The sequence below is a fragment of the Rhipicephalus microplus genome, chromosome 6 (assembly GCF_043290135.1).
Source record: "Rhipicephalus microplus isolate Deutch F79 chromosome 6, USDA_Rmic, whole genome shotgun sequence".
Taxonomy (NCBI): Eukaryota; Metazoa; Arthropoda; class Arachnida; order Ixodida; family Ixodidae; genus Rhipicephalus; species Rhipicephalus microplus.
The window spans coordinates 132800063-132942983 of record NC_134705.1 but is presented as its reverse complement, the minus strand read 5'-3'; the positions used below and the strand labels follow the sequence as shown (position 1 = coordinate 132942983).

General features: G+C 44.2%; 8 protein-coding genes across 16 annotated transcripts in view; 4 read left to right on the top strand and 4 right to left on the bottom strand.

The window, feature by feature from the left end:
* The window catches only part of LOC142765516 (striatin-3-like), a 107113-nt gene extending 96989 nt beyond the window's left edge, over window positions 1-10124 (bottom strand). For 2 of the 3 annotated variants that reach the window (XM_075866625.1, XM_075866626.1), the window contains exon 1: window positions 9861-10124. In XM_075866625.1, coding sequence (XP_075722740.1) covers window positions 9861-10064 — 204 coding nt within the window. In that variant the 5' untranslated portion in view covers window positions 10065-10124. The remainder of the gene's footprint in view (window positions 1-9860) is intronic. The other variant, XM_075866627.1, reaches the window with a different exon arrangement.
* Window positions 9512-17186, top strand: LOC119167350 (AP-4 complex subunit sigma-1). Of its 2 annotated transcripts, XM_037418815.2 has the most exons (6): window positions 9512-9723; window positions 11023-11182; window positions 12621-12707; window positions 15473-15541; window positions 15609-15620; window positions 16920-17186. In XM_037418815.2, exons 1-6 carry the CDS (start codon window positions 9650-9652, stop codon window positions 17037-17039), a joined length of 522 nt encoding a protein of 173 aa, XP_037274712.2. In that variant the 5' UTR covers window positions 9512-9649; the 3' UTR covers window positions 17040-17186. The 2 variants fall into 2 exon arrangements, with proteins under 2 accessions (XP_037274712.2, XP_037274714.2); XM_037418817.2 differs by lacking the exons at window positions 9512-9723; window positions 16920-17186 and adding an exon at window positions 10262-10344 and having other exon boundaries at window positions 15609-15826.
* A 9527-nt stretch (window positions 17187-26713) lies between these two features.
* Window positions 26714-49467, bottom strand: LOC142765518 (protein cornichon homolog 4-like). Its single transcript, XM_075866629.1, has 6 exons — window positions 49243-49467; window positions 48837-48905; window positions 39877-39992; window positions 36685-36825; window positions 35877-35982; window positions 26714-26911 (listed from the first exon to the last, which is right to left on the bottom strand). Exons 1-5 carry the CDS (start codon window positions 49315-49317, stop codon window positions 35928-35930), a joined length of 456 nt encoding a protein of 151 aa, XP_075722744.1. The 5' UTR covers window positions 49318-49467; the 3' UTR covers window positions 26714-26911; window positions 35877-35927.
* Window positions 49468-57929: 8462 nt separating this feature from the next.
* On the bottom strand, window positions 57930-60890 carry LOC142765515 (uncharacterized). Its single transcript, XM_075866624.1, has 4 exons — window positions 59451-60890; window positions 59197-59356; window positions 58339-58467; window positions 57930-58054 (listed from the first exon to the last, which is right to left on the bottom strand). The coding sequence occupies exons 1-4, from the start codon at window positions 60216-60218 to the stop codon at window positions 58005-58007; spliced, it is 1107 nt and encodes a 368-aa protein (XP_075722739.1). The 5' UTR covers window positions 60219-60890; the 3' UTR covers window positions 57930-58004.
* Window positions 60891-67405: 6515 nt separating this feature from the next.
* LOC142765513 (uncharacterized) lies at window positions 67406-73605 on the top strand. The gene is made up of 8 exons (XM_075866617.1): window positions 67406-67499; window positions 68411-68540; window positions 68670-68845; window positions 69303-69362; window positions 69434-69493; window positions 69559-69663; window positions 69719-69832; window positions 70129-73605. Exons 1-8 carry the CDS (start codon window positions 67421-67423, stop codon window positions 72288-72290), a joined length of 2886 nt encoding a protein of 961 aa, XP_075722732.1. The 5' UTR covers window positions 67406-67420; the 3' UTR covers window positions 72291-73605.
* Window positions 73606-73825: 220 nt separating this feature from the next.
* On the top strand, window positions 73826-88636 carry LOC119167353 (deubiquitinase DESI2). Of its 6 annotated transcripts, XM_075866620.1 has the most exons (10): window positions 73826-74151; window positions 74760-74817; window positions 74891-75013; window positions 79315-79376; window positions 80474-80546; window positions 80955-81048; window positions 81706-81847; window positions 82435-82551; window positions 84583-84845; window positions 86296-88636. In XM_075866620.1, the coding sequence occupies exons 2-9, from the start codon at window positions 74814-74816 to the stop codon at window positions 84700-84702; spliced, it is 735 nt and encodes a 244-aa protein (XP_075722735.1). In that variant the 5' UTR covers window positions 73826-74151; window positions 74760-74813; the 3' UTR covers window positions 84703-84845; window positions 86296-88636. The 6 variants fall into 6 exon arrangements, with proteins under 6 accessions (XP_075722735.1, XP_075722738.1, XP_037274718.1 ...); XM_075866623.1 differs by lacking the exon at window positions 74891-75013; XM_037418821.2 differs by lacking the exons at window positions 74760-74817; window positions 74891-75013.
* Window positions 88637-93980: 5344 nt separating this feature from the next.
* LOC142765514 (tubulin-specific chaperone E-like) lies at window positions 93981-128291 on the bottom strand. Its single transcript, XM_075866619.1, has 14 exons — window positions 127961-128291; window positions 126635-126757; window positions 122013-122097; window positions 120823-121029; window positions 117958-118146; window positions 117344-117446; window positions 110221-110396; window positions 109210-109339; window positions 103655-103804; window positions 102445-102592; window positions 100733-100795; window positions 99657-99716; window positions 98699-98790; window positions 93981-96859 (listed from the first exon to the last, which is right to left on the bottom strand). The coding sequence occupies exons 2-14, from the start codon at window positions 126735-126737 to the stop codon at window positions 96770-96772; spliced, it is 1596 nt and encodes a 531-aa protein (XP_075722734.1). The 5' UTR covers window positions 126738-126757; window positions 127961-128291; the 3' UTR covers window positions 93981-96769.
* Window positions 128292-128417: 126 nt separating this feature from the next.
* Window positions 128418-137999, top strand: LOC119167354 (mitochondrial ribosomal protein S10). Its single transcript, XM_037418823.2, has 6 exons — window positions 128418-128574; window positions 128896-129057; window positions 130175-130356; window positions 133362-133470; window positions 136297-136386; window positions 137798-137999. The coding sequence occupies exons 1-6, from the start codon at window positions 128545-128547 to the stop codon at window positions 137888-137890; spliced, it is 666 nt and encodes a 221-aa protein (XP_037274720.2). The 5' UTR covers window positions 128418-128544; the 3' UTR covers window positions 137891-137999.
* The last annotated feature ends 4922 nt before the right edge of the window (window positions 138000-142921 follow it).

Sequence of the window (142921 nt, the reverse complement as noted above, 5' to 3'; positions counted from 1 at the left end):
TACACAAACACCAAAGGAGCACTGCAGCATACGAGAAATAGAACGCATGTAGGTTCTACTAACGTGCCATATTATGTATGTATCGTGACCCTCACATACATGCATATATCTCTAAAGAGATGTTAATTTTATTTTGGATAGCCGGAGGACGCAAGAGTATTCAAAAACAGTTAACTAGTACATCTTTCTATTTACATAAGTAGAGAAAAAAAAGAGCTAAAGGACTTTTTTTTTCTTGTTACAGTGCACAGACTCCTGAAAACAGGTGGACGTCACCGCATAACGTCGTACCACCCGTGTTTTTTTTTCTTCTTTTTTATTCCCCGAGTATGGAAACGAAATCATTTTTGTCGCCAAAGTAGACTGGAAAAAGAGCCAGGGGATCGCAGATAGCTTGAACCAGAAACAATGAACGCTGATGCCGTTACGATAACGTCGAACCCTGCGCAACGTGCTTCTTCGGAGCCGTGCAACACTTGGCTTGAACAGGAGTTGCGTGAACGAGGGAAAAAAGATCCAGTGTACGATGCACCACACACACACACACATATATATATATATATATATATATATATATATATATATATATATATATATATATATATATATATATATATATATATATCTGTGTATGTGTGTGTGTGTGTGCGCGCATACATGCTGTGGACACCTCTGAAAATTTTTGCTGTGTACGAGGTTTGAAGCTCCACACGGCCACAGATTAACAAATTGTGCTGCGTAATTTCCCGTGACGCTTCTTTCTACCAATACGTATAAGCTAGCTGTGTTGCGCTGACCAAATGGTACGTCTTTCACGTCACAACGACCTCGTTGACGGGGAAGCGCGGAAATCATTTAGCTATATTCTGTCTTTCTACGCGTTTCTTTTATTGGAGTGTTGTTTACAGCAAGAAAGAAAAAAAAACACGTGATCTCGTTTGGTTCAAATTTCAAATCGCGCATCGTTAGATACAACCTCTACGCCGCCGGCCGTAATGAACGAAGTACGTCAGCGTTCACAAATAAATCTTGGTTTCATTTCGTCATGTTGCCATTTTTGTGACCTTTAAAAAAAACACACGTATACCGTGTGCAGACACTTGAGGGAAAACGTAAGGTTGGTTCAAGAAAATATGAAACCAAGGTCGGCAGCCGAACACCGAAACAAATTATGGTTGCGACGGCTGGCAGCAGAACGAAGGAATCGATCAATCGGCTGCTCAAACGATTGCATGAGGACACACACAGAGGGAGGGAGAGACTATTAGTGTGGACGGTGGCACGAGATATAGCTGCTACTTTTTCGGCCCCACGCAGAAGCCGGGGGCGCCCAATCAATGAGCGACGTCGATAAGCCACGGTCCGGTGTTGCGCAATCGCCTAATTTTTCACTATTGTTGAAAGATTCAAAGCTTCTTCTTTGAACCTTTAAACACTTTCCGGCGTTGGCCACGCATACAAGACTTTCCTTAGAGAGAAGGAAAGGAAGTTTCATAGCGAGGGTCTCATTCTGGAAGACTTGACGCCTCGAGGTGGTACGCGAGGAAATATTGGTCAGCTGCCATCTCGTAATGACATTACGTACTACGTGACGCCAAAGAAGGCAAAAAAGTAGTGTTGCACACTCGCCGTAAAGGCAACAGGTGCCGCTTAATGACGCGCCCATGTTTATAAACACATATATACCCTATAAACTGGAAAGGGGGAAATGACCGCCGCAGCTCAGTGGTAACAGCACCGGACGCGTTATTCGAAGGTCGCAAATTCGGATCCTGCCAGTGCCAACTTATCTTTCCGTCTACTTTTCTTCATATTTACATTACAATTACTCCTAGTAGCGTCCCCCATACTTTCCCTGGCATTATGGTCTGTTCTCGTTAATATTAGAGAGACAGGTAAACTTCCTTCTGGGTTCCACGACTTTTCGAAGAGAGTATACGGCGATGTCAAGTTGCATTGACGTCACTTGTTGTCGCAATATTCAGGCACTAGCTAGCTAAGATGCTGCGTGAACACTTGCTCGACCGCGCGGTGCACGAAACGGTGACGTCAGATTAGTGCCGGTGTCACTTCCCATTCATTTCTGTTCCTCCTTGGCGCGGCTGGCGAAAGGGAGGAAGCGGGCAAAACACCAAAGAACGATAGAGGTGAATGACTCACTGTCGTCTCTTGCACTGGCACTCAAAACACTGTGAAGGCCGCCATCTTCTCAAGTACCCAGCGCAGAGAAGCTGCCTGTTGATTGATTTGATTTGTGAGGTTTGACGTCCCAAAACCACTATTTCATTATAAGAGACGCCGTAGTGGAGGGCTCCGGGAATTTCGACCACCTGGGGTTCTTTAACGCGCACCCAAATCTGAGTACACGGGCCTACAACATTTCCGCCTCCATCGGAAATGCAGCCGCCGTAGCCGGGATTTGATCCCGCGACCTGCGGGTCAGCAGCCGAGTACCTTAGCCACTAGACCACCATGGCGGGGCAGAGAAGAGAAGCTGCTTGTGACGTCACACGCAAGTTGCGTATAAACAGAGCGATGACGAGTAAAGTCAGTACTGGCAAAAAAAAAAAAAACATGTTAGGGTGCAACCACAACGAGCTCCGCTTTTTCCTCTCCAAGCATGCCACAACAAGAAAAAAAAAAAACAATGGAAACCATTCAGACTCACGAAGCCGCCGAAAGCGTTACGCAAGCGGTGACGTGAAATACACTAAATAGTCGCAATGATATTCTTTTGCTAATACGACCAGAGCAGCCCCGGCAGGTGGTATCACTCAAATCCACCAGCCGGTCCCGTTCTAGACTATTCACTACTTCGCGGACGGGTTTGAGTGTCGCCATGTAGGGCTGCGAACCTTTTCCGATTTATATCTTTGATAACTAAACTAACAGCGTTACGGTAGACGCATGCGTATGTAAATAGCCTATACGCGGTAACCAGGCAGTACGCTAACGTTGGCAAGTTTACCGACGAACTAACGCTCCGTCGGAAGTGTTTGTACGGACTACACGGAGAGATAGAGCTGAGATAAAAAGAAAATTTCGCACTCACAAAGAAGCGGCGGCGACGGCATAGAATCTCGAGAAACTAAAACTACCCTCTCGTATGTTCCATAAAATAAAACATATTACGCGAAACACAAGGTGCAAAGCCCCTTTGCGCGTTACGCGGGAACTTTTCCCGTGCGGCCACCGCAGCAGCAGTTGTAAGTAGGTGTACTGAAGCCCACAAACAGGCACACAAAAAAGGAGAAGAAAAAAGGACACCCAACGGAGAGTGGTGGATGATGGTCCCGTCGCGGACGTGTGTGCTTCCGACATGGCGGAAATAAATGATCCGCCGACGGTGGTGCTGGTTAAAAGGAGGAAGTAGATGCGAAAAGGTGCGAGGAAGTGGACCAAAGGACCATCAGTTCGGCGCCGACGCCGCAGTTCATAAATACACACGTCTGCACAGCAGCGAGCGCACTAGCCAAGCGTTTTATGCGAAACGCGCTGAAGAAAGGCACTGTACGGCGCATATACACGCTCCGAATGCTCGCCGTTTTTGTTACCCTCTCGAGAGTTTTGGACAGTGGGAGTATTTCCAAACGCGCAAGTACACGAGGGAGATTTCCGAGGGGAAAAAAAATAAACGCTCAAATCCGTCCCCGCTTCCACGCACACGAAGAAAGCCGTTTGTCGCCCCGTGCTAGGGTCCTTTCGTAAGTATATTGCGAAAGGGCGAACTACAACTGACGCATGCATTCGCGAAGAAACCGAAAAACATATACACACTTCAGTAGTGCGCGCACTGGGTCACAAAATTCAGCCAGGCCAGTTGTAACAAATGATAAGCTCATCCAGAAACACGAAAAGCGGGGCCTCTCTCTCGCTTTTACATTTTTAATGTGTGTTCGGCAATGCTCGCTTTTTTTTTTTTTTGCACGTTACCGAGCAATGTTTCACAGGGTGCCTTCCGATGCAATTCACAATTTTTTTTTTCTGAGAAAGTTCTGAACCCCACTTTAAAAAAAAGGGGGGGGAACGGGTGGGTGGTTTCCTAACCAGTACATAATAAGTGCATTTTTTTTAAAAGGCCAACCACTTCCATCACTGTAGTAAATAAAAAAAACGCTGAGCAAGGGCTATTAACGATGCCATATCGTATTACAGTGTTGCATTTTTCACAATCACTATTGTAGCGTTGAATATTTAAACAACATAGAACCTAAAACACCATACGGCATAATGTGTTCACAAAAAAAAATTGTAACGCGGTAGTTGCAAGCGAAATAAAAAAGTAAAAGAAATGAGAAATAGTTGCAAGCGAAATAAAAAAATAAAAGAAATGAGAAAGGCGGCCAGCAAGCATCTCTCAGCCCATTCTGCGCTTGGAACATGCTAAACCATTGGTTTTGGCCGCGATTTTGCGCAAGCAGCTGATCCTCGTTCTCTTTCCATGCCTTCCTTCTTACCCTTCCGTTGTTAGTAATTTGCATGACGTTTATATTTTCTACGCAGTTTTCACACATAATTTATAACGTTCGCCGCAGCGCTTTTGCATACATTTTTCCTTCTCCTCAGCAGTTGTAAACATTCGAAAAATTACATAAAAAAAAGACCGCACGCAAGTAGAAAATACACAAAACGCCCACCATTAAAATACTAATAGATAGTAATGAGTGCAATAATAAAAAAGAAATCAAAATGATTGTCTCGCTGGTCACAGCGGAACACGAGAAATCACACCAATAAAGGGAACACGAACAGTAAGAGGTACCCTCAAAGCGATGGACTTGCTTGGTTTCTTACAATTTCGCGCCACAACAGGCTTAGAATTTAGGACGTCTAGCGAGATTATTAACCCGGCGGCGGAGATCACATTGATCGCAGTGCCGGGAGCGCGGAACTTTTTTTTTTGCGGCGAAAAAAAAAAGGAAAGGGGGGTCCTCCCCGTGTCTGCTGTGTTTTCTGATAAACAGCTAACACACACACACACACACACACACACACACACACACACACACACACACACACACACACACACACACACACACACGAGCGCGCGCACACACACAGGTGCGCGCGCTAGAGAGATTCATAATCGGTGATGAGCAGATCGGTTATAACTATGAATAACGCCAACTCGGGATCAAAAAACGCATGAAAGATAGGAGATAGGCCCACCTTACACACACTAAGCCACAAGTGAGCGAACTGAAGCGGAATGCGCTTATCGACTTATCGCAGACATCGCGAAGTCAGCTAACGAGAATAGCGGGCCCAGAGACCGCACGTAGGGTCAAGCTAACGAACGAGTCGACGACCGACCAGAAATTTCAATACAAAAGTGATGTAAAGTTTACGTTATAGTTAGAACAAAAAATGGGTGAGGGGTGACACCAGGAAGGCAATATTCGACTGAAATTAAATCTGCGCGGTTAATTATTCCCGAGATCGCACACTAACGGCTCGTGGCCAGAAGCGAACGAATATAATAGCATTACACGCGCATCCATTTAACACTACCGACCAAGGCGGCTGAAACACAGACTGCAGCTCTAGTGGTCGGCACACAGTAGTCGCGTCTGCTTGCGACGACATTGAATCGCCAAATAAGTTTCCCTTTTTGTGCATCTGAACGCTTCAGACGACTTCGACTGAGAAATCGTGTAATTTAGCGACAAAGTTACAGACAGGCTAAAGCGTGACCATTACATCATATAGCGACAACGTTACACCAGAGTGCTAGTGCAGGGGAGGCCCCCTAACCGTTAAGGTCCCCGAGATTTTGTGCTCTGTCGCGCTCTCCCTACCTTTTGCCGTTCGCCAAGAGCCACCAAAAAGAGCGCCAAGGAACGTACAAGCTCGGGTCATCGAGCCACTTGCGAGTTCCTAGAACTGAAACTGTTCAGATTCAGAACTGTACAGTTCACTGTCACTGATTCAGCATTACAGTGACCAACGTTACAGTATTCGTCAAGTGGTTACCGGAAGGTTACCCTGCCTTGCCATCGCAGCGAGGTAACATTTAAAAGAACATTGCGCCTCCACATCGAGTAGCGATTAAAAACACTGAACATATCATTCAATTTACATTGGTAAACAGCCCCTAAACACTACTATATCCCTTCCTTCTGAACGAAAAGAAATGTTCAGTGAATCGCTGCTTGTTTCCATATTTCGCGCCGAAGGCATAACGTAGTCACGTCAGATATTTCAGGGCCAGGCATCACCCGCTGCAGAGTACACAGCCCACTCCCCCCCTTTTGGTGTTAGAATGTTCCGGGGGACCAACAAAGAGAAAAATAAACAAAAAGCGCGTGATCCGGTCAAACGTAACGTCCCATAATAAGTGTGGCAGCTTGGGCTAGTTGGTATGGCATGACGATAGTTATAGCGCGAGAAGGAAACGACGACACAGAGCGCTCGTGTCCTTCGTGTCTCTGTGTCGTCGTTTTGTTCTCGCGCTATAACTATCGTCCCATAATAACGCTTGCAATAGCAGTCCGCACGAGAGGAAAATCTACCCTCGCTCGAAACTGTTGAACAGAACGCCAACAATGTACGGAAACCCGAACTGAATAAAGCTCTGAATCGCTGCGCTGGCGGTTAAACTGAAAAGTACTTCTCCTTCCGACTTTCAGAGCAGCCACGTCGGGGCCCTCTGTTAATGATTGAACAACGGGCTAGGCATTGAGTAGGTAAGCAGCGCAGCGGATGAGCTGCGATGCCCACTAGTCGTCACACATGCCCCGTCAAGTACGATAATAGCAAGTTTTCGCATCCGACATATGCTTGTACAGAGGTCTAAAACACCGTCAACGTACTCCGCTGAGCTGCCAAGCTTTTCCAAAGAACGGAGAATGGATCCCCCGTTAAGCAGTCAGTAGTAGTGATGCCTTTCCGCGAATCCAAAAATGACACACACGCAGGAACGCAAACATCCAAGAAGAAGAAATTAAGATCCAAGAAGTAGAAATGATTGAGGACCGACAGATGATCTGCTTGAACCCAAGCAAAACTGAAAAAAAAAAAACGGTAGTGAGCTGCCGCTTCAGCAAGACCTGAGACGGCAATGTAACGGAAATTGTACGCCTCGCCCGTAAACAAAAAGACTTCCAGGGGAAGAGGGGAGGGGTGTAGTGAACACCCGCTCGCTTCAAAGTCGCGCGCCGTGTGGAAAACCGAAACCCAGATGTGTGCGTCCGTCCGAGCGCTCGTTTTGTGTTCTGTTATCTTGCATTTTTTTCTTCGTTGTTTATACAGCGCGACCTCCGCAGATGCCCTCCGCAAGCGCGCGAAAAAGAAAGACCCACAAAAAAGAGGCCCGGCTTCGCGAAGATGAGCTCCCTCGCAACTTCGGGGTAAAACGCGGGGCGATGAACAGCGACTTCTGCGAGGACGAGAGGGAGAAATAAGAGGAGGTGAGGTGTAGATGCAACGCTCCGCGCATTTTTTTTTTTTTTCGCAACGCGCCGTGAAATAAAATAACGGGAAGGATAAGAGACCATAAACTAAGAAAGATAAAACGGTGGATGAGCTTCTGGCGCAACATCGCAAGAAAGCAACGCTAGCACGGGACTCCGGCGCAGCGAGCGTTTTGGAAAGCGTTTCGCGTAATGACCCACAAAGGGAGTTGTATTTATCGAGGGCCGTTAAAGAATAAAGAAAAACACGCGGCAGATAAGAAAAACTGTTCGGACCAACGCTCTTAGCGCTCACGTTGGAGAAGATGACGTCTACGCGACGATACGAATATAGGGTGGTGTATGGCGAACGACGGCCAACTTTTATAAAAGCCATACCAAAAAAAGTGACAGACGCTAGAAATCGTGGCAAACACGACTGGTTTTATCTGAAAAGTGTGTGACAAAATGTGCGCTTGTTACCGCCGCCGTTTCACAGCAACATGGCGAGCAGCCTGGAAATAGATTACAATTTCGAACACCGTGTGCTTTCTCCGTGCGCATTAAAGTAGGGTTATTTTTCAAAGCGCGATGCAGAACACGCAAGCCATGCGTTCTCAAAGGTTAGGCCGGTGTTAGGTATGCGCGGCTCGAACCAATCATAACACGGCATGCGATAAGTTCAAAGGAGATCGCATTAGCAACCCCACCCAAACCCCCTCCTCAACATGGAGGCGTTTGTGTGCTGAATACGGCTTAAATATGCCTTACAAATTTCGGTACTACTAATGTTTACGCACAGCGAAACATTCGGGAGATTACCAAAATAAGGTCACAGTAACAACGGGTACAAACTACGAAACAAGCGCTAGTCAACTGAGTAACGGTACACTAACAAAAAGCAACTAGCAGACGACACAGCTGAGGGGTCATCTGGTAACAAAGATAGGGCGAGAACACATGCCGCGACGCTCTCAGCGGGATAGTGCAAAGGCAGCAGCAAAACAAAAACCCAATAGAGCGTGCACAGCACCTCGCGACATCGTTTGCACAAGCGGGGACGAGCAATCACGTCGTAAACAAAACAAAAAAAAAAAGAAACCGAGCGATCAAGAAACGCGGCTGCCACAGACGGGTGGGCGTCTTTCCTCAAGCATGCTACCTGCCGTCGCGCCCAGATCGCTGGGACACGGAAGCGCGCACGAAAACGACGGCGCTGAGACAGCAACGCAACAGGAAGGAAGAAGCCATTTCAAGCGGTAGCCGCATCATTGAGCGCTCGCTTCCGACAAAGCGGCCCTGTGCTTCATACAGGGCGCGCAATAATGGGCCGGTCGGTGACGAGCGTCGTATCCCCCGTAAAGTATTCAACGAGAGGATCGCGCAACTTGTGACGCGCACAGAAACGCCAAAAAGCACGAACGTAAAGGGGAAATAAAAAAGACAGTGACCCAGCCCGCTTCCTGACAAGGCACGGAACAAAACACCGGCAAAAGAGCGGCGCCCTACGCAGTTCGTCCCACAGTCTTCCCTTCAAACAAGATCACATCGCTGGGATTCCTTCGGCGTCGATAATCGGCCGAATGTGCAGGCGGCGAGCAATGTCTAGGCCAACGATCGAATCAACGCGAAGGCAGGGGCCGCGTAGGAAACGCAGGCCGAGTAGACTGCCTTCGTAAACCGCGCAAAAAGTTTGAAAGAACGGTTAAAAGAAAAGCTCTGCGAATAAGATACTAAAGAAACAAGAATGTAGCAGAACTGGAGCAAGTGCGGACGCAACAGCGCTAACCTTGAGCAAACTAGCGACCGACGGGAGGGATTCTTCCGTGCGTCCAAGATAAAACTGTGCACCCGGCTCGTCACGTTCCCGAAATGTCGCGGCAGCCGCGTGTCACACTACAGCCGCGGTCAACTTGACACTCGATTAGAGACCGCGAGAAGACTGTCCCGAGTTCTTAAACGACAGCATCCCGGTACGCACGCAGAGGCAGCGGAGGAAAACCCCTTCGACAAAGGAGCGTCGGAGATGGCGACGCGAGCACGGCAGACGGGAGCGCACAGCTTCGTATCGCTTCCTAGGACTCGTTACGGTTAACGTCGCTTCGGGCACGCTTTCCTGCCGCGCTCCGAAGCACTGTCCGCTCCAATTCGGCCGTTCTCGACGTATTTTAGGCCTAAGGGAAAGGAATAAACCTGAGCGCCATATTGCTTTTTTTAAGCCAGCGCTAGCCATTGCCAGAGGCAGTAGCACGGTTTGTATGAGAAAAGCGGCGTTCCGGGATTTCCGACCCTGCCAAAGGCCACGGACGCTGTCAACCGTCGGCAAATGCGGGTGAGTTTCTATCGGTGTCGCAGGAACGCGCAGCGCGACGCTGACAGGGCGTAAACGACGACCAGGCACAGCTCGCGAGGCGGTGTTCCGAGGGATGCGAAACAGGGGCGCAAAGCGTCACCGCAGCACACACTCACTTGGAACTCGGCTCTCTCGACGTCCCACTGGGCTCTCTCCATTTCGAAGCGGGCCCACTCGTGCTGTATAAAGTGTAAAATCCCGGGTATGGAGTACTGGGGCCTCTGCGCTGGTTCTTCTTGGTTCATTTTGGCGTTCATGCCCATGGGGCCCCCCGGCGGCCCCAACTGACTGTGATTTTGCGCTGACGATACGTCCTCCATATCACTGCATGGTCGCCATTTACATGGATCCAGCCGTGGCCGACGACGTCACGCGGAATGCCGGGATACATTTTCCGCCGCGCAGATGACGTCATTACACGGCTGCTTACTTTCGCAGCAGGCAGAGAGCGCGACAAGCGCCGCAAAAGTTCGACTCCAGGCGTCGTGAGGGCGCCACATGACGTGCCAAAAGCGGCTGAAAGCGCAGCTGGGGGAAGTTTATCCGCGCGCTTTCTTCAGGGTTTTTATTTGTCTAGATGTATGCAAAGTTCGCATTTTCGTACGTATCGTGCGCTTTTATGGTCCTACCCGAATATTGTTGTTTTAATGTGACCGGATGGTAACCGGTGCTCTAATTGATTGTTAACTAATTGCACGCGGCGAGCATCTTTTAATGCTTGTAAGTACACGGCGTGAGGTTCGTGCCAATAATATATTTCAAAGGCGTTCAGTGAACTTCAACACAGTTTCATTTGTGATAAATCTACGCCGGTGTTTTTACCAGTGTCAGCGTTCCTCTTTGTCAATTCGCGGGCTATTCAAAACAAGTTACAACAGTGGTAAACAAATCATTTTAGTGCTAGTCCAGTGTATTGTTCTTCCGTGTTAAACTAAGAAGCAGCACACCTGAAAGCATGTTTTACCACACTCTTCATCAGACCGCGGTGAAGACAGCTTGTAAAAGGGAGGAGAGGGTGAATTTGGTAATTGCCACTTTGTATGAACAGTCTTGGACCTCGCAGAACTCCTTCAACACCCTATAGTATGCTTTGCGCGCGAGGAATTAAATTATGCCAGTGAGAAGCGAAATAATTTAGTTTCTGAACCATATATCGCAAGTACTTTAAATTATTTCAGTGTGATCGATCACTGTTGTTGGTTTATCTTTGAAGTCGGTCATATCTGAAGCCGAAGTTCGATTCCCCAATTGAATGGCCCTTTTCTATGCAATCTCCAGCTTTTGGACGCTATCTGAAGACATGTACAAGTTCTTGTTGATTGCCAACTGCGAACAGCGGTTGCGTTACGCCTACTACTTCTATCCGGTCGACAAAGCGAAAAGGCCGTCGTTGGAAGCCGCGCTGATCAAGAAATGTCTTTCCAGGAATCAAAACAGCGTAAGTATATGCCGGCTTATTCGGAGCGACTTTTTTTTTATCTGCTAAAAATCCCGGACGGAAGTTTAGACCAAGCCCATCATATCTAGCTAGCTTAATTAGCGGCGCCCCAATTTGCACCTGCGTGTTAATTATAATTAATGTGCAGCTTCATGTCTGTGAATAATTCAAGATGACCGTGATAGCGAAGTGTGCCGCCTCATTGGGCCTGCGCTGGTGATAGTGACGATCGGGTGATAAAAGTTGAACAGCGTTGTGAAGCCGTCTATGACGTCACAGGTATATTACCGAGAAACCGGTCACCAGTCACGCCCGAAGCCAGAAAAGAGTGCTAGCCCCCCCCTATCGAAATGAAGTTGGTAAGGAAAGTGGCGGGATTTAGCAGTGATACTGCCGCCTCGCTCAATTATTATTTAAAAGTAGGTGCTATATCCTCAAATAATCAATGGCTTCAGCAGATACCTCCCATCCCCTGAAAAGCATTCCTGGCCACTACCTTTTCACCGGTATAATAGTAATGTTAACAATAACAACCATGATACGATTCTGAGATACATCCTATAGTGGAGGGCTACGGAAATTTTGACCATAAAAGGTTCTTTAGTGTGCACCGACATAACATATAGTGTACGGGCCTCTAGCACATTGCCTGCACTGAAATATGACTGTCGCTACCGGAGTCATACCCTCCACCTGTTCATTAGGAAAAGTCAAGATGAAGTCAAAGATTGATAAAATGTGAAAACTTACCTGAGATATCTGCCAGGCATCTTGACGATAGTGTTCATTTATTTGTGAATGTTTAGTGATAATTTTTTTCGTATTACTTACAGTTTCGATTATTTTACACGGTCAGACACTTTGGCAAAGCACATGCTTCATATAATTCCCCTCGCCAGCTCAGATCATCAGAACACTAACATGGATGTTTCCATCATATATTAAAAATGTTAAGAAGGACTGAGTGCTGGGCAAGCACAAGTAATTACTAATACTATTACAAAACATGTGCACAGACTCGAGTGTGACTGCTTTTACTGTACTTACCACGCCAGAACATTCTGTGCAAAACACATACATGGCATAGAACTCATCTTATGTGAAGGATGCACAGCAGATTCACTTCAAGACCAATGTGCATGTAGCGTACGTGCTACATATCATTATGAACAGGTACTAGTTAAGGAACTACGGTAACGGTGATAACCACCTAACATATCATCTACTGAGGCTTAACATTTTTGAATCTTAGTAAGACATTGTGTTACATGCACCAGATTGTTGGTGACAGTTTCACTGGGATGCCGACTTTAGCAGGCGGCCACTAGAACAGGGCACATATGAGAAGCGTTGGCAACAGACGAAGTGTGGAATGAGTAAGTGTGATTTTGCAAAACTCGTCAGTCATAGCGCAGCTCTTCTTTGTTTGATTCTCCAGTGCTCATTTTTTCTGCACGACGGCTTCAACATCGTGTACCGCCGGACGGGACAGCTTATACTGATCATTGGTACAGATGGCGATGAGGTAACCAGCCAATTTGTCTTTGATTGATTTTGGTGATGGGCCACCCTGTTTGCGCATGCTATAAAAGGCAGCTGAGCAGCACATTGTGAACTGTGCTACAGTTTCACTGCTGATTTCACCATGATTGGCACTTCCACTTTTCAGCTATTTGTAACATAAACTGTTTGCACCACATCATGTTTATTTTATTTATTTACTTGAGGAATACTGCAGACAGTTTTTCACCATCCTAGCAGTAGAGGGTTACATAAGGAACCATTTCAATGGTTTACGTTCTTAACATGCTCTTGTAACGGAGGTCAATATTACTGCAAAGGAGCACTACATCTAGTTTGTTCGTTGTATCAGGCGTTGGGTGAATGTTGCCGTGAATTGGCAATTCAGCCGTTCTTGTCATGCAGAGAGCATCGCGGTTTCATAAATAGACAACCCAGTGACGTAAGTGCTGCTCCAAACTGCTCCAAAACAGGCATGCTGCTCCAAATCGTAGTTCTTGCTAAAATTTACTTCGAACATGCTCCTAACTGGCGCTGAGAAATTGAAGACAAGCAATTTTGAGTGTGTGACCAACTTGTAAACTCTAATGAAACTGAAAAAAATTTGTATGCTGTGATTTTAGCATGTTAATATGTAACACTGTTGGCTCTTATTTATGCAGCAAGAACTGGCATATCAAGCTTTCAGAATATTTAGATATTTTCAATTTTACATGCAGGCTACTTTAGTGATATGTAAAAATAACAGAGATTGTAGTATTTAAATATATAGCTCATATCTCGAGCATTTGGTAAGCAACCTAATCGTTTGTGTCTTGCAATTTACGTTGATTTTAGACTTTGGAACATCTTTCATAATAGATATTTGTACTTATGCAACACTCTGAATATAGTAGGAGTTGTATGGAATATTCTGCCATCTGCTTCTAAAACACCAATAGCTGCTCCAAAGTGGTATTTTTCCTGCTCTAAATAAGTCTCGAAAGAGTAAAAAGCTGCTTTTGTCACCGATAACCTTATAGTGTTTAAATACACTTAGGCCCTCAAACATGCCTAATTTCTTCCTTGTTATTCGAATTTGGAAGAAAAATGTACGTATTTAAATTATCCTAAAGAAGCATTTCGTGGCAGAATGCAATGTGCAAGTGTTAAAAACATGCTTAGTCTCGTCAAAAAAAATTTTCACGTAATGTTACAGTTCTTCCTGTTTTTTTATTTTTGACATATTCAATATTTGTCAAACACCAGTCCCTCACACATAGTCTAGATTTTATTTTGTTGTCCCGAATGAAAAATTGGTACAAGAACTTGTTGCACGATTTTCCGTTTGAATAAAAAGTGACACTTTGTCGCACAAAAGCAATGACGAGATCTTTACCAGCATTTCTTCACTTGAACAAACCGGGCATGTGCAACATATTTTGTATATTACACTGAAAGACGAAAACTGGGCTTGCTCTGCAATGATGAATTTGACTGCTTGAATCGTCATAGTTTTTGGAGTCACCTATCATTTCTTATCTTATCTTCACCCAACAGCTGTTTTTTTTATTTGCTATCAGCTAGAGTAGGCTTATTTTCCAACCTTATCTCTGCTGGCGTCAGCAGTGCCTCTGTAAGTCTGCCTGCCGCGTCACTTGTGGTAAGAGCAGGCCTCTGCCCTTACTCCACAACAATGGAGCCTGCATCAGGCCCCTGATTGCTGCTGATAATGGAGATAAGTTTATCAACAGCAGTGCATGTAAGCAAGAGCTGCAGTGTTGGTGTAGGGCGTGGGAAAGATAAGAACCTGTTTTCAAAAGTTGCTCACAGAGTTCATCGAACTGTTCCTCAAAGGGGGTGGTTGCCTCTAACGGTTCCGTTGCCAACCATGACAACTCAGCAGCTGTAACGAATGCGCAACATTACTTGTGTATTGAGATTTAGGTGTGCAACAAAGAACGCTATGTAGGCAAAATTAATCTGTAGCCACCAGTAGGCCATGCTTCATCACGATATTGTGGTTTTGGCATGCAAAACCTCAGAATTTATTACTTCTTCAAATCTGGTTTACCATTATTAAACAGCTATATTTTGAAGTTCTCATTCCTCCATCTGTGTCATTGATTTTCTTGTTCTAAAATTTTTGCTTACCACAAAAATCAAAGTCTTAAATACATAGTAGAGCCAAGTATTTAAGTTAGCTTTAGCAATGTTGAGTTTGTAACCTTCGTACCTGTCTTTAATCTTGGAGATCTATCCTAAATATAAATCGGGCAAAAAAAAATGCGTGTGTGCATGTGTATGTGCACACAGTAGGATGCAATCCCGGATATGTGGATGCAGTGATAAACCTTGGCAGCATAAGAGCTCATCATTACTTTAAAGAAAAGCAAAATAGAAATGCGTTGATGGGCTGTAAGAAACATGGACAACACGGAATAACAGACAAACACAGTAACTGTACTGCAACCATCGTGTTCAAGAAGCAAGCCTGAATCCGTGCTTCAATCCATGCGTATATTACTTGAAAGAGCAAAAAGTTGGAAAAGAGCTACAAGGGGCAAATATTTATATAAAAACAGATACTACCCATCAACCTGCAGAAACAAAAAGACTGAAGATAAGAGCTGAGAGAAACTAGCCATCGTGTGGCATCGGTGTTCGTTATCTTCTCATGCTAAATACATAAGTGTGGATGCATTTAACAAGATGTTCGACTTCATTTATCTCAGTGGTCTTTAATATACAGATGGCATAACAAAAATATGTTGACCTTGTTCTTTGCAGAATAACCTTGCCGTGTACGAGTTCGTACGTGCCTTCATACAAGTCCTAGATGCCTACTTCTCGGGAGTGGTAAGCAGCGCAGAACGCATTGGTTATTCTTAAGCCCTTCTAATTACTTCTTTTTGTTCCATTTCAGACTGAAAAGAAGGTATCCTTACATAAAAAAAAAATTCTCGAGACTCATCAGCATTCAGCAGCTTGTTTACAATGCGCACTAGTATAACAATTGTGACAGGTGTCATTTACTTTTATTTGATGCTTGCTTTTGTGCGCTTTTGTACGGTTATTGAGGTTGGGTGTGTTGCAGTTAAGTCGAGTATGCAGCAAACACAAAGCTGTGAGAATTTCTCGAAACTGTGCCGCAATGACAGAGCTACACGCATTTTATTATCTAAAGAAGGTCCTCGCCGGGTTTCGCTTTTGCCTTCGCTATGCTTTGCTCCTAGGCTTGTCTATTTTTCTGGCCTGTGTTCCTCCTCAGGGGTTGAGAAGGCGAGAGTGACGATTATGCATACAAGTGAGCAGACAAATGGGTTCGTTTTGTGGATGACATGATTCGACGTGAATGCAGGTGACATCGGAGGAAACGTTGAGTATTACCGAAAGGCCTCGTGGAGAGGAGGGATTCTTTTTGTGATAGCGAATTACACAACGTGCAAACGTAAGAAAAGCATGGGACAGAGTGGATAAGAGCGCTTCTCTGTCCCATGCTTTTCCTATGTCCGCACGCTGCAAAATTCGTCATCGTAAACTAAAACCAACAAGCCCACGCTTGTACACTCATATTAAGGGACTGTTTCTTGGAACTCGTGGGGCACCGGTGGCTTATAGGACTGCCATGTTTGGCATTGTTGACTCTGACGGCATTTTGAACTCAGTGCATTTATTTGACATGTTCAAAAATATCGGAGGCGGTTCAGGGCATTTTAAGTGTCAACATGGCTTAAGAAATTATTTGTAGAATCCCTAAAAATAAGGAGCTTGCAAACCTCAAGATATTACATCGCTTTCCTAAATGTCCTGCATAATCTCTGACTATAACGAACACATTCACACTTAACGCCAAGTAGGCTTGTTTAATTCAGACTACACTAGGTTAGCTCCAATAGATGCATTATATGGGACGAATAAATGGAGTCCCTTGAGCATTTCCCACTGACTTTCAAGTGTTACTTTCCTGGAAAAGTAGTACGGATACTCCACATACATAACTGATCATTGTTACCATTTTTAATGCTGTTCATAAGGTTTTCTAAAAGCAAAAACGAAAAGAAGATGCGCAGCATGACCAGCACTGTGTTGTATCTTCCTTTTGTCTTTTGTGTATTTTATGAACATTCAAGATTAACAGGCTCTCCTAAGCGGAGGTATTGTAGCACTTCGACTTGTTTCAATGACGAAATCGCCCACGCTTTCCATAGGGTGCCTTGACTGTAGACGGCACCAGATCGTTGCCGAGTTTTTCAAGCTGCACCTCGTCCTTCAGCACATGGTCAGTAATGGGAACGTGTCGGAGACCAACGTACAAAACGTCCTGGAACGGTTGAAAGCTTTCGACAACGCCTGAGTGTGGACTTGACTACGATGCCGCTGCGGACCGTGGGCAGCGCAAGGTCGTCTTCAGAAGTGTGAGCAGGCACAGTCTCAAAGACTTGCCTGCTCACAATGACGTTGGTCGAGTCCTTGCTCACGAACTAGAGGTCGACCTTTGACAAAGTGAGACAAGTCACTAGTGTAGTGGTTGCTTGTCGGTGCACATTTTAAATACGCGCAAAGAGCTTTTCTTAAGTATGGACCCTTCTGTACAAATACGCACAAAATGAAAATCACTGGTAATACTTTTGCCAGATTTTTATTTCAGTCTCATTTCTCTTACTGCAGTGCATCAGCCGGTAGAATGTTGCAGCTGTTTTTACAGCCCATATATCTGAAACAAATTCATTCCTTTTTTTTTGTATGAGTATCTATAAATGAATGTACAAGAGATGTCTACTACCGCTTTGCAAACTTTGGAAAAGGATATATCCAGACTCTGAGTTGCCAAGATTTGGTAAAGAATACACCATGCAAAAATATATAACCATCTCTTTGCATCTGACAATTTCAAGGCTGTACATCCAATTCCATTCCAAACCATCAACTGTCACGAGTGGTTTGCAAAGGGTGACTTGTTTCCAAGAAATGCAAGTGTTCTGTCACAAACGAATAATTGAAGAGAAGCTCCGCCCACAATTACAAAAGCTATGCACGTTCTTCATTCCCGGGAACTTAAAACAATTTCCTTGGGTTCCACGTGGATTCAATTGCCTGTACCCAAGCGGTACTTACTGGCAAACATGAATATAGTGAAATTGAACAAAACTTGCCTGATGTACCACATCTACTTGTACCATGAGCACGTCTTGTTCCCAAAATTCAGGGTGAAAATTATGAGTGTTTCCATTGCATAAAAAAAAGGCACCTTTTTCGTCTAAATTATTTTGTAGGTTTTTTTTTTCTTTCATACATGTAACTCGAGAGCTGTTTTTTTTTTTTTTTTAACTGCCCAACAAAACTGGCTTACCTCTGCTAGACACTCATTCACGGCGTTCTTTCGTGCTAGAACTGGAAAATCCCATCACCTGTGCACATCACAGTGCGTGGGTGCAACGCACCCTTGCTCTTTCGCGGGAGTATATGCTGTGCTAGAGTGCATCAATGTCCTGATAGCTTGTTTAATGTTTGTGTATGGTTTACCTTTCCTTCATTATTGCGTGCATCATGTCCAGATTACTAAACTCGCCCTTTTTTTTTCTTTTTCTTCTCTATGTGGCCCACTTTGATGTCCAATGGCAGCATTGGGCCCTCTACATCAGAACACGGTCAACAATATCGCATGTACTGCCTGTTAATACACCATGTAGATGTATGGCTTTTGCTTTCCGTTAAAGTCCGGCTCGCTCGAAAGTGAAGGGGCACTTTTTTTTTGCAATTTTAGCGCCCATTCATTTCATAATTTGCAAACATAATCTTCAGCAAGAGATCCACTCAGTGGGTCAGAACGAAAGGAAAAAAAAAATTTTAGACCTGAACGAAAATTAACTTAAATGTTTTCTCCTTTTCATTCCAGAGTGAAACCAAAATAATTATCGTTCTTTGATTAACGGAAATCAACACAGTTTGGAACAACCAAACTTGCACAATGCGAGCAGTCATGCTCGCGCTGCCCTCAGGGTACAGTACTAGCGCGTATCTCGGGCACAAAACCTTAAGTGAAGATGTGTTGAAACTTCGTGAAAAATTCAAAGAATGGCAACCAGTGCTGTTTATAATAATGCATGTAGACTTTCGTGTGCCCGTCACGCAGGCCAGCACGGAGAGGGCATTCTTAGGACTGAAGGTCATCAGAACAGCGGTATTGCATATCTGAGAGCACACTCTATGACTGTATTCTTCGAAGATCATACCCTTGACACAAAGCACAGAGACTGTTCAGAAACTTTATAGTTCACTTACGAGAAAATTGAATGCTATAACATAGGACACTGGTTTGCACTAGTTGGTACGAATCCATGGTACATTTATTTGCGTTCCTCTATATCAATCAATCAAGTTACTATACCTCGAATCTCATACTCAAAATTACATTTGCATACAAACAAAACCGTTACGAATCATTACAGAACAGTGTGTGTGTGTGTGTTTTTTTTTTGTTGTTGTTGTTCTGGAACAGAAATGGAACGGCAATTTTTGCAGTGGAATGGAACTGAAATGGAATGAAACACATTTCATTCCAACACCTTGAACCCATGGGCTGTGATATTTAGTTTGAATTGCCTTAACAGGGTGAACACTATTTAAAAGGTTTGCGCAGTGCCACAGCAAAGTGCACAAAATTTCAGTGCGTCTAAAAAAAAAACTGGCCCGTATTTGCATGTTAATCTGCAAAAGTCATCGAAAGACAATAGTCTTGGGTGTAGAGAGAGTGATCAAGACATTTATTTGATGTTCTGCACAAGAAAATCGGTGTATGGTATTCTGGAGGCGTTGCGTTAGAGTACTTAGAGCGTGCCGCGAAGGCGAACGAACGCATCGTCACGTCACACGTGAAACATGAGCGCCATCTGGCAGTTTTCTTAGAAAACAAAGCGCGAGGCTCTGAGACTGGTGTGCACGCCCATTTCAGAGATGATAACGCAAGGCGACGGGTAGGTGCCACCACCGTCTCGTTTTAGCAAAGCGTTGGAAACACTCGCCTTTCCGTGCAAGCGTTGCATGGTCAGCGCTACGGTCCTTAAAATTACTTATGTATGCTTTTTCTAGTAAAAGACGCACATGCGGAACATATACATGTTGCTATGGGGCCCCAGACATGCGCAGTAATTGCTTTTTAATCGACAATTGCACAAGCATGAACGCTCAATCTTGAGCAACATTGGTGGGCGCTGCGGATGGGGTCGGCTGTTTAAAGTACCCGATGCATTTAAGAGTGGACAAACAGACCAAAATTTTTGCGTCTAAGGTCCCCAAGAAAGACTATCATCTTTAAAAAATACCGCAGACAATAAAAAAAAAGGAAACAAGTTTTATTTTCAGTGAAACACATTCACTGTGAAGAGCAGCCCTACAAAACCATCATCGCATAAACAATGCAGGGAAACATATGTGAAGGACAAGAGGTCACAACATACAGATGTACAAACAAGAGACAATGGAAGGCTACAACCTGAAGACATGCATAGTTTTTTACACTAAACAGTACAGAGAACATTTAAAACATGCACGAAATCACAGCGACAACTAACTGCTTCTGCAATACTTGAGCCATAGCAGCCATCAATCAGGTCAACTGCTTCTTTCAAATAACATGGCCATGGGTTAAGCATGCTTTCTGCCGAAGTTGCGATTAGTACAGGCAGCTGTCAAGGTACATTTGGTATCGACAGTGCCCGCCACGTCCATTTCTTCACAAAGTCTCGTGTTTAGGTTTCCACTCGCCATTCATTCATCGCCAGCAAGAACCTGCGCCCAGCTCCGCATTGACCAAGCTCAGAACTGGCTGTTACCGAACCCGGAGATGCCACTGAAGCGTAGAAGGAATCTTACTTATATGAACACTTTGACATCAATGGCTTTAGCTGCTAAAAAGTTGTTAGCCACTGACATAGGTGCCTCTTCAATCTGAAAAAAGCAATGCTGTTCAACTATGAAATGAGTGTTTTGGGTGTGATAGCAAGCGCAAGGTGGAAGATGTATTTTCGACAATATGTTTCCATTGATGCAAAGTAGCTCTGTCATATGTCATAAAGAAGGATGACAAGAATTTCAGTTTAAGTTTTATCATAGCTTAGGCTTGAGGTGTGACCATATGCATCATAGATATGGGGAGAGAGAGACTTTGACAAATCTGCTTAACTACCTTTGTGTAATACACACACATTCGTGAACAACTATGCCTGTCTTAGGCCACACTACATCGTCGTAGTTCTTGCATTTTTTCAACTCTGTGCTCAGCTACACATGTTCTTGGACAGGCTTCCATTATCAACTGAATGTTTCTGCACATCAGCGCACAAATAGCACAACTATGCCATTTGCAAGATGCCACCAAAGCTCGAGCCACAAATGCGAAGCTGGCAGGTTGGTACTGGTACAGCAAAAGGTGCTCATGCCAACAGATGTCCGGTACCGGCAGAGTTATTCAGTCGTACGAGTTGCAAAACTCTTTATAGGCCCCGTGAATCGAAATCGTGGGAGTCTGCTGAAACTAATAAATGCTTGCACCGACGCCTGCGCTGCGTACTGCGTTGAAAAACTTGAGAGAAGCACACGCAGGGGCGGTGCCGCAATAACCTATTATTTCGTATTGCTGCTACCAGATGGCGTGCCAATTTGCAGGCCCCCATAAAGAATCGGCCATTGGCACGTCATGGTTTCAAACGCAATTTCACAACCAGTACGATTGAAAGAACTGTGTGGTACCAGCACATACCAGCCCTAAGCGGCCAATGCACTGCACTTAAACAAACACCTACATAGCTTTCAAGGTGAGATGCAACTAATATGGCCACTCGTATGCGGCTACTTGGCAACACAGCCGTACCTACGTAGCCACAGACACACAAGTCCCACGCAGGTTGGGAGGTCAGTATATCATATAATGAGTCTAAACAATAACACTGGTGTAACAAAGAATAAATACTTCTTTCAGAGGCAGCAGAAACAAAAAACTGCCGCAGACACTTGCATGCCACTTCCTCCGCATCACTGATGGTAACATAAGAACAGAACAAAAGGTAATGAAGTGCTAAGAAACAACAAGCCAGTTGACCTGAGAAATAATACACGTAATGCCATGCCCTAGTTAAAAAAACCATCTACTTTGTCACATGTAAGCTTCAGGACAGTGCAAAGGAGCGTGCTTTTGTGTGTCACCCTTGAAAAAGAAAGCATCAAGCACCAGCCAAACACCACTACATCTTTACAGATAAAGCTAGCTTCACAGTTACATAGTCTCAAAAAAATAATTGGTAAGTAGTAAAAAGACAGCAGTAATTAGGAGAAAAAGAAGAAAAGGCAGCTGGTAGCAGCTGCATAGCAAGCTCTCATGCACAAACATGGCCACAGGAAAGACAAATGGGAACAGCTACAGACACCCGTCTAAACTGACTAATGAACCATTGCAGTTCAGAACGATGACAACCTTAAAACTTGACATCATCAAGTTTTAATAGTGACCCGGAAATTTGAAAGCTCCAATGTCAATTGAAAGACTAAGCCAACTCAAATCAACGCAAGCTCGTAAATATTAATAACTACATGGTCTTGAACAGAGCCACACTCTCACTGCACGCAACCATCATCGTGGGCAATACGACTGCTGGAGTAGAAGCACAACCAGAAGTTCAGGAAATATCGACTGCAAGCTTAATTCAAACGACAAAGAAATACGGCAGAACTTTGATGCCAAGACTAGCATGGAAGTGTTACGCGAGTGGACAGTACAACCACCACTACGTTAAACATGCAAGCTACCTACTTACAGGACGTACAAAACTTGCAGTTCAATAGAGCACACATTTAACAAGGAAAAGTTTAGAAGGGTAGTTGTGTCTGACCACTTCTGCACAAATATATTTGCTCACTACATTGTACTTTACGTTACTTCAAAGTCATATCCAAGTATTAAAGTGTGGATTTCAATGGCTCTTGCTAAAGTACTGGCTGCCTTTGCATTCGAGTTTTCATTGGACATAACATTAAGCAGTTTACATAGTTTGAAATCGTGTTTAAAATCGGCTTTACACAGCGCCTGTGGCGTCGTCCAGTGAAAAACAGGTACAGTTGGCCATCAAATGACACGGACCATGTCAGTGCACACCGAAATTGCATCTGCACGGTCTAGTGGCGAGCCGTCTGCTGCCCAGAGCATTGCTCGGGCGAATGTGCACCCACAGCTGTGCTTTCGACAGAAGACGTCTAGCCACTTGGGCAGCATAGATGGCAATTTCGGCTCACACTCACATGGTGCATATCGTTTTGAGATCAACTGTACTTCAATGGGAAAGAATGAATAGAGCCGCTGCTCACGAAATAAAATCTGCAATTTGAGCCTGGATTCTGCGCAAAAATCCAATAGGAATTTATTCTGTATGTAACGGCCAATTACCACGGCACCTAAACATGGTGTCGCAAAATGAAATGGAAAATGTTCTTGCCTCTCCTCAAAACAGTTTGAAACATACTTCTACAGCGACACAATATTCGGAAAAACGTACAGCACATAGTTGTAAAGGTGCTCTTGGGTGCAAGAAGTGCTGCGTATATAACCGTGCTTAAAAAGTATTAGCACTAGCAAGTACCAAAAACTACAGCCAGTTTAACTCTCCAAGACGGCAATGCAGACTCCCGCTGAGCAGGATTGGTATGCGCTATTAGTTACCGCTACAACTTTTCTTTTATTTGAACGTACTGCTACAAAATAGCTCTCACCAAAACACTAAAAGACACACATTCGTTATGGACACTTCCAGGTAAAAAAAAAAAGAACACCAGTCATAGCACAAGCCCTGACAAAATTTCTGGGCAACTTCCACGTTCAGTGACAGTTCATTCATTTTTGCAAGACCTTTCAAACAGCACATGCTCACATGCGACACCCACAGACAGCTACTCTAGGAAGGAATTGTTGACGTTCATAGCTGCTTTCAGTCATAACTCAATCACCTACCCAAAGAACGTGTAAACGCTTCACATTCTCATGTTTACATCGTTTCAGGTGTAAAACCCAAGCTTATGCAACGTTGAATTTCCACACGCTTGGGACAGAGCTACGGTGCAGTTATAATCAATACAGAATGCCTGCCAAGTAAAGCGAAAACCTTGCGTTTCACACCTTTACTAACTTAGCATGAACGTGCAACGAGCTCATTGAAACTAGTTTATCGTGATATTGCAAATGCTTCAAAGAATTATTAAAGGAGCACTGACATCAAATTTCAAAATCTAGATGTGCTCTTAATTCGATTGCTCGGCATGCCTAGGTCCTCTTGGCCAAATTTGAATTGCGTTCGTCACGTGGAAGTTATTCTATTTTGACAGCAAACAGCGTACAAGAGCTTAATGAAAAATGAGATGCCCCTGTGACATCGACACTAGTACTATGTGTTCAGCGTGATACATTCCCCGCATACCATCCTGAGCGACAATGCAGTAGTAGCCATAGTGTCTACGATCCAAGTGTTTTATCCTGGTGCCAAAGCCTGGAAACGCACTTACACGTCATGTGTGATCTTCGTTGTACCGCTTTGAATGATTTCGTGAAATTACCAAGATGCAAACCGTCCATAAAAGATCGGCCAAAGAAAAGAGCATTATTAAATGTGTGCTCATCAGGCAGGGTGGCGGAGAACCGTTGTGAGTTGCAGTCGTCTAGTTCGAAGAGCGAAAAAACCACAGTGAGGGTGTCTTTTCACTACGCGCATGTTACACGGCAACACTACCAAAAACTATCAAAGTGGAGCAGCATACAGATAGATATCATCGCTAACAATTAACACACAGATATCGTTAATAGTTAATTTTACTTCATCCGTAGACTTCCTTGCGTCTGCGTAATAACAAGTTACTGCCGCCGCCGTGAGAGGCCAGATAGGTAGGGCCATATGGAGGCGCAAGCAAGAACCTGGCAGCTTCTTGCTTCTTATTTCTCCTCTGGTGCGCTTCCCCTATACCGTTATTTCATTGACCCCCTTGCGTATAGCTGAATGCTGTGCACGCCACACACACTAATATAGCTAATTTAGACGCACGAGCGAACGCAGCCGAAGCATGCATCATCGGGCACGTCATCATTGCTGCTCGAAATGGCGTCCATTTCGGAATCGCTCTTCTACAAAAGGTCGAGCGAAGCAAAAATGATTGGTAATGTCGCAAATCACTGAGGTTCCAAGCTCCTGACTCTCGTATTCAACACTAATCGGCACTTTTTACGGCGACGACGGCAATGCATGTGATAAGCCATGACTGAATGTGTGTGCCTAGCAGACGCAACGTTTGCGAAGCAGCATGGCCTGACGTCCCTCTTTTCTGTGAAGTGGTCAGCTGTTGCGTGGTGTGGAGGTGACCGTGAGGTGGCGCCAGTGGTAGCACAGCCAGCTCTAAAAATAGTGGAGTTGCCGGCGGTTTTGAATCGTGCTAGATACCAGTCATATGAATCAATAAAAGTAATAGTTATGTGTCCCGCAGTTGCGGACACGAATCGCTACTAGAGTGTCGATAGCTATTCATTGACGCAAAAATCTTTACATTAGTAAATTTAATGTTAGTGCTCCTTTAACTGTAAGCAATTAGAATGAAGAGAATAGCCGTGTTAAGAACTAGTCAAAGCCATTGAAATGATTTAACCCTCGGAGACGCACCGTACAAGCAACAATGTAGAACATAGGGGAAAAACGAAAAGACGAAACCTTTTATGGGATAGTCATAAGAAACTGAGTCAGTACAAGCGAAATAGTGCTTAATAGAAGGCAAACCACGTCGCTGACAATGCAATCAACAAAAATATCACTGAAAGCACAAGCTGGTGCTCCACAAGGCAAAACGAAGCCTTGCCAGAAGATAAACAACCAGGCTACTGAGACCTCATACAGCACAATATCATCCAATCTACATTCGGCTTTAATAGCTGATACACCTTTGGCAATAAAGTGGTGTGAGAAGATGCGTGAGATGTGTGAGAAGAGCCTGAGAAGATGTACACCAAAATTTCTAAGAAGTGCTAGCCACAAACTAACTTGATTACAAAGTACATGTTATAAATTTTCCGTGTACAGCTGAGAAACAGAGTTTCAAACTTGAGTCAAAATCTATCGCCAAAAGCACTTTTACTTTTTGCAAACAGTGCCCCGATCATAACGAAACACGTTTCGTAACTACAGTGGCCCTTTTATACCGAACTTTGTCGCAGGACCATTGAAATGACAGCTAAGATAAACGAAGGTGTAGCACAATCACATCGACGACGCGCCTTCTCTCAACTATTTTGTAGTCTTCCCTGTGCAATAGTGTTACGTCACCTTAGTTTAGGGTCGCATTATTCATAAATAAAATAAAACTGGCATACTACCAAAAATAGTGAAACTCTCGACACATGCATGAAAACAAAATGCAGCAGGCTCCACTACGTGAAAGCCATCGAAACAGCACAGCCGACGGCCCCTTCGTCGCGCCACTGCCTTTACATTTTTCTTTTTTTACAAGTCTTTATATGTTTAAGCTTTGCCAATCTTTTTCTACATATCACTGTGTTGTATCATTTCTTTTGATATCACACTTTGTGTGTTAAGTAACAGGTCGACGACATGTTGGTTCACGGCCACGCTGGCAAACTACGGTTGCATTCTATTGCAGCCATGGTCCACTTCACAAGCACACTCGCCAAAACTTGTACATACTCCTATCACAACTGCGCTAGAGTGCAAGCAATGTTGCCGTGCATGACTTGCCCTCGTTACGCCAAAAAACGGCGAACGCTCAACTAAGAAAAGCTTTGCTATTAAAGAATGCATTTAATCCAGGAATCTGAAAAAAGGTGAACCCATCAGACTAAACTTTCAAGCTCCATGACCGATGCTTAAAAACTTCTACAGTGAACCCACAAGTGCCACCATGTTTTCGATGGCACAAGGAAGGCCATGGTCCAAAATGAGGAAAGGAACAAACTTAGCGAAATGACGAGAGCGAAAAAATGCAATGCTGAAATTTGGAACGAAAAGGAAACTAGCGAGTATTGTCGACACTTAAAATGACCAGTTCTCTCGAGTTTCTCGAAGGTAGCGTGGTGTTTGCAGACACCTCGTGCGTGTGCGCACGAGCCGCAAGCGGGTTTGCGGCAAGATTTCGTCGGCTCGGACTCTTCAATTGGGAGCGTCTCTGGTGTGGTACGCAAGACAGGCGTTCCTGAAGAAAAAAAAAAAAAAAGAAAAACGTATACACACAACAGCTTGTTAAAAAGGTCGGTCTTTCATGCAGCCTCATATACAGTCGAACACCAGTATATCGAACTCATAAGTTATCCCCTTGAAATTCCTTTGTAAAAGTATAGAAATTCACACGTGTATATCGAACGCTACTTTTACCCGCCTTCAAATATAATGAATGCAGCGCGAGCAGGACGGTGCCTTTTGGCACTCACCCCGCGATCTCCACGGCTCCGCGCGCTAGTTGGAAGGCGCGCTTTGGCGCTGGCAGCGCCCGGTGACCTCCGCGTGGCACCACGCCTCTCCCCCAAATCCAAAACGCTCGAAAAAAAGGTAAGGGCGAGACGGCTTGGACTCCACAATGTCTAACTGGTGGAATGGCTTTTTTTTCGTTTCTTTTTCTCTCTCTCAATGTCTCTCCGCGTACCCGTCGTCTCGGAAAGCAGGAAGAAACAAGCTGGCGTCCTCCGCCTTTCACCCCTACTTTAACTTCTTGTTGCTATTTCGCGAGTTTTGATAAGCCAACCACAGCTCACACCTTTTGCTGTTGCCCTCGCAGGTGGCCATCGCCATGCGACTTGCAAGCGCTTTGTTCCTTCCGTTATGTACCACCACATGTGCAGCATTTCTCTATTGCGTGCGTGGTGTGCCAGCGCCTGTGCAATGTCGCTGTGGACTCCTTGAATTGTAAACTTCTCGTGTAGCTATGGCCAGCATTAAAGGGACACTAAAGTCAACTATTATGTCGACCTTGATTGTTGAAATGGCAGTCCAGAAACCTTGTGTCACTTTAGTGCCAAGCAAGGGCCTATTTTGAAATAAAATCATGTTTTAGTGGTCCGCATCGGGTTAGCGCACTTCAAATTACCCTCCTCAAGAAGCGGACCGACTCACGCCACTGTTGCCGTGCACAACGTTACCCGGCTTTACTGCGCTAGTAGCAGCAGACTGAAGCACTGGGAGCCACAGCAGCAACAACGGCCATTGATCAATTTCTCGCCATTGGCTTCGAAATTGGCGACGTTCTTTGTTTCAACTGCACTCCACTAGATGGCACCACCTGTCTCATGTAACAACGCGAAAATTAAATTTTTTGAACAACTCGCGCAATTCCCCATAGTAACGTCCGGCGGTTCTTTTTTCCATAAATCAAACAGAAATTAACAAGCAGCATTTTATTTTGTCTCCTGATGCATGGAAGGTTCTTTATTTAGTGCAGCTAGATCAATTACTAGTGATTACTTGTGGTCGGACTGAGGTCATCGGGATCACTTTGAGAATGTCCTACTGCGGCGCTTGTGTTCTTGTACATTTACTTTAATTTCTCAATAAGCAGGGCACTATTGTTGATAATATTGTTTTAGGTGTTGTCATACATTGAGCTTTCACTCTGACGTTAATCGTTATTTGACTTTAGTGCCCCTTCAAGAAGCGCAAGACCCTCGACTTTGCGGCACAGTTGAAAGCTATTCGGCATGTTTAGGCGGGCGAGAAAATAGTAGCGACCTCTACAGCTTCTCCCAGCAGGAGAAAAAGCAAGCGGTTTTGTCGCCAACTAAAATGTGCGTCTGCGGAAAAAATGTGCTTCACTGCAACACAGCAGTGACACGCGGGCAGCATGTCACCTGCATCGTATGCCTATTCTTTCTGCTAAAATAATTTAGTACCGTATTTACTCGCATAATGATCGATCGCACCCCTAAATTTTGTCGTCCAAATTCGACTTTTTTTCCTCTGCGTAATGATCGCACCCTGAACGTGCCGCATCGACATGTCATGTGCCAAGTCTAGCTGAACGCGCCTATCATTGTTTCTGTGATCTGAAAGCGGGCATCACTACACTAATGCCGTAAGTTTACTGATTTGAATGAAAGCATTCCTTATTTAGATAGACGAAACTGTTATGACGCGCGTGACGTACTCACAACCTCCATAACTGATGCAAAGAAGAAAAAAAATGCGTTGGCTTCGCTCCACGGAGTGCTTTGCTCCGTCAGCCGCCTGTTGGTTGACCTGTGTTCATCCTGCAGCAATGATTTTTTTTCCTGAGACCACGTTTTTTGCGTGTGTGTGCTTTGTGATCGTCTGTTGAAGCGCCGTTTCGCTATGGGGCGGTACGCAAGCTTTGCTGCCGCGTTCAAGCTGAAGGCGCTTGACTACGCCCTAGAACACGGTAACCACGCTGCCGGCAGACATCCGGCGACGAAATCCGGATCCGATATCGGAAAAAACAGCGCGACATGCTCATGGCTACTAACAGCACGCGATGGGCTTTCTGTGGACCCAAATCTAGCAAGTTCCCTGACATTGAAAAGGCAGTCCTCGAATACGTGAAAGACATGCGCAAGGGCGGTTATGCCGTGTCATTAGACATGATACGGATGCAGGCGTGCAGTTTCCCAGAGGCTGGGAATAGCCACAAAGGACTTCCGCGCCAGTTTCGGCTGGACGACACGCTTCATGCGGCGGAATGGACTGTCGCTGCCATTTCCAACGCGCTCGATGGAACGGAAGATGACCCTTTGTGGGACAATGAAGACACTGCCGGTTCCGACAGGGAATCGTGCAGTGACACCACTGATGCTTCGGAGTCTGAATGAACGTTAGGGGGTCAGAGAGGTAAAAAATAAAAGGACAGTGTGCCATGCATGTATCTTCTGCATAATGCGTGCATTTTATTACAAAGGTAAGCCTTAATTTACTTCTATTTTTGGTTATGTTCATGATAGCTACCGTAAGAATTCTGATTAGTGACTTTTTTGCATTTCCGGTGCTCAGAATATTTTTTCACAAAATATTTACCTCGCGTAATGATCGCATCCCAAAGTTGGAGCCACTTTTTTGAAAAAAAAAAAAGTGCGATCATTATGCGAGTATATACGGTAATACGTAGCCTTCATAGATTACGAGAAGGCGTTTGATTCAGTAGAAATATCAGCCGTCATGCAGACACTGCGAAATCAGGGCTGCGATGATGTATATATAAACATCCTGGAAGAAATCTACAGGGGATCAACTGCTACCATAGTGCTTCATAAAGAAAGCAATAGAATATTAATCAAGAAGGGTGTAAGGCAGGAAGACACAATCTCCCCAATGCTATTTACCGCATGCTTACAGGAGGTTTTCAGAAGCCTAGAATGGGAACAGTTAGGGATAAGAGTTAATGGAGAGTACCTTAGTAACCTGCGCTTCACCGATGACATTGCATTGCTGAGTAACTCAGGGGACGAATCGCAACTCATGATTACGGAGTTAGACAAGGAGAGCAGAAAGTTGGGTCTTAAAATGAATCTGCAGAAAACGAAAGTAATGTACAACAACCTCGGAAAAGAGCAGCGCTTCAAGATAGGTAATAGTGCACTTCAAGTTGTAAAATACTATGTCTACTTAGGGCAGGTAATAACCGCAGAGCCGAACCACGAGATTGAAACTAGAAGAATAAGAATGGGGTGAAGCACATTCGGCAAGCACCCTCAAATTATGACAGGTAGATTGCCACTATCGCTCAAGAAGAAGGCATATAACAGCTGTATCTTAACGGTACTTAGCTACGGAGCAGAAAGCTGGAGACTTACAAAGAGGGTTCAGCTTAAATTGAGGACGATGCAGCGAGCAATGGAAAAAAAAATGGTAGGTGTAACCTTAATAGACAAGAAGAGAGCAGAGTGGATTAGGGAACAAACGGGTGTTAAGGATATCATAGCTGAAATCAAGAAGAAGAAATGGACATGAGCCAGGCATGTAGCGCATAGACAGGATAACCACTGGTCGTTAAGGATAACTAACTGGATTCCCAGAGAAAGCAAGCGGGTTAGGGGGATACAAAAGGTTAGGTGGGCAGATGAGATTAAGAAGTTTGCGGGTATAAATTGGCAGCAGCAAGCACAGGACTGGGTTAACCGGCGGAACATGGGAGAGGCCTTTGTCCTGCAGTGGACGTAGTCAGGCTGATGATGATGATACGGTAATGACCCGTGTGACAACATTCATGATATGTTTTGATGGAAAACATCATCACTGAAGTTTCCGAATTGAGTTTTTGAAGTAGGTGTCGCAGGCAGCAACTCGGCCAGCTGTGCAGGTGGGCAAATTGCTGGAGCAACCACCAAACGGAGAATAAAAGTTTATCCAATCCAATCCACCAAACGGAGGTTTGCGTACATCACGAATGGCGTCAAACTGACCTATGTTAATTTCTTTAGATTCCTAGAAAGAAGGCGTAAGTCATGACACACTGATGTTGCGAGAAGCATGTCTTTTCTGCAGGTGCACATTTCAGCTGACCACAAGACCACTGTCAAGTAAATGCAAATGCATTTCATAGTCGGGCTATATCAGTGTGCCAGCACACACAGTGGCAGCATTCACGGTGATCTATGAACTTTTTTTTACCAGATTTATTAATATTATTTCTCCTTTTTTTATAGTGTGTCGATTAACTACACATCTACAAGTGTAATGCAGCAATGTAGCTAGCAAGTCTTGAACAGCGGGTGTTTCAGTAGAACTCTATCCGCTTCGTACTGTGGTAGTTTGATCACAAAAATAGAGTGAGTTTCTTTGACCATGAATATATCATAAGATAGCTAATTATAGGTGACACTTGCCAAAAAAAAGAGTCAATCGATATTTGAATAAATGCAGCAGGTCCTGTGACAGCGGTCCCTTCCGATTCTTATGGTAGATTTGAGTAGTCCTTTTTGAGTACTTCGAATGCTTTGAAAAATGGATGTAAAATAACAACTAACCATTACATAAGAAAAAAAAACAAGACTTGTCTACCAGCATGTTCTAATTGTAGAGAGCTTTAAAAACTGTTGAACTCACCACTTTCAACCATGGTCAGTGCGCTCCAAAATGACTGCCCAAAATGCACTATTATGCTTCACCGCACAGTAACCTGACGTTACAGCAAAGCTAACTTTCAAAAACTGCTACAACCGGAAAATGATTGTAGCACTGAGAGCTGGTTTGAGGCTGCGAGATAACTGAAATGGCAGCGAATCTGGCTTGAATCAAGAAAAGATGCTGTCCCAAAAAAATGTTTTTTAATCTGTAGCCTAGGACAATAAAATTTTTACTGTATATGTAGGCTTTCATGCTGATTTCCAATTTGTAATCAGTTTTATAGTAAGTTGCACAGCTCTCATTTTGTAAGTTGACAATGAAAAAAATATAGTTCTTTCCAGTCACGCTTTTTTTTACCACCAAGATTGTATGGTTCTAAACCATTAATGCCTCACATTCTTCATCATCATTATCAGCCTGTCTACGCCCACTGCAGGGCAAAGGCCTCTCCCATGATCCGCCAGTCGACCCGGTCTTGTGCGTTTCGTTGCCACATTATAACCGCAAACTTTTTAATCTCATCGGTCCACCTAACTCTCTGTCTCCCCTTCAAGCGTTTGCCTTCTCTGGGAATCCAGTCACTTACCCTTAACGACCACCGGTTATCTTGCCTACGATCTACGTGTCCGACCCATGTCCATTTTTTTTTTCTTGATTTCAACTATGACATCCTTAACCCCGGTTTGTTCCCTGACCGACTCTGCTCTCTTCTTGTCTCTTAAGGTTACACCTATCATTTTCTTTTCCATCGCTTGCTGTGTCGTCCTCAATTTAAGCTGAACCTTCTTTGTAAGCCTCCCATTTCTGCTCCGAAGGTAAGTACTGGCAAGATGCAGCTGTTATATACCTCCCCCTTGAGGGATAGTGGCAAACTACCAGTCATGATCTGAGAGTGCTTGCCAAATGTGCTCTACCCCATTCTTATTCTTCTAGTTACTTCAATCTCGTGGTTCGGCTCCGCGGTTATTACCTGCCCTAAGTAGACATATTCCTTAACAACTTCCAACGCCTCTCCACGTATCAAAAAGTGGTGTTTTCTGCCAAGATTGTTGCACGTTACTTTAGTTTTGTGCATATTAATTTTCAGATGTACTTTGCTGCTTTCCGTGTTCAGTTCAGTAATCATGAACTGTAATTCGTCCCCTGAGTTACTCATCAAGGCAATATCATCAGCCAATTGCAGGTTACTAAGGTATTCTCCATTAACTCTTATCCCTAACTCTTCCCAATCAAGGTTCCTGAATACCTCCTGTGAACACGCGGTGAGATCTTGTCTCCCTGCCTTACACCTTTCGTTATTAAGATTCTTTCGCTTTCTTTATGGAGAACTATGGTGGCTGTGGATCGTCTGTATATTTCTTCCAGTATGTTTATGTAGGGTTCTTCGATGTCCTGATTCCGTAGTGCCTGCATTAATGCTGACGTCTCGACTGAGTCAAACGCCTTTTCTAATCTATAAAAGCTACGTATAGGGATTGGTTGTATTCAGCCCATTTTTCTATTGCTTGATTGATAGTATAAATATGGTCTATTGTGGAGTAGCCGGTACGAAATCCTGCTTTGTCTTTTGGCTGATTGAACTCTAATATAGTCTTAATTCTATTAGCTATTCTTTTTGTAAATAGTTTGTAGACAACAGAGAGTAAGCTGATCGGCCTGTTTTGCTTAAGTCCTTGACGTCTCCTTTCTTATGGAATAAGAGTATGTTGGCGTTCTTCCAAGATTATGGTACGCTTTTCCTGTCAAGAGACACTTTTTATATAAGGCGGATAATTTTTCTAACACAATTTCTCAGCCATCTTTCAGGAAGTCCGTTGCTACTTTATCCTCATCAGCGGCTTTGCCTCTTTGCATTCCTTCTAGATTGATTGATATGTGGGGTTTAACGTCCCAAAACCACTATATGATTATGAGAGATGCCGTAGTGGAGGGCTCCGGAAATTTCGACCACCTGGGGTTCTTTAACGTGCACCCAAATCTGAGCTGCATTCCTTCTAGAACTTTCCTTACTTCGCCTGTCGTTACTGGTAGGATGTCGAATTCTCTTGGACTATTATAGTTTCTCCAAATATCATCCTGGTTCTTTTGACTTCTGTACAGCTCTCTGTAGAACTCCTTCGCCATCTCTAGTATCCTATCCATATTGGTTATGACAATGCTTTCCTTGTTTTTCAATGCATACATCCGATTTTTGCCTACACACAAGTCTGCCTTTGCAACTTATAGGTTTCCGCCCCTTTTTACAGCCTGCTCAATTCTTTCCATGTCATACCTCCTGATGTCGGCAACTTTACGCCTATTGATTAACTTCGAAAGCTCCACTAGCTCAAATTTGTCAGTTGCATTAGAGGCTTTCATCGCTTGTCTCTTAATAAGATTTTTACTAAGATGCCCTCTTAATAAGATGCCTCACATTGCTCCACATTAACTGTAGAATGCAAATAACTAACAAGAAAGTGCATATAAGACGTTTTAATGGACAAGAAAAATTGTAACGTGAGAATTCTTAGAACAGTGAGCCCATACAAATTGCTTACTTTAAATTTCTAATAAACATACAGGCAATACCAGGTTTTAAAAATGTACTTGCACCCTTCACATGTTAAGGATTATGTTAAGGGCAAAATTTCATCCCCGTCAGGCTATCGGAAGTACCAAAAACATGATGTACAAGCTCAAGAAGTTGTCCAAAAATGAATCATAAGAAAAACGCATTTTAAAGGAATAAGTGAAAGCTCACCTAAGTGGAAAAGATAATTTTTTTTAATATGGTTTGCTCTATCATGAGAGCTCACAATCATTGTTATTTTGAGCATGTGGCTTTGGTGAACTTCTCATGCAAAATGCAATGACAAGCAGCCAGGTGACGATTTCCGGGGGACTCCCGATAATGAGCTCTTTTTAGTTTTTGGTAGCCACCTTGTGCTCTTTAAAAGAGGCTTCAGCCTAGTGCATGTTTCATTACAATCTTTAGTTGTTGTTTTTTTGTCGTGAAAGAGAAACTGAATTTCTTAAAGTATAAACAAAAATATATGGTTTTTGAAAAAAAAAAAAAACTCGAGTTTTTTGAGTCGCATCTCCCTCTAATGCCATTTCCATACCTGTCAGCCTGGAAAACCTTGGATTTCAGTAGATTTGTGGATGTGGGAGAGGAGGCGTAGGGGACGCACCAAAACCAGGACTAAACTCGCTCAATTTTTAATTCATTGTTTCTCACGGCCACACCGCCATCGACAGCTCTGTATGGTTGCCAGAAAGGTGTTCAGATGACAACAATCATACTCATTACTACGCAGCGTGTGCATGTGTATGTGGTTAAAGGGGCCCTGCAACACTTTTTGAGCATGGTCAGAAAATGCTGCCTATCGGCAGTAAACGCTCCCGAGAACACATGAGCCAAATGTTATAGCGCAGCACGAGGCTTGGAATTGACAATAAATTATCAAAGTCAGCTAAAAATTGCTTTTTGTTTTCTCGACAAATGACGGAAGACGCTCAAAAATCACTCGTAGAATGCCCATCTATCAGCCATTGGCTTATTTGAACATGGCGCACTCGATTGTTACAAAGATGGCCGCGGCAGGCCGCGACTTGTCCAGGCATGCGTGCACAATCACATTGAAAAAACCGCGTATTCGAAGAAAAAAAAAAAAAGAAAAGTTCCCAAAGTCACAAGGCGCGCGTGGCGTAGTTTGTCTGCCCCTCCCATCCCTCCCGACTTAGCTTCCAGCGCTTTCGTTGGGACTAGAGAATGCGATTGCAGCATGTGACAAATCTTTGTAACTCTGCTCGTACTGGACGGATTCTTAAAATTTTTGCGGCATTGGATTCGTCAGGCAATAAGCTCTTCTACAAAGAGTTAATTTCCTGGTTACTCAAAAAGTGTTTTAGGGCCTCTTTAGGAAACAAAATGCACCGTGTGCTGTGACAGATAGTGGTCCCTTCCAGATTTTAGCATGCTTTATCCCATGACACTGATTTGTTGCTGTACTTGACAAAAAACCATTGGGTAACCTCTATTTTGCATTAAAGTGTTTTTAAGGGTGGCAGCCCCAAGCATTTGGTGAACTCTCGATGCAATCACACAGTCTTACCATTTGCACGTGGGAGACGCTGAAACGAAGAGGAGTGCCTGTTCACACCTCCTAGTAGGTCTCCCGCCTTGTGTCAGGATTGGACGTCAGCAGGGCAATGATCATGCTGCACGACAGGAACACCTGGTTAGTCATAACAACCTCTAATGCCTTATGCGGCAAAATCAAGACATAATTATGAGGCATGCTCTAACGAATGACTCAGAATTCATTTCGTCCAGAGGAGTTCTAAGGGTTCATCTAAATGTAAGACTGCGAGTGCTTGCATTTCATCCCCATCGAAATGCGGCCACCATGCCTGGGAATCAAACCAAAGTTCATGAAGTCAGCAGTGTGATGTTTAACCTACTAACTACCATAGTGATTAATGGTACAGTGGTTAGCTAAGCGAATATTCGGGCTGTTACAGTGTGTTGACAACCGAGTTGACATAGCCCTACGTATTCTTTCACTTCAAAAAGCACTCAACCGCTGGCCACTTGAAGAATGAGATGTAAAGAAACTTTTTAGGCAGTACAATACAGAGCACAGTACACGAACAATTTCAGCGAGGATGGACTGAATTCACTGAGTGGATTTAGTTCAAACACCCACGAACAAGAAAACAACACAGAGGTCCCACTCTGGTTCTGTTATGAACTACGTGATTAATAGCCATATCTTTATAAACAGCTCAAAGCTTTGACTACTTGTTGATGCAAGATGAAATATTCCACACGAACTGCTGTTCAGGTGGAACCACTGCCTCTTTAGGGCTTGCAAAAGAAGGGGGCACTACAGAAGCAGAAATTTCTGCACTTGCACTCACCAGTATAGATAAATGAAGAAGAAAATGAGGTAAAATGCCAGCCGGATCATGGAGTCCCGAAGGTGCCGCTTGAGGTTGCCCCGGTTATGGATCTCCGTCGGGTCGTACACCCCGAAGTTGCAGTCAGGTACCGAGAGGTACCTGCGGGGCACAAACACCGAACAGCATGACTCGATGGCAATGACAATAGGTTGGGCTAGTCACTTTCTCTTTAGATCCATGTTTACCAGTGAAAAAGAGAGACAAGATAAAGATGAAGGACAGACATTATACTTTCAAAATAAAGAATATAAGAGAAAGAATCATTTCATAAGAGATGTCAAGAAAGAGCGACAAAACAGAGGGAAGAATGCAAAAATACCATACGTGGCTTATATCTGGAGCTTCATGTCCCAAAACCAGGATATGGCTACGAGATGCTGTAGAGGAAGGCTCCGCAAATTTTGACCATCAGGTGTTATTTAAAGGAGCACTGACATCAAATTTCAAGATTGAGATGCACCCATCATTCGATCGCTTGGTATGCATAGGTCTTCTTGGCAAAATTTGAACGGCATTCGTTACATGGAAGTTATTTTAATTCGATGTCAAACAGCATAGAAAAGCTAAGGAGAAAAAACGGAAAACAGACTGCCCTGCAACATCGACACTAGTGCTACGTGTTCGGTGTGATACATTCCACAAATACCATCCTGAACGACGATGCCCTAGTAGCGATGACGTGTACAATTCGAGTGTTCTTATTGTGGCGCTGAAGCGCAGAAACGCACTTGCTTGTCGCGTCTGATCTTCGTGGCCCTGGTTTGAATGCTTTTGTGAAATTATCAAGATAAAAACCTTTAAAAGAGCGATGAAAGGAAGGAGCATGAGTAAACATGTGCTTGTCGGTCAGCATGTCTGGGAATCGTTGTGAGTTGTAGATGAGTTGCAGTCGTCTAGTTCGAAGCACGGAAAAAGCGCAGTGAGGGTGTCTTTTCATACCATGCATGTGTTACACATTAACACAACCACAAGCTATCAAAAGTGGAATGGCGTATAGCCAGATATCATGGTTAACAAGTAACACACAGGTATCGTTGCATTTTAGTTCATCTGTAGACTTTGCGTCCACGTAAAAGTGGTATGTCCAAAAGAAGATGTCCCCACCTATCTCCAGCCTCTCGCGGTTAACCCCGCGAGAGGCTGGATAGGTGGGGACATCTGGAGGCGCAAAAAAGAACCTGGCAAGCAGGACACATATTCTATTTTTCCGCTGATGCTCATTCGCAATAGCTATATTGCATTGACCCCTGTGCATATACCTGAATGCTTTGCACGCCAAAACACACCAATATAGCTAACTGAGGCACACGAGCGAACATGGCTGAAGCGTGCATCCTCGGGCACCTCTGCAGAGCTGCTTGGAACGGCGTTCATTTCAGAATCACTGTTTTGTAAAAGGTCTATCAAAGTGAAAATAATTCGCGAATCGCGGCGATTTCAAGCTCCAGACTATCGTATTGAACCCGAGTCGACACTTTGTATGGCGACGACAGCAATGCAGGTGACGAGGCATGACTGAATGTGTCCGTCTAGCAGACGAAATGTTTGCAAAGCAGCTGAGCCTGACATCACTCTTTTCTGTGAAGAAGTGGTCAGCTGTGGCGTGATCTGGAGGTGACCGCGAGGTAGCGCCACTGCTGGTGCTCCCATCACTAAAAATGGTGGGATTGCCGGCCGTTTTGAATGGTGCTAAATACCAGTGATATAAATCAATAAAAGTGATAGTTATTCATCCCTCAGTTGTGTTTCAGGTCACGAATCCCTGCTACGCGGTCCATAGCTACTTGCAGACGCAAAAATCTTGGCATGAGTAAATTTGATGTCAGTGCTTTTTTAATGTGCACTGACATCGCACAGTACAAGGGCCTCTAGCATATCGCCTCTACCGAAATGCAACATTTGTGACTAACATTGAAGCCACAACCTTTAGGCCAGCAGACAAACCATAGAAGGCTTGTCGGAAATACCATACTTCCTCTGCTGCCAATGATACAGAGGATGTACTCATCCATTTTGTTCATTTCTTGGAAGATACCTGCCATTTTTTACTTGGATCTAATCCAAACTGCTTTTATTGAAGAGAATCCAAAAATTTCCTAGAATTTACAACTTAGCCCAAAACCAAAGTTAAGGTTACAGCATTGCCAACAACCAACTGTTAGACCAGCAGATACAGTGTCATTACTGTCATAACGTGATGATGAAGCACTTTCTGCTTTTAGCTTGTACAGGCTCATTTCACGGTCAACTCCTGTTCCGTATCTATTACCAGTGAAGTGATGATGGTGACGGACCACTTGCATCATGAGAGCCCACATAAAAAAAAAGTTATTTTGCATGCTATGTGAAGTTGCACTGCGTCTTTCTCTTTCATGTGGGGAAACTGTGCCCCGAAGTGGAGCAAGCAGAGGAAGAACTTCAGCGGCACGTCAACCAGGAAAAGTTTCCACAGGATAGAAACAGAAAAATGTGTAAAGCTCGTAGGCAACATAGTGCCTACATAGGTCGTAGGCAACAAATAATTCCACGCAGACCGAGCTTGCTTTTGAAATGACGCTGTTTGAATGGGCACACGATCGAGGCATATTCAGCAGTTACACTAAAGCCAGAAAAAGCTGATCACAGAACGAAAGAAACTAGTTTTCCATTCTGTGAAAGCAGGATGTACTTGTGTATATATAAATTTTTTTCCTTATAATGTTTGATAATAGTGCATTTCAGAGTATTTTTATTTTCACGTCTTGAAAACCGAGGGTCTTGGCTTTGATTGATATTGATTGATGTGTGGGGTTTAACGTCCCAAAACCGCCATATGATTTTGAGAGACGCTTGATTGTCTGTTAGTTTTCATTAGGACCTCTAAAGAGCTTTTTGTCTTAATTTGAGATACGAATGCTTCTACATACGAATGCTTCACCACTGTGTAACACTTAGAATCGCTCACATAATAAAGTGAAATGGAAGGATACAAGCTTTGCAAAACACACGAAAAAAACAAACACTTCAGTGCTGCCACAAAATCCTTCAACGTCAATATTTCAAACAACAAAACTAACTCGGACGGAAAAGCAGCAGTTAATGATATATACAGTCTACTTCATTGGACACCCAGCTAACATAAAAGAAAAAAAAAGATGTCAGGTGACTCACTTGTAAACCTGCCACACGACCATGGGGACATTGAGACCGAACAATATCCAGTGGAAGTTGACGAAGAACAGCAGAACGGTCAGAACAGCCTGTGCGATCACCTCTGGAAGGACCCACTGCGTTGAGTGAGAAGACTGTCTTAACATTGGTGCAGGTTAGAGGACGCTGCACATTCAAAACAGAATTTCGAATGCCACCCTTCGGGGTTCAGCCGAGTATGGCAAAACTGCCCCACTTTAAAACAAAAAGGATTGCTTCTGCGCTCTTAAGTGCCGATGCCACGATCTGCTATAGTGAGGGGCTCCAGGTTAATTACAACCACCTCGAGTTCTTCAGTGTGCACTTAAAACTAAGTAAGTGTTTTAATGCTTCCTAGGTGAGTTTTAATCCAATTGAGTTAATGAAGCACCATAACGGAAATTTCAGAGTCAACGTTGTTGGTTGCGAGACAAATATCGGCTTTGTCAGTGAGCGAAAAACAGCGAGGAACGCAAATAATAAATATTGTGGGTCCAAACTGGAATCGAATCCAGGCCTTCTGAAAAGGAAGCAAGTGTTCTAGCACAGAGCTACACCAGCGCTTGAACCAGTTTTGCGAAAAAAAAAAACTATACAGGCATCACCATTTAATAATGCTTTAACAAGCATTATTAAATTTTAACAAATTCTTTACCACTGTGCAACATTCAGAATCACTGGCACAATAATGTAAAATGAAAGAATACAAGCAATGCAAAACACTCACACAAAAAAATAACACTTCAGTGTTGTCACGAAATACTCATTCCATTATTTCAAAACAATGAAACTATCTGAGACAAAAAAGCAGCAGTTTCTATATATACATATCTTGTAATCAGCAAGAAAAGAGACAACACCCATTGTCTGGGCCAGCTGTTCTTATTCTAGCTTTGTTCTCTTCTACCTTGCTCCAGCTACCCGCATCAGCCTGGGTTTGTAAGTTAGGCATACCGCTGCCAATATTTAGCGCGTGGGTTCGTTTCCCGGCCACGGCACTAGCCAAACAACACCCGTGTGCGTAGGTTTATCTGCTCGTTAAAGTACCATAGCTGGTCTGATATTACGTGTGATTGCACTTTAACAGACCACGAAAAAAGAGATCGGCCAGTTTTGAGAACGCTTTGGAGCATGTTTCCAATGGCAGCGGAACTTAGACCATAAATATATATATTGTGAGACGACGTCAGGTACGAAGGAGCGACCGTTTTATTGTCAACCCAGACGCGCGAGCCAGCAACCGAACAAGCAGCGAGCCGCTACGATGATGATGATCACGGTGCTTTGTATGCGCAGGTGAAAGTGAAAATGATGAGCAACACAATCAGCGCTCACACTATTTCCCCCCTACACGAAAGCGGTCTGCAAGACGTTCATTTAGTAAGTGTATGAGCGCTGGATATAAGGTTTCAGGCGAGACACATGGACGATCTCGGTCCCGCGACGACGGCGATCAGAAGCCGAAGTAACCGGCGCGACGCGATAATTTACGGCCGATGTTCGTTCAAGCACGGTGTAAGGACCCAGGTATCTGTGAATGAATTTTTCACAGAGGCCGGGTGTGCGAACAGGTGTCCAGAGGAGCACTTCGTCGCCTGGGTAGAATGACACAACTCGACGTGTCGCATCACAACGAACTTTTCGCTGGGCCTGAATGGTAGAGGTGTTGGCGCGGGCGATTGTGCGGCAGTGGTTGACACGGGCAGCGAATTCTTCCGGAAGGGACGCAGATGGGACAGAAGGCGTGGACAAAAAGCTGGTGTCTAGAACAAAAGATGGTGCACGGCCATACACAAGAAAAAACGGGCTGTAACGTGTAGTGCGTTGTATGGCAGTGTTATAGGCAAACGTGACGAAAGGTAGTATTGTGTCCCAGTTCTTGTGATCGGGTTGGACATACATAGAGATCATGTCTGACAAAGTTCTATGAAAACGCTCAGTAAGACCATTGGTTTGCGGATGATATGCCGAGGTGGTCTTATGGATTGTGTCAGAGGCCTGTAAAACTTCAGCGAGCACACGAGAAAGAAATGTCTTGCCACGGTCACTCAGGAGAACACGAGGGGCGCCGTGGCGCAGGATAATGGCACGTAGAACAAAGTCGGCTACTTCGCTGGCAGCTCCAGTAGGAAGAGCTGCCGTCTCAGCGTAGCGAGTAAGATGGTCTACGGCAGTAACAATCCAGCGGTGACCGGCGGCGGTAAGCGGAAGGGGTCCGTATAAGTCTATGCCGACGAACTCGAAGGGAGCGGATGGGCACGGGAGAGGCTGTAGAGGGCCGGCGGGAAGAGATGTCGAACGTTTTCGGTGTTGACATGATGAACAGGAAGTGACGTACCTGGAAACACTAGTGGAGAGGCCAGGCCAGAAGCAGCGAGTCTTAATGCGATCGTAGGTTTTATGAAAACCCAAGTGGCCAGCCGTCGGGTCGTCATGAAAGGCTTCTAAGACTTGGAGTCGAAGTGAGCGAGGTATGACCGGGACCCATCGGCTACCGAGAGGATGGTAAGTTTGTCGAAGTAGCGTTCCGTCATGAAGTTTGAAACGCGTGAGTTGTCGTCGCAAGCGGCTGTTGGGAGCACGAGATGAGCCGGTGAGCCGATCGATGATTGTACGGTAGTATGTGTCTGCACGTTGGAGCGAGGTGAGGTCTGCGGATTGAAGGAAGTCATCCGGTGCAGTGGGCTCGATGGGACTAAGACTGGTCATCTGCGTGGTCTCTTGGCTGGGAGGTGCTGCGCAGCAGGTAGATGCGTCATGATTTTGCAACAGCGGACAGCGTGACAAAGCGTCGGCATCTTGGTGTTTGCGGCCCGACCGGTATGTGACACTGTAGTCATACTCCTGCAGTCGGAGCACCCAACGACCGAGGCGTCCTGACAAGTTTTTTAATGATGACAACCAACAGAGCGCATGATGATCCGTGACGATCGTGAAGCGGCGGCCATACAAATAGGGGCGAAATTTTTGCACGGACCATACGATAGCGAGACATTCCTGTTCAGTGATGCTGTAATTGCGTTCCGCTGGGGAGAGAGTACGGCTCGCGTAAGCCACGACTTGCTCTTGTGAAGCCTGGTCACGCTGCAGCAGAACAGCGCCGATTCCGTGCCCACTTGCGTCAGTGTGTAATATAGTAGGGGCTGTGGGATCAAAATGGCGAAGAACTGGCCCTGACGTGAGGCATCGCTTCAGGGTCTGGAAAGCAGCTTCACAGTCATCTGTCCAAAGAAATGATGCACTTGTGGTCAGGAGTTTGTGAAGAGGAGCCGCGATAGTGGCAAAATCACGGACAAAACGGCGGAAGTAAGAGGCTAAGCCGAGGAAGCTGCGAAGGTCTTTGAGCGTGGTGGGCTTAGGAAAGTGCAGCACAGCGGCCACTTTGTCGGGATCAGGTTCGATGCCAAGCTTGCTGACAACGTGGCCTAACACTTTGATGCTGCGGCTCGCAAACCGACACTTCTTGGTATTTAGCTGGAGACCGGCTTTGGCTAGACATGTGAGCACCTCGTCTAGACGTTCTAGGTGTTGCGAGAAGCTGGATGAAAAGATGACGATGTCATCCAGGTAACAAAGACAGGTCTTCCATTTTAGGCCACGCAGCACCGTATCGATCATCCGCTCAAATGTGGCTGGGGCATTGCAGAGCCCAAAAGGCATCACATTGAATTCGAAGAGACCATCAGGAGTAGCAAACGCTGTCTTCTCTTTATCAGACTCATGCATCGGGATCTGCCAATACCCAGATCGTAGGTCGAGACTTGAGAAATATTCTGCACCCTGTAAGGTGTCAAGTGCATCGTCAATTCGAGGCATAGGATATACATCCTTGCGCGTAATTTTGTTTAGTGCCCTGTAATCAACGCAAAATCGCACTGATCCGTCCCTTTTCTTAACTAGGACAACAGGAGAAGACCAAGGGCTTGTGGAAGGTCTGATAACGTTGCGTGCGAGCATGTCATTGACTTGTTCCTCGATGACCTTGCGTTCTGAAGACGACACGCGGTAAGGGCGACGGCGGATAATACGAGAACCGTCTGTGGCGATGTGATGAGAGGTCACCGTAGTTTGACCTAAGCCATCCGAACAAACGTCAAAACAAGTCTTGTGTTTTGTTAAAAGGGCCATTAAGTCATTAGTTTGCGTTGGAGTGAGATATGGACTCAAAGTGGCTTTAAGCGCATTAGATGAGCCTCCTGGTGGCGTACACTTAGCGACTGACGGCGGAGACGATACAGTGACGACACATACCGGTGCTATGTCGATAAGGCTGGCAACAGTGGACCCCTCTGGCAGTAGTTGTGGCTCTGTTGTCGTGTTGTAGGCGGTGAGACTGGCATGACCACGCGAAAACCGCACTAGACAACATGCGATGGCGATTCCTCGGAAAATGCAGCGCTGATCGGGGACAACCACTGCGTCACCGTCAATGGTATCGCTGGATCTAATGGTGAGGATACGTTCTTGGGCCGGGGGCAGTACAAAGTCTGCAGCTGCAACAAGGTGAGGCGACGAAAAATCGTAAGCACTAGAATTTTCAGTGTCCGTAATGCGAATAACGGGCGGACCACACGAAATGACAGCGGAAGCGGCTGACAGGAAGTCCCAGCCCAATATAATCGGATGAGCACATGAAGAAAGCACAGCCAATTGTATATGGTGACGAATTCCGTCGATCAGAACACGAACAGTGCATTGTCCAATAGGGTAAATTCTATTTTCATTAGCACCACATAACACCGGACCAACATATGGAGTTTGCACTTTTCGTAGACGATGACATAGTTCGCGATCAATGACCGAAATGGCTGCTCCAGTGTCCACGAGTGCGTCAACCGAAATGCCTTCTACACAAACAGTTAGTAAATTTGCAGGGCGCGCAGGAGGAATTGGGACACTTCGACGACAGGCAGTTTCTCCTCCAAAAACTGCAGCTGCTAGTTTTCCGAGTGGCTGTCGAGGGGCATCAGGGCAGAACGTAAAGGCGAAGTAGTACGGCGGAAGGGCGATGGTGAACGACGGCGGGGTGAGCGGGAAGAACGAGGTTCACCGTGGGACAAAGGAGGCGAAGGCGAACGTCGTGACGAGGGAATGTAGGTTCCTGGAACGTAGGGGTCAGACCTCGCAGCCCGGTCACTCTCGTACGAAGAATAACCTCGTCGTTCATCTTGCTGGCGCCGACGGCAAAAGCGGGAGATATGTCCTCTTATGCCACAGTAGTAACAGACGGGGCGCGTAGGGCGCCAGGCAGGGAAGTGTGGTTGTGGTGGTGCCTTGGCTGCCATCGCGGCCAAATGGTCGTATACGGCTTCCGTAGTTACAGGTGGAGTAGGTGGAGGAGGCCGGGACACGACTTCGGCATACGTAGGCACATGTAAGGGCACAGGAGGCGGGGCACGTGCGACGCTCGTCATCGACGCCAATTCGTCCTTTATAATTTCCCGCAGGTTAGGAGGGGGTGAGCGGGCAGGTGAAGTCGGTGCGCTGGCAGGAACAAGGCTGTGAAGTTCCTCTCTCACTATGGTGCGAATTAGAGCTCGCAGCTCATGCTCGCCAGTAAGACGAGTGTCATAGGAGGCGTGTGGAAGGCGCATTGAGTAAAGTGCGTCCAGGCGCTGGCAGGTGGTAATAATGTCCTGAACTGTTGTCGGGCTCTGCATGACAAGAGCATTAAAGGCGACGGAGTTGATGCCTTTCATTACTTGCCGAATACGATCGGCCTCCGGCATGTCCTTTTGGGCGCGGCGGCAGAGGGCCAGAACGTCTTCAATGTACGATGTGTACGATTCGTCAGGCCCCTGGATGCGGGTAGCGAGCTTCTGTTTAGCTACCTCAGAGCGTCCTGTAGAAGTGCCGAATATTTGACGCAGCTGCACCGTGAATGCTGACCAATCAGGAAAGTCGCGTTCGTGGTTATGATACCACGTCTTAGCAACCTCCTTCAGATAAAAGGGTACATAGCGCAGCTTATGTGCCTCATCCCAGTAATTGCAAGCACTGGTACGGTCGTAACTGTCCAGCCATTCTTCTACGTCCTCACCGCGAAGGCCAGAAAACACTGGAGGGTCTCGTTGCGAGGTACTCACGGTGTGGTGAGGCCCAGCAGGCTGAGCGGGTGGTGCGAAGAAGGCGGTAGGGGGTGGGTCGTTTTGCGCCATCACTGTTGGCAAGCACAGCCGTCGACCTGATCGGAGCTCCAGGGGTGACCGGTAGTGCACGAGGACTTGGGAATCACAGCACGCTCCACCACTTGTGAGACGACGTCAGGTACGAAGGAGCGACCGTTTTATTGTCAACCCAGACGCGCGAGCCAGCAACCGAACAAGCAGCGAGCCGCTACGATGATGATGATCACGGTGCTTTGTATGCGCAGGTGAAAGTGAAAATGATGAGCAACACAATCAGCGCTCACAATATATATATATATATATATATATATATATATATATATATAAAGGAAAAGAAGTGGATACTTAAGGGCTCGTTTTCCCGTGTTTTGACACAGTATTAATGAAGTCTAACAGACAATATAGCCAAGGAAAGTATAGGGGAGGTTATTAGACCAAGTTGTAAGGTAAATGTGAAGAAAAAAAAGTGGGTGAAAAAATAACTTATTGTGGGCAGGAACTGAACCTGCGACCTTCGAATAACGCATTCGATGCTCTACCACTGAGCTACCACGATGGCTATCCTTCCAGCCTCTTTATTGGGTATATAGGTGAATTTAAACGTGGGAGTGTCAGTCAGCTCCATCTCTAGCTTGTCTTTCGTCACATTTACCTTACAATTTGGTCTAATAACCTCCCCTATACTTTCCTTGGCCTTATTGTCTGTTAGATCTTATTAATACTGTGTCAAAACGCAGAAAACGAGACACACACACCAGGTATTGCATCATGGAAATAGTGTAGCCAGTGCACTCTCAGAAGCTGCCAACCTACTACGAAGTGATTAGCCATTACTAATCTTCAGCAGCACCAGCATCAACAAGCTGTGCAGCAACGTAGACGCACATACTGTCTCATGGCCGCATAATGAGTACTTCGCAAAATGATGATGACATAGCATGGCTTTGCAACTGCACTGGCATGCATTCTCAGAGTTCGAAACAGTATGCACATAGACGGTCCTTTCCGTGCTCACTGCACGATTGAGGTTAGCTAGTGATTGAGACGGCAACATGAATGGAACCTGATTAAACTATCGCATTCCACTCTTACAGGCAAAGATCAGGTGACCTCCAACATTTTTGTGTTTTGTTGCAATCATAATGTGGCTGCCGTGGCCGAAATCAAACCTGTGACTGAGTTCAGCAGCACCACGCCATAGCCACTTAACTAGAATTGCAGGTGAAGCTGTTTCTGGTAGAAATAGGCACTGGACAAGACCACTTAAGAAACCCTGTCAATTGCCGGAGTTTTTGGTAGGGTTTGAAGTATACTTAACGAGCAAATATGAAAAGTCAAAAGGTGCTATATGATCTATTGTCTTACATTTACCGCAAAGTGACTGCAGCGTCCAGTAACTGAAACTGCACCAACGTTTCAGCACGAGAAGTTGTGGATGAAAGTGAGCACTGCACTGACAGCCGTACACGCAGTACAATTTTTTATACATTACCATCATGTGCGAAATTTCCCCCATGTGATTTAGTGCTCACACCCAGTCTTGCTTGCCGCTGCCCTTCGTGTGTAACACCTTTGAACCAGAGAAGCATTCTTTGAATGGCAAAGGTGTAAAAGAAGGGACCTTTAACTATCCACAAAGGGGGCTTGCTTTTCCAGAACAAAGTGATTAATTGATCGCAGTGCCTCTCAAATGGAAAGTGGGCAGTCTGGGATTAACTTGCAATCGCAACAAAGGACTCTTGATAATAGCTCGTCCCCAACACTTTCTGCCACCCACAGCTGCCAAGACAGCCTTCCAATGTCAGCTGCTTTAAGAGCCCTCGGTCTCAGAGCAGCCATAAAAATGAAGTTCAATCAAATATTGATAGCAGGAAAGTTTCCTGACACTATAGACCTTTTCACTCAAGCTCTCTGGGCGCCGCCATAGTCCTTTCTGGGCTGCTGTTAGTGCACACGACACCCCCAAGAAATGCACTGCCGAGGCTGTGACATCGGCTTCTGTACTCTCGTGCAACCGCCCAGAAAGAAAGAAATCTTCCTCTCCGTAAGAAAGTTCCATTGGAGGCCCAGAGTTCCAAGACACGTGGCATCTTACACATCTGCCTAAGATTACTAGAAGACAAAAGGCATTCTTTTCTTCTTCTCAATCAATTGTATGTAATCCCTTTCTCACCCACCCTCTCAGAAACATTTTGCACCCAACGAGCAATGCCTCGAAGGTTCGCCAACCTCTGACCAAGCAATGATGTCATGTAGTAGCCACTAATGTTGGCAACCTATCAGGTCATGATGCTGCAACATTAAATTTTTTTGCATCACTAGTGCTGACAGTCACATTTTGTGTCAGAGCAGGCATCTAAGGAGTGCACCTCAATAAATGTTGAGACTGTTGTGCCTGAAGTTTTTTTGCTCAGAAAAACACGTGACCTCTACAGTTTTTGGAGCTCGCCATTGAGAACACAGACTGGTCATTACTTATTTCGAAAAGCAGCATTAGCGATTGAAAGTGGGTGATCACACCCATCTAGTCATGTGCGTACATTTACCAAGTTAGAGCGACTTGATACTGTAATGACATAGGCTGCTAAAGCAGTGCAATGATAAAGTATGCAGGCCAGCTCCAGTAAAAGTAAAAAAAAAGCCTATTATGCTCAAAGAATGTGGGAAGTTCTCCGTAGCTCTTTGTTTTCCTTTGAAATGTTGCACCCACCGGTCCGTAGCATATCCGCCAAACTCTTTAACACCCTTTTTTTTTTCTACTTTCTGGTCCAAACACAGCTTGTTATCGCTGCCTCCATGACAGCATTCACTTACCCCGTTCAGCTTGGAACAACATTGCTGAGCGTTGAGATAGTCGCATTCTAAATCGGACAGCGTAATCACCTGTACGCTGCAGATAAGGAAAATGTCAGTGTCGCGGTGGATGCTCATAAACAAGCTCTGTCACGTTGCCACGTGAATCGTGGCCGCACTAAAGGCACCATAAAACTCAGACACAGATGCATAACACCAGGCTCCAAAAAACACATAGGTTATCTGTATCAGTTCTCTCGCAGTGGTCGCGAAGAAACATTCTATTGTCCCTAGACCGTAGATCAGAGTCGTAGGGACATCTGCAGTACATTGCACGAAAGTTGCCGACCTACAGGCACAAAACAAGCCGGTGCCGTTGTCAGATAAGCCGGCAAGTGACATGCCGGTAAACTCGAGAAAAGGATACGACGTAAACGGTAAGGAAGAGCAGGGCTCCCGTGTCGAATAAGGAAAACACAAACAGAACCACGTCGTTCACCATCGTCTCGGCGTCGAGCAAGGTATCTCCGCGCGGGACGGAGATAAGTAGCAACTAAAGAAACTTCTTCTCCCCGCAACAAAAACTCTCAGGAGATCGCCATGGGCCGAGGAGAAAACGGCACGACGCGCCCACCACCCCTGCGTCTGCGAGTAACGCCTAGCGGCCAAATTCGAAAGCTTGCATAATCTCAAACATGACCTACTACACTCCTGACCTGTTCAGATAGCGGGGTTCCTATGGGAGCGCGTGTCCCCGCTCTCGTTCAATCGCTCGCCGTAGGTGGCGCTACCTATAACCTGTTCGTCTGCTACTGTGCGGCCGGCAGGAGGGCGACGGACTGATACCATGCGTCTGCTTCTGTGACAAACTGCCTATACGTGTGATTGTTTTTTGCTGAAAAGGCTAACGTGTGCTATGTGTTACATTTTAGTAGTTAGGCTATACTGGTTGATTGACTTCTAAAGCTGTATATTTGCGTAGAAATGTCTTGCTGCATGGTTGTTTTTGCCATTCCAGCCTAAAAAAACTTCAATTTAGTATTCATAAAGCTTTTGACTAATAATGTACTCATTGGTAATAGAATATCAAACTGATTTTAGGTTGTTTAGGACGCGTCAGGTGAAACGCAGTGCCCCTGTTGAGCACTTACCTTGGACACTCGCCCTGGACAGGTGTTACACTTGTAGTCAATTGATAGAAGAGAATAATGCACATACGCCCACGGACGCATATCAAGGAGAGACACAGGAATTGAAGCTTTAACTCTTACTGTGACCTACACAACAAAAATTGTGCGTCAAATTTCGCTACGGGAGTTTGTCTGCTGGAACGGGGAGCGCTGGCCGATGCGCGTTTCTATGATTTTATATGTCCGTGCGATGAGACGATATGGTAAAGGCAGTGATGTGCCTATCGAGGGCAACACATTGCGACCCCAATAAAGTTTTTATCGTCATCATTATCATCATCTTGTCGAGCATAGTTAATAATAATAATAATAATAATAATAATAATAATAATAATAATAATAATAATAATAATAATAATAATAATAATAATAATAATAATAATAATAATAATAATGTTTTATTTTTCATCAATAGTTTGATGAAGGACAGCGGCAGGTAAAAGCTGCTCTTCGAAAGAGGCAGCTTGACATAGGCCCACAGACGCCTTTAGCACGACAGCACTGGCAAACAGTTAGCAATGTTATCTAAGCAACAATTACAAAAATATCAAGTTCAAATTCTAAAAATAAAAATAGCAACCATGATAACAATGTAGCAACTGCAAAGAAATCTTGAAAACTATACATGTGTATATCGTGCAATTGAGTTCGGGTACAGAGTAAGAAATCTATGCCAGCTTTCACATATTTATCAATTAACGTAGAAACTGTGTAGAACAACCTATCTGTGGAGTAGTTTGTTCTCGAAGTTTTTATTTTCCATGTTTCTTTATGTCATGTTTCGAACAAATTATTTGGCTGCAGTTTCGAGAGGTCGTACAAATAATGTCGACTTTCTTGAAATTGACGCCTGACCACCAATGCTAACTTAAAATCGTAGAGACGATGTAGGGGTGGTATTCCAGCCTGTTGAAACAATTCACTTCTGCGAGCATCATACGACCAGTAAAAAATTATTCTAATATACGTCTTTTGCATCAGGTACAGTTTTTGTAAGCGCGTGTTAGTCGTAGTCCTTCATACCAAGAAACAATAAGCAAGATGCCAACAGAACAGTCATTTATAAAGTAAGAATTTTACCTTGTATAGTAGAACAGTTTTGCCACTGTACACCGTGCCCTCTACGCGAGATAACTGACCCAGCACACTGTAAATGCGATCGTTTCAAAGCATATTGCTCGAAAATGTAACTCCAAGAATTTTTATACAATTTACTAACTCAATAATAGTATCGCCATACTTGAAATGTATGTTTTCATTAACAGACTTATTTTTAGGGCGGAATAGTACCGCCTTTGTTGTACTAGTGGTTATGTTTGATTGATAGCGCCCAAGGGCGACACCCGCAGTTGGGGCGCGTACACATGCTGAAAATGTGCCATTATACTCGTTTGTCAATGAAAAGCAGATCCCTCAAAGTGATATCAAGGTTTCTGCTAAAAGAATTTGGCGAGTGTATGCGTGTGATTCGAGCAATGTTACAGCACTTCAAAATGAAACAAAACACATTTGTCGCTTTACTTATGCGTGCCACAATATGCCAGTTAAAGCTGATGTTTCAAACAAAGTTTCTGCACTTTCGAAGAATATCCTACTTGCTGGCACACAGTGACGGCTTGTGTCTGCAATAAAGAAAAACATATGTACGCGTACAGAGCTGCGTGCATTTGGGTCATAGTTCAATAAAATGTGCTAGCAAGGTTCTGGGCGCGTACATGATACAATGGAGGCATGCAACTAAACTTTTAAAATCTTGCGAGATTTTGGCTTTTCGGCTATTCTCTTTCTCTTTCCTTCTTTGGCTGTTTTGTCCCGCACGTAGTTTGAGAAGAAAGGACGGCTAAATTTTTGCAACACTAGCCGCGCCATGGCTTCTCGGTGCTCGCTAGTAGCGCCTTTATGGCTGAAAAGAGGGTTCAAGGCCACTGCAGGTAGCACAGTTTGCACAAAAAGTGCCATCGGCCTCTTTTTGGAAATGGCCAATGGCGCAAATGCTTCCGCGGCCCTTTCTAGAGTGCTCACAAAGGAAAGAAATGAGATCGTTGGGTATGAAAGCCCTCCCCTGTCTAAATTAAATATCACAGCAGTAGCTGGTCCAGATGAGCTGGGAGCCTTGATTTTGCCGATGCAGTCGTCGCAAGTAATGCAATCCTCAGCTGCTTTCACCAGGAAGCCCGCTATAAGGCCAAGCGTGCTGGCCCTTATGCCTGGCTGTGGGGCACCTGTGGGAAGGTAGAAATGAAAAGTGTGCAAGAATTTTATCAGTATATAGATAAGCATGCATGATTAAACCGACACGTGTCCGTATACAAAATATGAGAAATATATATATATATATATATATATATATATATATATATGTGTATATATATATATATATATATATATGTATATATATATATATATATATATATATATATATATATATATATATATATATATATATATATATATATATATATATATATATATATATATGGATGTTAATGCGCTTTCAGATAACAACTGTTGCCCCACCGCGGTGGTCTAGTGGCTAAGGTACTCGGCTGCTGACCCGCAGGTCGCGGGACCGAATCCCGGCTTCGGCGGCTGCACTTTCGATGGAGGTGAAAATGCCGTAGGCCCGCGTTCTCAGATTTGGGCGCACGTTAAAGAACCCCAGGTGGTCGAAATTTCTGGAGCCCTTCACTACGGTGTCTCTCATAATAATATGGTGGTTTTGGAACGTTAAACCCCACATATCATCAAGATAACTGTTCATTCAGCCGACGTTTGCGTCGGGAGAGCCCCGTCTTTTTCAAGGTATAATAATATTTACACATTTTCCGCGTCGATTTATAGCTTGTCACGACAGGAGGGAAGAAGTCCGGAGAATAGTATAAACAACAACATAAAAAAAACTGAGGGAGAAACGTTTAAAAATAAAAAAAAATCTAGGAGAAGAAGCAAGAGAAAGACGACGGGATTAGGAAGGGACAGCATCTCAAGAGAGTAAGGCGAACGCAAACGAGCCATGCCATCATCTGTGTGCCAGTTATGACAGCGATTCAAAACCGCCGAAAATTTCTTCCCCGATTGCGGGAAAGGGACGTCGGTTAGTCGAGTTGTGTGGGCGCCTGGTGAAAGCATGTTATATTTTTAAATGTAAGCCATAGTACCTGCTTGTACCATGGACTTATCGTTACATACATACACAGTATAACTGATTGAGAAGCATGTTTTCATCTACATCGTGCACTGACGCAAACGCTGCCTCACGCGGCTTGCATGTAACACAGTAAGCAGCGCAGAGTTTATAATATATGCATAATATCGTATAGTGGGGAATTGTTGGACGGTGTGTAATAATTTTTAAATAATGTAAATCATTCCATTACACGGAATCAACGAGATATGAAAAGCGCACCACGGCAAGTCTGCAGGGCTTCTAGATGTGGCCGCATCGTCTGGGTTATAGTAGCAGATGTCGATGCCGCGCACTCGCCTGACGACCCTTGATTCTGGTTTACTAGCGAGTGCATTTCCAGAGGTTGTCCGGCTTGCTTTACTGCTGTGGAGCACGACGCCTGCCTTGCACTGGGCGATCCAAGAGGAGACGTTGTTTGCTCTGTACTGCCGCTTGGTGATGAGTGCATCATTCCCATCACGAGGACTTTCTGCAGTGATGAAAGCGCAGCACGGGCGTCTGTCTGATCGTTGCTTCCTTGAAGCTGTCTGATGGTGGAAAAAAGTGCTTCGACAGGGTCACTGGAGAATTTGGCAGTCAACACGTATAGGAAACCTGAACGGATGAGAAATTGTGTGCACTGTACTGTGGACATTGTGGTCAGTTGGAGAGCTTCGTATGTTTCAAGAGATATGAATGCCCTCTTATGTGGTGCCGCGGCTTTCCATGCTGCGAAAAAGGGCAGAAATTCCTGCTCCAGCCATATCAACCTGAAAATAAAGCAGTTTATTGTAGAAAATATGAAACCTAGCGGGATAAATGGAATGTACCTGTCATCATCTGGGGAACTGAACGGCATCCTGTTTTGGTCCCGGCTTACTACGTGGAAGGTTGTATTTCTTATGTTGTGTATGGTGAACCATTTAAATATCATTTCCATCAGCTCGATGGTTGGCAGGCAGTCTTCAAACCCGAAAATGCCAAATCTGCGGCCGTATTGTAAGAGGTATCGTAAGGCCGATGTCACCTAGAAACCAAGGAGACGCGACATATTAAAAATGATCGGAATTATTTAGAGAGAGGTTTCTAAGCTTGGACGTTCGTATACAGCAAGTGAGACGAGTTACAAGTGGCACTGCAGTCATCAATAACGTGCACTTTTAAGTGAGTTTGTGTTAGTGAACATATATTTATAGAAGCTCTAATGATACGTAATTATTGTGTGGTAAGCAATACGCGCAGGTACATTCGTTAAGAAAGGGAAATTGTATGTTCAGATAACCATGCGCTGTTAGCAGCAGCAGTAGCAGCAGCTCATGTGCATGTTTTTATGTGACCATACTGATAAATATGTTAGCAGTTATATACGTATTGAATTACATTTTCACCATTTGCTTCCGTTTGGGTTCTACAAACAAATAAACCAGAAACTAACATGAATATTCACGTATCGTTTGCGGTGAATTACTATTAAAAGGCAGTTTTTGTACTGCTTCATTTGAACGAAAAGCTGCAAAATTTTTTCTGCTTCTGCATGAACATTCACTTGACGTAATATGATGTAAAATGAGTTGTGGCGTAATATTAGCGCATAAAAGTTTGCCCGAGCGCGCCAAAGAATTTGAGAAGTATAAACGTCACTACTGATAGAAAACTGCGAGCATGATTCTAGCTCAATTAGATGTATTTTTTTGTGTAATACAGGTTGCAGGAAGCATACATAATTTACAGCTAACGAAAAGGCATTTCCTGCATGACCTGTGTGCGTCACGCATTGTGATGTCTACAAGGAATACAGAGAATCTGGGAGTGTGTGACACTAACGCTAAATGGGTTTACACCTTTTCTTATACATGCCTGTGGAGAGAACACTTCAACGGCCCTCTTCACGCTTAATTTCTCGAAGTTCGTCGGGTAAACGTGCTTCTGCGTAAGGTTCCGAACAAGCTTGAACGACGACTGTTTTTCTGTTATGTCCAGCAACTTTCTCAAATACGTGGGGCTGTAGTAATGCCCATTGTTGAACAGAACGCGTTTGGTGGACAACATCTGGTTGCGGAGATTTTTCAGGATGTGGCAGTGGTCAAAAGAAAGGAAGAGCCTCCGATTCATATCCATTGGATGTCTGCAACAACAACAAAAAAAAATGAATAAATAAATTGGAGAAAGGCGGCGTTTGCGGTGTGAATAATTAGTTGCATATACGGTTTTCTGTTTTTTACCAAAGTAATGTAAATGTTAGCCATTCGAAGGACGTGTGCGTTGTTAATTATTACCTTATTATAAAATTTCTCCACTCATGCCATGATCCTGCAGGTCTGTGTGTGTGTTTTATTGAGATTACCTACACCTTAAATCTTCCGAAACTTTAAGTATACTCACCCATTCATACAGTCGCATGCAGGTGCGCATACATTACGCAAACGCGTAACGTCAATTGATTTGTAAAGACGGGCTATTTACAGCGATTGTACTGTTGATAGCAATCTTGTTATGGACACGGCTTTCTTATATGGCAGCGCTGATTAAAAAAAAAGAAGGGGGGGGGGGGGCTCTGATGCTGATACAGGCTTTTTTTTTTGTGCGACCAAGTCTTTTGTTTTTTTTTTCACTCAAACACGGCATGCATGCGCGTGCATACATTGATTGATAGATATGTGGGGTTTAACGTCCCAAAACCACCATATGATTTTGAGAGACGCCGTAGTGGAGGGCTCCGGAAATTTCGACCACCTGGGGTTCTTTAACGTGCACCCAAATCTGAGAACGCGGGCCTACAACATTTCCGCCTCCATCGGAAAAGCAGCAGCCGCAGCTGGGATTCGATCCATGCATACATTGAGGGCACACTGCGAATACATATAAAAAAATATTTACACTAGGCATTGCGCACAGCTTAATGCGAGCTGAGAGCAAAAATATATACTTAGCAACTTACGGCACAACTGGCATCATACGACCATTCCCTAACATGGTGAACATCTTTTTGTTCGAAGCGTGGTTGTCAGCTACAAGTCGGACCACTTGGAATCCTGCTTCTTCGATGGACTTAATTACTTCAAGTGTTAGTTGATGCAGGTGGTCTCCTTTTACTGACTGCGTGAAATAATATCCCACGGGTAGCCTGAAAAAGATAAAAATTAGCAGTATTCTGTAGCGTCGGTGTCAGCTGGGCTTAAAATCTCACTCCGTTGGAGAGAGGAGGAGAGCCAATTGCTCATCTCGAGTGCTTGTCAAATAAGTGCACAATGCTAAAGTTGACTTGCCGGGGGAAAGGGGGGGGGGGAGCCCTCCTTAAAAAATAGAAGACGACTCCCCCTGCCCCTCCCCAGACTTTCAGCCCTGGTCGCGGAATAGCACATCATTGGTTAATTAAAGACAACGTTTTCTTTTTATATCTATAGGTGGGGTTAGTCTTTCAGTCACAGCGAAAAGTATAGTGATAGACAAAGTGATGATTCACTTACGTGTAGTGCGTTGATAAGCCTACAAATACAAAGGCGAGAAGGTGTGTGGCCAGCTCGTTCTGAATGCCCACTTCTTTTTCTAGGCCTCCCATTTCGACTAGGCCATGGACTTTGTCTCCTTTTTTTTCGTACGTCAGTGCTTGCTTTAAAGACATTTCATCCACAATCAAAGAGCCCATTTTTTCCTAACAAAAAAAATGGGGGGGGGGGAATTCACTGTTAACAGACATGCGTTATATATCGGCGGAGACAGTTAATTATATAAATAACCTTCTTTGTTGTTCCGTACATGACCCATAATTTAACAGAAATGATTAGGGTTTAGAGCAAACATAGCGCACTGCCGTATACTCTTAAACAATACATCTTACGTTCGAGTAATCCTTGCCACAGGTCTGGTCCCTGTTTATTCACTTTAAATCACTTTTCATTCGGCTATACTAGCATGTATTTTGATCAGTCAAACACTGCCGCGTGCGCTGCTTCCTTCGTTATTCGCGTGCATATTGTAAATAATTCTGATCGAAGTAACGTACCCGTTCGGACAAGTGTGTGCTTTCCGTGTGCAGCCTTTGCTTCATTAGCGACGAAACAACTGCTCCAGTACAGTAGCCAATGTAACGCTTCAGTGTCATGCGACTTGGAAGGGTGAGGCACCCAGACCTCCGCAACATTTCGTACCCGCAGGGTGATTTAGCTTGCCACATTATGGCCTGCCTGATGGTCACCTCTTTCCAACGGTGATTTTTCTCACGCAGGCATTGCAATTGCTCCTTCAAAAATTCAGCCTTCTTGTCGTTCTCGTCCAGCATTTCCTGATGATGAAAGGGCAGTTGAAATGCGTAAATCACGCGCAAGATAACATACTGGAAGAAAGCGGAAGTGCAGGGGAGAATGGAAGCTTGACCCGCTGAAACATCGTAGAGCAGCCCAGACAACGCTCCGACAACCTGAGGTTGTCCTGAGGATGACCTACACCGTACGAAAGTATGACCTGAGGAAGCCCTCAAATGAACCTCAAGTGGTCCTAAACCAGTCCGTTTGTCCGGCCTCAGATCGTCCTCAGGGCATCCAGAAAAGAGCACATTATGATGAGTCTAGTACTTTTTGAGGACGAAGCATACAAGACCTAGGCACTCATCAGACCTTACGAAAAGTTGCTCTAATTCTTCTTTTGGAGCGCTGAAATGACAACTGATCAATCAAAAGTGCCTGAACATGCACACTCTTTAAAGCACTGCCTGTGAGGTTTCAGTAACAATTTCTTCAAGTATAGCAATAAAAACAGCAATGCACAGAAAACATGTTTATTTTCAGGAATGAAACTTGGCAGTTTTCACTAGATGAGACTTCTTGCCCTGTGCCTTCAGAGGTCTTCATCCGATGGGCTTGACAACGCGACACTTTGAAGACATTCTGTAGTAATAGAAAGCAGCATATCTTGAAGCACAAGTGAATTTAGAGTATCAATAAGAATATTAAGACAATAACAGCATGCCAGATTTGAAAGCATAAAATGAAAATTATATTACCATAATGTGCAGGTACGAACTAGCCATTATATAATGGTGAAAATGATTTATATAGTTCATGCTTGCATACACATCAAAATTCGAGTAAGGAAAGAAAATTATTTAAACTATAACAGCAAAAGTATCATATGTTATGATAGCTTCAACAGCACAGATAATAAAACTCACCCTCATGGTGAGTGCGAGAAGTTCTTAAGCGCTGCTTCTGGAGCTTTTCCCCAGCATGCCGAAGCCACACTTTAATCACACACTCGATGTCATTTTTTTTTGTTTCCGGAAAATTTCGCCTCACGGCCTCTGAAAAAGTACAAAGTTCATAAAACAGGAATTACACAAACATAATACATTAATATAATGCTACATAGGTTGTTTGAAGAAGTACCTCTAGTCAGCATGATCGACATTTTGATAGGTGGGCACATCATCATTAAAGGTCCTTGCCATCCTTCCCCATGTTAATTTCAAGAGTACTGACATTGACACTATGTGTTGCATTACAAGAAGAACACCACGAAGAAGACATCATTGTAACTTTTTTGAAACCTAGCATGCAAAGAATGATGAGGCGCCTTTGACGAAAATACGTCCATGTATGAAAATGTTGACCAGCTTGTCTTAGGTACTTATTCCTGTTTAGAGATCCTCAGTGATCACTATGAGCTTCCATCTGTTAGTTTTCATCTGTACATAAGATTTCCACTACAGTTAAGAATGCCTAGTAGTGCTACCTGATAATAACTTCTGCAAGTAGTGAATGCTTGCGTATGTGTGCCATGCAAGTATACTAGTGTGCTTGAAGAAGCTGCAGGGTTTCTTACTGACAACAGATATTTCATGCTAAAAATTTTCCACGTTTAAGCACATAATTTTAATTAGCAAGCATCCTAAAAAATTTAATGCTTTCATGAAAAGATTGTTCTTTTGCTATTGACTTCAAATGAAAGATAATGTGGATAACAGACTTAGAAATGTCTGTACTCAAACACGGCTCTTGCAGCACATGGTGTTGTGAAACAAATTACTCACTGCAAATGACATCTGTGACACCTAGATCCACAAACTTCCTTTTGCCTTTTTGGCCTGCCCAGCTGAACTGCACAGCAACCTCAAGGCTTAGCAGAAGCTCCAGCATCCTCCTGGCTGCTGCCCCAAAAGTTGAGCCACCAAGGCCAGCAAGCTGCTGTATCTGTACAGTTTTGAGGTCATTATTTTTTTTAGAAGAGTAGCTTAATGCAGTGACTAGAAAAAAAAATTATAGAAAAATATAATGAATGACGTACAAGCTTTAGCTTAATGTTGCCATCAGCAGCAAGTCTCCCCTCAAGACTTAGAAATTGGTCAATATCCTTGACCGGTGTCAAAACCACATCATCATTTGTCTCATCTTGAAGCCTCACTGTTGTGTTGAAAAGGTGCTGCTGCATGGCATCAGCAAATACGACATGGCTTTCAGTTTTCTTATGCCTCAGAGGACGGTGTGCCTGCTCAGCAAGCCTGTTGCAAAGTTGCTCCAAGGGAAGGTCTGGCTTTCTCAGCATTCTCTTTAACGAGGACATATGGTTTTCAAATGGGAAGGCACTCCATGAGTCCAAGGGGCCAAGGTGTGTAACATCATCTGCCAAATGACACAGGCCATGCACATTGTGTGAAACATGCTCTTTGCCATAAATGCTTATGAATGTCCGGATAAAAAACTTGAGCATGTTTCCGGCATACTCTATCTCACTTGCAGGTGCAGCTGGTGTGGAAAGAACAGAGATCCCCACATGTAAAGCTAAGAAGTTCTTGTACATGTGTGCAGGAATCAGTGATGACAAAACAACGGGTCCTCCATATAAAAGAAAAAAGCGAAACTCAGTCGCTTTCCACCGATCAAGTTCAGCAATGCTCCTCGGCTTTCGGCTAAAATCACATGGAACACACCGTGCAATTTGAGAATTTTTTTCCGACATCTCAAGACGCACTTTGCTTCCAAGTCTGGTCACTTTTGGGCCACGTACCCACAGTGTCAAGAGCTTGTTCATGACACCCAAGCACACAAGGTGCATGTAATCTAATGGTATATCTTTCACTAGGTCAAAAGGAAGTTCCTCAAGAATACTTTCGCCTGTGTGATGCTCCTCCTGGACTTTTAAGCGAAAGCTGTCATCTGTTCGCTTGCGAGCATTGACGTTTGGGAAGCACACCCTGCCCTCACAGTAGACACCTTTTACGTCACATTTGGTGCAGCTGTAATAGCCTGTGTGGCTTCTGACATATAATACAAATGCCTTTGCTGGTGCATCACATATGAGGGCATACAAGCTAACAGGAATTGCAGTTTCTCCAATGGTAATCCCTGTTGTGATAGCAGCATTTATGTCACAAACAAATGGTCGCAAAAAATCATTCGCGTTGTTGGGCTTGCTGCTTCCGAAAAAAACACCCACTATAAATGGTGCTTTGTCCTCCAAATTACTTATGCGTCCCAGTATGCACCAAAATTGGCCCCGTGAACTTTTTGAAACCGGCAGACCGTCAATGTTGAAGCTAAGCTTCAAAATTCTTGGTAGTTCTGCACAATCTTGCAGCACTCGCTGTAGGCCTGCACTGAGGCCGAAATGATGGTATTTCCCGCCGGCCAGCTGCAACACTTCCAGGCACTTCTTGGGCGTCTGTAACAATGCCCTTGCAGTTGAAGGGAGCGCGCTGAAGCATTCGTGGGACTGTAGTACTCTCAAGAGCGATGTAACTGAAGTGTGCGATGCGCGAGATTGTAAGGCCCACGCTTGCAGTCTCTCACGAAAGGCCAGCAAGCTGTCCACACTGCCGCGTTCACAAACTTGCTCTTCGTTACTCCCAGTCGGTGCCAATTCGAAAGAATCCCTCTGCCTCACCTGCGAGGTCGCCGAAGTCGAAGCCGCAGCGCTGCTGTCATGGAAGGCACGCCGTTCGAAGTCTGTGTGATCGTGAGGCACAGAAACACTGCAGCCGCTGGGGTAGCACGCGTCGCCAGAAATCAAAACGTGTCCTTGGGGCACATCCGTTTCTGGAACGATCGAGGAGTGTGCCGAAGGCCGTTCTCTGTCATGAACACAAAGGCGACGATGGCCGTCTTCGAGGTCGACCGCACAAGCCTCGGAGGGCAAGTCGCTCTCTCTTTCGGCGTTGCGGGAATCTCGGTCAACGTACCGCGTGTCATTTATGACATCGGCCTCACTGTCAATAAGCTGAAAACTAGCATTGACGCGCCGATTAATTTCACGCCGAAATTTGCGATCCGCGCTCTCAGCCATCTTGAACAGCACAGAGCACAGTAGAATGGTGGCTAGACCAAAGAACACCCACCACCAGAACACGTTGTTAGGCTAGTCAGTTGGTTTGTACATACATACATGAATAAGCAGTAAAGATATACAGCGCGAGGCTGAAAATCAACTGTCCTCTCTTTTTTTATTTATTTACCTTTGCGGCTTACAACTTCAATATGAAAATTTAACAGAAGACACTCACCTGGCATGCTTACGATTCTTTGAGGGCTTCTGCGAGAAGCTTCCTCTATGGCGAGAAGTGTTGTATTGGAATGTTGACTCGACCAATGACTCGACTTGACTTACTGCAGGCCCATAATGATGATGATGATAGTTGCGTCACTTTAAAATGGGTAAACAGTGTCGTAGACATCCAGATTTAAAAGCACCTTGACTGCGCATGGTGACCGCATTAAGGTACTGCTTTTTTTTTGTTAGCACCACCACAACTTCAGTCGCCCATTCGTTTTCCCACAGCGTTCTAGTTCCAATGCTGCTCTATTCACGATAACCTAGGCCAGCCCAGTCGTCAGCATGGTCAGTTGTCGTCTGCTCGATGGGACCGTGCGGCATTGCAACACTGGACACTCGAGAATAACGTGCTCGCTATTCACAGTTTTCACGCCTGCATTCATTTTGGAGCCGACACCGTTTATACTCGCACCAAACTTGGTCTGCCGCACGTGCGTTCATTGGGGAAACGGGTCAGACCACAGTCAGTGCGATATAATTCCGTATGCACGTCGGCGGTAGATCACGACCAACGAAAACGTGCAGGCAGAAAGTTTGGCCTACGATCACTTACAAAGTAAATAAATAAATAATAAATAAAAGAACACGTCTTTCTCGTGTTGGCTTGAAGTGCTTCCTCGTGTAACTATCTCATTTTAATGATCGAGAAGTACTTTACTATTATGACTCGAAAGTAGGCATACGAAATCCCGTGGACTTATTCGTTAACAGCCAGAAAATTAACCAAACACGAATTGCGAAAGCTGCATGCACCTACGAAACATGCATATCCTCAAAACGTCCTCGAGCAGACGATATCAGGACAATTCTTCGTCCTTAAAAAGGTCTCAAAGGGGCATTTTGGGGATAATCCTGCAAGTGTCGACTAGAGGACCAAATGAGGACGTCCTGAAACTGCCGAGGACGTTTGTACCATATGAGGACGACCTCAGGTCGTCGAGTGTTGTCTGGGAGGGAATGCCGGCGCATCCAACAATTCGACATTTACGTACTGGACTTGCCCTTGTCAAGACAAGTTTAGATGTTGTGGGAGAGTGAGCAAACGTTCACACACACGCTACTAAAGGAGGCTGTTGCTGTCCTGACAAAGAATAGTGCACCTGATTGTCGAAACCTTGCATTTGGCATCATTCCTTATTCAACAATTCATAATCGCGAGAAAAGATATGCGTTTACTCTTAAGACAATAATAGATGTTTCATGTCACCACGTGGACATTCAATTGCAGCTATGCTACATTAATGAATTGCGCAACTTCAGACTTGCGTCATGTTCAGTAACCGGCCACCGACTCACACATACGGACTAGCGGAAACTGTTCACTTACACTTTCCAAACCATTCCTTCCTTTTTGAATGCAATGCTGCTCACTCAAGTTTATAAGGCAGACATCACATGTGCGTCAAGCGTGGCTTCCTGTACGAGCATAAACCGATCGGCCCATAGCACCAACACAACACAGCTTGCAAATTACTGTCTTTCCAGTTGTCAGTCCAATGTCCCTAATTGTTTGCGACGACAGAAATTTGAACTCGTTGTTCGCAGGATAAAGGAATAAACTCGGGGTGCGCCAATCACGCAAGGGGGTACACACCGACCTTCGTATCTTAAACACTTGCTCATGTGCGCGCTTACCCACCAACCTTCTTTTATTCCGTGTCCTTATGTCAGGCCTACACCTTCGTATGACCAGAAAGATTGCCAGCATCGGCGTACACTAAAATGTCACGTAAATTTATATGAAGAAGAAAATCTATAAACAGAGTTTCTCTCGAGCAGACATCATGACAGCGGACTTGTCATCCTTAAGGCTATAATTGTATTTCAGTCTTTCAGAAAACAAGCCTGCTTGTCGAAACGCCGCCTCGAAACAACTTTGCTAAAACTACTGATTAAGCGAGTTGGTTCATGATTATTTTCAGTGTTTGTGTGTGTGTAAACAGCGATTAAAGAATGGGAATTAACAACCCCTGTTCACAGGTTTTTTACTGCAAGCTTCCATCCTCCCCTTTCTGACGTTTCTTACAAAAAAGTATAGGGACACTAAGTTAATAGACTGATAAATGAGTACCTGATAATTCTCTATCGTTCCTGTTCCGATCATACGACTATTAGAACAGAAAAAATTAAGACTAGGTTTAATGTTCTGAGTTTGGCGAACAATCTTCGACACGTGCACGTCGCTTTATGTTGCGTCGCTCCTTGTGTACTTGGCCGCATTGGCTGAGAACATTTCTTTGAAACTTGCTACTTCAGACCTTGCATCTACTAACACAGCAGTCTTAGACATTACCTGAGGCCGTCAAAGTATGACGTCACTGCTAGCCGATGCGCGAGAACTTAAGGGTAGCATCGCCACCTTTACAATCTCTTATAGTTTCGAGAATTCCTTCGCTCACCGGACGTCCTCTCGTAGTACGGGTGATGTTGATAGAATTGACTTACTCCTAAATTGTTATTATGTTCAGAGTCATTTAAAATTAAGTGCGAATATAAAAGGATTAATATAACATTCGTCCACTGACGTAACTGCGTACCTGCAGCGTTAGAGCGCCATTCGCCTCGGCGAGGGCTTTCATCTCGAAAAAATCTTTCTTTAGCTTCTCTAGCTGTGAATGCAAATTACTGTTCATTTCTTTCAGCCTGCTGCACTTCCGCCGCAACGTCTTAGTTGCCGCGACCAGGGAGCGCATCTTCTTCAAACCGATCGACGTTTGCGACGTCATGGAGCGCCGCACTGGCCTCTTCTGGTGTTCCCCTTGTATAACTGAACTACAGTCCTCCATGTTGTCCTGACTTGATGGAAAATTCAACCACTCGGCCTCTTGTGCAGTTTCAATTGGGTTTTCAGAACTATATACTTCCCCAGGCTCCGCTGATGCTCGCTCTTCTTGAGAAGAATCTGCGTTGGACGTTCCCCTGTTAAGCCGAAAAAATAGCGAAGCATGACAGATATATTGTCCCGCTAAACGCATAAGGGAATACTGCTAACATTATTCTTATCCGTTGTTGTGTTAGACTTCAAGTTTTACTTACAGTATTTTTACTTGTATGGGTGCCAGCGTTGTTTCCCCCTGCGTTCGTTTTAGCCGCTTTTTCCGCGGCATTGGATCTTGCCCACGTGGATCAGGAGAAGCGGGAAATAAGGAAGGCACGGCTGTGGGCTTCAACATCTTCCTTTTCGTCACTGTTCTGTAATCTTCAGCGGTAAAATGCAGGCTGCATACCTTCGACCGGTCGCTGGGCTCCCAGCGATGCTTTCCTGAACCTTCATCAAAGGTAAAGGCGTATACGCATGGCTAGCAAGATTGCAAAATAACAGTCCATAACACCTTTTTTGTAATTAATTTTTCCAAAATGTAACAAGCCAAATGGGGAGGTTAAGAAAAAGCATAGCCACGATTTTATTCTGGGGAAGTACCTGTATACCCATTTAGTGCATTTTCATATTTTCTCGCAGCCTTTGTAAATGTCTTTTTAGATGACTACATTCGTCGATTGATGTTTAGTGATGGTACGTGGTCGAGTCCAGTGGCATACTTGAAGCCCTTTATTCGAAGAGCTCATTGGCTATACAAGGTTTCATAACAAAGCTGAATTTCCTAATGGCTGCTCAGTAACGAAGCGCGACCCAATACGACAGAGCCGAAACCGAGGCGCACTTGAGCGCCTTGGTCTTGGTTTAGAGCGCAAACCTCTAACCTGTACAATGACTCCGCCGTTGACGACGATGACTTCAGTGGTTTTTGTTCTTTTGCATTCTCCAAAACGAATCTTTGTCATGCATGATGTAATCTCAGATGCAGCACGCACATAAATAGAGTATCTGTCGCTGATTATTCCAGGTTCCTCATTTCGGTTTCACCGGCTGGGTCTCTTAACCCTCACAGAGCCGATGGGCTCATTGCACGAAGGACTTCAATTATGTCATTATACCCGACCGCCTGCCAGCCCTATATAGAGTGAACAGTTAATCGCCACATTTCGTTACCGGCGTAACGTTTCTAATTACCTTAAGTAAGCTTATACAGAAACGAACAAAGCTGTATGGGAAGATAGAGGTTTGAGATGAGAAATACATTTGACCAAATTCGGTCGCTAACTTCAGTGACACCCAGTGTTCAAGAGTTGTCCATCGCTAAACACACACACACACACACACACACACACACACACACACACACACACACACACACACACACACACACACACACACACACACACACACACACACAGAGAGAGACAAACTGTGGAGGCAGCACGTAAATATTTCATATCATTAATTTTTTTATGGATTTCGGCGGCATTTGTTGAGGCAGCCTTCGGGAAGGGTGCTCGAACCCCTCGCAACCCACCGCTACGCATTTTTACATAATTTACAGATTTCGTATATTTACTTTTTTCTTGTGTGCTATATTTAAATTTCTTGGCACTATTTGTGGAGCCTGCCATATTAGCCGCGGTACTTTAAAAAAGCTTTCATGTTTTTTAGCTCAGTGAATTAGCATAACACACGGAAATAAAGTTTACTAAAGCACCCTGGTGCTTCTTGCTAGCTTGCAACTCGTTCTGAATTGAAACGACTCTCAAAAACACAAGACTCACCTTTTCTTCCAATTGCCTCGATCCATTCTTCCCGTATGTCTGTGGCAGGAAACTCGTGAAAACTTACTTTACTTTGTTTGCCTTGTTCCGATTTGCAATATGGCACGCAGCAATACACCATACTTACATTTGAGGTGTCAGCTCATCTAAAAAAAAAAAAAACTGCACGCGGCCACTATTAGAGCTGACTACTGCAGCTATCTGCCGTCTGCAAGTCATGCACACGACCTACTGTGTTTCTGCGTATCTTCTGCAATTTGTGTATGCGTATCGTCTGGAACCATCGTGATTCAGTGTGAACAATGAATGCCTAACAATAGTTTTTTTATCTCGTTGGACTACGTTTTCATTCAAGAAATATTTTCATAATAAATTTTCCTTCATTTGTAGAAAAGTTCCCGTCTGCTTGCCACTGTGACCCTTTGTGTGCTTTTTTTACGGTTCTATTTCTGCTTCAAACGTCCACACGAATGCAGCCAACTCTGACGAGGAATCATATCGCTTTATTTGCCATATTTTACACATTCATACACAATTCATGCACAATAAGAACGATTTGCACTGCCACAGCGATGGCTGAAGCAGACGACAGCGAACAGGTGCTGCCTAGCGCCACGCCGCTCGTAGGTGACGGCCCTAGCGGCAGAAGGTATGAACTAGAACGTGGGCGCTGGAAGAGGTGCTCTCTGGGCAGGTCAGGAGTGTAGTAGGTCATGATCTCAAACGCAGCAATCTTTTGTTGTCCAGTTTCGGAGTAAAAAATTAGCCTCGATCGCAGCGATGTGCTATTGTTTAGCAATGGCCGCTGGCGCTGTGCCATAGAGAAAGAAGAAGACAAGAGCGGACACTCCGCGAAACCTGGCCTCAGGAAGTGCGTCACGACTACGTAACGAACTAGTGCTCCCACCACACGTCAGAGGGCGCAAGCGCAAAAAAAAAACACAGTTATAATCAATGCAACAGAATTGTTTTCACAAATTAATAATTACACGCCCAAATTTGGTATGTTCTTTATACATAAAAACGATTTATTCAACACACCTTACGCGATTATTTTTCTTCAGCCGTACTGTCATAAACACCATCCACCCAGCGACAAGCCCATGCATGACTGGCAGCGAGAAGCTTTCGTCGCTTTCGTCAACGTCGGCTGCGTCGGCGTTTTCAAGCGTGAGATAACAGGTGAGGCACGTTTTCAAGCGAAGCTTGTTGAATGACATGTTGTTGGTCTTGTTGGGTCATTTTTTCAGAAAACGGTTACGCCTGCGCGAAAAAGACACCATGCAACAAACATAGAAAGATGCACACACACACGTTGCGCTTCGTGTGTGCGAGTTTGTTTCTTACGTGGCGTGTCATTCACGCAGTTGTAACCTTTTTCTGAAGCTTGTAAGGACTGGGAGGTTCGCTAAAAAGAAAGTTTGTGGCTCTATGCGGCGGTTAGACGGGAACATTGTGCAACGTATGCAGTATAGAAAAGGCGGCACGGCGTCAAGCCGAGGCGACGCGTGCTGCGTCTGCCACGGACGCGAGCGTCTGTGCGCTGAGCATAGCTGGGCAGCTAGGTCGTAGGCTCGGTGCAAAATATTGAGAAGCGTTTGTTGGGCCTCGCATGCTTCACGACGCATTTCCCGAAGGCTCGGAACACGAATAATTCTTGGTGTGCCGGAGGCAAATCTGGACTAGCCAAGTGGCCATCATCTTCGTTTCTTCGCTAGCCTTGTGCCACTAGTGCAAGCTGCCCACAAATTTTTTTGACGTTTCCAATATAATTTTACCGCACAAATTTCAACTACGATTTTTCTTCCCAATGTACTGCTGATACTGCGTACGCACGAAGGTGTTCTAATGTTCCCAGGCCGCGATACCATTGCATTACAAGGGATAGCGGCCTGGAAACTTCTGATGATCTTTGTTCGTGGTCTTGACGTATATCTTTGTAAGTCAGAGTTTTATGGGTCAGAGATGTATCACTGGTTTTGTATTGTGCATTGATTAGCTAATCATTCAAAGGGGTTTGCTGGTACACTTATGACGTGCACATATCTTTTTTGTAATTTGACAGCGAAGCATCCACTTACTAACATTTTCAGACCGCGCTGACGCCATGCCGTCCGGCGGTCCAAGCTACGGCAGCTACTGCTGTGTATCGTGGTGCTTCAACAATGGCAGAACCCACAAGAAGCCTGGGACGAGTTTCTTCCGCGTACCACGGGACGGCAGGTGTGTTAAAGCTTTTGTATGGTTTGCATGTCTGTAGGCTTACTGTTCGTACTTGCTAAGTGAGGGTAACAATAAAAAATCACTATTCAAGCACTTCCCCTTTCAGCTGATAGTTCATTGCCAATGCAGGATGAAAGCATGGATGCAGTATGCTGGACGCGATGATCTCCTGAGTAAGCCGGCCAGCCTATTGTACGCAACGTACAGGGTTTGTAGCGACCATTTTACTGCTCAAAGTTTCATGGACCCTGGGCACACAAGGCTTACAAGAATGGCTGTTCCCAGTGTGCAACCAGCTGCACCATGTAAGTGATTGACTGAAACTCAAATATGTGCAATAGCAGCCACTTGTATTGAATCAGTGGCGACAGTTAACCGTGAAGATCTCTGTAGCCGATAGAGAAACCTCACTACAGAAGTAACACTTGGAAAGTCTTAAGTTCTGTGAATTGTGGGCTATTACCTTCCTAACAGCAGCTTTACATTTCTGTCATTTTTTGATGCTCTGGACCTGCGCAACTTGTTTTGAAAGACTTTAAAGGGCTATTTCACGTTATCTTCAAGCCTGAGTGCACATGTACGTATACCTTTCATCAGTGAAAGCTGCCACTGTTGATAATTCCAAAAATCACAAATTACTTGTTTCCTAGTTGGTGCCGTCTCTTTTCTTCCACGTTCGACCAATTTATGCGTTTGAAAGAGCTGTTTAAGCTTCCCCATGCTACAAGCTTTGTAACTTGTACCAACTGCACATATATGCAGGTTCTCTGAGCGTCGCTTCAAGTAGTGACTGTGACATGGCTGCAGAAGCTGCACTGCAAGGTGCGGATGAGCTTCAGTTTGTGTTATTATAAGCCTCTTACTGACACATTGTCGTAATTTCATCTCTTCAGGACCTGCGGTAGAGGCTTCAGAAAGCGGCTCCCACACATTGAGGTGCCCCGATGAACAGGGTGCGTTCAGTGTCGCGATTTCTTTTTTTTTTTACCCAAATTGACTGTTGACCAAACCTCTGCAGGTGGCAGCTCCCTTGTAGCTGGTGAAAGAATTTCTGATGATTTCGTCTTGCCGGAGAAAACCTTAACCAGTCGTTCAGCTGTCACAAAAGGAACTTGTGTGGCCGGTAAGTTGTATGTTCACTTCAACACCAGAGTGGATTGATATAGAGACTTCCGCAGGCCGCTCGCAAGATTGTTCCGACAGCATTGTCCGAGGCACTGAACAAGCTTCACAAGACCCTCCAGAAGACGTCTCCGCCAACAGCTCCACGCCTGAGTGCCTTAGAGAAAATGGTGACTATGCTTTTATTGCAGCAGTTTTTAATGTGCTATTTTATGTTTAGGACATTCTGAGGAAACTATCCTCAAAAGGACACTACGTGTGCACTTACAAAATGTAAGGGTGGGCTCTCAGTGATTTTCATTTTTTTTGTGCATTGTCAACATTGTGAATGGTTTGTTTTTAGGTAGTGGAATCGAAAACTTTGTACCACAGAAAGTTGTGCACCTTGGGTCTGAAAGAGCGAGGAAAGTGCTCGTATGGGATTAGTTGTTCTTCGCTTTTACATCAATTTTTTTGTTTATTGCAGTGCGTTCCTGTGTGCCAGCGACAATGTCTCCATCAATGAAGTACAAGCAAACCATTAAACATCTGCAAGCCAAAGTAGCAGCACAGCGGAAAACTATCAAAAGACTGCAGAGACAGCCTCACCAAGCACCGTCATCGACTACGAAGGCCCTTGAAGTTATCCGACCGCACGTCACCGAGGAGGTTTTTAAACTTCTTTCTGCACATGTTCGCTTGAGGCCCAAATGCAAGGGCAAGCGGTTTCCCGTGTGGTTCAAGAAATTCGCTCATCACTTAAACTTCCGAGGTCCGCGAGCATACCGATTTCTGGCTCCGTATTTTTCTTTGCCCTCCCGGCGTTCATTAAGGAGGTGGCTAGCTAATGTAAAGATGACTCCAGGCATAATTCCAGGAATCCTTTCTTCCATTGCAACAAATACTCAAGCTTGGAATGAACGGGACCGAGTGTGCGCTTTAGTTTTCGACGAAATAGCACTCAAAAAGAATTTGTACTATGATGCTTCAAGAGACGTTGTCCAGGGTTTTACAGATGATGGCACTCATCGCACTTCAACCATCGCTGATCGAGCACTGGTTTTTCTTCTTGTTGGTGTTTCGAGAAAGTGGGTTCAACCGGTTGCTTTTACTATAGGGCACACATCAACACCATCATCTGTTATGCATAACTTGCTGGTGTCACTCATTTTGGAGCTTAGGAGCATTAATATTGCAGTGAAAGCAGTCATTTGTGACCAGGGCAGTTCAAATGTAAGTCTCGCTAACCAACTAAAAGTGACTGTAGCAAAGCCTTTTTTTGAAGTTAATGGTGAGCGGGTATATTACATTTTTGATGTTCCGCATTTAATTAAAACAACGCGCAATAATGTCCAAGCACACAAGTTATACATTGGGGATGACATCGTTAACTGGTCGCACATTGTAAGCCTTTACCAATCCTCACATGAGTTGCGGTTGCGATTGGCTCCAAAGTTGACTGAACGGCACGTTCATCAGAAACCTTTTTCTAATATGAAGGTCAGCAGAGCAACTCAGGTCTTCAGTGCATCAGTTTCGATTGCTATCACGGCAATGGTGTATGCGAAGGTGCTGCCTGCCTCGGCCATCACTACAGCTCAATTTGGTGATCGTATGGACAGGATTTCTGATGCCTTGAACAGCTCGAGTAAAAAAAGAACTTCGCAAAAGCTGCGGCATGCAATAATGAAAAATGATTCAGAGCTGATTGACTTCCTCCGAGGCCAGCTTCCCTGGATTGCATCATGGCAGTTTGTTGGCAGACGTCAACCACAAACCATCGTAGGTTGGCAAATAACAATTCAGGCAATTTGTCAACTATGGGACGACCTCTCCAAAAATTACAATTTTGAATACCTGTTAACACGCAGGCTTCAACAGGATCCTCTGGAGAACATATTTGGCCACATTAGGCAAAAACAGGGTTGCAACACCAACCCCAATGTAGCACAATTTATTTGTGGCCTGAAGCACATCTGCATAAGAAAACTCTTCAAGCTGTCAGAATACGGAAATGTCGAGGATGATGAATGTGACCTCCTCCAGGAACAGCTGTCGCCATTCTCCCTCACCAGTGCGTCTCTTGTGGATAATGAGGAGTGTGCACAGCCACAGCCTGACGACTTTCCCGCTCTAGACGATCTCTCTGAACTTGCGACAAACATTCACTCCCATATTATCGATGACTCCGCTGCATATTATGTAGCTGGTTTTCTCATCAAACACTTCCTTCGGAATGCATGTGACGGTTGCAGTTGCCCACAGTTACTGAAAGACGACAGTGAGACGCTTAAGGGTACCCACCAGTATTTCACAATGCTCAAAGCATACCACGTCCCCAGCAAACTTTTTGGGAATCTCACTGTGCCATCAGAAGCAGCTTTTGCATACGTACAACAACTTGAATCTCGCTTTCTTGCCATAATTGAGGCCACTGCACATCACCTGAAAGTGTGCGATGTTTTGTATCACCATCTGTCAAGTGTTGGCGATTTTCATTTCTGCTCTGCTGGGTGTCGCGCTAAGTTTCTGAAAATGTTTTGCCGGGTTCGTTTATGTTGGCATGTGCGTTTTGTGAACCGAAACTTAGACAGGGTTAGGTTCCAGTCTTCAATCTCGGGCATGCAGCTTGACAAGTTCAAAGGTTAGCAATTAGCGGCGGGTTTACACTAAAGTATTGGAGTTGAGCCGAATCCTGCAATAGCTTTGTTATGTTATTACTTCGTTACAGCAGACTTCATTATGGTCTTATATGCTTATATTCAGTTCAACTGGACTAACCACTCCTTCGTTGCATTCATTGTTTTGGTTACCCGCTATGAGGAGTACAAACACTGTGTATTCGCTCGAAGTGATTTGCATAACCTTAAAAAGAATGTTGGGCATCCTGTCTGTATTTTTTGTAGCAAATACGGGCGAACTGTACACTTTACTGTGGGTCGCTTGGTCACTGTGTATGCTTTATCTCTCCAGCTCAAGTAATATATCGATAACAAAACCGCTTGTTGAAATGTCTTCGAGCGGGTAAGGAACACAGTATGAAGTGGGCATGGTTCATGTTATCACGCTTTTCGTATTTTAGCTTCTCATCAACCTCCTCATCTTGCCCATCAAAATTTTCAAAAGAATACCCAAACTTGTAGTGTTTGATGGGGCTGCGGACGCTGCCATTTTATTTTTATATAGCTTGTGAGTGATAACGTACGATGTAGAGCCTTTGTGAAAAATAATGAGCCAAAGTGGTTTCCTTCTGCTATTTATTAGCCCTGTAATACCGCTCTCGTAGCACCAATTAAAGTCCACAATTCTGGATAAAGTGATGACTACAATCTATTTTAGCTCGCAAGCGTCACAGCAACACCCAAACGCAAATCACTTGGGATCTTAAGTTTTTGATGAAGGCGACGCATAACAAAAGCCACAAGACCTGCCAGTGTTGTAGCATAAAGTTTGTCTTTCACGTAGTGAGCAAGCTGCAAAGCCCTACCTTTCTGAGGACAAGCAGGCATCAAGTCTGCTTTTTTTCATTTTGGACTAGCTGTTCTTAAGCACAGCCAGCACACTGCACCTTTGCCTTTCTGTTATATTGTGTCGTGTGGTTTCTGTGCGCTCTTTTTTTCTATGCATTATTTCAGTTAAGCCCAGGCGTGATTCGCGACTTCATTGCTGTGTATATGTCACTTCTTCCTTCTTCATCAGCATTGTGCGCTATGTTTTTGCCATAGATCCTTAGTTACCCACTGGCCCGGTGTGTCATACTTCACCAGTTTCTCGGCTTCTGCCAACTCTAGCGATGTGTGCGTTGTCTGTGTTCTCTATGTATTTGTTACAATATTTGTTACAATTTATTTGTAAGGCGAGATGCATTTGTTGTCTACCTTTGTCATATTGTGCTTTTTATATTCTCATACTCTACCTTGCCTTTGAATAAAACATTGCGGATGCTCTGTTTCTTTGACTGATATATACATTGATCACTTGTTCCAAAAGAAAAACACAAGCGCGATGAATAAAACGATAGTGAATTATCATTACCTGCATCTCTTTTTTTTATAACTTAATCAAAATAAAAATTACGTCACGACCGATTCGCACGAACCACTGAACAAAACAAAACAGGGAATCGCTAAATCAAAACGACCTACAAAAACTATCCATTTGGGCGATGAATAGTGGTCTGAAATTATGAACTTACGACATAGCCAAACGTCGGTTATGCAAAGTAATTCAAAAGTTGCGCCAGTGAAACCGAAACCGGAAGCGCAAGCCACTTGCTCTCATCAACCACTAGGTGTGCTAGAGTCGATTGGGCCGCTGGGGTCTACGGGAGTGTCCACTCTTCACCTTTTTTATTTCTCTATGGCTGTGCGAGTGGAGTTCGCGAATCGAAATTGATCCCGAGTCGCCACAATGCAGTGGATTGCATGAAGGCGCACGATTAAGCAAGGGACTAATCGACGGCAGTAACTCGCCGGCGAAGTAAGACGCCGCCGCATTGTAATCCTGCCAGGTGGGTAACTTCGATAAGTGTTTTTCTCGCCGACTCATGTCAAATGTTTGGACTCCCGGGGTTGATGTATCGTATGCGAGTACCCCGCTCTTTTGTTTCATTGTTTCTCGGTGATCACGTTCGCGATAAAAACGCGGGGCACTCTGCTTCCGTTTTGTAGCATCACACTCGTAGCCCGAGTTTAACGGGATGCTTGTTCCTATGGAAGCTGTCACTAGAGTTGCAGTTGGCAGTTGGGTTCATTCATTCGACATTTATCGAACAAGAATGTCGCAACGCTCGATTGATTACCGTTGCAACGTTTATAGAATCCATCCTTTTTCACGCCTGAAGTTTGAGCCGTCGGAAGGGTGTTGCAGCCTAGACAGCCGAAACTTCCTCCTCGACCGCAATTGCAGCTACATTGCGGCACTGTCGGAATTGCGGGACCATCGATTTCATCGTGTTTTTTCGTTTCGCATCTGCGTTGGGTGCATTCGGTGTGTGGGATGCCCCACTCAACTGCACGCGTAATCTTTGATACATGGGGCCCGCGAAGTGATGTGCGCTTACGTAAAAACGGCGAATTCAGCCTCTTCCCTTTAAAACACGATCTTTCCCTCTTTTAGCCACGGTGCGCTACAGTCGATCTGCTTGATTGCATCCCAGAAGAGAAGGAGACTATGCGTAAGCATTTTGAAAGGCGCGCTTGTTACACTCAATTTCGTGCCATCACATATCTTGACACTTTCTTCCTCAGCGCGTCAACAGCTGTTTTGTGCCGCGGCGCCTTCCCAAGGATGCTGTCGTCGGTTGTCACGCATGCAACGCACCAATGAGGAAGCTCGAATCAGCTGGTGTCGGGCGACTGCCGAGCCTAGGAGTACGCATTGTTTTAAGGAGCGTCGTTCTTGTTTTATATGCAAATCATCGCGTGAGTGTGTTTCACTGGTGATGTTGGCAGTTGTGTGCGCTTCTCCCGCCGGCACCAGTGTACTGAGATGCGGCTTTACCACCATCGCCCGGTCTGACTTGAAGCGAGGCCCCGTTGCTGGGACACGTTCTGTACTTTAGATTGCACAGGTGGAGTTACCTCTAGTTCTTTAACAGCATATCGGCTTTTTTTTTATTCGACCGTTTGTTATCCTAAAATTGAGCTGAATAGCATTATATACTTTAGCAGCATTACCCTAAAGTACTTTTACGGATAACTTGCGTCAGAGTTTTATTGTAGTGCAGTTCACCACTCTGCTCTGTACTGATAAGATACAAAAGCAATGGTCAGTGAATGTTGATTACAAGAACAATAAGTATGCATTATATGGCCTGGTCTTGTGAGATAAGCAATTTCCATATAATGCTCTACACAAAACGATACATTGGGTGTAATTACTCGTCAATTCAGTATGTTGAAACAAAAATCGGGACCTCTGTAGGAGTCCAGTATCATTTGCATGTTGTGTGTATCAATCCGATGCAGGCTTGGGGAAGGACAGTAAGCATTTGAAATGAAAATGAAGCCAAGCCCTGCTAGAAGCACACACAAGTTTAGCTATGATTGACAACATGCGCGAAAGCACCAGCTTGTTTCATGCATGCCAAATGGCTTCTATCCGCGCAGATGCTCCGTCTACCTTGAAAATTGTACATGAATGTCTTCATTTTCTTGTTTTTAGTTTTATAGCTGAGCTTTCGTTTGTTTATTTAACGCAGAAGCTACATAAGCATGTAGAAATATTTATGAAGTGAGCCCTCTCAAATGTTAACTGCTTAATGCTTCATCTGCGATTTCACGTGAAAAAGGAAGCTGTGTTGTTACCTATATTCATACGTAAATATTGTGCAGGATATTGATGAGATTTTGGTCTTGCATATGTCATAAAGCCGGTCATAATGTTTGAAAAAGATGTTTCACATACCAGGATGTGACTGGCCAAGAGCTAATGGAGGCTTATTATATACGAAAAAAACACTGTTACTGTGTTAGCAATATATACATTAGAGTGCTTCTATGGAAGTTTTTTTGTCGATAAGTGGTTGTCCCACTAGGCTGATAAGTGGATGTATCAGGGATGTTTGTGTAACAAGTGAAAGGGCCCTGCAACACAAATTTAGCACGTTTTTTTTCTCATAGCTTCTTTTGGAACTGTGAAATCCACCAATATAATTGCGCAAGTGGCAACTCGAAAAACAAAGCCGTTATAATTTTATTTTGATGAAGAAACCACATTAGTTGTGGATTAAGAGCGACACACCGTGGCTGTTTGTTTCTGAACGGAAGTTATGTCAAATCAATAGTAATTAAACTGTTGAATCAAAGCATTGTTTCTATTGTTTTAAACCTTTCCATTGTAGTCAGCACCAGTATCTGTCGTGGCTTCTGGTGGCGCTGACAGATGCTCCTATAATAAATTCACATAAATGCCCCTTAGTGGAAGGGGGAATGACCGTCACTGTAGCTCAGTTGATAGAGTATCGGACGCACTATGCAAAGGTCGCAGGTGCGGATCCTACCAGTGGCAAGTTATCTTTTCATCTGCTTTTTTTTCTTCACATTTACATTGCAATTACTTCTAATAGCATCCCCCCATATTTCTCTTGGCAATATTGCCTGTTTATTCTCATTAATGTTGTGTCTAGCGAAGAAAAATGAGCCCTTAAAATTCCCTTGGATTGCAAGCATGCGCCGTAATCATTACCGTGAATCATTGCATTCAGTGGAACGCTACAGATATAAACGGTTAGGCAACTTTGTTATCATACTGCCAGGTCCAGTTCCTCATTGCTATTCATCACAGCTAAAAATCTGATATGTCCTATTATCGCATTGCGAAGTGGCCGGCATTCATACAAGCAGCGGGAGGTCATCAGCAAAATACGTCGAATAAACAACGTGACTACTTGGTAGCAGCGATAAGTCGGGCGCAGTTAGAACTTGTACAGGCAGATGACATCTGTGACGGTCGGCCCCTATTTTATAGCGTATTGTCGTAAATGCAGCAGTGGATCGAGAGAGTAATCTTATCAGACAGCCGGACGTACCAGGCAGTGTTTCAGCACCAGTGACAAAGGCTGACAAAACGAAAGTGTAACAATAGCAGTGACGTGCCCGAATTGAAATAACCTAAACACATGATAATGTGGTACCGCTTGCAATTAGAGGTGACAGTTTCTGTTGTTTTGTTTCACTGAAATTCGTGCACTGTCTTGCCTTTTGAGCGCAACCATGTCAGGATGAATGTGCGTTTGAAATCTTCTTTTAAATAGTAAAAATTTCACAATAGTGTTTGAGTAACAAGGATTGTCTGCCATTTGTAGTCGCTCCTTGCATGTGAGGCGCTTTGTGATTGTTGTCACTGGCCCTTTGGTGAAAGGAGGCCTGTCAAGCCTTGCAAGATGTTGTCAGGTAGTGTGCATGCTTTGTTTTATTTTTTTGCAACTTTAGAGGAGGAGGGGGTGATTCTACTTCTACCGCTTGCTTTCTTTGTGTTCCTACATATGAGAGGGTAGTTGTTTGAGCCCTCAGCTGTGTTCCAATAGACAAACATGATTTGCACTGGAAGATTATGAGATGAAAACAGCGTAGATGTTATAGATGTAGGGTTGGGAAAATTTAGCAGGACCGCTCATAATTCTGATCTTTCTTTCACTGTTCATTGTTCAAGAAGGTAGATCAGATCATTAACTCTAGAATGGTTTTTGAGGCATTTCTCGTGTTCTTTTATAGTCGCTTGTGTGTTTCTGTGATAGTCGCATTTTGGTAGCTTACTGGCCATAGTTATGCACTTCCAAGTGTGATGACGTGGCTTCAATGCCTCACCATGGTGGCCACATTTCAGTTAGGGCAAAGTGTAAAAATGCATATTTTGTGCACCATAAAGAACTCCATGTGGTCAAAATTAGAGTTTCCTCTATGATGCACCTTATAATTGTTATTAAGGCACTTAAAACTATAATTTAATTTTTTTACAATTAGAAATATGAAATGCCAACTGAAGTGTCTCAACATTTGCAGCAGTGAATCTTAATCTTTTCCAGGGAACCTCTTCTTTGAGACAAACATTTCGATCCCCCGAAGACCCGAACCTTTCAGTTTATGCATGTGTCTGATATGACAAGTCACTTTTGTAGCAACGATGGAGAAAATGTCAAAAGCAGCTGTGCTTTTGACACGAGCGGAAATGCAGCTGGCAACATAAGGGCAGCATATCAAAAGGACACCTGAATGTGATGTTAAAACTTTTCTTTTAACACATGGTTGGGGCTGTTGAACGGTTAAAGGGAGCAGTACGGTGGCGCTGTGCTGTCAGTCACATGACACGCGTGACTTGCAATTCAGCGTTAGTCATTTCTATACCTCATGGTAAGTATTCTGTATATTTTTTTGCACAACTTGGAGTGTTGTGATTGCTCTCGACATGATTTCAGTGCGTTGTTTTGTTAAGCCCGACTTCAGAAATTCCAAGAAGGTTCTTAATTACTCTTGAAAGTCTGAAGTTTTGCTGTACTAAACATTTTGCCAGATGCATGAAGTGGCTTTCTATTAAAGTGTCGGGCTGAAAATCTTTTATTCAAAAAAAAAGTTTGTATGTGCCTTGTAATATGTCATGGAATTATTGGCATGCGGATGTTAGGTTCACATGGAGTGATAAATATGTTGCTGCATCGACCCATCATGGTGTGGTTGTGATGCTCGACTGCTTACCTAAAGGCCACAGAATTGAGTCCCAGCTATTCCCAATGGAGGCGAAGGCTAGAGACCTACCTGTGTTCTTAGATTTAGGTACACTTCAAAGAACCGCAGGTCGTCGAAATTCTCGGAGTCCTTCAATATGGCGTCCTTGATAGTTATGTTGGGACGTAGAACCTCAACAGTTATTATTATGTTGTGGCATTCTTCATCACACCGAGGTCTGGCTTCAGCATGGCTGACTCTAGGCACATCAGGATGTACTGCGCACTCGTGAGTACAGCTCAAGAAAGCTTTATTTGTGCAAGTAAATTGTCGGTAGCAGCCTCAAAATAGCACACCCTTGCTGACTAATTTGTCCTGACAGACGAAGGTTTTACAAAAGCAAGATATAGGGCGGGCAGCTCAACACTCGGGTTTTATGTTTTTAGGGACATTTCAACTGTTCACTTTCATTTACGGCTGTTCTGCATGCTTTCTTCACGTGTCTGCAGGTCTGGTGTTCCAGTGGAGAGGCATGGCTCGGGAGCCCGTCATTCTCAATGTCTATGACATGGTAATGAATTCAGTGGTATCTTCGTTATTGTTAATAACATAACAAAGAAGTGCAGTGAACTGATTTGTGCATATTCATTTGCTTGGGGTATTCCGTGACGGAGAAGACCGAACGCAGCCCAACGTAGTCTTTATCCATTAGTGCACAGCTGCCTTTTTTGCTGGTGTGATTCTCTTGTAATATCGTGATTAGGAATGTCAAGCTCAAAGACTGCAGCCCTTAATGCAGCACAGTGAGATTTGCCGAGGAACTACTGGTGGCGTTCTCGTCGCTTGCAATGAAATATGCAAGTCCTTGAACATTTATCGCTGATTGTCTATAAAGTTGGCTCTTTAATAATCAATGCAGCGCCATGAAAGTGGAAGAATACAGTAAACAGAGATCTTTTAAATGGATATGCTGCTTGAACAGAGCAACTCTCACTAATATAATTTTATTGATTTTGTACTTGGATTCTTCAACTCTCTTCCTCTCTCAGTTAACAGAACTCCTGTTACATGGAACACGTTTTCCTGGCCTCGTCTGGTTCAATTTAACAGGAGTATACTGTATTAAAGCTTTTTAAAAAGCACCCTGCGATATACCTGCATAAAAACAATAAGTGAGTAAGCGTGTAGTATAAATGTTTGCCATTGTCTTCCCAGCATCTTGTTTTATGTCAAACACATGGGTCACTTGAGAAATTCGTAGCCAGCTCAACTGCTGCATCGAAATGTGCAAACATGTTTTGTTTTTCACTTGGTTTTGTAGCATGAAGCTCGAGAGAAACTTGTAAAAGTCAGTTTCATATGGGTTTTCTTTCTAGCTTTATGCTTGAAAGATTTTCTTCCAAGGACATTCCTTGCACAGAAGTTTATCAAACTTGATATTTGAAACAAAACTGGTTTCGTATTTAGTTTTTCTGTGTGTGTGCGCGCTTTTTTTTTTTCTGTTTGGAGTAATAGTTGGGCATGTTTACTGTTACCATCGAAGTATGGAGTGAAATTGACAGAGCCTGCACTATGTATTTCTTTTATACATCATGAAGCTTAAGTTGAAGCTATTTAACATTCTTCAGTTATTCTTTTCCTGCATCAATTTTGGTTTTCCTTATGCAGTACTGGATCAATGAATACACGGCACCTATTGGCCTCGGGGTATTCCACACGGGTGTAGAAATTTACGGAACAGGTAAGTGTCCCTTAAATATGAGTATTGTTGCAAATTCAAGTGTCTTTAATTAAAAAAATTGAACAATGACAGCTGCAAGATGTGTCCCCATGCTGAAGGGCACCCTAAACTAAATATTGCACTAAAAATATGATTACTAGCTTCTGAAAAAAGCCTGTAATTGTGTGCATATGCATGTTCATATGAATGAACGTTTGAAGGTGATAGTAAAGTATTTAAGCATTTTTCATACCAGTGACGATTTGATCTACTTTTGGTGCCGACTTAATCTGTTGTCTTTTTAATTGACCTGCGGCTTTGTGCTGGCAAAGCACAGGTAAAGTTGTTTATGAAGAGGGCTTTCTGGTCATTTTTTTCTAGTATAATAATTTACTAATCAGGTGCAATTCACATCATATTGCTTTTCAGAATACGCGTACGGAGGTCACCCTTTCCCGTTCTCGGGAATCTTCGAAATCCCGCCAAAATTTGCCACCGACCTCGGAGACCAGTTCAAGTACAAGTGAGTGGAAGGCTCTTATGTGGTGTACTTGTTATGCACTTCGATCGGTATAAACACTGAATGAAAGAGAATAATGTGGACAGCTGGCACTTATGGTGCTAACAGTGGAGCTTATGGCCGAAACATATTAGCAATGTCTGAATCAGGCTGTACATAATTAACAGTGACCTAATTAGTAGTCTTCATTAGCATTGTCTTGACCATCATGTCCTAATTAGCAAGGTCCTCTCTCTGTTCCAGTTTCTTTTTCTTCTTGCCTTCCATTTATCTGTTCTGTGCTGATGTATTGTTTTTCTTTAAAAAGCAAACACATTGAAAAAACATCTACATAGCATATCCATTGTATCAACTTCAGTGGATATGCTGGCTACAGACCTTTTACGAAGTTCCAGATTACTAGACGATACAGAAAAATGCGCTGTAACTATCCTCATTTCTCAAGCGTATGTCGAAGAGAGCACAAAGTGTCCTGAAATCTAAGATGAAGAAGAGGGCAGAGAAAGCGTGTGGTGCCCAAGTTATTGCATCGCACATGCTTGGCATAGTTTAGTTTTCTGGTCACACGAAGCAGCGGGATGAAAAGTTTAAACATAAGCACTACTGTTAAAACAATGGTTGCATGATTATGTGCAATTAGTGCCTTGTTGACGCATGCAGGCAGAGCATTCTGGTGGGCCACACGGACTTCAACCAGGTAGACGTGCGAAAGATTGTCGAGGAGCTGGGAAACGAGTACCGTGGGGACCGATACCACCTGATGAACAAGAACTGCAACCACTTCTCGGGCGCCCTTACCAAGGTGACATGATTTTCTTTTCCTCTTGGTGCACATCAGGATATGTAGTCATCTACAAATTGAATGGTAGCGAGACATTACAAAGTAGAACAGGTTTCGGTACTGACAACTCGAGAGTGCTATGTCAGTACTGCTAATGATGACATTGCCGAGGATGACTTACGTCTTGTGTTGAACGTGCAAGCTCATGTCTTGCTGACATTATGTGTACCTGCCGAAGTAAGGACGAGGCAATGCACATTAGTGAGCTAAAAGTTGTTTGTATTTCAAAAATTCATGGTTGTACATGCATGCATGTGAGTGTGTGCGATAAGGATGGAAGTAGCGGTAAGCGTCTGGCAACATTTCGGTAAATGCTGCCTGCTTCGTACAGCCACATAGCTTTCCTCTTAGGCAGGTTATGTTTTGAGATTGCAGTGACAAACAATGAAATCAGTCAGAAGTATCATGATGTTAGCTGGCTGGGCACATGCATTTACACCAGTGTAGAGTTGTGTACCAGGTGAACAATATCATTCTATGGCTTTTACAGATTCTGGTGTGGGTTTCTGAGAACATATGTAGTTTGCCCCCTCCCCTCTTACCTGCAGATCTTGTGCGGTGAAGAGATCCCGGCCTGGGTGAACCGACTGGCCTACTTCAGTTCCTGTGTGCCTTTCCTCCAGCGCTGCCTGCCCCGAGAGTGGCTGACACCCATCGCACTACAGGCTAGCTCCCCTTGCCTATGAGTCGCACATTAAATGCGCCCCGTTGTGCACCGGGGGCGCTGCTTTCCATGCATGCCTCTTTCTGCTTCGCTCTGTGCGTGTGTGTTTGTGTGTGTGGAGCAATTCTCGATGCTTCGTTTTAGGATGTGTGTGAAGAGTCAATTTCACATAAAGACATGCGTTGAGGTGTGCACATGCAGCAAAGGTTTAATGTGCACTGCACAGCATTTAAAGAAAAACCAGCTTCTTTAATTCTACTTTCCTGCAGTACAGTCATGTCGTACAGCAAAATGTACCAAGATTCAAAGGGTAGCACTGCTACGGACTGTCGTATGTGTTCCTTAGTGACGCACATGCCATTTTTAATCCCGATACTGGCACGGTGGCTTACGGGCACGTTACGGGCAACCTGGCAGAGCAGTTTCCAGTGTGGCACATTGAACCTTGTTTTTTTTTTTTATGTGAGACCGGGCTAGTAAGTATACATTACTTACCTACAGCTGTGCCATATCATGTCACAGTATGAGCACTGAGATGTCTGAAACTGTGCTGGACAGTGTATTTGTCGAGATTTAGGAGAGAAGAAGAAGTGACGCGCACAGCATAGCGACAACAACTTATGAGAGGTGTTGGGTAGCTCTGTGTCATACTGTGTCATGTTTGTAGCTTCTACATGCTCTGGGTAGGCAGATCTATGTCATTTCGTTTACCAAGCTTGCATTGGTCCAGCATCTCACAGCTGTTCACAATATAGTTAAGCCTAATTAAAATAGCACCAAATGCTAAGAAATATAGACCAGTATAGTGCATCGATTTTTTGCTTGATTTATTGAGGTTTTTATGACATGACAAAATTATACTTACGAAGTGTACTTTATCGAAGTAGTTCAGATTAATTTTGACCGCCAGTTTTCTTTATATTTCGCCCTCCGAAACGCAGCGCAACCCCATTGTGGCAGTTGGCACTGCTCTTGGCTCTGACAGAGCATGATGACCCTTGCCATGCATGCAGACCCGTGTATTTCTTATTTTTTGAATATGCCTAGGTCTTGCGGAATAAGTTGCTGTTGCACTTGGTACTGCTCGTTGTAAGCTGTGCCTCAACTTAGTGGAGCATCCTTTTTTTTTTTTTACAATGCACTCGATTTGCATGTTACACGAAAATAAGTTCATTGTATCTGGACGTTGTTATGAAGGTGTATTCCTAACACCATATCTATTGCAAGACTATTTTTTATTTACTTTATTATTATAACTGATATTTCATTATAGCCGGGTTTGTTATATCAAAGTTTCAGTGTATTTCTGCAATTCACTACCGCTACATAGAGAGGGGTGCTACAACACCTGTGTCGCATGTGTTCACGATGATGCCTCAACAATGGTGGTTCGCCTTTTGTGCGCTTCGCTCTCTGCTTCCTTTCACATACTGCAGCCTACACTGCGCGCTTTTCTAATTGCTCGCATTTACGACAAAGAACGAGTATGTCACTTGAAAGGAATATGCAGGCATGTACATCATTTAAGTCGGGAATGTAATTTGAAATGTGGTACATTAATTATGTAAAATACGAAGCAGTTTGGTTATCGTAGAAATCATTGCAAGCATGAAACCATTTACTAGTGAACACGCTGATTTGAGTGATTTGATTGGGATTTTCGTTGCATGCAGTCATATGAAAGCAAGTGAAGCATAGGGCACCTTCTTTGTAGCTTGTAAGTTTCAGGTATACCTACTGCACCTGAACTCCGCTTCGTCGAGCGGAATTCAGCGGATAGTGGAGGGGGCTGGAGGTGGGGAGGGTTTTGAAATTGTTTGGGCGACCACCGATCGTCGACCCCTGTTAAAAGATAGAATTTCAGTTTAACGAAATTTCATTATGATGAAGTAAACTGCTTACTCTACGGACTTCATAATATTGAAGTTTGAATGCATAGACTCCACAGCGTCACTTGCCAAGTGTGAAATGAAGTGTACGTAGACAACAGTCACAGTGACACTTCTACAACCTACCTTGTTCGCTTGCACAGGCCAGCATCCAAGAGGGCAGCACCTCTAGGGTCCACAGTCCCTCATCCACTCACCCACCGTCACCACCGTCTCCACCAAATCCCCCACGGTCTTCGCAGAGGCGCGTGCCTCGGATCTGACACGTGGCCCCCGACTCTATGAAAATGTCACAGACACTACCTTCCCTCCGTCATCCGGCTCCTCTGTTGCAAAGCGTGGCACTGTTGAAGTTGTTTGTCTGCTGGTGAGAGGTGGCCTAGGTGTGGCTGTGGCATTTGCTGTGGTAAGTGAGGCTTTTTCGATGCATTCGCACTTAAAGCTCAGTGCCGTAGCAACTTGTGTCGCCCGTAAACTGTGACAAGTACTAATCAAGACTTGCCTTAACAATAAAACCATGGCTTCAACACAAGACAAGATTTATTTAAGACACAAAAAGTTCTGGAATACCGTACGCAAAGCTTGCAGGCGCTGCGTTAGCGTTCGTCACTGAACAGGAGCCTGCAATGGGTTAACGTGCGACATTAACCCTGGGCTGATGGTCATCTAACTCGAAATCATCCGCAGTTACCTTATGACGAAATAAAGTTTTATCATTCATCTGAGTCTTAGGCACACGGAACGCGTCTTGGTGGCTTTCAGCTGCCCATGCTGCCGTCGCCAGTTGCGAACACAAAACTCGTGGACTCTGAAGTGCCTACCAGCGGCTCACTTTCATCTTGAAAGTTGCCGTGTACCTTCCGTATCACCCTACAGCGTAACCGCAGAACGTACATAACATACACTAACACACCGCAACCTGCACTTGCCACTTTGACTTGGCTTGAATTGGATTGGGGCGTGTGTGTTGATAGTGCGCATAATGCTTAAAAGGTGGCGCCAGGCTGTCGTGCACTATCATCATCAGCGGTTGGAAGGAGCGGATGACATTATGGTTGCAATCTTTTGGGAGTGCGATAATTACTCGCGAAAAAAAAAGTCGTATCTTTGTTGGCCAATGAAGGGGGGGAGTGTGAGAATTAAGCGAGTGCCAAGATTACATTAGTAAATACAGTATGTTAGCCGACAAAAAGTACATGTGGTTTGAGCAGAAGAATAGCACGACTGTCATTCACAAGTAAGGGCAGGTGCGCTATGGTCCTATGGGTGAGGTTGCCATTTTTTCTTGAGTTGTAACCGAGTACAGTAGCGTGTTTTTTGCGTGGCCACCATTGAGTTTGTGGCTTTTTGCTAGTCATCATGCGATATGTGATATGGTCATTGCATAATCTTGCATCATATAACTAGGTTTTTTTAATTCACTTTGTCCTGAGGAAATTTTTTATGATTGCACCAGTGTATACGGCTCAGTTCAATTTATTGCCTCTAAGGGTTGGGGGGGGGGGGGGGGCTCATCACATAAGATGTAGGGTTTTGTTTAAGTTAACAAACACTGACGATTGTTTTAGTATTTAAGATAATCGATAACACGGCCTTGAAAGGCAGATGATAAAGCGATAGTGTCGGTGTCTTGGGGGAACCCATTCAGGTCCATCAGAACGAGGGGCGCATAACCATGGTTGCTTTAGGCTCGCGTTCCTTTACAAGGTTGAGAGAAGCTGCCACTTCTCGTCGCGCCGTGCAATTGCCACATCGTACTTGCACCATTGTTCAGTTCATCGCAGTAGAATTGCTCTGTGCCATTACTGCTGCAGTGCACACATTTCATGTTTTTTCCCTCTTTCTTTTCATTACAGAAATCAAATGTGAAAGAAAAGAAAAACAAGCAAACCTGGTTGTTGAAGCCCAAGACATGGTCATTCGTCGTGACTGACAACACGTAGCGCCGGCCACCTGGCGTCCTTTGGTGCTGCACGCCTGTTGTGCCATTCATCTATTGTGAAAACGAATCCCTGTGTGACACTCCCGAAAGCCCCGCGTTGATTGTGCGTGCACATGTGTTGATGAACCTGCCATGTTTACACTCGGCAGCGTACTGCGGAACTAAAGTTGTCGCCGACTCCCTTGAGGAAAGCTGCACATTCAACGGAAACCCAAGGCCACGTTGCAGCGAGCCGGCCACCTTTGACAAGCCGCGACGAACTTGTCTTGTCAGCGAGTGCTTTGATTGCCGACCGGTGTTATCCGATGCATGGCAGGCTCGACGGTGATTCCTCTACCCAGCTCAAGTGTGATACGGCAGATCGCACGTTTTTGAAACTTAAGAATTTCAGGATTAAGTTGCCTTGAAACTGCTCGTGTAAGTTTTGGGCATTCTTGCAGCTGTCATTGTGGCAGCAAAATTTTTTCTATATAGCCGTACAGCAGCATGTATTCTCATGCTTTCTATTTCTTTCCCACGATTGTACTAATAATGTAGCGCTTCGTTTTATGCCAAATCTCGCGTATGCATTGACATTTTTAGTCTGGCTTATTCTTTCGGCCATTCTTTTTAGTGCTGTGGGCACGTTTCTGCATTTAATATTTTTTGTATGTCTCAAGTCTCGCGCACTGAGTCGTCTCGCGCTACCACAGTGGGCAGTCAGTAGCTCTGTCTGCCAAGTTCTGCGGTGCGTTCATTTGACCTAAGTGCACCACGTAGCTTGGTGGTTGCTACAAGTCACGACTGTGGTCTCGCGTTACGCAAAGCGCGAGCCATTGACTTTTTGCCGCGGTTATGCTATTTTTGCGAGACCAAAGTATTGAGTGACGGACAACAGGTATTTCTTGTTGCTTTATATGCTATGTAATGCCCTTTTTTGTTTGCAAGTCGTGTCAACCAATCCGCAATACCTTGCCGGTCTTATATAAACTAACGAGACCGGTCTCTTCAGTGTTGTTAATGTTGCATGTCGCATTGTGTGTATTTTTGTAACAAACTTTATACGAATTGTGTCATAGTTTCTAAAGGCTTCGTGGTTTTTCCATTGTGCTCGTTAGGTACTTCATTTCATTGAGTCAGTTTTAACATCAATTAGTGCCTTGGTGACGACAAACTTCAACTTGAATACTCTAAATATGCTCTTCAACTTGCAACTGTTCAGTAGCATCAGGGTCACGTCCCGAAAGTATTTGGAGACTACGTAATGAATGCAAAGAAACCTAGCTACAGTGGTAGACTACGATCCCGAACATTTTTGATCTTCAGTAACTATGGGCCACAAGGTCACACGTCACTTCAAATAGCAGTTGGAGACAAGGTGCATACTGTGAAACCAAAAAGAATGGGCTGAGTGTATCATCAGCCCTCTCGCACTGCTGAAAGGACTCTGCGCTGCCCTGGGGATTCCAGAGGCCATGCTTTTCCGAATGCAAGCAACCTGGCTTCACGAATTGGGCGCAAAGGGTGCCTTATCGACATCTTGTATTGAAAAAGGCTGTATGAAAGAAAGCTCGAGTTGTAAAGGCTGCTAAAATTCATCCGACTTTCCACTTCCTCTTCATTTTTCATTGCCAGGTAATTGAACTTCCTATCAGCAACAGTAGCTAAACATTACAAATATATGTTGGGAATGAAAATCTCGTTGAGAGTTCGTTGTGTGTGTTCACATTTGCTGCGCAGGTTGTGTCATGTTTATACAGTGGGAAATGTGAGGTTTTTGAACCTGATGGATGTGACCAAGAACTATGGCGTTGTTCCGAACTTGAAATCAAGGTTTCGATTCCAAAATTTTGTTAGAGCGCTCCTACCCTCATTATTTCTCAAAGTTGTCGTGTCATTGCAAGGTTGAACACTGTAATTTATTATTGCATTTTTAAGCACTCCAATTGGCTACCTTATCTAGTGAATGTTGGCATCCAGTATATATCATTCATGAAACGAAAGTGACTCCATTTTGCCCTTTCTTAATGTCCTGTCTATGTTTCCCTCATTCTTTCCCCTTCTTGCCCAACTTTGCTGAATCTCGTCAGCGACTGACATCTTGATCGTGGGTGCTACTAATTAATTCACTGCCAGGTGCACTTTGTTAAAGGGGCTGTTTTTTAGAATTTCGCTACGTTACTGTATTAGTAGTAGTAGTAGTAGTCAGTAAGTGCAGTGAGGTAGACGTTCATTGGAACGAATAAATGTGCACACTGTGTTTTGATCCTTTTTTATCGCTGCTGCTTGTGTCGTGGTGTTATATTTGGGTCTTGCTGAATGCCACTCTCTCGCATTAAGGCTACATTCGCAAGGAGTTCGTACCCATAGTCAATGAGTGACTCGATGTCACTGTCAGTGGTTGAAGCAAGCATTTCAAGAAACTGCCAGTGAAGACTGTCGTTCTTTCTTTGTTGTGAGACATTGCTGGTAGATTGCCAAAGCCTGTATCCCTTTCAGGTTCCCAAAGAAATACATTAGGAAACCAACCACTATGCAAAACACTTGTGCCAGGCAAAGGGCATGGATATCTGGCAATATAACTTGGAACTTGTTCAGCTTGTCCGAGACTGCTGTCTAAACGTACATTAAATCTACGATGAGCTGATGCAATGTGGTGCAAAAAGGGCTATTGTAAACAAACAACTAATTCTAAAAGCCTTCTCAGTAGTATTATAGGAATAGTGTGATGCGATAGTGGTCTTTTTGTGCTGTGAAGTTCCCCACAGTGGACAAGTGGGTATGCAGACAACAAAGCAGCATTGTACTAAAGCATATCGGTTGCCAACGAACGTTGGATGCGTTATGGCATCACTATAGGGTGGTCTGAAACATAAGGCTGAGACATGGTGTCGCAGAACTCTCGGTTATTATGCAGCCCATGCCGACTGAACAGCACGCCCCTCAATTTGTAGTGTTACTTTCGTCATGACCGAGAAGCTTCTTGCCCTCTTGTGGTGTACGCACGGTTAATTTACAACAACACATTGCCAAGTAAAAGCAATTTACTTCAACTTGGTTGATGTTCCAAGAAGGTTGGTAAAAGCTGTGCACTGTTTGTTGGCACATTGTTGTACAGAGACGACATGGACTGATGAAACTTCTTATTGCTACTACGACTGACTGCATTAGCAATTGGAAATGCCACACGCTGTTGTAGGCAGTATTTACTTCACTGAAGACAGCGCATTCGCAGAGCCTGTGTAATTAAAAAAATGCCACGCCTTTTAATACATTTTTGCCTCGCGGACAGTTGGCAGCAGCTGCGTATGTCTATAGAAGCAAAACTGTCTACTGGTTCTCGCGATGCGCACAATTGTTAAAAGAGACGCCCTAAACTCTTTTAGAAAGACTCAGCATTGTGGCCTTTTTGTTTCTGTATGTTTTATTAATTTGCACATGGAATATGATAAAGCATCCCATACGGTGAACATTTGGCCCGCTTCTGATTGGCGGATCACCGCCTGGTAGACAGGTATGAAGAGTGCAGCAATGTTGATGCATTCGCTAAGCCAAACAGTATTAAAATGGACAATTTTTTTTATAATGGCAGCAAATTTTCGCTGATATTTGCTGTACCATAAGTACCATCTTATGAAGCAATAGTAAATGCTTTCCGGAGTAAACTTGGTATACCTTGACGGCGACAACAGGAGAGGAACTTGTGATTTGGAAAATGTACCACTGAAAAGCACTACTGACTTAAACAAAAGGTATTTCTATGCACAGCCTGATTTTAAGGTCAATGGAAGGCCAATAAACAATTGAATAATATGAAGCAATAATAGCCTACAGTCACTTAAATACAGCTGTTAGTTTCTACCCGACATAAGAATACCCGTTTTTGAGCATACTAGTCAATTTTTCAGTTTTCATGTAACCTTGCATATCCATGCAACAATGCAAGGTACTAAAGGTCACAGAATGGTGTACGCAAAGTCACTTGTTACAACCCTTTATTTGCCGACCTTCTCTTCGATTTAGAGCTTATGAGCATCTTTGGAGAGTGGCAGAAATATAAACACGGAAGGAGGCGTGAACTATATTTGTTGGTTTGTCAAGTAGATAGGGCTAACACGAAAGCAATTCCAAAAGTCTTTGTAGGCACGTATTTCTTAATAAATAGTTACTGCATTGGGGCAAAAGTGCACATGGGGCAAAAGTGAAGCATTTCTTTTGGACTTTCCAACTTGGTTGTCATATATGTGAACTTACTGTTTCAATGTTCTGGCAAGCGAGTTTACAATTGGTGTTCTCTCTGTGGGACAGTTGCTCATCAGCTACATTCAGGTTTGCCTCATCTCTATGCAGCAATGCACTTTCTGCACGCATTTTTCGTATTGTCAGTGTGGCTGTAAACACTTGTAGTGTATTCTCTATCTCCACAGTTAGCTGAAGAATATCGCATAGAGGATAATCTATACGCTGTCTTACACTGCAAGTCTTTGTACACCTAATTGGTTTTAATGTAGCTAAAGATTGACTTGGAGATGCTTGCACAGTAACAGATCTAAGTGGCGCCATCAACCTAGCATAGTACTTCTGCAAGACCTAGCCACAACGTCCCCATCAGGGGCAGCTCATGACATTTGAATATGTTCTGGAAGTGCTTTTTTGGACAACAAAACAATTTCACCTACCTAGCAGTTGCATGTCATTGGCACGCTTGGTTAAGCTTCATGTTGAATGCAAATATTCAATGCAAATAGTGAGAGCAAATGGCTTCACTCTATGGCACTGACATTTGCCGAGCAGAAGCAAAGGCATAGAATCACTGGCAGTGTTCAGAGTGCAACTCTTTTTGCTACCTTGGAAGATTTGCATTGCTCTGTGAATTGATGCATATGTGGAAAGCATAGCCAAATTTGTTTCGTGTGTCATCAGATGCTCTTACAGTTCAGCTAACTTGAAGTGAACACCGAACTTCGGCTCTAGCAACTGTCGTCATTCGGTATGTCAGGCAGCTCAGCGAAGGGAGGATGCATTTGCTGCATTCACGTGCCAACTGCCCCCGTGTTGACTGAATTCAAATGCGAAAGCAAGGTGACTAATTATATTAGTCACGAGACTACTTTTACTCCGCTTCACAAGAGGACAGTGTGATGTGCTCTCTGTGCAGCAACAGCTCTGCTTCCGGTTTGGCAGCGCTCCAACTTTTCCCTCGCCCACCCGAATGCTCTGGCCCTCAACAAAGCAGTTTGGGATGTCTTTTGAACGCCCCTGTTCATCAACAAATGTGCACCGTTAAGGCGCGGTCTTAGTCTTTACGATGCTGTAGCCATGTGTGCTAATTAACAAAGGTCTGAAGCAAGTTGAAAGTGTGGCGGCACTAACCCTTAATTTCCTCAATAAAAAAATATCATTTCACAAATTTATAATTCTTTTTCCGTGTTCTCTGGAACACGTTTTTTTTTTTTTTTTATCAAAAACATAAATAAGTCAGCATAGGGCAAAGTTTGTTCCCCTGCGTAGTAGCTAGCAGTTTTTGTTGTAGTATTGGCCAAAAAAAAATCTAGATGCAGATGCTTGCAACCTAAGCTAGTCTGTGATCTAGTGTAAGTAGACTCTCAGTAAATGTAAATCTTTTAAACAGAACTACTGCTTAAATGTAACTATTACCTCTGAAATGCTTGGTTCTGGCCTTGTAGTATTGTGCAACCATGCTCTCCCCTCAGTAAACGGGACTTCCGGTTAATGGAACATATTTTCCCGGTCCCTTCAAGTTCAGTTTACCGAGAGTCTACTGTATATTCAAAATGTGAGGGTTTGCCAAGCGTGTCTGTGAGACGTAATGGATTAACCGAGGTGTTGCACGGTGCTTTTCATAAATTACTAAAGCAAGTTCATGGGAGATGACAAGCTGCCACCACATTTATGCCTCCGCGAGGGAGTTTCTTGTTCAAGGCATGTCGTGAGGGGAGATTTGATGCGACACACCCAAGTGGTGCAACAGGGTTTTCACGAGAGTATTTCCAGCAGTGTGTTCAATTTGCGTCTACTGTCTGCACTCTAACAAGCCTCATGTAGTAAGGAGACTTTCTCTTCCCCACCGAGCCATTGTTACCATGGGCATTTCGAGTACTTGGGATATGTGGAACACTCCAAAAGTGTGTAGTCGTAGTTAATATGTACCTCCGTGTCTGTGTAGTAGAAACCGGACGAACGATGTTTCATTGCGGTACCTGAGCCCGTCGTGTGCCGAGGTTTGAGAAGGGTGCGCCGTGCAATAGGCAGGAACCCAGTTGCCTTTGATGTTGTTTGACGTTTCGGGCTGAATGGTAGCTCTGTTATTTGCGAAATGCCGGCACATCGCACCTTTTCACATCTCGTAGAGCTCATTATGAAATGCGGAGCTGCAAGAAATGCATTGCCGTTGATCCAATCAAGATGTCCAGTTCGAATTAACTGAAAGAAGTCCTGGTTACTGTTTTCTGTTGACTACAACTGCAATACGAAAGTATTGACATGATCTCACAGCTTAAGCAGCAAAAATGCAGCACAAGCCTCGGTGAACTTGAAGCTGAAAGTTGTAGTTCAGTCTACAAAGGAAGCTTGCCTACTTTCATTGCAGAAAGATTTTTTTCGCTTAACTTTTTGCCTTTTGCAGCTGTATGCTCATACACTTAAACTACACTCAAACCTCATAACAAAGTTTCACCTTATACAAGATGAACTCTTTATATCCAAGAATTTGTTGTAAAGGTATATTCCTAACACATTTTTGCAAGAGTATTAATTTACTTCGTTATAACTGACATTTCGTTATAACTGCACTTTGTTATATCGAGCTTTGAGTTGCTTCTAAACTTTGTGGCATGGCTGTAGGGCTTCATTTCATAAATAGAATTTATTTCGTGGTTATTGGTTTGTAGAAATTCTACACACAGAGAAGACAAGTGCTGTCAGGCTGAACTTCGTCCTTTACCATTTGCGAGGACATATTTATAATACACGTCACTGAAGGTGCTTCATATGTATGTGAATAGGTTCCATTGTTTAAATGCAAGATGTCCGGTTGAGTCGGCACTTTGGTTAGCATGTCAAATTATTATAATACCATTTTGCAAGATACATGTACATGCACTTACCAGTGTCCTCACACCTCCATTCGAAGCTCATATCTTATATGTAATCTTGCACAAACTACACAGCTCTTGTTCTAACGCCTTTACATTCAGTAATACGAATCTTTTAAGCCCTCATTGTGCACTAACATGTTCCTTGTTGTACTTGTGCCCGCATGTCTTATTTCATGCATATGATTTCTTGCAGTGTGTGCGATTTTTTTCGTTGCTGTTGTAGCTGCAAAGTTGTCAAAATGCTTGCTCGTGCTTCTTCTCAATGTGTCCGTCTCTAGTTTTACTTTTGAAGCACTGAAATGTGAGAGTCATTAAAAAAACATCAGGAACATAATGTGTGGGATTTTACCGTCACTAAAAATTAAAACAATTGTGTTATCCCTTGGCCGAGCCAAGGATTGCTCCTGCATGGAGGAACACATAGTTTTGGCAGAACATTGACAGAAAAGGACGACGTACACAAAATTATCAAGAATATAAGCAGATTCAAGATCACTGCGTGTTATGAGCCCGGAATTGTTCAATATGAACGTGTTTATTTCAGTTATTTACAGCAGTCACGAAGGAATTCTATGCAAGTTGACTTACACTTGGGACAAAATTGTCTTTAGCTAGATTTGGTGCTTTTTAAAATCTGTAAGACAAGCGTTCGAAGAGCAGACACATACGTATTTCTCTCTGCTGATGGGCAACTGACGAGTATTCTAATGCATTGGATAGTTGATCTAGAGCACGTGTAGCACACTATATAACCCTTCCACTGAAGAGCATCAAAAATATTTGCTAAATGTGGCACACGCCATGATATATCAATGTTTGTTACAACTCCCAAGCAACGACTGTGTGTTTTTGTTAAAGTAAATTAACCGTTTCCACCACACTGCCTGCCAGAATGAAACCTGGCCATTCGCATGGCTATGATGTGTGGGTTCTAAACTGTCGCACATTGCGTGACACCCAGGAAGGGTTTAATTGCACCACAACAGCTTCGGGTTACGTGACCCATATATAAATGTCACGAGTGACTCCACTAGTAGAGTAGCATGTTGCTGCTGACCTATGCCCTGGCAGTAGCGATGCTGGAAAAAAAAGGTCAAAGCCTCATAGTGACAAGGTTTAGGTTACTGGGGTTCCAGCGACACGGGTGTACCTCCAATACTGGTGAAATAGCGGTACTTATAGGTATGCTCGATTTGCCTACAGCAATCAGGACCAATTCACCGCAGTGATCGAGAAGTTTGGAAATTGTGCGGAGCGAGTTCGATGGTGCAGGCACAGTGCAACACCAGAAACGAATGAGGAGGTGCCGACAAAGTGGCCTGCTTTATATACGTCGTTCGCATAACATTGACAAGTGGCAAACAGCATATGCAGACAGCTTAAAGGGCGCAAACATCTTGAAAAAAAGACACCACGAATAAATGTGGTTAAGGCGTTTACGCCTGGATTTTGAGTCATCTGCTCAGCTGCTAGTGCACACACATGACTGCACCAGGCTGGCACCATCAGCATAGGGGGTGCATAAAAATCGACCAGCACTGCAGGTTTTTGATAAACCGCATGGTTCAGAGTTCACTGAACTCTGAAATGTATGGCAAGGTGCAGCACTTTGTGAACTGGTTCAGATGGTGCAGGCGAATCGTAGAGTACTGATGTAATGGCAAGCAGAACCTTGCATTTTACTCAAATTGTACAGTGGTGGTATGACACCAGGCGTGACATTCCTGCTTAGTTCATGTGAAATTGAGCTATTGGGGTGCAAGCACTCCCTATGCCCATGCCGAGGTTGACAGCTGGACTTAACAAATTAAAAGGCTTGAATTTCATCACAGGTATCTCACTTGTGGCAACAGCTGCACAGGCCAAGTATGCCAAGTGCGCATCGACTCAGCCTACTCAATGCAGCATACAAGTTTGGGAGCTACACATTCTACGCTTAGAAACTAACGTTGCCACCACAACTGCTACAAGCGGCTCAGGCAACATTGTTGTACTTGAAAATGGCATAGTGCAAGGGCGTGCTTTGCTTGGCAGTCAAAGAAACTTGATTGCACGCACTCACCGCTACTTACATGTCCTCACTTGACCTTAGGGTACACTGTAAAAGTAAACCGTACTTCAAACAACTGAAAAACGAAGCCTGAAAAAGGAGCAGGCACGCGAAGAGGCACAAAGCATATTGATTAAATTCGGCTAAAGAGTCAATCATAAAACAACTTCAGGAGAATAACAAAGTTGCCTCAAGATTCACTAAGTTTCTGCAGAACGCGGGGAAGCTATATAAATGCCTGCACAAATAGCAACGCAATAACTGAACAAGGCCCATCTGAAACTTCGGCACAGTGTGAACAGTTATACAAAAAATAAAATGCATTACACCACAGTTACAAATGCTGTGACATCAGGCAGGCAGCAGTTTTCCACATAGTACAGTGAACACGTCACCCTTCCCTGTACCAGATTTCTGGGTATATGGGTACATCGTCTAACACTAGGCTAATAATAGTCAAGCTGATGGCCACAATGACAAATGTTAAGCATCTTTTTGGTGGCTGTCATCACAGAGTGCATGAATTCTAAAAGCATGCAGCTGAACAATTGACTCCCACATTATAGTAGTGTATATCTGAAGAATGTGCTCACGTGGGCCAGTTCATATTTGAAAAAAAAAAAAAATCATAAATTAGAGGTGAGTATTTAAGCAGTAGTGTTGAAAATAGAACTGTTCTTGCCGGGGAAACTTTAAAAATTGAATGATTGTGTAGTTTTCTGTCAAGGTGACATGGTGCACTCACAGCGGTGATTACCATCACCCTCAAAACATGTGCAAGGGATGGTGGCCCAAGCACCTTACTGCTTTTGGTATGCTTCTTTACCGGAAGCAGTTATGCAGTACTGATACACGAATAAAATGTGGCGCAGCAGACCTTCACAGAAGGTCTCAGCTTAAAATAAATGTCACACAAACAAATAGGTTGATAATTAAACGAAAAACAAAAAGTATAATAAGATTTGTTCTATTCAAATATCTCTCGTGATGCTACACACATGCACATATAGCAAATATTTCGCTGCAGCAAGATAAAATGGCAGATGATGTCTTGACAACCACTGGACTTCACGGCTTACACGGCGGCGGTAGATCGCTCTGCCAAGTCGAATGCGGTGCAGCGTTGAGACGGATGCACACCAGTGTAAATGACCTGACACGAGCACAGCAGGGAAGTTTACTCCTTCAGGCCATCACAACACCTTACTCAAAAACGTTTCACACTTGGTGCGCTGCGTACCCTACCAGCGCACGTAAATGCGACTGCCATCGGTGATGTCGTAGAAGCTGAGGTCAAGGCGCTCCTTGTCCAGCACCGACTCCTTTCCTTCCTGAAGGAGGGTGAAAGGAAGTGCAAGAAGCACTTGAGCAAAGATCTCGACTAAGACGCAAGACAGTAACTGTGACAGAGCTGCAATTACTCTGTGGCACTTGCACTCGTCCTCGTTTTCGTATTTCCATGTACACGGTTTGTTACACGAAGAAAAGTTTGTTACACGAAGAAATTTTGAGGGCTTGCTTTTCATTGTTAGACACAATATCAAATGAAAACTATTAGACAACACAGCAAAGTAAAGTATAGGGAATGTTATAAATAACTGTAAATGTGAAGAAAGTGGCCGGAAAGATAACTAGACGTTGGCAGAGACCGAACCTGTGATCTTCGAATATCGCTTCCGATGCTCTACCAACTGAGCTACCACTACATCTGAGTGCGGCCTCGCCGTCAAGACTGGGAAGTGAGAGCTCGAGAAGCCGAAGCGGCACGGGCTCGCCGCTAACGACAAGCCACCAATTCGGGGGCGGCGAAGGCTCGTGACGCGCACAGACAAGCGAACCCGGAGGTGAGAGCCCGCGAAGCGGTGGGGGCACAGAAGCGCCGGCAAGTGGATCCCGAGGCGGTGCGGGCGAAGGATGCTGCAGCCAACCTCTTCAAGCGATCGCTACCTGAGGTTGGTGGCGCCGATGTGCGTTTTAAGCGCGACTTTTTAGATCGAGAAGATATATTTAGATCGAGAAATGCCACAGCGACAAGGTTTGCGACTGCTTGTGGTTCGACAACAATTTGATCACCACTTCCAGCATCACAAACGAGAAATCCCAAATCAACGCCATCGCCGATCTACAATGAGATTTTGCCGCCACCAATGAAGATCACAGTGAGTACACCGTGTGCTCTACTTGCAAAGACTCCCGCGATGAGCGTAACAAGCCCACTCATTATTTACCTCCAATGCTTCGCTCACTCATCATCACTCACTTCGTGGAAATGTGGGATTTTTTTTTTTTTTCTGTCTTTTAGCGTCAAATAGCACGTGATCTTATTACGGGTCTAATACTCCCTCGCATACTACCTCAAAGCATCGAGTCTGCCACATAGTAAAACCACTGCCTTTCACGCATCGCGCACCAATGTCTGAGAATTTTTAAGATTATGTTAAAATCTCTTGAAAGCCTCGAGCACGTAAACATTTAGCTGAGTTTGTTATTGAACTAAGGCGACCACCAGCGATATGCCGTATCTATAAATGCCAACACGCCTAAACCACAGATCAAATTATCAACAGCCAATGCGCTGTTCACTGCTATCAGTGTACAGCATATATATATTGCTGTAGTTCAAGTTTTCGTCTCATGGGCACAGCTTCGCCCAAATAGAGAGTCATGTTGAACACATCAACTGCTGTCTTCGTCGTCACGACAATGTGACATCTGGTGGAGGTGCTCTTTTGAGGAGGTGCTCTCCACGAAGGAGCACCACCTCCACCAGGTGTCTATACTACGAATGCTGTACATTTTTGTTTGCTTGCTTTATATGTTCTGCCATTTCATTTCTTTGGAATAAAAAAAATGAGCTGAGGGTCAGTGCTTTTGTCCACGTGTTCATTTAGCATGTGTGCAGTGAATTCCACAAATGAAGGAGTTATTTAGGTTCGGTCCCTAAAATAAAAGAAGCAACTGGTAAGCATAACCATACATCATGAATCAGTTAAACAAGAAATTGAACTACCTGGAACTCTTGCAGGGTCAAAAGGTTTCTCAAACACTGGGTGAAAAAGAGGAAAGTTATTTTCTGCCAGTCCTACTGCTTCTATATGCTTCTAACTTCTAGAAATCCTCTTTGAAACACACTGTGAGTCCCGTCATGAGGAGCGGCTCAAGACACCTACCTCATGACTTGCGAGCGAAAGACAGAAGCGGCTCCCTTTCCGGGGAAACAGCTGCGTCACCAGGGCTTTCAACTTTTCCACCGACATGGACACTGCACCACAAACAAGGCAGCAAAAAACGGAAAGAGGTTCACGCTCAGGCTGAAAAGAATCGCACATGACCTGTATACTCTACATGCTTTTCTTTTCAGAAACATTGCACACGCTATGAAGCAGTTTCTCGCGTGTTATGAATATACATTTGAACGGACATGATGCAACCACCCGATATGATGCAAAAAAGAGAGGTTTCTGGAAAGTCGTAAAGTAATATTGGCATTTCTGAATATTGCATCGGTCTAGGTCAGTCTTACCTACCTAATGTGTTTTAAATGAAATCATGACACATATCAATAGGCCCTGGTAGCGAAGCTAGCAGATAGCATTGCAATGCCATGATGAGCATTTGGAATAAAGATGCACTTCAATGATGTCTATTATGATCATTATGATGCTAACGCCTATAATGACAAGTCAAGTGAGCCCTCATGAAAATGCCCTCATAAACAGAAAAGTTTACTATTGATATTGCGGTCCTAACAGAAACGGAATGCATGCACGGATTTGATAAGGAATGTTGCTTTCAGTAGTGCGTGTACTCGGCACTACAATAATATTTTACATTACTTATACGGATCTTTATTGTCACTGCCTAAAGTAGCCATGCGTCTTTAAACTTTTTTGGGCATCAATGGCAGAAGGTATCCCACATGTTACTCCACACACAAATTTTTAAACACCGCATTTCAGCTTCTGTGGCAATGATGTTGCAGTCAGATTGGTGCTGTAGTTAGTTTTCTATGAAAGCAATAGCACTAGGCAATACAACAAACCTTGAATATGTGATAATTAAATTAAAACTGGAACATAACCTTAGCCACATTTACCAATGAGTTCGCATGAAATTTTCAGTACTTACATGGTAGGCGCTTCCTAATCGGTCCCCGGTCTGGTTCTTGTGGAGCATGAATTTCAATGGCTGGACGGTTTTCGTAAAGGATCGTTTCGAGAGGCGATGTGTTTGTGACAAGCACCAGAACAAGGAGATTACTGGAGGTACATTAGCGGAGAGCCTCTAAGCAAGCACATTCTCTGTTCATTGTGTAAAGCACTAAACAGACTGACTGAATCACACCACTTCCACACGACATCTGTACCCTTATAAGAATTGCCATTCAGAAAGGCTGTGCCCCTGCGTTATTAAATACATGCCAAAGGTGAATGCCTACAGCCACAAATTATATATATGCAGCGAGAATTTTTTTTTGTTACGCAATCTTTTTCCAAATCTTTAACATGGACACCTTCATAAAAGATTTCTGTGAAAATTTTCAGTTCGTGAGACAGTTTCGTTAGGTTTAGAGAATGTGGACACCATGCAAAGATAAAAATATCATGCGAGAGAACAGCAACTCTTCTATTTACAGCATAACTGGAAAACAAAGTGTACCTGATGTATTACAAAAAGAAAACATTAAAACCAGTGAACATAATGTGTCAGCACACTGATGGCCTCTTAAATTATTTTCACTAAAATACTTAACAAATATTATGCAAAACAGCAGTGCAGGCAAACTAGCAAGTTTTGCAACATCTCTGTAACATATAATAATTTTTTTTTTCACCGGTATTTCTGCTTTATCTTGGCGTGAATGGTGCACACGGTGGCTGAAGGAGTATATGTGTTGCTGGTGCAGCACCAGGTCTTAATGCCAGGAACACTGCAACTCGTAAGTTCTGATGTCCCTAGCGCTATACTCACGAACAACTTTCTTTAGCACGGCTATGACATTGTCAAGATTTCTCAAGAGGCGTATGCCATTCAACAAATTGACTTTTGCCAGACTGAAGCTTTGTCCCAGATGGCCTCCCCAATATAACAAAAGAAGAACAGCAACGTCCAACATTGTGCACATCGCATTCTACGAGAGAATTCCACACAGCAGTCATTGCGATGTGATAAGCAATGAAAATAAATTAAAACATAAAGGATACTTATTACCTTCTTGTTTAACGAAGGCATCTTGCCATCCGGCACAGTTTCTGGTGCACCATAGGCTGAAGAGAAGTGAAAACACAGAGATATAAATAAGACAGGCAAGGTCAGGCAATTTTTTGTTTATTCAGTGCCACCAGCGCAAGACAGTCACACTAACAGACCTGTTGTTATAAATATCAAAACAAGAAAGCAAAAAGTTTGACAACATGAGTGTTGCTTCCAAGCAGTGTAACCTTTTTTGGGCAGTGATTCATGAAAAAATTATATGCTTCATTATATTGACAATCTCATTATACTGAGGTTTGTCACATTGAGATATAACTGTATATCATACGTAGAAGTTCGCAGGAGTTGCCACAGTATACGCATAACCCAGTGCTGTAATCTCGCATGTCACTTTCAACTGTTCAATATAAGATTAACATTGAGTATATGCAGTGTAACAACACAGGCAAAACTTGCACTGCACGTGGAAAGGATGAAAGCACAAAGCTGGATTTGCATATTTATGGCCTCACAACAACCGGTCATGCCCACGACTTCAAGATCAAGAAAAAAGTCACGGCTTTGCCGCAAAGGCAAAGCAATGAACGCAATAGCAACAATTTGGAAGGGCATGCGCAGAATGTCGAGCAGATCGAAATGTGCCCCGAGTTTCTCACGCAGAAATGACGCATGACACGTACTCACAGGTACAGATGAACGCGAATAAGCATCTCAGTTGTTACTTCGCTGTGTCTGAAAAGCGCACCCTTTTCACAAACGAAGGCTGTGCAACGACTGCAGTGACCTTTGTGCGCCCCGTAACTACAAAAGAATCATTCCAGTGCAAGAGCAATGCCAGCCAGGAGGTATGATCCCCCCAAGCAGAAGATAAGGGCGCACCAGAGATCGTCCACTCCATCCCCCTTATTCTCTCACGCAGGCCAATGTACGCGTGAGAGATGAGAGCCGTCACGCGCTCATTGCACCATCTTGCTGATAATGCCGAAAACCCCATAGCTTCCCCCTAAACTGGCCGCCAACAGCGGTAAGTGGTAAATAAAACAGCTTGCGTTTGAACGGTAAAGGACGTGCTCCTCAGTGGATCAGTGGCTAACGCCTTGCAATCACGACGCGAAAGTCCCACGTTCGATTCCACGCGCTGGAGTCTTTTTTTTTAATTTTTTTTTCTTTCTTGCATTTTCATATACATATAGATACGTATACATATACGGTGCATGACATCGACGCCGGCGGCGAAATCCAGCCGAGAGTGTCCCATTGCAATAAAATAAAGTACTAGATGGAACTGCAACACTCAACAAAAGCTCAATGAACTTTCCGAGCCGCTGGAACTAGGAAATGTTAAACTAGCATTTTTTTTCATGAAGTTGTCTTAATAACACCATTTTTCAATTGATCTCTGAATTACTGCAGAAATCGGTTGTTTTCTTCTCTGCAAGCAAAGAACAAACATTCATTTTTAAACCTAATCAACATCTGTTACTAATACCAAGATTTTGTGCAAACCTCATTACCATTCATCACATAAATTCCAAAATTATTCTACAGTGACTGATTTACTTCAACTTCGCTTTAAAATAAAGATGCTGAAATTCATACCATCTAGCGAATTCACTTGTTTCAGTAGTGCCACAACTTTATTGGTTTTGTTCTTAGGAGCAGAGCCTCTGGTTCAACACAAGAGCACAGATAAAGGACTCACTTTTGAGAAGACTGAGGAACCTAGGATGTTCACGGACGAACTCTGGAGAAGGTGTTCCCCCTTCTGCTGTTCCACCACACTGGACCCACAGCGGAAAGAAGCGGTTTACATAAAAGATGCCAGCTTCGCGCCTTTCATCTCTCGTGACCTGCAGAGCATCAGACGAATTGGTTCAATGGCACATTTACCACCCCTGTTTGATTGGTTACATGTCAGCAATCATGCGGCCACATGTTAAGGTGCCTGTAACATCATTTCTGACCCTACGCCATCTCACATAATATTGTTAAAAACATATTGCTAGTAGGAATGATGCGATAACATGTACAGCACTTGCGAATTCACGCGCAACATCAAATTTCTCGGTGTAACGACTAGCATGCGCTATGTCTCCAGATAACCACGTCATATATATACAGAAATAAATCCGGTCTCTGAAGACAGTTTTGTCTCTGACCTACGCATTCGAGTTGAGGTTATGCCGATATGTCCTGAACTAAAGATGGTTGAAACGAAAGCATGTGCGTCACTTGGCCCTAAATTGTTCCATTTTAACCTTTCACCACTGCACCCACCATCTAGAAGTAACCATCCAGCATATCTTATAAATAAATGTCTCAGAGTCGTTCCAAAGTCATGCCGCCTAGTTCACCCATTGTGCACATTTAACTTATGTTAAATTATTTATTAACCGCATTTAGCGAATGTTAAAGGAAATAACATTGCTCAAAAAGCAACTCGATCTTAACTTTTTTTTTTCTCTCACCAATCCATGAACACCCGCTCACTAGAACATTTATGAGCTTGGTGTGATGGCCCTTAGCCCCTCTTGCTCCCAAGTCCCACCAGCTTCCAAAGCCTCAGCCACACACTGTCCATAATGCACAATGGGACAAGAATGTCACTGTCAGGGTTCCGACATCGTGCAACAAGGGCCACATGTCAATCGTTGCGGCAAGCAATTGACAGTTCTTCAGAACTCCCACATCTTGATATTGCATGAGAACCTATGCTGCAAAAAAACGTACATTGCATGCGAACAATGACAAAATGAAGTTTTTTTTGCTCCATATTTGTATTTAAAACAGCAGCATTTGACTACACATAACCTCATAAATACACGTGCGCTGCAGCTGTTAAACGAAAACAAAGGCAAGCGCACGTCTCAGCGACCCTTAGGGGAAGGCCTATATTGGCCTCGAATACTGACCGCCATCCGGTCAAGAAGCTGCAGCTTTCCCAGGTGAGACACTATGAGGCAGCGAGTGATGTGCCTCTTCTCGCGGACCGTTACAGGGTTCCCCTTCACAATCAGATCCTCCAGAGAGGCCAGCTTGTTCAGCTCCGCTATGCTGACCCACTGCAACAATGAGGTCGTTGAGAGCAAGAACAGGACAATGAGGACATTGATAGTAAGAAAGAAAAGCAAAAGCCACAACAACTGACAATGCTAAGAAAGCAAAGCTTGCAACAGCATGAGTGTTCGTCTCATAGGTCTCGCACTTCTACTTAGCCACCAGGTGGTGACGGCACTTAGCCGCTAGGTGGCGACAGAAGTTTTACATATCGTATTTACTGGCCTAATGAACTCACCTTTTTTTCAGAAATGTTCACGCCAATTTGGGGGGAGGGTTCATTACGCGGGAAAAAAGTCACGGGAGTTACAACAGCGAAAATTTTACATGACGGCTTTGCTTGTTTGGGCCCGTGAAATTCCCGGCAAATTTTTTTTTACCCTGAAGCTCTTTTTGTTTCTCTCGTAACGAAAGTGCACAGATAAACGCCGAAGTGTCATCCAGCCGCTAGGTTCAAATGCTCCAGCGCTTGCCGTTTGTAACCAGCCGTGTAGCTAGTGTACCGGCCCAACGTGCGCTGCGCAGCAGGTGTCCGAACTAAGTTCACAACGACAAACTCGACAACAAAAAAGTGGCAGTTTTGCCGCAAGGGCGAAGCAATGAATACGATAGCAACAACTTGGAATGTACCGTATTTACTCGCGTAATCCTCACACTCGCATAATTCTCGCACCCCCTACATCTCCCAACAAAAATACGATTTTTCCCCCCCCCCTCAAGTAATTATCGCATTTTCGAAAATTCCCGCCATAATGTCGTCTGCTCGTTCCAGCCGTTGATGACGATAGCGTGCGCCATATGGCGCGATCACTTAAACATCAAGCGTACTATTATTGCAGGAAGATTCAATCCAAGCCAAGCCAAAGCAGCAAGTGCGCGTTGCGACTTGTTTTGTATGTTGTGTCGGTAATCTTGTCTCGTTATGGGGTGATACTGAAGCTACACGGCTGCTTTCAAGTTGAAAGTGATTGATCATGCACTAAACAATGGCAACAGGGCCGCCGGTAGGCCCTTTGGAGTCAACGAGTTTTGTGTTCGCTACTGGTGACGGCAGCTGAAAGCCACCAAGATGCGATGGACCTGCCGTGCGCATAAGACTGGGATTGATGGTAAACTTCATTTCTTTCGAAGGAAACTGCGGACGATTCTGTCAAATAGCCATCAGCCCAATACTGACATCCTACGCTTACCTTTTGAGGGCTCCTGTTGAGTGACGAACGCTACCGCTACGCCCGCAAAGCCCACAATCTTTGCGTATGGTATTCTAATTCTCAACTATTTGCTTGCACTTTTTGTGTCTCAAATAAATCTTGCCATGTGTTGAACCTCAGCTTTTATTGCTGAGGTAAATTTTAATTAGTACTTCTCAAAGCTTGCTGTTAGTTGCTGGTGTGAGAATCCCGATTTGCGGCCACTTCGTTTTCTTTTTTTGCTCTGTACGTTTTCGTGGAATGTTTTCCCCGCGTAATTCTCGCACCCCCCAACTTTTCATCGGTTTTCTGCCAAAAAAGTGCGAGGGTTATGTGAGTAAATACGGTAATGCTGAGAATGGCAAGAAGATCTAAACACGCAGCATGCTGTTCACACACACATGCACGAAACAACGCACACAGGATAAGAACGAACTAACAACGTTTACCCCTTTAACATAGAGCGCTGTTTAAACAAAAACGATGCACTAAACGTAATAACAGGTACAAATATGAGTGTGAAATAACAAGTAACAAGTGCCCCAGTTGTTACTTCCCTGTGTTTGAAAAGCGCACTCTTTTCGCAAACGGCACCTGTCCAGTGAGCGAAGGCATCTTTGTGTGCCTGGTAACTAAATTCAATCGTTCCGGTCAAAGCGAAAGGCCCGCAATTGTCCCCACCAAAATATAAGCACTTAATTATCTAGAACATAAGTGGCATTTGATTGACCACCTGATAAATATCGGTAAGCATAAAATAGTTCAACGATATCCAACGATAGGAGGGCAATATGATTCAATGACAGTAACTAGCCCAGTCTTCACCCACATACGCGTCTCTCGTAAGGGGGCATTCTGTCACAGACGAAATAATACCTGCTTGCAATGATCTATACAAAAAAAAATTCAGTAGTTGCCATGCTTTTATTCACCAATTGGACCAATATAAAAGCAGCAACAGAAAAAAAAAACTTGCTTTCAGTGTAGTCAGAAGATTTGTCGGTGATTTTGCTCACAAGCGAGAAAAAAAAAATTAATGCGCACGCTGAAATCCTGCACGCTCTGCTTTTGCCATGGTCTCCGCCACTTGTGGAACCCACATTAAATGCGCCCCCTCGCGGTAGCCGGGTGCTTGAGGCGATACTCGCTGGTTTTGCTGGGGAGCGCGGCAATTCGGACGGCCGGAGAGAACCCCGCCGTGCGCACGCAATCTCGGAGGCTCTGTTGAAGGCCATGCGCTTTGTTTTTGTGCCGCTGTGCTTGCATGGCGCTATCAGCAAAGAGTTTTTTCTTGCATTCTACAGATGATGCTTTGCCGTAAAAGGCACGACTTTCAAATTTCGAATGACGTCTTCCACACTCGCACTGCTCGCAAATGTTTAGCATGGTTGAAAAACTACCATATAAACCGGAATATAAGTTGAGATATTTTCTATCAAACAACGAGATAAAGGCGCCCCTCGTCTTATATAGCGGTGTCTAGCTGGCAGTGCACCGCTATCTGGCAACATGTGGCTTGCATGTGCATGAGAAGCTGGACACGGCCATATTTGCATTCAAATCCAATAGCAGGCTGTTTATTTTTTTCTCTTTTGTCTGTTTTTTCTGTGTTCGTGATTTGCCTCCGATCTGTTCAAAGTTCTCCCTCCGCTTGACATTGCGTTTCATTTTTAGTCGTTTTTTTTCGTTCACTGAATATGAGTAGCCGTACGAGAAGGCAATACTCAGCTGCGTTTAAACTAGAGGTTGTTGAGTTTGCAGATGCGAATGGGAATATGGCTGCTGAGCGCCGCTTTGGTGTATCAGAAAAAAGCATGCACTATTGGAGGGTGCAGAAAGGGAAGCTGCAGATGTGCAATGATCGGAAAATGTCATTTCGTGCGCGAAGTGCGGTTCATCCCCAGCTGGAGAATATGCTAGGGAACTTTGTGTGGGAAGTTCATGCATGCTCGCTGCCAGTGACCGTGGATACCATTCGCAAGAAAGCTGTGGAACTCGCTCGAGAAGCTGGGCTCACGAGAGAAGAGTTTCGTGCACCAAACTCTTGGGTGCGTCGATTCATGAGACACAAAGGATTTTCTTTCCGGTGGCGCACATCCATCTGTCATAAGTTTCCAGATGAGTTCGAGAACAAGCTTATAAATTTTCAGGGCTTTGTGAACCGGCTTCGGGAGCAGAACAACTACATGATGGGGCACATTGACAATGCCGATGAGACTCCCGTGTGGTTTGACATGCCTTCATCGACCATGATCGTGCAGCATGGCGCCAAGGATATGAAGCTGTTGTCCACTGGCAACGAGCACTCGCGCTTCACCATCATGCTGGCATGCATGGCAGATGGTAGAAAGCTTCCACCCTTCATTTCCAAACATAAGACAATGCCAGAAGTGTTCCCGCCCAGCGTTGTCGTTCGCGTCAACAAAAAGGAATACACGGACGAGGCCATGATGCTCGAATGAATACAAGTAGTCTGGAACCGTCAGCCAGGTGCACTGCTGCGTCTTTGTGGCATGCTGGTGTTAGATGCGTTTTGTGGTCACTTAAGCGACACTGTGAAGCGTGCACTGGGTGATGGAAAAACGGACCTCGCCGTGATACCAGGTGGTATGACGTCCACCCTCCAACCGATCGACGTTGTGCTAAACAAGTAAACAAGCCGTTCAAGGACTGAGTGCGGCTGGAGAACCAAAAGTGGATGTCTGGCGATAACCCAAAGACACCGACGGGCCGCCTACAGAGGCATCCGCTTGCAACTGTTTGTGGCTGGGTGCTTTCCACCTGGCGTTCCTTGCCAGATTCCATGGTGGAAAATGCTTTTAAGAAATGTTCCATCAGCAACTCGCTGTATGACATGGAAGACAACGCACTGTGGGAGGCGACCAGCGACAAACTCTCGTCTTCAAAAGACAGTGGTGCTTCGTCTGATGAATAGGAACAGTTACGATGGTGGTTGAGGGGAGCTCCGAAGATCGCGGTGCGGTGCGCCCAATTCGCAAATAAATTTCGTTCGGCAATTTTGGGTTGTTTTCCTTTTTTTTTCGTTAACCTGAACTTGCGGGGTCGACCTATATTGCCACTCGACCTATAGTCCGGTTTATACGGTATGTTTTCACTTTTAATGTGTTGTTATTTTGTGATATAATTGCTTGATTTAATGCTGTTTCAACCATTAATGGCCCTGGCTATCATACCGAAATAAAATTAACAGATACATTACAAAAAAGTTTTTTTTTTTTCTCTTTTTTCAAAGCGAAGGTGGGTGGTAGGTTCATTATGCGAATGGGTTCATTACACGAGTAAATGCAGTATCAGAGCTAAGATGCAACTGTTCCACGCGTGAAGAATGTTCAGAGGCGGTTGGCTAGGAGACGCCTCCATAGATTTGCAACAGACTGCCAGCACAGCTCAGCAAGTATGCAGACAGGCCAGACGTCTTAAAAACATCACAAGCAGCAAATGCAAACTTCAATGACGGTGAGCATAAGACATGTCATGCACGACTGCTAACTACTTTTGCTTGCCACACGCATTTCACTCTGTCACTAATTTTGGCCATGATCTCCGAGATTAGGTTGCGCATACTGTCTCACGACAACGCATTATTGCATTTAGGTGCAGAATCGTGCTTTTTTAAGCAGGATGAAGCAGAAAATCTCATTTGGTTCCATTCGGTGCAACAGGGGCAGCACAGTGATTATTACAAGGTACAAAAACATACAATATAGCTGCCTTAACATTGCTTTCTTAATCGTTTGATCTTAATATAAGGTAACCATATGTTAATGAATCTATGAAGTGAGCTAGCGAAGTTGAACTAGCACTCTATCATATGTGCACATGAATACACACTCATTTCCAATTTGCAAACCCTCTTCAATAACATATCAGTCTAGTGAATTATCTTCTGAAATGCTTACGACCTAGTTAAATGAAAAATGGTTGACAGGGTTGGCGACCTCGTCATCTTGCACTCTGCCCAAGTCAAAGTCGCTGGAGAAATTTTCATGAATTCCAATAATGTAATATTCACTCAAACATACAGAGCACTTGAATATTTCCATGTGCCTAGAAAAAACCACCGATCCATGTGCTCATTACATTCGACCAGTGCTGTAACAATGGTACATCACAGGATTTCCTTAGTAACTTTAAGAACCACCGATCTATGAGCTCACTATGTTTGACAGCTGCTGTAACAATGCCAACAGCCTGCCCACCTCTTCGAGACGGTTGTTGTGAAGGTTCAGCGTCACCAGGTGAACAAACAACGGGGTTTTCTGGCCCGGCGGTGTCTCTGGGAACGAGACGCTTGTCAAATCACAGTCAGCCAGCGACAGACTTTTTAACCTGGGCAGAGGAGGGGGTGCGCACACAGCACTCAATTAATAAGCTCCATGGCTTCCAACACAGGAAGAAAAGCTGAAGTAGCTGACACAAAGACCTTGCAGCTAAATATATCTGCTAGCCTGTACGTAATATTAAGTCGGGATTCACCTAAATACGTGTCGGTAACTCGATAATAAACACGACAAAAGCTTTTTAGTTTTGTCTAACATCCAACCAAAATCTGCGATAGTGGTCTCACTAGTGGTTAATGGTCTGGTGAAAATGAACAAATGTCTGTGAAGATAAGCACCAAGTTTGCAAAGCTTTTCACTGAAAAAGGCTGTTGATTCTTGCTTAGCTGTGATCTTGCTTCAAACCATAAATGTCAGGGGCATAACAACTAATCGGCAAAAATTCTTCATTTTGCACAAGGGCAGCATATACCCAGCATAGCTCTTGCTTTGACAAGCATGCTTGGTAGGCCACAAAATGTGCAAAAAGAAAATACAGCCAGGAACACCATTTCGAAGTTCTCGTACAAATGCGACAAAATGTCTTAAATTTCGAGGCCGTCGTAGTCTTTTAAATGAAAAGTAATAACACTAAGTTTCAAATGAAGCAGAGACATAACATGACAAGTTTTGAGTAAGTCTGTTGACATAACAAGGTCAATACACGAAAAAGCAGCTTCAAAGTCTATGATTACCTAAAATGCTGGGGTTTCAGTGAAAAAAAAAAAATTTGGGAATGAGGTTATGACGTTCTCTTTCTTTCATAATAATGAAGCTACAATTGACAGAGTGACAATAGAGTTTTCAGTCAATAGATTAGCACTCCAAACAGACCGGCTGAGCCACTATGGCATACCATTGATGTTTCTGTGATCCAAAACGGCAGCTCACCTCGGCAAGTGTCCCAAGTGGCAGACGGTCTCCCATGAGGAAATGGGGTTGTCCTGTAGGGACAGGCACTCCAGCTGTTGAAATAGCGTGTCGGGCGGCTGCCGCAGGACGCTGATGCCGTTTAGCGACAGAACCAGGTCCTCGACCCAGGGCCACATCTCTGCACACTGTAGGGCCTGCAAAAACAGCACGGGGAGCCCTGTTGAGCTCTAGAAGTTGGGAGAGTTGGTCGCGATCCGTTACTGAAAGGCTGAAGTGCTAATACACTCACACCTCATTATAACAAAGGTGCATCTTGCACAAAAATAAGTTCCTTATATCAGAAAATTTGTTATGAAGGTATATTATTAACGCTATGTCTATTGCTAGACTATTCATCTACTTTATTATAACCGATGTTTCATTATATCCTGATTCATTATATTGAGGTTCGAGTGCACTAAACTTGAGGTCCAGAGCAAATTGAATTGGACCGAATAATTCAGAACTGCACTGTTCGAGTATGTTGTGCAGAAAAAATAATTAGCATTTCTGTCACAACCCAACTAACTGACACAATATTTTTAAGAACTAGAAAATACAGGCATGTGCAAATGTCTTTTTTTGGCTGCTAGTGAATCGGAAGCAACCTTGAACAGTAGCTACATTTGAATAAAGTAGGGTGCAAGTTACAAGTAGTGAAGTACATGATGTCCTAAGGGGGTAGACTGGTCTTTGGGGCCAAAAAGGGACAAAAAAAATCATTTTTAAAATTGGCCTACGTATTTGGTTTCTGCAAGTATTTTTCTATCTCTCTGCAAATTTTCACACGCCAGGTAGTGGTAATTTTTTTGTAATGTCATTCTGACTGTCCAGATTCTTGGGGCTGTTAACATGCAGAACCTGCAAAAAAATGGCGAACAGGCTTCGAGGCTTCTTTATAATTTGCCACCTGTGTTAGAAGCTCTGCTACGAATTTATGAGCACCTTTAAGAGGATTGCAAAACATGCGCACCATGATTGTTGCTTTTTGAAAAAGCTGCGTGTTTTCTTTTGGTTTTTCCATTTTTCTAAAAAAACTAAATCTACGACTATTGAGTTTTGAGGCGTCAATATCTCTGCAGCTAGGGCAGGTTCAACAATAATTCTTTTTGCAATGGAAACCTGTATGTGTGTAGAGTGCAAGTATCGGAGCAGAGTTTAGAGCACAAGCCTTCTAAATTAATTACTCATCGAAATTGTAGCATAATTCCAACTGCTTTTGAAAATTGACAATTCATTTTGCTGTAAAATAACCTAGTAAGGCCTAAAAACAAAAAAAAAACTTGCATTTTTTCAATCTCTAGTCATAAGTCATTGTTGACATATTTTAAATATCACTTTTCATTAAGCATTTTTTTTCTATGGCGGCCTCAAAAACAGAGGGTGAACTTAAGTTATCTCACAAACAAGATGAGTTACAAAAAAACTAATTAAATATTTGAAATAAGTAGAAAAAACCGCATAATTCTGTGCAGTTTGATCAAGATCACTGAAGAAATAAACAAAAAAATGTCTAAGACCAGTCTGCCCCCTTAAAATTTCCTACACTTAGCGCATATAAGCTTCTATAACATGCTTTTAAAATTTCAAAAAAAGTATTAGGCAAGGTGCAGCTTAGCACTGACAAATGACAAGTGTGGTTTCACGACACGGCAGCCCCGCACTACAGTGAAACCATCTTTTTAGAGGGTTACACGTAGTTGACATGTGTATTCCAAATAGTTTGAAACTTCAAATGATTTAAGCTCGCGTGAAGGCAAATTCAAAACGCTGTAATATTTGTTCAAATGTTCAAAGCACTCACACATTTGCCCATGCTGACTAAATAGCAAACACACATGACAATAAATCACGAGATGAACGCTGTCATAGTTTGTTTAGCACTGCAGCCTTTCAATAGCGATTTATCAAGAAGTTAAAAGGGTCCTGCAATACAGATCAAGCGTGCCGTTTTCATCACTTTTTCTTGAACTGTGAAATACACCGATATTGCTCCACGGTTGGCCATAAACAAAGCTGTTATAATTATATTTCTACAAAGAAACTGTAATGAAACTCCAACAGTGCGGAATGCAGACGTAAAAGCGTCGTAGGGCCTCTTTACAGGGGCCATAAGACACTCACCCAACAATTTGTAGTTTTCAGCAAAAAATATTCATGAAGGGTTCCTTATGCCTCGCTAAGACCGGACCCACGCTAGTGACCGTACTGCTTCGGGATACGTGTACACTACACTGATGCCCAACGCGGTATCAAAAGCTCTAAGCTTTTGACTGCTCTTAGTGGGTCAGTTCGCCTGCGCAATTCGGACTTGTCGCAACGTGCCTTCTTCGTGGCATTTTTGTCCGCTGACCTTTTTAGGCGGATGCCGCGCTGCACAAAGAGGCCATTGCCTCTATTGACGGGCACCTCTTTTGCACCCATTCGTGTCCTCATCCCCTGTTGTGGTGAACATACAAACAACGCGGTAGCTGACGTGCTATCTTGTGCCCCCTGTTGTCTGCCGACAACCTTGATCCCGGTGCAACAGCCGCTCGCAGTGCCCTCGCACATGCAAGCGTTGGGGGCGAAACAGTAGCAATAAAATGGCCCCGAATCTGCATGCTACACTGCATATGTCGTCGAAAGACAATAGTCCTGCGTCTGGAGAGAGTGAACAAAACGTTTATTTGATGTTCTGCACAAGAAAATTTGTGAATGGTATTCTGGAGGCGCTGCGTTAGTACCTCGAGCGTCAAGCGGAGGCGAACGAGCACATCGAGGCACGTTAGACAAGAGTGCCATCTGGAAGTTCAAAAACGAAAGAAGGCCTGCTTGCCCACGGAGAAAGATGCGCTTAGTATCGGAGGTGATAAGGTGTAGAATGCTAAGCGACGGGCAGGTGCAACCACCGTGTCATCTTAGCAAAGCGTTGGAAGCACTTACCTTATTGAGCATCGCGTTGCACTGTCAGTGCAGCGTGATAAACACTACGGTTCTTAGAATTACTTGTGTGTGCCTTCTATAGTATAAAGGCACACATACAAAACATCGACGTGTTGTTATGGTGCCTCAGATATGCGCAATAATTGCTTTTTAATTGACAATCGCACAAGTATGAACGCTGAATCTTGAGCAATATTAGTGGGTGCTGCGGATGGGGTTGGTCGATTGGTGCCGTTTGAGGCATCGGTAAGGGCGGACAAACAGACAAATGTACAAACCGACAGACAGACAGACAGACAGACCAAAATTTTTCTGTTGGAGGTCCCTAAGAAAGACTATCGTCTTTAAAAGGGGAATCCCCATGCGGATGACCTTGGCTGCTATCCAGGTAAGCGGCGCACCACGTAGCGGACGAGTGGAGAAGCTTTCCAAATGCCACAGTGCCGACAGCGAACCCGTGACACCATGCACGCGGCGATTGCTGCAGTCCTGAGTGGGTGTGATACCAGACTCCACCCCTTGGGGAAATGGGAATCACTTTCGGCAGCAAAGAGCTACTGAAGGCTCAGCAAAGTGATCAGTTTCGAGTGCCATTAAGACAGAGCGCCGTATACGCTGCTTGCTCTGCGGCGTTGCGCGATAACAACTGTCTCGAAGAGACGTAGCGCTGTTACGCTGCTTGCTCTGCAGCGGGCGCAAATAGGGGGGCAGGAAACAGCGTGTGTCGCCGAATCCCCAGCGGATTCGTTTTGCTGGACCATGACGGGCTCCTGCTGAACTATACAGCCACCGGCGAGAAGTCTGTGGATTCGTTTAAGGTGGCTGTGCCCAAAAAAGTCCGAGAGCCACACTGTTGCGATCCTCTCACGACGAACTCAAGGCGGGTCACCTGAGTGGCTCAAAAGTTTTCACAAACTGAGCAATGTTGTGACCTGGCCAGGCACGAAGCGTGAAATTTATCGCTATTCCGTGCCTGCCACATCTGGCAAACGGTGGAACCAAGGGTTGGCAAGCCACCTGGTCTTGTCAGTGAGGGTCCGTGGCGCGTTCTTGCTGAAAGACCCCCTTTATGGGAAAACTCAGCCGTGCCCACATCACAGACCTGACAAGCTCGTGCCAGCGCCCAGCGGCACTTCGTGCAAGCAACGAGGCACACCCGGAGCAGAGGACTGCATTCGGACGTTGCACCAGTATCATCTGAGGAAGCGGACACCTTCGTGATTGCGTGCAGGACGGCGCACTTCTCCGCAACTCAAGGCCCTCAGTTTACTGTCTAGCCTCAATATGCTTAGCTTCTTTACGGCCTGTTCTCGTAAAGAGGTCAACCCCGCCCGGTCCGCTGCCAAGTTTTCTTCTTTTATTTAAGTGTTCATGAGTGTTTCACGTTTTATGTTCTTTTGTCTAATATGAAGGGTTAATTTATATTTTATGTTTTTATTTTCTTTTGGCCAGATATTGAGTGTAATTTTTGCTTTGCTTTACTTTTTCTTCCGTGTTTATTTTGTCTACCGGCAAAGGGAGTTGTGACCTTCAACGTTCGTGTTTATGCGTGGAGAGAGGGGCAAAGAACGCTTTGTGCCTTTGCTCGCGCAGCCGTTGGCGGTGTGTGTGTGTGTGCTTATGTGCATGTGTATGTGCGTGATGCTTCTGGGCGTGCCCAGAAAGAGTGTGTGTCGTGGTTTCATCCCATCGACGTGGACACTAGAGGTGCTCGGGGCCCAAACCTGCTGACGTCAGAAAGTCCAGCTGTGCTCTGCTCTCGGCCGTCGCCGAGAAGGCCTGCTGCCCCTTCCACCTTGGCACAAGGCCAGCTGACAGCAGTGATATGCTGCCGGATAACGCCAGGACGCCTCGCAGCCAATTTCGGTTCAGCCTCCCTGATCCCTGGAGAGGCCCGGCTTTTCAGTGAGGTTTCCCCGTGATTCATCGAGAAATGCGGGACCTCCGAACCACCACCGAAGCGGTGTTCGTCGGACACGCTGGCCAATCATCAACAGCAGCCATGAGCTATTAGTGAGCCCCTTCCATGCCTCTGACCTCGCACACGGGCATCGCACCAGCGGACATTATCACGCACTTCCGCCCCTCCGCACGGTGGCAGCTATTCCGCCGCCTCAGCACCACGAACGCTAGCCTTACTTCCTTTGATCTTTCTTTTTTTCACAAATATATTATACTGTCATGTGTTTATATTGTTATTGATGTTTTCTCCTTGTCATCATTTTTTTAGCAGCAGTTTATAGGGCTGAACTGAGGTTAGCTGTTGCTCATAGCAGTGCCATTTTAACTGCATGGATGACGTCTGGCTGCCTTTGCTGACCGGTGAAGGGCAAATTTAGGAGAGGGGGATGTGGGAATTGAGGCTAGCCTGCCGCCTTTGCGCAGTCTTTGCCGCCTCTTTTTGCGCTTTCATATCCTAACATGACTCTCCTCTCCTCTGCGGTCTTCCGCACTGCGGCAGTGGGGAGTGACATAATAAGCCCTCTCACCCGGTAGCGGATGTCGACTGTGGCGCCGCACGCGGAATCTCTCGGGACATTTTGCGAGTGCGTCGGGAGCGAAAAAGAATTTCTCCGGGACAACTGAGGGCGAGCACGTATTTCTTTTCTGTCCGTCGACTCCTATTGTTTGGGACTTGTTGGGCTTTGCCAACGGCGCCTCCCACCCGCGGCGAACGCTCACCTTTTGTTGCCCCTTGCGAACGCTAGGCCGAAGAGCGGTGCAGTGTCTTAGCGCGTGGTCAAACTGCGCCGAGCCATATCTCTCTGAAGCCAACGTGAGCGCCTTTGCCGTCGCTCGAGCAACCGGGCCTTTTGTCCCGGTGTCACCGTGAATCACTTTTGCCCACGGAGACGTGCTTGCGGCCCCCCTGTGTAGTACTCCTCGCCCGTGGCGTGGATAAGCCCATCTGCTTTCCCGCCGCGCCTTTTGCAACGAGCTCTGTACTGCGTTTTGGTGTTGCCGCACACAATAAAGTGTTGCGACGTTGAGCAGTGTCATGTTCTCGCCACGGCGGTGGTTAACGCGTGCCCTGCGGCTCGCTAAGACCGCACCCACGCCAGTGGCTGTACTCCTTCGTGATACATGTACACTACAAGAATAAAGCCAGATTACGCAGATTACGATGGAGGATTGGTGGCATGGCCCCTTTAAGACAAAAGGAAATGGTGCAAGAGATGAGAAGACACAAGAACGCACTGCTATGTTGTTGACCAAGTTGCTGGATAATGTCCAGCACCCTGCACTACACATTTTTTTTCTTGCTAGCCAGCACGTGTTGGTGAGCGAAAGGATGGTTCCAACCATGACACTGGCAAAAGAAGCGTGTGGAGCTGTTTTTGCCAGCAACTAAGAAACATGGCATCGCAATGACACAGCTTAGTAGGCACTGTTGCTTGATGTGGTGCAGAAAACAGCACGACTGAAGTTGGGTACAACGTGAGCACTTGCAAGTGACTAAAAAAAGTCACAGTTTCACAGTTTCAATCGGGTAGCAAGAAAATGGAATGTTATACGAAGTGACGCTAGCAGCTAACTCCTTTAGTATCTGATCTGGTGCTACTCTACGGCACACTGTAAGTACATACGACCACTCCAACGAGTGAAGACACTCCAGCGAGTTTTTGTGCTGTCTGTCACCTCAATGCAAAGAAAGCTGTGAGAACACAGCATGTACAAAGGTATGAGTTTTCTACTAATCTCTGTAGAGATTAGTAGAATATTAGTACCGCAAATCTAAACTTAAAATAGCTGCCTGAGCAACACAGCCCTTTCCCTTCTACCCCTTCCCTTCCACTTCTTCCCACTCTCATTTCATTTCTGCTTGAGCATTCTGCAACTTTTGCAAGCTCTCACATGCACACGGAACATACGACACACGTGGGTATGCTATTGATTCGGACTGAATATGGAGCATGACGGCGACAGCGACGGCAGCAAAAATGTGCTTCGAGTGTCTATATAACTGTTATTTAAATAAAAGCAAAACAGCTCCTCCTTGTGCAGCTTGCTACAGCAGTGGCAGGTTTGGGCTGCCTTTGAATGCAGTGCAACTTCTAGTGTGACATGGCTGGGAATTGCAACCACAACTGCCAGACATGCAGTTTCCCCGAGGATCACTCGCACATTACATTCACATATAACTTCATTGCAGTAAAATAAAAATAGAGCTACCCACTTGGTCCCAGCTGTAGCCCACACCTCGAAGGACCATCTGCCGAATAGACCGGAAGCTGTCCCGAAGCGCAGCAGGATCCTTCGGTATTTCCAGTATATTCTTGCTGCAAGAGAGAGCTAAAACTTAGACCAACGGTGCCAACTGGTACCCTAAAAATGAGGCAACTTAGACACCTGATGAAAAGAACCCCATGCCTTCAACTGTAGTCTAACAAACATCCTTTCGATGAGCCAGGATGTCACAAAGAAAAGACTGCTGCAAATAAATTTTGAATCATTCAGCTCTCAAACAGTGGGCGACTTCTGTTCAATTGGGCAATGACGTTACTTTTGTCTAGAAATAAAAAACAACAGAATAATTGTTGAAGCACAGACTGACTATGTTTCAGGCAAACACACGTATGCACAGTAACACACTGACACTATTTTTAGGTTACTTGTGAAAAAAAAAAGAAAGACAAGTTATACTGTGGTGAATCTAATAACAGTCGTGGACTCCTTATTGTCCAATCCTTCAGCTTAGGCAATCTCTGTCAAATCCTGAGTGATCAGTGAGTCGGTGTAATGAAGTTGCTAGGCTACTGTCAGTACCAGAACAAAGTTGTAGACACCAACCTGAGGTGCAGCGCCGACAAATGTGGCAGCTGACGGGTGATCTGTGCCACCTGTTCCCACGACGACAACAGGGTGTGTGTGAGCACCAGGCTCTGCAACTTTGGCACCAGGCTCGCCAGCTCGCCCTCATTGCCAGGCCGGTCGATAGGTATGCTCGCCAGGGTCACCTCGCGGATTGTCTCGCCACGGCTGAAGCGAAGCCATTACACCACGCAGAGCGTAAGGAAAGACGAAATTACCAAGCTGTCCTGGTATAAATTCACAGAGCAGATATAACACGAAAAGGTGCCGGTACCTAGTCTCACCGGCCCATCTTCTCTGTACGCTAGAACCTCGTTCATACGTTCCCGTTGAGTAAGATTTCCTGGTGCCAGCGTTCGCAACATCATTGTCAAGCTAAACTGTACGACGCTTTAGGGAAATGCGACTGTACATATTTCAAAATATTACTTCTTTTTTTCTCTGCACTTTCTTCAAATATGTAAGAATGAGGTTCTACTATAATGTAGGCTTCCTTTCAAGTGCAATAAAAATCTTCAAACGCATGTGAAGAGCAACAGAATGCTGGATCAGTCATATAATACCTATACTTATTATGACTTAGGCACTTCTTTGAAGACCGTGCCATAATGCAGTATTGACTGTAACTTTTCAAGTTCAGCAAAGCTTGCAGGCTTGACAGTCAATGGCTCATGTGGATATTTAGTACAGTCGAATCTCATAATTCGAACACGCTTAATTCGAACTTCCGGTTAATTCAAACTCATGATAAGGTCCCGTCAAGACTATGTGTATTCGGATGAGCGAAAACGGCCAGTAATTCGAACGCGCAAGCACTTGCGGCGGTTAATTCGAACATAACGTGCTTCGAAAATTCTCTCAGCACCATGCCCAATCCCACGACGGCACCTGGGACACCTCAATGTTGCGCGCGAAGGAAATGAAAAAGAAAGAAAAGACTGCGGTGGAATGTTTGCTCTCTCTCAAATGCCGATCTGCAACGTGTCCGTGCCTCACTTCTCCCTTTTCTGTCCCTGTCACATAAAGACCCTTCTCCTTTCAACGCCGCGTACGAAGACAGGGAGAAAAAAAAAAGTTGTTGCTGGGTTGAATGAATGTGTGGTTGAAGGAAAGAGAAAAGGCACTATCTTTTGCAGCCCTTGCCCATTGCGGGAGCATGGCTCTGCGCCTTGAGGGGGGGGTCTCTCACGCGCCGGTGCCACGCTTCCCCCTTTCCCGTCCCTGCCACGTAACCATTCTCCTTTCAACGACGTGCGCGAAGAGAGCAAAAAAAAAAAGCTGCAGTGGAGTGTTGGTTTTTTCTCAAATGCCGATCTGCTTCTCTCCGCGTGGAGACGCTCCTCCTTTCTCATCACTTGCTGGCCATGCTGCGGCTGCGTAGCGGAGATACTACACAGTCGTTGTTGTCGTCGTCTTTAGAAAGTATCGGCGCTGGACATTTCTGCGTGCAACTTCTCTTGCCAGGAGAATGCTGAAGCCGAAGTAGAAATGCTTTGCAAGCTGCGTGCGGAATCGATTGACTTGCTGCAAGTAAAACGTGTGCAGATGTGCATCACCGAATACTTCAATTAATAACAGATGTCCTGTGATTTGTGAATAAATGTAACCCTTCTGAAACTTCCCCCTCGTGTGTTAGCTCAATGCACATGTGCCATTGCATGGAGAGCCCTCGGTTTATTTAGCTTTCATTGATTCGAACTTCTTTTAATTCGAACAAATTTTCGGGCCCCTTCGAGTTTGAATTATCGAGATTCAACTGTACTAATCTAAAATTCAGAAAACTGTGACTTAAAAAAATTGACTTCTGGGTTGGTCGGCAATCCATGACAAAGAAAATCAGCATAAAAGACGAGACAGAGAAGGCGGCTAAACAAGCACATAACTGAAGAACTAAATAACAATTGTGATTTCACATTGGCAGTGGAAACAGGTGCTCACGAAGGAAACGGATAACTTCAGACGTCTACATTTAGGTGGCCTGTCTTGGTCTTGTGTAAGGCAATGGATGGCCTTGCTACACACTAAACCCGCGTTAGACCGCGGTCGGGAACGGTGAGTGAGTTATCAGTGTTACATGGCATTCTTGACAGGAAAGTGGCCAACGCCGGGTTTTCAAGAAAAGAAACGAGAACAAGTGAGATGACGATTATTCTTGTGCAGCAGAACTATTCCCCGAATACTCCATATTTTTTTCTTGGAGTGCACAGCCGTAAACTGCTTTAAAAATGAAATGCGCTTCAACAAGTTGTCGTGCCATTTAGTCTGTGACATTTTATTCTTCAACGAGAACTTTTCAGTTGCTGGCTGCACGCCTGTCCTTTCACCTTCCTTGTGTCTTCTCCCGTTATTTGATGCTGATTTCCTAAGTCCCAAACACTGTTCCTAACTAGAGCTGAACTCTTCCTAAACTAGACTCAAACCTCGAGGTCATGAATCCAGATTGATTGATTTGTGGGGTTTAACGTCCAAAACCACCATATGATTATGAGAGACGCCGTAGTGGAGGGCTCCGGAAATTTTGACCACCTGGGGTTCTTTAACGTGCACCCAAATCTGAGTACATGGGCCTACAACATTTCCGCCTCTATCGGAAATGCATCCGCCACAGCCGGGATTTGATCCCGCGACCTGCGGGTCAGCAGCCGAGTACCTTAGCCACTAGACCACCGTGGCGGGGCTCATGAATCCAGATATAACTAAATATCGGTTATAACGAAGTCAATGAAGAATAGACTTGCAATAGATACAGTGTTAGAAATATACCTATATAGTGAATTTTGGATATTACAAACATAGTTTTGTGTAATATATCTCGATGCCACGCCTCTTCCTTGCTGCACGCACCTGAGTATGGCGGTGATCTTCTCAGGCCCGACAAACTGGACCGTTCGTTTGGGCGTAAACTCCAGGAGCAGCACGTCCTTGTCCTCGCTCAGGCAGGGTGCCTCGAGGTCGGACAGGGACGAGAAGTACTTATTGCGCACGGCGTCCGCGATGCTCAGCGTCTTCTCCACCTTCTGTGGGCGAATGAATGAACCACCTGTCTCTGACCTGCAACCAGACGGGAAGCTGATTAGAGAGCGCTTAACGGCAAAAAATTCTTCGCGTTCCCACACTGTAGTATCAACCAATGCAAATATGAACTGAAGAATTGGAAAGTTTTCTTCTCGGGTTTAGTTTACAATAGAAAACATGTGTACAGTTAATCTTTATTGTAATAAACATCATCCCACATAAACACAATTTCATTACAAGAGACATTCATCATAAACATTCAACATTTCACTTTATCTTCTTTATCTGCTTTATTACACTCGCTAATTAATTATTTATATTGAAGTACAAACATACACTCTTGGTCTCTACAGCCAATGAAACGATGTGCCAGGTCCACAGACACCAACTTTGTTTCACTGTAGTATTTGTGTTCACCACATTTCATTGCGACAATCAATAAATCAATATAAAAGGATTATCATTTCAACATTTGAAGAGATCTGTACGGAACATACAAGAAACCTTGGGTCTAAACTCTTATGAAGCTAGTGCATGGCAAAAAACAGAAAATGACAAGTGGTCACACACGCAGATTTTTCCAGCAATACTAGCACAGCTGAAATATGTAGAAAAAAACAATAAAAGATCAATCAAGAGAGTCGTTATTCCTGACAGGACACACGAAATCGTGTACTGGTGAAGCCATAGTAAATAGCGACATTTATAGTTTATCTAGCGCTGCTCTACAAATTACCGTGCCAAAAAGTTATAAAGAATTGGGTAAACATTGCTTGTGTTCGTAGCAGCTTCATGCGACTCAACATTCGTATGGCAGCCAAGCTCTTTTCATTATAAACAATACCCTCTTCGACTTTTGCCAAAGCAGTCATCATCATAGCATCTTAGCAGTTATAATGTTTAATGCATGGACAACACTAGTAAAACAATGTGCTTCTGCATCCAATTATGTATACACCGAGAGTCTATATGTTATGAGCAGGAGTTGCAGTGTCATTCAATAGAATGTATCAGCTCACCTCGTGATGAAGTACTGGACATCCTTGTGACAGCCATTGTGCTTGCCACGATATGGGTCGTCCCACTCAATGCCCAGCCATGTACCTGCAATCAGAACAGAAGCTTAGTGCACACAATTACAAAAACTCTCACTCACAACAGCACATGTGCACATTACAATGGTACAAGCTACAGCAGCACGAACTATGACAATGCTGAGTGACGAATCTCTAAACAACTAACTTTTATGGTAACACCAGAGTATGCTTGTATCACCAAGCCCGGTAATTTAAGGCCGTATTAACAAATCAACCTTATTCGTATTTTCCTTGCATTTCTTCTTTAACTTTAAAGAGGCCCTGCGACATAATTTGAGCACGTATTCTTCATATCATGCTCAAATTCGATATCGTGCTGTGTATTACACAGCACGATATCCTTGCTGTGTAATACATGGATATCGGTGTGCAAGCGGCAACGCCGAAATTGACGCTGCGACAGAATTTGAGCACGTATTCTTCATATCGTGCTCAAATTCGATATTGTGCTGTGTATTACACAGCACGATATCCTTGCTGTGTAATACATGGATATCGTTGTGCAAGCGGCAACGCCGAAATTGATGCTGCTATAATTTTAATTCACGGGACAAGCAACCTTTACTTCAAGCAATGGCGATACACATCGGCTATTTTTGTTATGGGAACTGGCATCATGTGACATGACGACAAAAACCATTCGCTTTTCATTGGCTTGACGCGACAAGTAGCGTGCAATATTCATACAGTGGTAGCTAGTTCATACGAGCGAATGCCAAAAACAGCAAGAAAACTTGTTATACTGTCTCAGAAAAAAATCATTACTGTTTTCAAATTATGTATCTTTAGGACAATGAACACGACCCTAAGTCTGTAAACAAGGCAATCGTTTGGCAGCAACTAAAGGTAAAAATGCATGCCGCGTCTTTAGCGAATCAAAAATGCGACATGCGGTGGATGCCATTATTTTAATGTAACGAGTCTTGCATGCAAATCGAGAAGTGGCCCCGCCCAAACATCTGTATGTGTCTCATACAGTGTGACCGTGGGAGCGTCTGCTATTCGACACATGTGGTTCATCATAACCATGATAAAGATGCGGTGAAAAAGAGCAGTGGCTAGGCATTGTGTGAAGGCCACCATGAGGTTACATTTTCAGTATGTCTTTATGAGACGCGTACTCCGATTGAAAGCGGTCTTTGACGTCAGCAGGCGAGTGAAAGGGAATGTTGCTTGCCGTCGTCTACTCGAGTTTTGAATTTTGAGGACTCATAAGTTCACTTTTTGTGCAATTTCCATCATTCTTGTTGCATTCGTTTTATAAATCATTGCTACATGTGTTTCAGTGCTAAATAAGGCTGTCGCAAAAGAGTTGCAGGGCCTCCTTAATGCATGCGATAAAAAAAGGTAGGCCAACATTAATTAACTAACCTTGTAGTCATCTTTTACCATGCTACCATTTTTATGCCATTATAGTGCAGCCAGAGTGTACAGAAACTTAAGAAAAATTGACATGAGGATAAGGTTGGTTTATCAATACGAGCTCTATATGTATGACACCAACAACGTAATGATAAGGTGGTTTTTGCGAAATCCCTTGGCTGCAAGACAAAAGAAAGGAAAAATACAACAAAGCAGAGCTTGGTTCCCAAAGACATCTGTATGGGGTTTAATCTAGAGTCACCTATCACAGCGTGCATCATGATCAAATCATGGCTTTGGAACACAAAATCTTTGCTGTACAATAATCACCTCAACTTTCAATTTTAAATGAATAAATGATACTTGTATTGGTGTTCTTTAATACTATTCATCATTCAGTGGTCCTGTATTCAGCACACAAAATAATGACAAAGCAATAGTCACCACTTGTTTAGCTACAGAGTAAGGTAAGTGAATCCTTGCCTACCCTACAACACCTTTACAAATGGCATGTACACTCGCACCTCGATATAACGATACTAGATATAATGAAAGATCAGTTGTAACGAAACAAATGAAGTCTATTCTTGCAATAGACATAGTGTTAAGAATATATCTTTATAATTTTGTTATAATGAGGTAAGAGGGTATAGTCACTTAGCAAAGTGCAGCTTTGGGTTAGCTGGCACTCCAGTGAAGCAACTATAGAGCAAACTTCAGAGACTACACACAAGGGAATGCTACACACACAAGTGCTAACTGCAAAGGTGCGTGGTTACCGTTTGATGTGTTTCTATAGCGAAAATTCAGTTGGGAGTTTGCGCTGGAGTGTGTCGCATTCTCTTACCTGTCATCACTGAAGTGAATGCTTTAGCGATTTTAGTGTACACACGTGTACACACACACACACGCACGCAGACACACACACACACGTGCACACAAGCCCAAACATATAAAAACTAGGGTTGGATCATCGCCCCCCCCCCCTTCCCCCAAGATAAAACACCGGCAGCATCCCAGTGGTGACTATAGTGAGCTCATGTGTTCCACTAGTTGTCCGTTCTACTAGTCGTTTCAGAGCAACTCTTCCAATGCAAGATTACTTTCGCTTGCTCCGCTGACAAGTCGCAGATTCAGGTAGAAATAGTAGGAGCAACGCACGTCATTTCTGTCATTCTGCAAGAAACCTTGGTTGCATGTTTAAGTCGCTACTGAGGTTGCCATGGAAACGTACAGAGCAGAAGCAGGAATAGTTTTTCGGAAATGGTTAGCGTGGCACGTGCATGAATAACTTCCGATGTAATGCTAGCAGACGGAGCATTTCTGTATTTTGCCGGAAAATTTGGCTTGATGCAATCTGAATGATCAATCACGAATTTGGGCGGCCACTACAAATCTCCAAGTGAAAAACGCTGAAAGTATTTGCACCCCCATTTTTGCCTTTGGGGTGTCTTTCCGCCACACGATGAAAAGTATGCACCCTTTGGGGAGCGTCTTTTGTCCCACAACAGTTATAGTCGCCTGCCTTGTCCACATTTCCTTTCTTGAATATGTTACTTCTCTTTCGGAAATGCTATATCATGTTGATAACGAGTGTGCCATTCGTGACCACGCAGTATCTGATGTGAGGCATTAAAGCAAAGAAAAGCTGCAAGGAAGAAAACTGACGTATGTGAAGAAGACACCCCGAAAGGTGCAACTGTTCTTGGAGTGAATACTCCAAAGAGAACGGGTGTATATGAAGCATCTTTCTGCCACACAATAACAATCTGCATCTTGCTTACTTGTGTTTCTTTTCTCAACAACTGTGTGCTCACTACTTTCCGATAAAGAATGCTATGACAGGCTTGGTGAACAGGAAGTACTGAGCAGGCAGCAACAACACCAGGAAAGGTACGCAGGATAGATGATTATTGTTTCAGAAAAACACCTCCATAAATGCACTTTCATTTTAAGGTGGAAAAGGGGGAGTAAGAACAGTGGCTCCCAAGCTCCACACTCAATATAGCAATCTGGAGTAAGTAAACATTCAAAATTTAAAATATGAATTTGACAGCTGCTGCTACTAAATTGAGAAATTACCTCTTCAAAGTTGTCATGTGATCATTCTGTCCAAGTATCTCCAAACAACGCAATAGGCATTGCACAGAATAGGGGCAAAAATACAGTAACAAGGGGGCAACTATTTTTAATAGTCCTGTGGTAGAACTACCGCTGGTAGTCAAAAAGTTGAGTTTTCTCTTTCCGGTTTATCGCTTTTTTTTTTGCAAATGCTAGATCATTCAAGCGCATTAGTTCCCAACTACTAACCAGGCTTTCCCTATCTGGGTAACTAAAGAATAGTTCAAGCAAAGCAATTGATTATTTGACAAAGCAATTTCTTCAAGCAACGTACAATGCTATAGTATATTGGATGTAGCTCTACCAACATACACAATCAATCACACCACACGGACTTGCTTTGACTTTTTGTCGGCAATGTCATAGTGTGCACCAAGTATGATTACACTTTGCTTTTTATTGAAGACTTTCTTCTTTGAACTGACATATATAAATAGCAAGATGATTCAAATTGGCTGAAATTATGTAAATGACCTTTTATTGCTTGACAGACACCACACTACCCCAATATTTCGCTTTTCACAAAACAAAATTTCACACAAAAATTTGATTTAAAAGGTTTATTTTCTTCTGCTTTGACTCAATGACATCACTGTCTAAAACTATCGCCTTTACTTTTTTGCAAAATGATGCACATTAGCAAATTGTCAATCACACCAGTGTCAAACTCACTCTGTCAAAGGTGTAAACTCGTGCTACTGGTACTAGGTATCAATGTTACTCTGTAAAGAGCATGAATGATATAAATGCTGTTGAGAATGAATGCAAAGCTATCGTATCCTCACATACTCAGGTTACTTAACCTTAAAATATCCAACCGACAAACATTTCACACATAAACCCTACGCCGCAGAATCAGTGATCAGAAAACATTTCACGTGTACCAACAGAAATCCACGGATGTGGAACAGCACGTGTCATGTCATGAACGCAGCCTTATTTTACAGTTTCGTGTAAGTTGTCAGGTGATCTCTGATGCAAACAACACTTGTGCAGTCTCATTCAAACGTCAGGAGAACGAAACAGCAAATGCAATGAACCAGCAGGGACGTCTCTCTCACCCTTTGTGTCCACCACGGGTCCACAGTAGCGCACAACGCCGTAGTGACCGTCACAGGAGACGCGCGTGCCCACGGCCACCTCTCCGAGTTCCTGCTCGCCCATGGTCCGAGTTTAGCGCGCATCTGAAATAAACGCGCGCCCGACCATGTGGCGTGAAATGGGTCACACCGAGTTTTACTTTGCTGCGTTTCTCTCCTAACGGCGGGTTCCCTCCGAGCGAAAGTTTCCACGGCTGTCGGGGAAGAGAACTAATGAAAAAATAAAACAAAAAAGAGCTAATGCCCAAGACCTTCGCACAAACCGCTTCCCGTGTCTTGAACATCTGAACGCTGCTAATAAAACCACACTGCACGCTTAATTTTGACAAGTTGCCTGCCCCTGAAAATAGTCACGCGTTCGGCCTTGCGGGAATGTGCGTGCTTATTTCGAATGCCTAGGCAATCTAGACGCAGCCAATGAACGAGACATGATAGACAAGCAGTTGTCACGGAAGATATGACACAGATCGCCATGCACGTAACTATGCGACACACCACATTATAAAAACCACGTTGTGACATGCAATAGCTGGTCATCATCCAAATGGAGAGATGGATATTGAATGCAACTGCGCCGCTAAAATCCCGAGATAAGAAAGGCACGAGCAATATGACTGCCAGTGGGTAGGAACACTATTTTTACTACTCAATGCAGAGCTGTTGGCGCAGGCTGGTACGAAGCGGGTTGCGGCGAAGCATGACGCGCAACTGAAAACGATACGGCGAACGTAAGCGACGCAGTCTAGGATTAGCACACGAGCAGTCGAGTTGAAACGACAAATCGTCGACAACCGACATCACGAAGTAATCGATAAATCTACGAAAGTCGTAATGTTGTCTTACACGAAAACTGGCATCCGTCGGTAATCGTCAATCCGTGCTTTCGGAACGAGCGTGGGCGAGCGATGGCCGTATTGGTGCAACCGGCGACCGAGGACTTCAATCGGCTAGCTATTCCTTTCATAACGCACAACAGTGAGGACAGGTGCACGTGAAAACGATACGGCCAGACGAAAGTGGACGGGAGGCACGCGAACGCCGGAGCAGCCTACATTTATTTTATTTTTTTCTCCCATGGAAAACGTCCAAAATATAGCGTCTGGGTTAGCGGATGGCTGCGTCAACGGGACGGCTTCTGAGTAACGAAACAAACAGCGCAATAGAGGTGCGATCTAGGAGAAAAGCTTTCTCGAGCCCCGCACAACCGACACGCGAATGAAAAGATACGGTGCTTTGTTGTACGCGCTAGCGATTAAACAACACATCGTGCACAGGTGTACTACGCACAGAGTGTTATCCTCGGGCTGGGCGAAGGTCGTTCCTTGTTGCAGCGCCGAAGACGTTGCTTGCTTTCAGAGGAGGTCTTCTTGAGTCGCGAGAAGTTTTTCACTTGTGCGGCCCGATCAGCTCAGGTTGTTTGTGAGGGCCAGCGTCGTTCTATGAACAGTCTCGATTTTGTCTTTCGGGGTAAGGCATATCCAGCGCGTTTTGTTTTAGTTCTATCAGCTAAGTAAACTGCTGAGCGGCCGCGCACGACAGCACTCACTCGCAGAACAAAGAGGTGTTTACAAGCAAAGAAACCAAAATAAATTAACAGCCGAAGATATTTGACGGAAGTGGAAGCAGCCTTCGCGACGACCGCGACCTCTGTAAACTTCGTTTCTTGTAGCGCTGGTTACTGTTTTGCTTCAAGCAATTTTTAAGCACTTCTCTCTTGGCTTCAGTGACAAAGTTTTGTTATTTATCTAGCAGTTCTCAATATTTCCGGTTTCACCGTGTTTGTTTGATGGCGTCTGCATCTCTTGCGGTTTTGGCACGTGCTGCGTTGTGATGTGTTTGTGAACAGCTTGGAATTAAACTCTCCGTACAGTATGGGTTCCAAGGTCTTCTGCATCGGCAGGGTACGTGCGTTTGCGCATGTTCAATAACCCATAAGAATACCAGTTCAGCGCCGAGCTGGCAATGCAATCGCACTTCGTATGCAGTTCCGCAACTCGCAACTTTAGCAAGCGTTTTAGCGACTTGTGTATTACATTGAACTAAGAAAAGAAATGGTGACAGACATATCTTCAGACAGTCTCCGAATTTTATCGGTGCCCATATGAAGCCATACGGCTTCTCGATCTTTGCAACTTTAGCTAGTGCGAAAAACCTAAAATACCGCATGCAACTCGTCGTGCGCGATAGTCACCGTAGTTTTTCGTCGTTATTTCTGCTTTCAGGTTCTCGCCGATGCTCTGAGGAATGGTTTAACAGCTGACGTTCTGGCCGCGAGTCCTACTCGGTGCATGGTGCCTGCGCAGCTACTTCGATTGAACGGACTGGTCACCACACGTCAAGCCCGGCTTTGCTCGCAAGTCGCGGCTAACCAGGCAGCACAACAGGTAAGCACTACTCCTGATTGAACGGTGGCTGGACTGCGGAGCTTAAACTTCTGTTGCGGTCCAGTAAGTATGAATTGTTCAGGTCTTCCGGTAATCTCCTATAGAAATATTTTATGGCAGAATAGAAATTGGACAGAGCGTTGTACAGCAGTGCACTACACATGTGTACAACAAATACCAAAGCACTTTGCGTCTGTTGTGCCAATGTCCTGCTGTTGCACCGCACTACATTCCAAAACAATATGATGAACCAACAAGCCAAACTAAATGAAACCAACAGACAATTGACCATATATATATATATATATATATATATATATATATATATATATATATATATATATATATATATATATATATATATATATATATATATATATATATATATATATATATATATATAGGGTCATTAGTTTAGCGGTTGTGGGTTGAGACCTCAATCCATTAAAAGCAAACCCTATTTTTATGTTGGCCTGATTGCCTATTTATATTTATTTGTTTGATTGAGTCCAACGATCTTTCCGAACAATCTTCCTTCTTTCATTCTAACCAACTAGCCCACAACTGTACCGTAGAAAATACAGTATAACTACAACGTTTCGAAAATGAGCATGTCTATGAAGTAGAAGTATATTACCTGCATTAAGAATTGCAGTTTTATGTTAGATTATTAATAAGATTACTCAAATTAAAATTTTAAACCTTCACTCTAGGTTGTATTTTACTCTGTGAAATTGAAATTAGGCAGCAATGAAACCGTGTTGATTCAGGAGAAATCCAGGTACTGTCATCATTTTCATATGTCTATGCATAGACATATATGTATCGTAGATCTAAACTTGCTCATGTGTAGGCTTACATAATTATATGCCTGTACGTGTGCTTGCTATAAATTATCGTGAGACACATACATTGAGGTCAATATCTTTTGGGTTTTGTCTTCTCCAACATTGTTGTGCATAAAAAATTCAATCCAATTCATCAGAGCGGAAAACACAAGTTCAAATCTTGGGCATCACGCATCAGCGTCCTTGTGTACAGGCCTCGGAACCACATTTTCCTGCCGTGCTTCTTCCCATTCCAAGCACACTTGACCTTGATCTCTGCTCGATTTCAGGATGCCTCCTTACACGTTTCCGAAGACCAATCCGGGGTGACTGTAGGAGACAACGGAGAACCGGACAAGCTCTATAAGAGAATCGAGCTCGAAGTCCGAGGTCACGACACCGCAGTTCTCAAGAGCTACAAGTGGTACGCGTTGGAGGCCGCAAAGCTTTTGGACATCAAAGTCTCAAGAACGTGAGTTACCTTCTTTCGTGATGGTTCACCTCTCCTAGATGACTCACAATGAGGCTTTCATTGGCAAGTGAGTAAACATATTGGTCCAGGAGGAGATCGTTTTAGCGAGCAGCGTACCTGCATTCACCCAGCAAAACTCAGGTGTCTGGTTTGCGTGAGCTTGGATGTGAGCTGATATCCTCGTGAGCTGGTTACAGTGCTCAGGCAGAAACACTGGTTAGAGGAATGAGTGGGAAGACGAGAAGTCTATATTAGCATTAGGCAGTTATTTGAAGAGATCTCAAAGAGCGCCAATGCAAGCAAATCCTGTATGCACTCACACACACGCACACACATACACACACACACAGAGTGTTTCAGAAAAATTTGTCCGATTTTCTTTTAAAAATAGCAAAATGTGGCATCTGCTCACTGTCTTCACATTTGCTTTTTTATAGTGGTGGGCATCTTAAGATGGTTGATTGAGGACGTCGTTTGGGAAAGCAGTCAAGAAAGCTAAATTAACTTTTATTTAGCAGAGTTGGGCAGTTAAGTCGAATGGGAAAATCTAAGTCCTTTGTGCGAAGAACCCATTGCAGTTTTGAGACTGAAAAAGCGGCCTCTAGTAATAATTGTGAAGCAAATGTATTTTCCCGAATTCTGCGGCAAAACCGAAACACGGAGGAGCGCAGCAGCCATATTCGTAGAGACTTCCATGAGGATTGAGCGTCGTTATATAAACCATCAGCCAACTTCGTTGTGTGAATGTGTGGGCTGTGCTTGCAGTAATAGCATGCATGATGCACATATGTGAACGAATGGGAAAGAAATACACCTCTGTAATTGACGTTATTCTAGTTTTCTGCTTGTTGCACTCATTGGTGCCTTGGTTTTTATTTCGCTGCTGAATATTCCTGAACTTCATTACATCACAATATTTAATATAAACTGCATTTCTATATCTCGAAGCTGCAATGAGTTCTTTGCATGAAAGATTTCAATTCTTCCATTGGGTATCACTGCATTACTCTATTAGTTAGAGTCAATAAATTTAACTTAAATTCTGACCAAAATGTTGTCTTCAGTCATCGTAAGGTGCAAGCCACTACAGAAGAAGCACTTGTGAGGACAGCAAGCAAATATCACATTTGCCTGATTTTTTCTTTAGAATAGTGGACACATTTCTTGAAACACCCTTTATATACGCTTTGCATTCAGTGAATGTTCGCTTCCACTAGTGAAACACCATACTCTCTGTCTTTAACCTTTCAACTGTGTGTTAATGTACAGGTATGAATCTAATCTAACAAGCCATCTTGTTGCATATGTTAACTAGACTTAGGCCCAGAAAACAATGCAGTGACTTAGCCAAGAATAACAGTGTTGTAGCCAGGAAATTTTTTTTTGTGTGGACGAGTACACTTTGACCAGGTTTGTTGAACGTTCGCAGGTAGTTGTTCTTGAGCATAGGTTTATGCTAGCTAGGTATCCTTAGGTGGGTAGATATTGCGGGTCAGGCACATCTCGGCTCTGTGGACTCTCTGAACACTGGCGCTCCGTTGCTCAACTTACGCCGAAGCTTGGGCGTGCCAAAGTTTTGTTGCAGTAAGCTCTCGAACTTCTTGACCCACTCGCAAACCCTTTTTCTGTCAATACTGAAGTGGCGAGCTGTCGTAGGCACATTCCTTCCCGCCTGGCGATGCCATTGTACGACTACATTTTATTTTTTTTTTACTGTATAGGAATGCATGTTTAAAGTCGCCGTTGTCACGTTGGGAACCTACAAATGACAATAGCAAAATGGCAGGCATCGTGCCAATGCCAGCGAATGTGGTCACGTGACCAATTTTCGCATTGGATTTTGGATTAGGCAAGAACGTAGCTGTTGGCGCAGTTTCGGTTTCGGCAGTTCGGGATGATTCGACAGAGAGTGGCTGGTTGATAGGAAGGGCGCTTGCTCGGTAGATATCGAAACTAGGAAATTTTCACGGTATACGAGGGGGGCACTTACGTGGGTGGGAGCGTTTAATTGGTATTTTACGGTATGTGTTTGTGGAAGGTCACTCATCCTATACAAGATACATTGAAGTCTCAACACCAACATGCTTCTACTCAAATCTAGGGTGTTGATGGCTTTTAAAAAGTAGCATGGACTTTGGACCAAAACTGTTCAAACTTACTGCCTCTTTTTTTTATATATTTTGAGGAAATGCACACATCGGAGTTCAGATGCTGTGTTTACTAGCAATGCTGTGTTTTGTGTTTTCTTTCTCTGTTCCTTTCAGTGCGTGCCGTAACATGTCAGAGTCCAGAGTGCTATTTTGCTCATCCTTCAGCAGTGCCAAATAAGGCAGCAATGTGTGCTGTGGGCATGCCACGAAAAAGCTACATAATAATAACCTCGTCCCTCTCTTCGGGCCTTTCGGTATTCCTGTAGTTGGTTGTAACGCCCCTGGCAAAATCTGGTCATGTCGGCTTAGAAAGAACCCGTTTGTCTGCCCGCAGCTGGGCCCGCTTCCTGCTCTGCCTCCTCGCGAGACGATAAAGATCACTCGGCTAGGAGGAGAGGCAAGCCAGTGAACGGAGCATAGTGAAGGAAAGAGTGAAACCAACGAGCCATCGGTAAGGGATGCAACCATCGAGCGGGGATGCAACCATAGGGAGGGGATGCAAAGTGGACACACTCCCCCCTCAAGCACTGGCTCTGAAGCCCCACACGGGTCCTCTGCCACTCCCATACCGCAATGGAATATTGGTTTACCCCCTCCCTCCCCCCTCATCAAAAACCAAATGCTGGTGACACCCATGTGAGTGAGGGTCATGTTTCGATCATCAGACTCGTGTGACTTCCCTATTGTGGCACCATTAAAAAAAATTGCCACGGTTGACTTGTTCATGACTGCAACACCACAACTAAGTTTCAACCTTGTTGCTTTAGGGGTTTCTAGGGTACTGCTTTGAGCATTTGGAAATGTCGTTACTGTGTGGCAGAGCGATTAAGGTCCCATATTTTCTCTCCTGGCCAGGTGGCAACCGAAGAAGGTGCACGAAAGGTGGACCCTGCTGAAGGCCCCATTCGGCAAGAAGAAACACATGGTCCAGTACGAAATGAGGACGCACTTTGAAGTCATTGAGGTACCCTCTTTTATTGTGACACAGTCAGGGGTCTACATAACGAATACAGATATAACGAGTTTTCGGTTGTAACAAAGTATACATCAATAGTCTTGTCCTTAGTGCATGGTGGTGAATGTAGACTTGTGTAACGTACTTTTGAATATAACACAGCCATGTTTTGTGTCAGGTGAAACTTCATTTTTATGAGGTTTAGACTAGGCTTGTGCAAAGAGTGAATTTTACGTAGTAGCAGGATTTGACTTTCTGTACAATGCAAGTGATAACCAGTAAAATATGTTGTTTTAAAATTTACTGTACCTAGTGCCTATCAGCCCATATAACAAGCTTTTCTACTTAAAAATGATTATTCGATGTGGGCGTAATATGTTCATTGAACCCTGTAGTGGGTCTTCGCATCAGTGCAAACTCCCCTCGGATAGGTGTTTTCACAGCTTAGCGTTCTTTTACTGCAGTAAAACCACCTTTACAGGGTGTTACATGCGAATAAATATAACATTTGCATACTTTCTCGGCTTGGCACCTCTCTACTGCAGTGGAACTACCCTTGTAAGGGTCACATCTAGTATATTATACATTTATTCATTTATTTCGAATACGGTACTTCGAAATTTTCAGTAATTCAGTTCATTTGGCATTTGGCCCCTACAGGTACTGTGGCATGCTTCAGTTTCTATGTGCAGTAATCACTGAACTGCTCTGGCATTCTACGCGATCCTACTTTGAGTGCTAAGTAGTTATGGTTAACTAAGCAGACAGCATAGACAACAGAGTCACCAGTAGACGACAACATGGGCATTGAAGTGAAAGAGAACGACCAGCAAGGAAGGAGCATAAGGAACTGAGCCTCTGCAATATAGTAGCCTTGGTTTTAAAAGAAATCGCTCTACTCAGCAGTGTTTTCAGTGCCTGCGTTGCTCCCTGCTGTCAGTGTGGTTTCTTCAGCAACATTCTACCAACTAGCCCAATGTAGCACACATCTACGGGCTGTGGCAGGTCGCACGTTTGAATCGTAGCCTCAACCCAACCACGTTATGATGTTGGCAGACCGCAGTGACTTTGATCTACTAAGCTTTTGGTGCATACAAAAAAAAAGCTTATTGAATTTGCCTGCACCGCTGCTAACCAGCTGCTGTTAGGCAAAAAATAACCTCAAAACTTCATTATAACAAAGCTGAGTCAAGAAAGTAAGTTCATTATATCCAAAAATTTGTTATAAAATTATCTTCCATACAATGTATCTATTGCAAGACTATCTTTCATTCACTTCGTTATAACCAATATTTTGTTATATTTTTGTTTGTTTTGAGGTCTGAGTGTAATTACGTTGCAGAAATGGAGCAGATAAGGCAATCTCAAGATAACGTGGGAGACTACACAGGCCTGAGCTCTGCCAATCGCCAGTATACTCGTTTTGCTTCTTTAAACCACCGCCCAACATTTGCAAAACAACTCTTGCAAAAGAAAATAATTTTGGTGTGTCCCGTCATCTATATGCTGGACATATAAACAAATATAACTGGTTCTAAATATTTTGACAACTGGCAGAGAGCATGTTTTTATTATTGCGCTGGTTCATGTCCCTTCCAGTGTCTCAGGAGTGTAGCCAATGCAAGTTAGCATGCCACGTATGTGCCCGATTCGGCAAACGATAAATTTGAAGAGCTTTTTATGAATTCAAGCTCCCACAATAGTGAATAATTTATGCTTTTTGTTCTGAATCAGTAGTTAACTATTTTGATTAGTAAATTGCTTATAAATTACTCATGCTTGTTGATGTACTTGTACTTGTAATTAGTGCAACTATTTATATGATGAAATAATGCTCGATAAAAATGTTTCTATGTGTCGTGCAGGGCATCCTTCAGCACTGCTAGCACATTTTCCCATAATAGTGAAAGAAGAAAACCTGGCAGGGAGTGCAGAGCACTGCCGAAAAAACCCGGCAGTGAAAGGGTTAATGATGGGGTATTTACACGTCATACTCAAATCATGCAATGGCTGCCCCGATCCAATTTTCTCGTCCACCACAGTGGATCAGTGGCTACGGTGCTCTCCTGCTGACCTGAAGGTTGCGAATTCGATCCTGGCCGTGGTGGTCGCATTTGGCTGCAGACGAAATAATTGAGGCTTGTGTGCTTTGCAATGTCGGCGCACGTTAAAAAACACCAGATGGTCAAAATTTTCGAAGCCTTCCACTTCCGTGTCTTTCGTAATCATATCGTAGTTTTGGGAGGTAATACTGTAGATATTATTATTATTATTATTATTATTATTATTATTATTATTATTATTATTATTATTATTATTATTATTATTATTATTATATTCTCCTCATACTTTGTTTTTTGTCCTTTAGCACAACAAAGACAAGCACATGACCAGGGCCATAATCTTGCCATTGACATTTAGTTCTCTGCAGTACCTTGCGGAGTTCCTCTGTTTATTGTAAACATTGTGCCTGCGTGCTCACTGAATCATTTAACCAAACAGCATCAAAGTTTGCAGAGTATATTTTATTTCCTAAATAACTGCAAGGCTTTTACCAGTGCTGCCAACAGTCGCAGCAAACGCATTGGTGGCAGCTCTCTGTTTCGTACCTGCTACTTTTACCGAATCTCCCATGTAGATTATGAATGGAGATTCGTATGATGATCTTACGAATGTCTGTGACGTTTTAAGTAGGATAAACTGTTCTACACCTTAGCTCTAGAAGTATGAATTTACGTATATTTCGTGTTATATCTTGTTTTGAATCACTTTGCACTATATACATTGCTTACTCAGCTGACACTGTGTTTCTTGCCTCACCTTTGTTGGTTCTAGCTCAAGCACCTGACAGGCTCTACGGCTGACACCTATCTCGAATACATTCAGAGAAATCTTCCAGAAGGAGTCGCCATGAAGGTCACAAAGGTGGGACATTTCTTTTTTGGTTTAGGATCATCTTTGTAGTGAGCTATAACAAGAAAAATGAGCATTAAGCGGTATTGAACACTGAAAACATAACATTGAGCATGCCGTGCATAATATACTGGACAGAGGATACAGTGCTTTTTCTTTTTTTAATCTTTGTTTCGTTTCTGTAAAACCTAAAGATTCAGTGTATATAGAGTGAAACTGAATGAACAGTGGCGCTACTTTAGGAACTGAAGTCTGGAAGTTACATGTTAAAGTTTGTGTGATATATCAAAGGAATCATGAACGAAAATCGTAAAAACTGACGAAAACTTTGAATTTCTACTCGGCAGATACGACTGCTCTGATAAACAGAGTTAACTTGCTGCATTTTTAACAGTTGGCTGAATTCTCGACTGATTGTCAGCGTGCAGCGGCTGCACGCGTGTGCGAGCCGTAATGTCACAATCGCCGTGGCTTATGCAGGGTGCGCATGTTCCTGTACTCCTCTTACTTCTGTCCACCTCTTCTTTCGTGCCACCCTCCCTCTTTCAGATTTCTTTATCGATACGAATACAAGAATGTTACGTGTGTTTATTCCACAAAAAGCGCTGATGCTTCGTTCCACAAAAGCGCTTCAACCCAACAGAGAGTGTTGTTCGGTATTGGTGTCATTCGTAGTGGTTTATGCACCGTAGGAGAAGCTGACCAGGCCAAGAGATATGGACAAGGGCTAGCATTGTTGGCTTACTTATTTCGGGCGTGTGTAACGTCGCCAAACGAGATCTCTTCTAGATGACCACGTAGCAGCTAAATGCAGCAGTTTGTGAAAAATGCATTAAATTCATTATTTTCCTGTAGTTTCTGCCTGAAATGAATATTGTGTCTATCGATTTGAGGACCCAATCTTTCACATTGGTTGAAAATCTTGGGTGCAAAAATTTGTTTAATTATCATTTTGAAGGAGGCTCGCAACGAGTGCAGTATTTTATTCCAATAGACCGGTTTTACAATAGTGAGAGGGGCATGCACAGCAGAACATTGTCATTGCAATGGCAGTAGCTCTCATTGATTTTCTGTCGCACTAAACTTAAACCCAATTTTCGACTGAAATCCCAGCGACTGTGATGTTGCCAAATTTTCCACTAAACTTTATAGGACGGTTAGGGAGAGCATCTGCTCAACTGCCCTCCTTTCTACGGGATTTTTCCGAAGAGTGTTGTAACATACCCTCTAATTGGCTTCCTGCAGTGAGGTGTAGGAAAGGTTGCTGTGTAGGTGTAAGACTCAATTTACGAGCTGTCGTTGAACAAAGCACCCTTTCATTTTTAGTCTTGAAATGAAACCGTCACGACCAAGATTGCTCATCATGCCTGTTTTGAACCTTTCATCGTTAAGAAGATGCTTACTTTTCTTCCTTTCTGCCTAGACCACGCTGGAAAGGCTACCGAGTTACATCAAGCCTCCAGTGCATGAAACCAGTGATGCCCAATCAACGTTACTAGAGGACACCTCGAAATGAAGAATTAGTTATGCGCAGTAACAAAACGAAGGAAATCATGACGCATTTTCGAATTCTAGTGAATGGAAAATGACTGCCCTCACTGAATAAAAGTTTTGTTAGCAAGCAACATTTTCTCTCTCATTTAACCACAGCCAAGGCCTGGTGGAAGAGGATGCAAAATAATACAGCATTTACTGGGCGTCATTTGCGTTAGTGCTGGGAACCCATTGGTTCTCCAATGGTCCATATTCTTGCAATAATTCAGTTGAGGTTTTTTCACAAGAAAATTAATAATTTATTGGATAGCATGATATGGTCTCTTTTTCGAAAAATCTTTTGTGAAGTAAAAAAAAAAACGCCAAGCCTGTGCTGAATGCGCAGGGCTGTCACAGCGAAAGCTAGAAGAACAGCCTTTAAGGGCCTTTTTTAACACTCTCTTAGAATCTGCAACACCCACTACACCATTAATTATTCTGTAATAGGCAGGTATTCACTATGCCATTGTTCATCATGCTTCAGAGAAGTGTGGTATCCACTAAACACTTGCAATGAATTTCGTGCGAATTTTGTTTTTCATTTGGTGGCTGTTGTTGAGGAAGGATTATGCCTGAAATGAGTATGAGTTAATAGGTGATGAAGAACAAGCTATTGTAATGGGCTGGAGCATTGTACGACCCACTTATTATGCAACTCGCATTCTGTGACGCCTGTTGTTCCTATGCTGTTCTAAAATACTTTATTACTCATATTAACACGGTTCCTTTCCCGACATCAAGCCTGCCTAAGGCAAGTTGGGGAACGAGCCCAAAGCATCGACGTGGCTTAGTGGTAGAATACTGGGCTGGCACGCAGTGTACTGAGGTTTGAATCCCAGTACGTTTTTGGTGTTTTTTTTTTTAGTTTTTTATCATTTCATGCAATAGTGGTTACGGACACTGGCCGCTGCGGACAACTACGGTGCCGCACATGACCTGTGTTGTGATCTCGTAACAGCTTTCGCTGTAAAAATTTCTTTGGACCCAACTTGGAATCAGGAGCCATAACACAAGGTCCACATAACAAGCACAGAGAATACTATTCTTCGATGGGATGTTAAGAAGTTTTTTTCACACAAATGCACATATCTGAATAGAGTAAAGGCTCATTAATTTGAACTCAAAGGAGACTATAAAATTATTCTAATTTAGCAGAGCTCAAATTAACGAGCAGTCACTAGAATGAATGGACAACGCGCCACACTGCTTGGGCAGATATATGTGTCCTTTCGCATATATATATACTATATGTGTGTGTGTGACGCTACGAGGAATGGGCGACGTGGCTACGCCATGTTTATTCGAAAGCACTTCTTCCTTCTTGGCTTCTACCAACCATCGCTTCCTTCTTACGTCACATGATTCCCCCCCCCCCCCCCGAAAGAATGCGTGAGCTATAATCTACAAAGCCTGAACAAGTGTAGTGTCATAACAAAAATAATTACAGAAAATGCAGTAGTTCCATGTCACATGACAGTTCCATGCACTTGCACAAAAACATTCACAGGAATGGCAGTCCGGCGATATCTAGGAGACCTCAGGTGGAAGAGGTTGGCTGTTCCGTTTTGGAAAGCATAATCATGCCTTCAGCGTGGAAAACGATGATGACACAGCCTGGTTAGTAGTGAGGAAGGAACAAGGTTGGGAGTTCTTGTAGCGTTGGAAGGTCGGATGTCTCATGCATTGGATTCTGAGTCATGGCTGCGACAGATGCTTTGCTTCTAGAATGCGTGCTTCTTGGCGGATTGTGACGGTGTGATGTCTGAGTGCTAGCGGTATGCAAGAAGTGCTTCTGCATCTCTCTTGGCGTTTTCCGTGGTGTTGCGGTTTGTGTAACTGCAGGCGCCGGGAGCGTCTCTGGCTTCTTTCCTTTTTTGACGTCTTGGAATAGTCTTTGGGTTGGAGGTCTTATTTTCCACTGCTCTTCAATTGATGAGTGTGCTTCCGTTAAATTTCACGTTCGTCGATGCCTTCATTACAGTCTCTCTTGTTGTCGCATGACTTTGTTGGCTTGGCTTTCCTTGCTTTGCTGATATTGCTCAAGAGATGACTGTAGTGGAGCCTCTTTCAGAATTGGACATTCATGTCTTTCGCAAGTTGACGTGTTCTGTAGACAGCTGGTGCATTTTGAACTGGTGTCTTGTTTATCGGGCATGGTTGGTGGTGCACCATCATTGCTAGCATGCTCTTCAGAGGTTTCGGTGACATTGTTCAATACGAACGCTTCTGAAAGACAACTGCGTACGAGGTTTGATGTATGATGTACTTCTGAATTGGTTGGATTCTTGAATTGGTGAGCACTGCATGAGGATACCACAGGTTACGGGGCATCACCAGGTTCGAACTGCAGATTTTGGCAAGTCTGCAGTGCCATAAAAGTGAAGTCTTGCGATGAAAAACATTCAGAGTTGACAGGTAGTTCATCAGGGTCTTCTTTTTCGCTGTTCACTATGAGTGGTTCTTGCACCTGGTAGCGTGCGACGTTCGATGCGTCTGAGCCTTCTGCGTTTGGAGTTTCAAGTGCGCACTAGACAGCGACACCGCAACCGGCGTGGCTCAGTCAAATTTCAGTTGTGAATGGCCCTCTTTCAGTTTGACTAACGATGCTAGCTGTTCTGGCACATGTATATGCACAGAAGGGCCAGAGCCTGACTGAGTATCTTCCGAGTTTCTCGCCTCCACATCAACCGTAGTGAGCCTGTGAGATTCGAGGTGAGTGTTGTGAGCAACTGAAGAGCCCAGCGATGGAAAAGCAGGAGGTGGTCGAAGTGCTTGAGATGGGGAGTACAATGCACGGCGTGGCTCCCTAACGTGAGTGCTACGGTGCAGTGATGACGTAAAGGTTGGTTTTCGATCGGGCAGTTGCAAAACGCGGTGCGGTGGACAGTGCACTCTTCCTGTAAAGAGGACTGGCTGCCTTTCAGTGAGAGGGTGCTTTAATTGGTCTTGTTTCAAAGGCTGATTGATTCTTGGTGTCCCAATGCGTGAGCAGTGCTTTTAACTGTGTGGACCAAGTGCAATTGTTTCCAGATGGTTGGCAATAACAAAGTCTTCATCATAGTCGCGAGAACGGGTGATCATCTCTTCTTTGATCTTTTGCCACGATTCATCGTTTTCGAATATGTGTGTCAAATAAAACTTAAATGCCTCACCGGAGATGCAGTCAGTGAAGTTGACCATCATCACCCATTCTGACCAGGATGCAGCGGTAGCGTGGAACATGAACAGGTAGAACCAGTCCTGCACAAGTCCATCGTTCGCTGCTCCTGTGTACTTGGGATGTCAAGGTCGGCCGATCAATCTGTCATGGTGCTGGTAGTTGTGTCCTGGTTGGAGATGATTCGGTAGTCGATTTATAGTCAGGGCATCTTGTGGGGAACTGCATCGATGATGAGCGATTGATGAAGGGTGTCACAGGTCCCGTTAATTAGGGAGGCGATCGCCGGGCTAATTCCAAGGGCCGAAGTATCGGCCTCCCGAACTGCACCACGAAAGCGTGGACAATTTAGAAGTGGTCCTATTTGGCGCACCAGCGGACACCGGCCGTGGCCCAAAGAACAAGTCACAGCCGATAGTTGATAAAAAAAAATTATATTCTCAACTATGGCAGATCAAAATGATACACAAATATGCACACTCGACAATAGTTGAATACGATATGTCACCGATCAAACAACGTACTACAAAGTACAATCAGCCACACTCGAAACAATGGACACAAACAACAATGCGCCCTACAATGCAATCGCATTCATCGAACAACCAAGACACTTAAAGACTAAAGAGTTCGAAAACTTATTCAGTCCAATGTCCTTGGAACAAAAGTGTGAATGTTACTCTTCCGAGAATCACTCACTCAAAGTCCAGCGCTGTTGTCATTCATCTGCCCCCGAAGTTTCTCTTCCAGGAAACCTCGCGTCTTTAATTGGCCGCTCTCCAAGCACCAAACTTCTTCGGCGGTAACACGTCGGCTTCCGACGCGCAGCTGTTGCGACGCGTCTTTGCTCGCTGCCGGTAGACACACTCTTCTGCTTGTAGCACGAGTCTTCAACCCTCAGGTGGAAATGCTCTTCATTACCTGCTTTTGTCACTGTGGACAGGGTCTTCGCCGACGACACGGCGGAAACACCCTACACACACTGACGCATACTTTCTTCTTCTCCTGATCGCCCATCTCTGCTGCTCGGTTAAATACCTTCCCCGCTAGATTCCAGAAAATTCTCATCGTTTCGTCGGCGCGATGCACAGCCAAGGCTGGGGAAAGAGCGAGACGTTTCGAGGGCCGTCCGCGACACGTTACGCCACTTTGCATCAGCACGCCCTTTTCCTTCGAGCACTTTCCAAGGCTTGCTCGGCCGCCGATGTGAGGAGGTTGGTCTGCGAAACTAGGCTTCGGAGGGGGGAGAGACGGCGTGCCTGGGGAGTCTTTGGATGCTTGTTTTCTTCTTTGTCGATGACCTTGGGGCGCCTCGTTGGCGCTTGGTCGCCCGATTTCGGCGGCGCATCCTTTTTGGAGCTCTCGTTTGTGACACTGCCCCCCACATTAAGAATATTATCTCATAATATTCAAAACCACACAAACGAGTGCGAACAGTCACCACGCACTCAAAATCTGTAACATAGTCCATGGCTCATGGCACGTCACATTCACAATAGAACACTCAGTACAATTACACATTGCAATTCAATCTCACAACACATAGAATATAACCACAGGTACATGAGCACAACACTCCATCACATATTTCAAACAATAAGATGTGCAAAAGTCTGTCTTTACAACAATTGTACAATCCTATACATCACCTCACCGCAACAAACACTTTGACTTGCTCGACATACACTTGTGACACAGGATAACAACAACACAACACACTTAGGCTCAACACTGCCAAACACATTCCGATTCGACCTCAGCACCTATCACGTGTACTTTGAGCTACGCTTGCGCTCTTTCTTGCGGTGCTTGTTCGATCTCTTCTTATTTTTGCTCGTTCTGCTCTGGCGAGCCCTT

Coding starts and splice junctions, on each gene's coding strand:
- LOC119167350 (XM_037418815.2), top strand. CDS start 9,650: ATGAGAAAAGCGGCGTTCCGGGATTTCCGACCCTGCCAAAGGCCACGG. Junction 11,183..12,620: donor TTTCCAGGAATCAAAACAGC/GTAAGTATATGC, acceptor TTGATTCTCCAG/TGCTCATTTTTTCTGCACGA. Junction 12,708..15,472: donor TTGGTACAGATGGCGATGAG/GTAACCAGCCAA, acceptor TGTTCTTTGCAG/AATAACCTTGCCGTGTACGA.
- LOC142765518 (XM_075866629.1), bottom strand. CDS start 49,317: ATGGTGAACGACGTGGTTCTGTTTGTGTTTTCCTTATTCGACACGGGA. Junction 36,826..39,876: donor GTCGTGTGGCAGGTTTACAA/GTGAGTCACCTG, acceptor TGTGCCCCGCAG/GTACCTCTCGGTACCTGACT. Junction 35,983..36,684: donor TTCTTCATTTATCTATACTG/GTGAGTGCAAGT, acceptor CCTGTCGTGCAG/CATGATCATTGCCCTGCTGA.
- LOC142765515 (XM_075866624.1), bottom strand. CDS start 60,218: ATGCACCTTGTGTGCTTGGGTGTCATGAACAAGCTCTTGACACTGTGG. Junction 59,357..59,450: donor GCAACATTAAGCTAAAGCTT/GTACGTCATTCA, acceptor AAAACTGTACAG/ATACAGCAGCTTGCTGGCCT. Junction 58,468..59,196: donor TGTCACAGATGTCATTTGCA/GTGAGTAATTTG, acceptor GTACTTTTTCAG/AGGCCGTGAGGCGAAATTTT.
- LOC142765513 (XM_075866617.1), top strand. CDS start 67,421: ATGCATGACTGGCAGCGAGAAGCTTTCGTCGCTTTCGTCAACGTCGGC. Junction 68,541..68,669: donor CGCGTACCACGGGACGGCAG/GTGTGTTAAAGC, acceptor TTGCCAATGCAG/GATGAAAGCATGGATGCAGT. Junction 69,833..70,128: donor TGAGTGCCTTAGAGAAAATG/GTGACTATGCTT, acceptor TGTTTATTGCAG/TGCGTTCCTGTGTGCCAGCG.
- LOC119167353 (XM_075866620.1), top strand. Junction 79,377..80,473: donor TTCTCAATGTCTATGACATG/GTAATGAATTCA, acceptor TTCCTTATGCAG/TACTGGATCAATGAATACAC. Junction 82,552..84,582: donor TGACACCCATCGCACTACAG/GCTAGCTCCCCT, acceptor TCGCTTGCACAG/GCCAGCATCCAAGAGGGCAG.
- LOC142765514 (XM_075866619.1), bottom strand. CDS start 126,737: ATGGGCGAGCAGGAACTCGGAGAGGTGGCCGTGGGCACGCGCGTCTCC. Junction 109,340..110,220: donor CACTTGGGACACTTGCCGAG/GTGAGCTGCCGT, acceptor TCCTCTGCCCAG/GTTAAAAAGTCTGTCGCTGG. Junction 99,717..100,732: donor GTTAAACAAGAAGGTAATAA/GTATCCTTTATG, acceptor AAAACCGTCCAG/CCATTGAAATTCATGCTCCA.
- LOC119167354 (XM_037418823.2), top strand. CDS start 128,545: ATGGGTTCCAAGGTCTTCTGCATCGGCAGG. Junction 130,357..133,361: donor GACATCAAAGTCTCAAGAAC/GTGAGTTACCTT, acceptor TCTCCTGGCCAG/GTGGCAACCGAAGAAGGTGC. Junction 133,471..136,296: donor CGCACTTTGAAGTCATTGAG/GTACCCTCTTTT, acceptor TGTTGGTTCTAG/CTCAAGCACCTGACAGGCTC.